At 39.5% G+C, this 130403-nt stretch overlaps 1 protein-coding gene across 9 annotated transcripts; it reads left to right on the top strand.

Moving 5' to 3' along the window:
• Positions 1–20348: 20348 nt before the first annotated feature.
• Positions 20349–129644, top strand: TPPP (tubulin polymerization promoting protein). Of its 9 annotated transcripts, none has more exons than XR_010605729.1 (7): positions 20350–20464; positions 33986–34300; positions 60925–61078; positions 73520–73710; positions 75408–75524; positions 93782–93903; positions 129628–129644. XR_010605729.1 is itself a non-coding variant. In XM_065627672.1 (5 exons), the coding sequence occupies exons 2-5, from the start codon at positions 33990–33992 to the stop codon at positions 75412–75414; spliced, it is 663 nt and encodes a 220-aa protein (XP_065483744.1). In that variant the 5' UTR covers positions 20350–20464; positions 33986–33989; the 3' UTR covers positions 75415–82301. The 9 variants fall into 9 exon arrangements, 2 of the variants coding, with proteins under 2 accessions (XP_065483744.1, XP_065483745.1); XR_010605728.1 differs by lacking the exon at positions 129628–129644 and adding an exon at positions 106014–106369; XR_010605726.1 differs by lacking the exon at positions 129628–129644 and adding an exon at positions 93993–94202.
• The last annotated feature ends 759 nt before the right edge of the window (positions 129645–130403 follow it).

Raw genomic sequence — 130403 nt, 5'->3', positions numbered from 1 at the left:
GTGTATTTGCAGGGAAAGTATTCAAATCTTTTAACTCATTGAAACTGCTTCCAGTTTTACAACAGAGGAAGTGGGTAAATGGTTTTGACATATTTAAAGCAGTCACTGATGCTAAAAAGGCATGGGACAATTATATTCTTTATCAACGGGTTACTGAAAAAAGCACTGTGCCACTCTGAGTATCTTCTCTGAACGAAAATTACTGACCTTATTTTCATTCCTTCTCTCTTTGGATAAGCCTTCTGGTCTTCAGGCATATGTCCTTTGTTTGGTTGGTTTTTTGTTTGTTTGCTTGCTTGTTTGTTTGTTTAAAGCTCTGGGAGGCTTTGAAATCTGCACCAACAACTGTGAATCCTGACTGATGAAAACCTCCTACTTGGTACATTATCAGATTTCATACTTAAGGACGTTCACCAATGCTATTGATGAGGAGAATACTGGACTTGTGGGCAGCAATACTTGCAAAGATGCTTGCCTAAATAATTGCAGGGCAGGGGGAAGAGGGCAAAATGTAAAAATTATACAAAAGCATCCTTGCACTCAGTCAAAAGACAGTAGGAACGAAATTCAGAAAAATCTATTCAAAATTTAGATTAAGTTTCATTTTATTATTAGTAGAAAAAACAGCGGCAGCACTACAGGTTAAAAAAAAAAAAGGTATATTTTGTGGTTTTCCAGAAAATATTTAGATGGTCCTTGTATTCTGCAAAGCCTAGAAACACTTTTTTAGCTTTATTAAATTGAAGGAATGTTCTAAGTATTATTCATTTATTTCTGATAGAGAAATTGTGTGCTTTACATCATTTTTTTTCTACCTTGCCTAGTCCAGGACATACAGAATTAAACAATTTTTTTTTTTATGAGAACTTTGTAACCACAAAGAAGCTTTCCATGCAGTATCGAAACACTGGCATACCAGATGCTGAGTTCTGTATTTTCTTGATGGTACTTAAAAATACACTTAAAAAAAAAATCTGTGTAATTATAACAGGCTCTGCATGTTCTTCCTAGAAATGGATTTGAAGCAGCAGATGAGTTCACTTCTCTCCAGATCTTTGATTCAAGATTAAAACACTGATGTGGGAAAATTTTTTCATTCTGTAAACCGCAAACAATGTTTTATAAATGCAATTTCATTCAGGATATATTCTTTTAAGTTTGAAGCTGCAGTGAGTACTTGTATAGGTATTTTCAGGAGCGCTAACAAAATTCTGAGAGGAAAAGTAGTTATACCTTCCTTTCACAGCCTTCATTCTGGTTCAGCGTTGTTTTGTTCACTTAGAAATTCTATGTGGCTTGTGGGGAAGTGGGCATTTTTCCCACAGCAGACTACAGATGCCTATGTAAAGAAGTGGCCAAACTTGTTTCTGCAACCTGTGTTGCTGCAAAAAATAAGAACTGTCTTGTTCTTCCCCATTTTTGGCTGCAGGATATTGTGATACACTGTGGGTGTGTGTTTGTGCACACACACCTAAAATGAATGTATTTTAGCCCACAGTAAAATGAAAGTATATTTCGTCATTTATATACCTAATATATACCTAATATCATTTATATACCTAATAGATAAGAGCTTTGAGCAAGTATAAATACACTTTCAAATTAATGCATTTCATTAATTAAAAATTTGAATAGTAGGAAGGCTTAGCTGGTTAGGGAGCAACTAGTTCACTTCCACCTTAGGTCTGGTGGCTGCTTCCTCTTCTGCTGATAAACAAGAACCATAAACTTTGCTGATCTTTGGATCGTAGTCTTGAGCATAAATGAAGAGTTTAATCAAGAGTAAGTGTAAACTGCTTTAGCGTTTGTTAAAGTACTGAAAACTTGCAAATACAAAATCCTTATGGAGGCATCAGTCATGTTTGAGAGTATCCTGCAGTTCAGTCTGCCTTTTCTCCTGCTACTTTTCCTACTCCACATATGGAGGGTGACAAAACCAAGGACATCAGTTTTCTATGTTATGAGGACACATACTGGGTTTTTGCACTTGACTTCAAGTACCAGAAGAGCCATTTCAGTCTCATGTGAGTTTCATTAAAACCTCATGGAAAACAGAGAGAATGATCATGTGCCTTAATAGGAATAAGAAGGGACACATTCTTTCCATGCTGATGAAAAATTAGTGGGAAGAGAGGTAGATGCTTTTAATGGGGATCTATGTGTGACGCATTCCAGCATCTTTAACTTGGGAAATAACTGCTGTGGGAATGAGAAAATAGATTTGCACCTTGGTCCCCCACATTAAAGGCTGCAGCCAGTCTGTCACCAAACGAACAGCTGAGTTTGCTATGTTAATGTCCCTAAAATATCATGAGTTGTTAGTGGTCACTCTCCTCTTTCGACCATCCAACTGTTTGCATGAAATGATTTTATAGCATTAAAAATTTTAGTGACTTTACCTGCCATCGGTCACTTTTGTCACAGACCTGGACAAGAATTGCTGGCTCAGTGGAATTGGGTGGAGCAAGGGCTTATTTCAGTGAGAAAGATCTGGAGATATGAAACTAAGAATAAGGTAGTGATGCGTTAGTTTGCAAGGTCTTTCATTTACATTTTGTTCTTCGACGTTCAACAGCCTTTCTAAAGCTGGTAAGAGCTGCAAAGGGCTGCAAGTCCTGATTAACCCTAGCTAAATGCTATTCTGAGGAACAAATAGCACAGAAGCCACTTGCACACTGTGCATTCATGAAGTGAAAAAACTTTGTCAGCGGGTTACAGACAGTAAAAGATTGTTTTGAGTATTCTCAGTTCAAGCTGCTTTGATTGGATAGAGGTCAGGAGCTTAATTTCTTCACTATTTAGATGTCTATTTAGATATTTACACCTTTAGTACATGACTAATGTCATGTAATAGCTTTAAAAGCATAAGCATGAAATGTACTTTCTGTGTTGCCCTGCTTTTTGTAGTCTTTGTATCTGTTTTGACAGGGCTTTCCGCCAAGGTCTAAGTGGTTGGAATATATGCTGAATTGAAAATTGCTGTTTGTTTAATTACGGAAGTATTTGTTGTAAACACCTGTGATAATTGGATAACTGTAACACTTCATGTAGTACCTGCTGAGATTAGGGACCCAGTTTACACTGGAAACACCTTTATTTAAAAAAGAAAAAAAGAAAAAAAAAACCCCAAGCAAACAAACAAAAAAACCCCAAACCACTGTAACTTTCTTTGTTTCCTAATGGCTTTTCCCCTTTTTTCCTTTAATTACTTTTATAGGAATTCCCAATGCCTTTCTTTTCAACATTGGATCTAGAATGAAATTTTGTTTGGTGAGGTTTTTTTGTGCATTTCTTTTTGTTGTTTGAATTTTTCCCCCAAGTATTGTGTCCCTTGTGCAAGGTCTGGATTTCTGGCAGTATCTCAAGTAAATACATCATAGAATCATCAGTTTTTCAACTGATATCACTCATATTTTGAACAAACCAAAAGGCAAATAACCACTTTTACAGAATTTTGCTGAAAAATCCTCAGATGGAGTAGATATTGGTTTTAAAGGCTGTGGGTTTTTTGGTTTTAGCTGATTCTCAGGATTCTTGCTTAAGCATAATTACTTGCACTGCATAAATATTGCCTGCAAACTAGATAAAAGCAGAAAGATTTGTCAAAAAATGTAGAGACACTGAAAGGTAGATTTTAGCATTCCAGAAGGAGTTAGAGGAAAAGCCTAAACTACAGCCACTCCTTGAACAGGTGAGTTAAAATTTCTTCAGCAGTTTGAAGGTGTGTATCACATGGATGTTATAACATCTGTGTGTGGCAACTGTTACAGTTTATTTCTTGTTCATACGGAAAGGCATCTGGCAGGTGCAGTAATGTGATTAGCAAGGCCCTTAAAGAAAAAAAAGTTAAATCTGAAAATGAAGATGTATTATTTTCAGTTACAACATTTATTGATATGTGTTTAAATAGAGATTCATCAGACAAAATCCAGTTGTTCGGTATGAATAGCATTTACTTTGACATTTTTCTCAGCATTTTCCTTTGTGCTGGTTTGACTGAAAATGGGTCAATTTTCTTCATGCAGTTAGAAACCTTTATTTTTCATAGCTGGAACAGTCATTATTTGGACTTAGTTTGAGAACAAGAGATAACACCTCAGCACAAAGTCAATGTTATTAATTGCTCTGGTCTGAGACCCAAGGACATTTTGAGTGCTCTGCCCACAGACGCGAGGCATTGAGAAAGGAGTGGCATAGATGGGGCAGAGCTTGACTGACATCCAGACTGACTAATTAGAGTATTCCATCCCATTAGCGTCATCCTTCATATTTAAGGCGGGGGCGGATCTTCCGCTCGCTCTCTCAGACGTTCTCGCTCTTGCTTGCTCTTAGGCATTTTTTCTTCTCTCCATTCCTTTTGATGGAGATGGGGGAGTTTTGGTTCAGGATGTTTAGTTTGGCCTTTTGCCGTTTTGCAGAGGCCTTTGAGCCTTTCTGCCTTTTTCCTTTTTTTTCCTCTCTTCGGGATTGGGACCAGGTGCCCCTTCCGGGGACTGGCTGCGTAGTGTGGACAGAGTTCATGAAGAATTGCCTTGAGTATCTTTTATTTCTATTTTATATATATATTTACTTGTAGCGTATTAGTATTTTGTTATTTTATTTATTAAACTGTGTTTATTTCAATCCAAGTTTCTCCCTTCCCTTTCAATTCTCTCCCCTATTGTGGGGTGGAGGGAGAGGGGGTGAGTGAGCAACTGTCATAGTTGTATTGCTAGCTCAGGTTAAACCACAATATCCTTAAAAGTAGCCTTTGTCCATTACTGTCTGGGACCATAGGTATGGGCTAGGTGCTTAGAAGGAACAGTTATTTATCAAGAGCATGCAATAAAATTAGTGAGCCAACAAATTTTTTCAAGAGTTGTCCAAGGTAGACTAGAGAATAAAGAAAAGGTTGCTTGCAGTTTTAGGGGTTTTTTTAAATGAATTGTTTATTGTTGCACTGAATTGTGACCTATTGAGACCATGGTGTGTTTCTATATAGCTGGTCTTCTTTTCTGGCTCAGTAGAAATGCTATTTTTCTCTTGTGTACACACATACTGTCTCTCCCAAAGTGACACTGGGATACTTGTACATCCAAGATACCAGTCTGACGATCTTTTCTGCTAAGTGGTTGGGGTTAGCAGTGTCTGGGAGTGAATTGCTGTGGAACATGTGTAAAGAGAATGATGATTTCTCTATGATGATTAAAAAAAAAGAGACCAGCTCTCTGTTCCTGCTTTGTATGCTCCAAACGCAAAGCAATTATTATTTTTTTTAAAGGCCTTGTGAAAGTATTACATCTCTTCTGCACCATCCCCTGATGACTTACCCTTCACTTATTTGATTGTTTGGGTTGTGTTTACTAGTCATTATTGACCTCTTTGTTAACATAGCTACTGTTGACATCATTCCTTATCCAACAGAGATAAGGCCTTGTGTTCTATTGCATTGTTACAGGGCAGCTCTCCAAGTCCAAATTGCTCATGAAATATTTGTCTCTGAGCTTTGTAATGAGACTTGTTTACATGGGGGAGGGAAGGAGAAAAACCCCTGTATATGAATGCAGTAGTCTCAGTGTAAAAACAATAATTCAGTGAGATAATAAGGAGAATGTGTTTTCCAGCTGCTGTTTGTAGATCCTGGTTGCTAGGGTGCTTGATATCACAGAGTATAACCTTGGCCCATAGTTACGGTTTGCATATCTTTGCTTTTCTTGACAACGAGTTTAAAGAATATACCCTCATTACTTATCTGATTAGAACTAGCTCAGAAAATTAGTGCTAAGAGAAAAAAATCTTATGTAGCCCATGTATCCGTCAGGATGTTGGATTTCATTAACGAACTGTTAAATCTGCAAATGACTCATGAGGGGGCGGACATGAAAACCTGCCTTGCTTGCATTCATTTTATTTGCTCTAATTAAGGGAAACATGTCCTTCAGTGTAATAACTTGCTGCTGTAGGCACGTCTTTACAGGAAAGGGAAGCTTTTACTCTCTAGAACAAGGCTGGCTGCTTGCTTCTTGCATTAAAAGATGATAGCCATGATAACCATGCAGTCACTGGACAACGAGATTGTATATCTCATTGCCCTCATCTGTGCTTGTAGATTGCAAAAGGCTCAAGCATCTATTTGGTACTCACTGGCCAGTGTCAAATGTGCCCTAGGATCCACACAAAGAAAGCAAGCAAGAACTTTTTCTTGATAAATTCCTAAGCTCTGTGCTTGAAACAAGACTAAAACAAAACAGAAAGTAAAACACTAACACCTGCAGGTGGAGGAAAAGAAAGCAAAAGCTAGAGGAGACGGCAAGAGTTAATTAGTATCCACAAGTTACCAAAATGCTCTTTTGGGCTTCTATTTTGCTCTACTTGGTAATTGTGATCCCATATCCTCAATGGTAAACCTTGTTTGTTTGTGATCTGAATCAATCTTATCCTGAGCTCATTAGCTGTTGGCTATATTCTCAGCTATGTGGCTCCTTAGTTGATTTTGACATGCTGTTCTTTCTTTTTCTATCAGCGGTCAGGATCAGAACAGCTCACAGGACTTTAATCTCCCAAAGAAATCTAACTGCTGTTAGTCTGGGCTGTAAATCCCCTGGGTTGTTATAGTCACTCAGTGTAGTGACCTGCTAAGTACTTGAAATCTTGCAGTGCCGAGATTGTTGCTTTTATACAGCCGAGAAATACACATGCAATAGGCCTTTTTAAAAGAAGTTAGATAGGACATTTTGATTTAAAATGTTTATTTCTCAGTTTTTCATTGCACTAATGCATTGGCATTAAGATAGATAATTTTAATCAACAAAATAACCATTTTTGAAAGATACTAACTTAAAAGGGAGATTTTGACACCTTGCAGTTACCTTGCAATGACTCACTCCTCTGTTCTAGGAGGCACATTGGCTCTAAATTCCTGGTTTGTGATAATGCAGTCTCAGGATTATTGTTGTTTTTATTTGAGTAGCCAGTGTTCTATAAACGGTTAAGAATCATTTGGTTGCTATGTCTCCTTGGCTGTTCTTTCTCTTTTTCTGCTTATGTACAAGCATGAAGGCAGGAATAAAAAATTAAGATGCACTGGTCATCTGCTCTACTTTCAGGAAGTCACTTTCTTCACTTGTGTTAAGGTAGCTAAGCTGCTCCTCATGGTCAATATAAATGGCAGCTAGTACTAAACTGTTTATAAAGTTCCTAGTTGTGAACCTGTCATACTGAGCACATTTCAGTTAGAGAGCACCATTGATCCTTATCCATTTCTCTCTTCCATTTGCTCAGGCAACTAAACTATTTGAAAATAAGAGCTACAAGAATTACAGGCTAGAGTCATAATGTGACCTAGATATGAATGACCAAACAGCATGGTCCCTGTTTCAGTATGGACTTGAAAAGAAAGCTGTTTAATAGACAAGTACAGGGTCCAACTTCCACAGCTACCAGTAACTTATCAGTCTTCTGTTTCAGATAAACATGAGATGTCTGTAAATGACCTTCAAACATTCACTTAGCTGCAAGTGAATCATAACCATATTGCAACATAAAGCTGAATTTAAAATGTAAATCACAGTTCTAAGGAGGCAGAATATTAGTCCAGGAGAATCATTATCTGGTTTGACAGGAATTAAATGAAAAGTATCAAGGAACACCAAGCTGAGTATTCTACCAGAAAGATGCTCTAACCTCTTCTAATGTCCCAATATTCATGATTTTTTTAAAAATTCCCTTCTGAAAAAGCAGAGATTGAAAGAATCACCACCAGAAACCAAACAGTTCTGCAAGAAGAGTACTGAAGATTTAAGTTCCTATAGTTTCCTCAAAATCCTTAGACCTCAAATGGTCCAATTCCTTATGAGCAGCCCCGTGTCAAATCATATGGTTAACAGAGGTGTTAAGTTACCAAGTTCAGTTCCAAAAGAGTTCTGTCTGTACAGATGTGGCTAAAAATAGCTGACATCACCAGTTCCTAGTCTTATCAGGAATTTGTTTGTGAGACTAACTAAACTCTAGATGTGAGAGAATCCATATCTCTTCCTGGAGGCTCATGGGTACCAACACGAAAGTTCTGTGAAATTCCCTGGTTTGTCAGTTGAATTTTCTCTTCCCATGCCTGTACCATAATTTTCTTCCTTGTTTCACTGTTGTTTGTAATATTTTTTTTGTTTACAAAGAGTCATAGAAATACTGAATCTCTGGAGGTTAGCTAGTCTGACCACCTTGATCAGCTGCAGCTTTGCCTAGCTGGGTCTTAAAAACTTCCAGGGCTGGAGATATTTAACCTCACTGACAACCTGTTCTAGGGCTACACAGCCACTCTTAGAGGAAGCTTGTACTGATGTTTTCCATAACTTCTAGCAAGAAAATGATAAATCAGGGCCCATGTACTTTATCTTGGAACACATTCACAGCTCTAAAATAGCATATAAAAAGGTGAGACATGCTTTTCAAATGGCCTCCACAGCTTTAGCTGCCTGTATTTTAAAGGGGAAGAAGTGGGTCTTATTTCACACCAACATTTATCCAACTAAACAAGATGAGAATTTGTACCGGGTTGAAATGTGAGCATATCACCTTAATTTTTGCTGTTTTCTTGAGGTGAACATCTGCCAATCCTTTATTTTTTCCAAACCCCTACCTGCTGCCTTTTTTAGGGATTTTCTGGACCTTCTAAGAATTGTTGGGAAGAGCATGCAGACTTCTGTGAGAATTACTTCATTATTAATGTCCACTAGTAAGGGGATGCTCTGTAAGGAACTGTACAAATCATGTCCAAGCTTTCAAAGCCCTGAAGTGGGCTTAACTGAAGAAATATCTTTGTGCAAAAGCACACTCAATGTTTTTTCCATGTGAAATACTTCTTCCCTTCTCTACCTCTCCTTTTTACTTTAAATCTGTGCTCACACTGCCTTTGACAGGAGTGTCCTGCATTATGCCACACTGTACATTCTTTTTCATAGAAATAACAGGAAAGAGTGTTGAGCTACGTCAACCTCCTTAATTTCATTATGTGGGAGAAAAGTATTGCTGTCTTTCTGCATTCAGTGTTGTCTTTGTGGGTTTTGTGCTTTTTCAATATTTTAGCTTTAAATGAGTTTTGTGGGGAAGTAATAGACATGCATTTGTATGTTCATTTTATTATTGAACATTAATATGCTGAGGGCATGACCAAGTAGATTATATTCCTTGCTTTGCTGACTTTGGGAAAGACTCAGGCTGTCACAGACTGGCAGCCAAATAATTTGTTGGAACATCAGCTGTACAATATGGCATAATGTACTTTTGAATCACTTCTAAGTAGGTTTAAAGGAAAAAAATGAAGAATTGACCACAGCATTATCTTTTCTCTTATCGACCTGTGTCCAGAAGATGTGGGCTCTATTTCCCATTCCATTTTATGACTGTGAAGAAGTTACACATGCCTCAGCTGTAATACGCAGCAACCATAAAATGCACAGTGCTTTTCATAAAAAGACTAAGTTTTCAGTAGCTTGTAATTTTGAAATAACTTGGACTGAAATCTTGCATTAGACATGTTTCAGCCACTAATAAAAGTCCTTTATAAGGGGAACCTTATAGAGAGTTTGGCTCTTCCACAGTTTAAAGTAGAGAGGGTCATTTGCCCATGTTACAAGTTGTATTTTTTTTTTCTTTAGAAGACTGTATTTATCAATACTTTGCTGTTTGGGGAAATGGAAAATAAGGGGAAGTTTCCAGCTCCTAGAATGATATGTTTTGTTTATGCTAGAATACATTTGCCAAATGATGAAACATCAGTTTCTAAATGTTCAGAAGTCTTGTAAAAGCTTGAAACTTAACACAGGAAGATGTTCATGGGCTACAGGGGCTGAATTGGCCTTTCTCTGATGGTTTGGAATCCTGCTATGCTAATTGACAGCATATGGAGACTTTTCAGTTCTCCCTCCTCTCTTTTCATTGGCACCCTGGTGCTACGGGACAGGGAAGCTTAACTGACTTGAATACAGAGCTGAAACTAGTAGAAGGCAATGAAACCTGGGAAGAATTTAAGACTCCAGAGGTAGCATGCAGTTCTTCTGCAGTGTATGGGTTATATGTGTATGGACCCCTCTCTTGATTCAGGGGTCAGAACCAATAGCCCTGGTTGAGCAGCTATCAATGTAACCCATCTTTCCTTCCTGCCATGAGAAGAAGTACAAGAGTGGATTATCAGACTGGTGGCCATGAAACGCAGTGCTCTAATTAATTATACAAAAAAATTATTCTGAACATGAATAACAGGTGGAAGTGTTCTGACACAGTCATTACGTAACCTTAATTTTTTTAGATGCTTCTGGGTGTTGTTCAAAATACAAAGAATGCCAGTGCAAAATTTAGTGGCTTTGTTGTACATCCAAACGTTTTTACAAAGATTTATCTCTACAATGCATGATGCTTTATTTATTTTTAACTTTTTTTTCCCTGGCACTTTTCTACCTGGCAGACCAGTAGTGCTTTTAAAAAATATTTTTCACTTGTACTTAATAAACCAAAGTAATATTCTTTTAAGTCAATTATTTATGAATCATTTGCTTACAGGGGAATGTAAAAATTCACAGAGCCAGAGCTTTTGAAACAGAGTTATATAGCTCAGTTGAGATGTTGGCTGCTAAATCACACCTTTGAGTACATTCTAGTCAACTGCGTTAAGGACTTTGATGTCCTTATAAACCTGAAGAAGTAGCCTGTCTGATTCCAGTTATTCTCACATCTCTCTGCCTTATGAGACAAATTCATTTTTTCTGGCTCACGTTAGAAGTTCTGCTACTGTAATAAAAGACTGTGGGAGCATATAAAAAAATTTCCAATGTTGAAGCTTTTTTGTTGTTTTGTTTGATAATTTAGTACTAATGGGATTTGGTGGTTATGGTTTGGTTTGGTTGGTTGTTTTGTTTAGTTGTGTGGTTGTTTTGTTTGTTTGTTTGGTTTGGTTTGTTTTCCCAATACATCAAGTATCCCTCTGCATCTCTGTGATGCAATTAGAGCAGTAGTTATTGTTCTTCTCCTAAATGGGATATATACCAAACATAAAAGCACAAAGCTGACATATTATGTACTGCTTTCTCTGGGTAACTCAACTGACATGAATTTAGTGACCATTTAACCATGAGCATTTAAATGTGATCTGAGACTATCCTAGGAAATGCCTGATCCCACGCTGGGATCTGGTAATGCAAACAGTGCAACCTTGTTGTTTGTCAGACATGACTTGTATGGCTGCTCCACATTTGAATGTCCTCTAGCAATCCCTGCCTGATTAAACCTCAGTTTAATGCCAAATATATTTTCTTCCTTATACCTATCTGCTCTTGTTCACTGCAGGAGTTCTACACTCCTAGAGCAGAAGCAGCAGACCACCTTTCCATGCCTCAGATATTCCCATTCATTGTCTGACACCAAGTAACCGACTTTTAGCAGTACTTTGACAGATGAGTGTATGAAATTGACTGTTCGAGATGTGAATAGATACTCCACTAGGACATCCTGTTACAGTGGTGATAGAAGTGGAAGAAGTCTCCTCTAAACACCTGAAGACAAGGGTCTCTCGATCAGCTTCAGCAAATTTGACAGAGTGCGCCTCTGCCTTGAGCGTGAACAGTCTGCACCTCTATTGGGCAGCAAAACCTGTTCTTGCATTAGCTTTCATTATCAAGCAGAAAATATACTGATTTTACTTCAGTTGACTGTTTGCTTTGTATTTTGTAGTTGCTTGGCTTTTGTTTGTAATATATGAAGGCCTAAATTAAGAGTGGGACTCAACTATTTGAATACTTCTAAGGAATAACCACTAAGTGGCAAAATACGACTTTAGAGCTAAATGAAATAGTAACACAGAATATGAGAACCTTTATTGTATTTGGCCCTTTGCTTCTTGTCATGTTGAGCCACATGCTACCTAAGCAGTACAGAACAGGTTCAGTTTTCATAGAATGTCCTGAATTGGAAGAGACCCACAAAGATCACTGAGCTTTGTTTTGTAACTGACTTTTCTATGGCTTTATTTAATTACAGTAGATAATAAAGTTAGTGAATCACAAATGAAATGTTAACTTATTTTATGCTAATGTTAAGACTCTTAGTTTTAGCAGGGCCAGAACTTCACATGTTGATTCTAGGCTGAATTACAATAAGTCCATATGCAGTACCAGTGTATGTTCACGCTGATGGGATGAACTCCGACAAAGTTCTGTTTGTCGTAAGGCCACTAGAAAAAGAAACTATCACAACTAAGACTGTTGGACAGGCTTATATTGTCTCTAGCCAAGAAAAAAGGTGACAGGTGGTAGCTGCTTGGATAACAATCACTTAGTTTTAACACAAATCTATGTCTCTTATCACTTCGTTTCCTAGTCAATGAACACTTGTTAACAGTAATCTGTTATAAAATGTCACAGTAAAAGAAGAATTCTTACTTTTACACAAAGAAAACGCTTGTGAAATTTAGTGCCAGGGCAGTCAGTGACATTTGAGGTGAACAAATGGGTGAGTTTAAGAAATGCTTCATATGTTTCCACATATGCTGACGCAAAGTAATTTAAGTTAAACTAAACAATAATATACCCAGCTTCTCAGATTCTAGCAGCTAATTGCTGCGAGTACCTGAAGGGCTTCTTCTGTTCTGTGGGCAGATTCGTAAAGTTTTTTTCTTTCATTTCGACTTCCCCACCTCTCCCCGAAACATTTAAGAATGCAGGTCACGAGAAGAACAGTGCTGAAAAAGTATTGCACTAAGCAAACAGCTTGACATGGCCATTTCCATATAGAATCATAGAATCATGTCGGTTGGAAGAGGCCCTCAGGATCTTCAAGTTCAACCATAACCTGACTCTGGCACTAAACTATGTCCCTAAGAACCTCATCTATGCATCTTTTAAAGACCTCCAGGGATGGTGATCCAACCACTTCCCTGGGCAACCTGTTCCAATGCCTGACAACCCTTTCCCTGAAGAAATGTTTCCTAATACCCAATCTCAGCCTGCCCTGGCACAACTTTAGGCCATCTCCTCTTGTCCTATTGCTTGCTACTTGGGAGAAGAGACCAACAACCTCCATGCTACAACCTCCTCTCAGGTAGTCGTAGACAGCAATAAGGTCTCCCCTCAACCTCCTTTTCTCCAGGCTAAACAGCCCAAGCTGCTTCAGGTGCTCCTCAAAACTTGTGCTCCAGGCCCCTCATCAGCTTAATTGCCCTTCTCTGAACTCACTCCAGCATCTCAATGTCTTTCTTGTAGTGAGGGGCCCAAAACTGAACACAGTATTCAAGATGGGGCCTCACCAGTGCTGTGTACAGTGGCACAATCACTTCTCTAGTCCTGCTGGCCACGCTACTCCTGATACAAGCCAGGATGCTCCTGGCCTTTTTGGCCACCTGGGCACACTGCTGGCTCATATTCAGCTGGCTGTTGATTAACACCCCCAGATCCTTTTCTGCCAGGCAGCTTTCCAGCCACTCTTCCCTGAGCCCGTAGTGTTGCCTGGGGTTGTTATGACCCAAGTGCAGGACCCGGCACTTGGCCTTGTTAAACCTCATACAATTGGCCTCAGCCCATCGATCCAGCCTGTCCAGACATAAATACCATCAGGCTTTGTTTACTGTCTTATCAGCAATGTTGAATCTTTGGTATTAGACTTCACTGATGCTTACTCTCTCTGCAGTTCTGAGGTTCACTTCCTCTCCTGCCAAAAAGAAAAGTGTGATTTATACTTCCTCTTGAGAGTATTTTAGGGCTCTGAATAACTGTTCAACTAACAAAGATAGAGTGAAGTTGGGACTATATGTAATAAATTGAGTAAACGAGCAAAAAGCAACAACATATATTTCAACAGTTAACTGAGGGAAAAAGAAATCAGAAAATGAATAAGGCTGCAGCAACTACTTTAGTCTTTGTCCATTGTATGAAATGATACAGAGTATAGATATTTAGAAGTGTTTAAGTTCTGTGGGCTTTTGAATGTGCCATCTGTAACTACGAAGTAATGGCTTTAACTATGAAGTCACTTCACATAGAACTAACATATTCAGTGAATGAAGGACCTGCCTTAAAAGCCTTTTTTTTTAAAGAACTGCCTCTTGTCACAACCTTCACATCACTGAATGCTTCCCTAGTAAAGTCTTACTTTTTTTCCTCTGAAGTAATGGTTTTGTGCTACAATAGCTCTATGCCTCTCAGATATCCTTGCTGTAAAAGGGATTATCCCAAATTTATGTCTGCAAAACAGACGCAGAGGGAGAATGTGCATGTTGCTAGCTGCTGTATGGAAAGTCTGTACAAAATACACTACTGGTATCCAGGTTTCTTAAATCTTGATCCGAATTATTTGATCTGCTGCAGAAGTTTATCCTTTTCCAGAGCAGTTCTGCACTGTCCTACTTCACTCCTTTTCAGTTCTTGGTAGGTGGTTGGGGAAGATAATATAATATAGGTTAGAACAGCATTCCATCTGAAAGAAAGAGAATGTGATAGGGTACTCCCAAAAAGGGTCTGTGTGCAACAGAGAAGAGTGAGATAGGCCGTTTTTAACTTTGTAGCTTCTAAAGTTCTGTGTGCTCTGATTCAAGTTCAACTATTCATTAATGTTTTTTATGGGAGTTTTGGCAAATAAAAGTAAATAAGGAATTCTATCATGGTCGGGCATTTGCAGGACTGTGCTCTGCACTGTTAGTGTGATCAAGTTATTTCATTAACACATGCGCACATCTCCTGAACTCTGGCTTCTATATTTGCATGTTTTATTATTAATTCATATTTCAATAAAATTGATGAGCAGCACTGATTCCATAAACATAATTAGATTAGTTTCTACACAAAGCTACAGGACAGCACAGCACAATGCATAATACAGAATATCCTAAGTCAAACTTCCTGTGCATGACAATGGCTCTTTATGCTTGTCTACCTACTTGAAATTCTGCCACATCATTTATACAATTAAATATTCCTTGCAACTTTATATATTAAAAATATATTTGTACTGCTAGTGGGGTTCTAGCAGGTAGCTAGTTTTGCCTTCCTGTAAATGTCTGAGACTAAACACATAGCTGTATATCGTACATGTAAATGGACTATGTGTAACACAGCATGACATATTGACAATACGTATGTTGCACATACATATACAAATATACTTTTGACTATTTCTGTAACTTGGAAAATTGTACTTGATTTTCACCAGATGAAAGACTGGAGTAGACTTGATTGATTTTTTTTTCTGTAAATATTTCAATAAGTGGTTAAAAAGGTACAACAAAAACAGAAAAAGAGCCCCTATTTTGCTAAATGAAGTGACTACCTGGCATTTAAAAATTATTCCATCATTTTGATGGAAGTTTCAACCAAGTTAACACTCCTTGATTCACACAAACATTCTGATTAAAACTTACAACATTTGTAAATTACAAGCAAATTAAAGTGACCTTCTATAAAAATAATGCGATCTTGGTCGAAGTGGCTTAATGTATTAACAAGGGAGCTGCCTAAGCAGGAGAGAATTCTCTGCCTTGTAGAGAACTATGAAAGGAAGGAGAAAAAAAGAAAAAAAATTGAAAATAACAAAACCTTTGAACAGAATTCATATGAGGATAAACGTTATAGAAATAACAGGAATGGGCAGTAAGTATAGAAACTTGAAGCTGCATCAACTGCAGGAAGCAGATCTGCATCCCACCCAGAAGACCTTGTCTTGAAATGAAAGAAGAACTGGCATGTTGGCTGATCGGGAGAATGAAGTAGGGAAATATGAAGTTTTATTTTTAATGTACTTCTCCTAGTGTTAATTAAAATCAGTATTATTCTGGAATTCAGCATGAAATTTGGTTGTGCTTTTCTTATTGTGAAGCTCTGAAAAGGAAAACCATGGGGCCAGTTTTTCTACTTTCTGTTGCCATTCGCCCAGGGGCAAGAATGTTCATCCTTAAATTTGAGCTTGTAGGAATTTTGCATCCTGAAAGTCCCTGCAGGACCCAGGGTATGGCCAGTGCCTGCACTCTGCTCCATTCCTGGATTCCAAGGAACTATAGTCCTGCTGCAGTAGCTTGGGAATATCTAAAAAGAGTGTGTCAGGGAGAATGACACTTGATCAGCCATGTTTTCAAATGTTTATTTAGAAGAGCAAAAGGGAATTTAAAATGCTAGGTCACACTGACAAATCATCAGGTCAGTTTGCATGTGAACTTCCACAGTGGCCTTTTCCTAGAAGAAAAGCTAGTATCCTTCAGCCACAGCTACAGCCTACAAACACAGATGTGCTAACCTCTTGGGGAAATGCAGCTAATCTTAGGATAAGATAGTGAGATTTCAAGGTCACGGTCAAGGGTTGGGTGGTTTTTTTTTTTGTTTGGTTTTGGTTGTGTTTTTTTTTTTCCTTGCAAGGGAATGGACTTCCAGAGGAGATTGAGCTAATCAAGGGTTGGAATACTCTCAGGATTTGCTGTGAGGCCCTATTCTGTGGCAGAGAACTACTGTCTTGTCAGTGTAAAACTAAATAGGTTATTTTCTGGACTGAGAAAAATCGTTTTTTGTGCAGGGCTGAGAGAAGGCTTCTGGGAGCTCTAGGGAATTCATTGTAACAGTGTAATTGTATCATTGTATCATGTAAAGTAAGTGTACTGAATGCTGCAGAAATCCACAAGGTAGATGCATGTTGGCATTAACATGATTTTATTGTTTGAATAAATGACCAAGGCATACATAGCAGTCGATGATGGCATTCTTGAGTTAAAAATGAAAATAAATGCAGACAAAGAAGAACTGCCCAATCTCCCACTTTAAAATATGGAAGGAGTTAATTTGCAGACAGAAGTAAAATGAATCCATAGTTATATTGCTTTATTAAGGTAGTGTGATCATATAGCAGGTTGACCTTGGCTAGCTGTCAGGTGCCCACCAAGCCACTCTTTGTCCTTCCTCAATAGGAGATAGAATAAAGGCTCATTGGTCAAGATAAGGAAAGGGAGATCACTCACAGGCAAAACAGACTTGACCTGGGGAAACTAATTCATTACCAGTTAAGCAGAGCAGGATATTGAGAAATATGAACAAATTTTAAATCACTTGCCATCCACCCCTTCCTTCTTCCCTGACATAACTTCACTCCCGACTTCTCTACCACCTCCCCCAGAGCAGTACAGGGGGACAGGGAATGGGGGTTGTGGTCAGTTCATAACAGTTTGTCTCTGCTGCTTCTTCCTCCTCACACTCTTGCCCTGCCCCAGTGTGGGGTCCTTCCCATAGGAGACCATCTTCCATGAGCTTCTCCAGTGTGGGTCCTTCCCACAGGCTCCAGTTCTTCACAAACTTCTCCAGTGTAGGTCCTTTCCAGGGGATGCAGTCCTTTAGGACCAGACTGCTCCAACATGGGTCCCCTGATGTGGTCACAGGTCCTGCCACAAAACTTTCTCCAGCCTGGGCTCCTCTCCACGGGGACACAGGTCCTGCCAGGAGCCTGCTCCACTGCAGGCTCTTCACAGGGTCACAACCTCCTTCAGGGACCACCTACTTGCTCCTGTGTGGGGTCTTCCAAGAGCTGCATGGTGGATATTTGCTCCACCATGGACCGCTATGGGCTGCCAGGGGACAACATGTACATCACCACGGTCTTCAGCACAGGTTGCAGATGAATTTCTGCAATGGTGCCTGGAGCACATCCTGCCCCTCCTCCTTCACTGACCTGGCTGTCTGCAGAGTTGTCTCTCTCACATATTTTCACTCCTCTCTCCCATATTTTCACTCCTTTCTCCCAGCTGCTGCTGTTGTGCAGTGGTTTTTACCCCTTCTTAAATATGCCACTACAGCATGCTGCCCCTGGGCTTAGTTTTGGTCAGCTGTGGGTCTGTCTTGGAGCCAGCTGGAACTAGCTCTGTCTGACATGGAGTCAGGTTCTGGCATCTTCCCACAGAAGCCACCCCTGTAGCACCTTTGCTACCAAAAGCTTGCCACATAAACCAAATACAGATAACCTTAAAATGGGCTTTTGTGATTTTATAATACACCTTTATAAAAATTAGTTTGGGAGCTGTAAAAGACAAGTGTTTTGAACAAGAAACATCAGTTGAAGAACAAAATAAAACATTTTTTCTCTTCCCCACTGTGGCCCCTGGAGGGTGAGCTACCTAGCAGATCGTGAACTGAAGGATGGAATGGAGACCAGAGAAGATTAGGTTGGCAGAACATGCTTGCCCTGAAGTATTTTTGATTTCTTTTTGTGACTCATTTGTCTTTACCAAAACTGGATGATGGCACATTTTTAACGGTATGCATTGAGGACTAGAAACTAAATCCATAAATTTAATTAAACTAAATTGCTAAATTAAGCCTCTATTTGAGGACAGGGGGTCTTCAAAGCATGACCAGAAATTGTGTCATTATGTTATTTGATAAAAATCTCATCTCCACATACTACCTATAGCACAAAGCAACAATGGCAAGCAGAGGGCATTGAACAGCTCTCTAGGAAGCCTCTTCCCTATTCAGGGAATCTTGAGATTGCACAAGACTTCTTATGGCATGTTTAGGGGACAAACCCAAGGCAGAGAAATGGAGGGACCATGGTGGCTGGGAGAGGAATGAATGTAGGTAAATAGAGGACTAAAAGGACAAAAAGGGTTGCTCATGTGTAAACGGGTTGCCGGTCAGTATGCTTATATGGCCATACTTTGCACCTGATCATTACCTGCTGTACTGCCTTCTTAAATTCCATTTCTAAATATTTTCCTAGATGAGGGGGCTCTCTATTCTGTGTGGATGTGATTGTATGAAGCTCTAGGTGTCAGCAACTGGAGTTAAACCAGGGATTATAAGGCCTGCATATCAGCAGTGTCATTCATTGGAGAGACTGGAGTGAGTAAAAACAAGTGCCAACAGACTGCAGTGTGGATCAGGGGTCATATGTGTCTGTGGTGCAAGCAATTGGACCAAGTGAGAGTACAAATATCAAGCCAAACTAGGTCGAAATGAGATTAAGAGGTGTGGGCACAAGGTGTGTCTGTGGGACTGAAGCAATTGGAGAAGCTGACATCCAAAGGGACCAGGAGGTCTATGCCAAGTGATTAAGAAGCTGTAAAATCTGAAGGTCAACTGAGAGATTGCATGTGTGTGCGTGTCTGTGCAGGAGGCAACTGGGGAGAAAAAGGATCCAGGCTGGGTGGACTGCATGTCTAAGCTATTGTGTGGTGTGTGCCTGGTTACTGGAAGGGTCTACAGTGTGCATGGTTATGTGCTGCTGTGTGCAAGGAAATCTGTGCCAGCAGCATGAGTGGGACTGTGAGGGTCTGGGGACTAGTGTGGCCAGATGTCAGCAACTAGGGAGACATGGGATCCATGGCCAGTTACTGGATGGACTGCATGTCTGAGCCTAGCTACTGAGAGATCCACAGTGCATGTGTTTGTGAGTGAGGAGGTCTGTGCCAGCAATTGGAGTGGGGCTGCTGGCCTTGGGGACTCATGTCTAGGATACAGCAGCAGGGGAGATTGGGGATCCAGGTACCCGCAGACCCATAGTGTGTTTGTCTCCGAGCAAGATCTGTACCAGCAACTGGAATTCTCCCTCACCTCTGCAGGTAGATTGTTGTAACCAGATTCCAGCACAGCAGCTGTCAGGTTATGGTCCACCAAACTCTGCCAGGTCATTGGAGTCCGGTTACAAATTAACGGATGAGGATGCACAACAGTTCATTAGATTTCTGCTGGCTCCTGGACTATCTGTGCTCTAAGATTTTGGATGGGGTTGCTCCAGGTTAGGGTAGGCCTGTTCCTAGGCCAGTGGCAAGCTAAGGGAACACAAGGTTTTATGGAATGCCTACTGCACTGCATAGCCCAGTCTTCCACGTGATTTTTATTTACTTTATGTCAACAACCACAGTTTAAAGCACAACCGACTAGCAATCCGGACCAGACCTGCTGGAGCTCAGGAGGCCACAGAGGACTGTGGTGCCCCTCGTTCTCCGCTTCTCCCTCGGGAGGGGGGAATAGGATGCTCGGGACGGCGGAAGCTGGGGGACCTGGCCTCGACTCCCCCGCCATCCGGGGCGGAGGGTGACCGTCCAGCCCCGCGGCGCCCCCTGCTCCCGACGAGGGGAGCGCTGAGGGAGCCACCGCCTCCCGGCCTCCCCTTCACCTGCCCCGGCCCACCTGCTGCCCGGCACCCAGCAACACGCAGGGAGGAGCGGGCAAAGGCGCCGCCAGGCGCAACCAGCCATTTAAGGCAGCAAAAGCAGCAGCTGCCCCTGCGCTAATTCATTACCTCAGGCTCCGCGGGGGGCGGGAGCGGCCGCGCGCCGGACAGCCCGCCCGGCCTATGGGGGCGAGCGGCGGAGGGGCGGGCAGGCGGTGCCGGACGCTCGCCAATGCCTGAGCAGCGAGGGCGGTGCTTGCCGGAGCCGCCGCGCCGGCTTCACACGGGCTCTCGGTAGCGCCGGAGCTGGGGGCAGTGGCAGCCTGGGCTGACGGAACCTGCCGCCCCTCGAGAGCCGGCGGTGAGTGGGCACCCCTTTCTGAGGGTGGGTGCGGGTGCGTGTATGTGTTTTTCTTGCCCTCTCCCGCCTCGTTAGCGCTCTGGCTGATTTATTTCTGTTCGGTTAACGAAGGCGCCAGGGCAGGAGGGGTTGAGCGTGCTGGCGGAGCTGCCCCGGGCTGGTGGTGCCCGCTGCTGCCGCGCGACCGGCGGCCCGCCCCTCCCGGAGGGGCGCCCTGCACTGCCGTGTGTGGCCGTTATATAACGGCCGCGGGGGGCTGCGCGCGCGGCGGCGGCAGTAGCAGCAGCAGCTTTCCTCCGCAGGATTAACCCCCTCGCTGTCTCCCTCATTCTGCTGCGTCCCTCCTGCTCTCCCGCGAGAGCCCCGGGGAAGCGACCGGACCGGCGGGGAGAGGGGCTCGGTGCGGAGCTGCTCTCCTTTACCTGGCCGCGAGGATGGGCCCCGGCACCCTCATCTTCTGCCGCCATCGGGGAGGGGACGCGCGGCCGCAACCTGCGCGGGGCGGGGGAGGATGTTTCCCCGCTCCTGGCGGCGCTGCCGCGGTAGGTCGGTGGACGGGCGATGCTGGCGCCTGGCAGTGGGCGGCTGGCAAGCCCGGCTCTGCCTGCCGGCATCTTCCGGAGGAGCTGCGGGAAAGATCCACCTTGCGCACACACCAAATGTTCTGCAATTAGCCATTATCTAGAGACGACAGTAAAGCGTCTGCAGCTGCCTCTTCGTGTTGTTATGCAGAACAAGCGGTCCCCTTTTATGGAGATCAATAGGTGAAGGCGATTTGCCTTTTGTTTGTTTTTGAGTGCCCGAGTGTTAGCTGAAGGCGCTTTGTCTCCGAGAGCTGCTCCTATACAGCGTCCTCCATGCAAACCAGCATCAGGTGTGGGAGATTGTTTAGGGACTGCAGCGTAACACTCGCAGGTATAAAGCCCAGTACGCACGGGTGACAAAAAAAAAAAACGGGACCAGACAAAATTCCGTGAATTAGTCTGTGACTTAGGCTAGGTAGTTTGGAAAAAAAAAAAAAATACACTCCCCAAACCAGCAGCGGTTGCAAGTGTTCTTCAAGCTTCGGTAAAACCTTTTGTACCTGGGTGAAATTCTTCCACGGGAAAGCTGAGTGTATCCTACACGGTGCTGAATGCACAAGTGAAAAGTGTGTGTCTTAAACGTTCACAGCTTTGAATCTTGCAGTAGGTGCTGCTGACAGGCAATCTCCCATGTTTTGCAAGGTCTACATGAGTAGGTTTAGGGGGGGAAATTCTTTCAAATTTTACAGAGGATTGCATAACTGCTTATGTTTATTTAAACGGCAAAGAGAAGGAGGGGCCAAACCAACCCCCCAGCCTGAAATGAAACACATGGGATGAGACTGTTTTCAGTGACTTCTACTGAGCTTTCACCCTGTTTCATCAACTAATATCATTAAATAGCATGCTTTAGAAGGTTGGCAAGTGTTAGCATGATAATGAAACAGGGTTTTTTTCCTCCTGTGCTGTGAAAACTTGGGGAAAAAACAGAGATACCTATATACTTTAATAGTCTCAGGCTTAAAATAGCATGACTGTTTATTAAATGTGTATTATTTATTTTTAACATGTCAGTGGCCATTTTTTAATCCTTTAGTGATGAACCACTTTTTTTTTTTTTTTTTTTTTACAAGCCCTACACCAACTCAACCTCACCCCTCCAAAAAACAAAATTAAATACTGCTTTGAATGCTTTTATATCCTCCAGGTCACAGTCATATGCCTTTAAATGATCCATCATTTGTAACTGCTAAAGTGTATGTCCAGTATTAAATAATTGTACAGTGTAATGGTTAGACAGCATGCTGTGTAAGGATCAAATTGCAGATAAAGTTCACATAGGAATCTCCTGCAGTGCTTGCACTTGACCCTTGTAAATGTAAGAAAAGATCTTTATAAATGGAAATATACATCCAGCAAGTAATTGTTTCTGTGCCAAATTTAAACTGGATTGACTGTGGTGAAAATAATGTATTTTAATTAATTTTTATAGTAGATATATTCCTTCCAGTTACTTTCTGTAGGCAGCTGTATGATAGAAATTGTTTTTAGTTCTTATGCCTTGAGGTTAATTTGAAAAAAAAACCAAAACAAAACAAAAAACAAACCAACCAACCAAACAAAAAGACTTGAGGGAGGCAGGCAGTTATGTCAATTTATGTTAAGGTTAGTGTGTTCTGACTATAGGTAGAGGCAATTAATTGTACTTATGCATCTAAGAATGCTTTAGAGAGTAAGCCATACAATGTTTAAACATGATAACTTGCTTTCAGATGATAAGCTAAGATGCAAATTAAAATAATATCAGATATTTTTCTTGCTTTGCATACTTTGTTTATGTAAGTCTTCAGTGTGAGAATGTGACTGTGTTCACAAGCCTGTATCACTCTATGAAGAAAAACTTATGCAAAGAACAGTCTTTCCTGTGGTGTAGTCACTCAATGATGTCATGTCCTTTCTATTTTACATGCGTACTGCTTGCAAACCTTGTATAAATGAAATGGACTCTTTTCAGCAAGCAACAAACAGGGTGTTTTTTTCTTCCACCCATTTTTATGTTGTGCATAACTGAAATTAAATGCAGGTGTATAATTTTCACCCCTACTGTTTCTCTGCCATGCTGGCATGATTACTTTGGGCATAAGTGCTTTCACATGCCTCTGTCAGTTAGTTGAAAAGAACTTTGCTTACTGTTTATATTGCCATAGTGTCTAGAAGCTGTGATCAGAGACCTTAACTAATGTGTAAGGTGCAGTATAACCATGGAATAACTTGGGCCTGGCCCCCAAAATATGATGATCCAAAACAGAACAACACACTGTAAGCAGTACAAAAAAGGGAATGCAGCTGTTGTTAAGAAGCTTACATTGGTACGTGTGTGTGCATTATTCAGCTGTGGATTTTCTCTTTCTCGTATGTTGGAGCAAAGGGAAATGTAGGTCTCAATGTAAGACTCTCACAGTTCTCTGATGGAAGCTTTGGTATCAAAGTGCACTCTTGGGACGTGTGAATAATGGCCTGGTTTTGGGGGACTTTTAAAATGTATTTAAATTGACTAAATGTTGAAAGTTGAAATAAAATGAAAAAAAAAAATCTACATCGACCCAATGCGAAACATTTTATCTTCAGGTTATTTAATTTTTACCATTCTTTAAATTTAAGGTATTTTTTTAAAATGTTGAAATGAGAATTTTCTTTTCAAAATCGAAGCATTATACAGGAAAAATTGCTTTGCCTTATTCCTCAATGTTTTCTATAAGCTGTTCTAGCTCTTTCTTCCTTTCATCTCCCTCATGTGCCCAAACCCACAAAAAATACGTAGTAACAAATACACCTTTAGAAGAAAGGAATTTCTTAGTGAATTCATCACTCTGCCCAACCTAAACTGCCCATACATAGAAGTACTGCAAGAATTTCCCATTTCAGTGTAGTCTGGTTATTAGAATACTTTGAAATAGTAGTGAAAGTAACTGTACATTGAGAGGATGTTATTGATAAGAAGGCCATACATCAGGGCATAAGGAACACAGGGCCTGTACATGTGGTACAGGACAAGTATGCATATTCTGCCAGGTTTCAGGACCCTTTTTCTGACTGGATGTTTATCTCAAGTGCTGACAGAGCAGAACAGACTTTTTTTTTTGTGCTGGTCATTTTTTTAATTTGGCTTGCATCAAAACATATGGGATGTTTTTCTCTATTGTTAGTTGTTACATGTAGCGGGCGAGCAATTCAGTTTGCACTCGCTAAGAGGGAATCTTAACTTTGCTGGGACTCTAAAGCAGGTGCGGAGAAGCCTAGGTTCTTGCCCTTGCCAGTCATTTTAAGGTTCCCTCTTCTATTCCTTTTCCTCCTCATCTTTCCCCTGCCTCATAAGTGTCCTGATATGAATTTAACCTTGTCCCAAATAGAAACCTAGGACCTAGAAACCAAGAGGACACAGACCAAAGCTTCAGTGCATTATGTGGCAGGTGAAAAGACAAAAATAAATCTGCAGTACAACTGTCTTAAGTAATCATATGAAGTTCATTCTTAACCAGTTTGGCTAATCTCAAGAATATGCTTGTGTGTCAGTGTTCAAATATTGGAGCATTCAGCAAAATGAGCACAGAGGAACTTAAAAAAACTCAAGGATGTAACAGTTTTTATTTGAACCTCTGAGTGTTGCAGTCCTAGTCGAAACAAGTTCTTAAATGCACAGCTGAGGAATGGTGTTCTATTGGACCAGTGCTAAGGAAATTCTTGCAATGGAAATTCAAATGCTAAGAAGTCTTGCTCACAAAAGTGTTATTTTGTTGATGACTCTGCTTATTTTTAAATTAAAACCAAATCTGCATCTGTCTGTCTCATCTGATTTTACCTTTGGAAGGACCAGTACCCAAACATTTCATCTTACAGTAGCTTATAGGTGTGAAAGAACTTACTGATGATTTAGCAAGGCAAGTATTTTGTACTGAGCTGTGTGTAGTTGAAAAAAATCTCAAAGGCTAATTTTTTTATTCAGACAAAACTGAAGCAGTAGACTTGAAGAACATAAGGGATCTTTAGACAATCTAATCTGACTTATGTATTAGTTACTTTCAGTTAGTTATCTGAGACCAATAATATATATTTGATAAAAATCTGTCTTTCAGAGATGCTTGACTAAATGTATCTTCAGTCAGGATGTAAAGTATTTGTAGCTGTTCTTGGAAGTTACCTTTAGTATTTCCAATGGTTGATTGTCTCTCCCTAAGGAAGTCTTATTTCTAATTTGCACTGGCATAACCTGAATTTTCAGCTGTTGAGGTTTTTTTATATCTTTGATAATAAAGAGCTGTTTAGTATGTGATGCAGTTTTTCTACAAAGGTATTTCAGTACCTCACTCAAGTGACTTCAGTCACTTGACAAATTACATTGGTGGAATTCTTTTAAGCCTCTATAGGTGGTACACAAAACCCCCTTTCTTATTGGTGTTTGAAATGATCTCCTTGCTGTACAATCTCTGATCTCATTTCATGGCATGAATCTTCCTTACTCATGGCTTTGCAGAAGTATTTGGAAAGGGTTCTATGGAAGTTCAGATTAGTAGTCTGCCCTGGGTGGGGATGGCAGGAGGGGACATTGTATAGTGTATGAAGAAATGGGGCAAAGCAAACTCCACAATTGTAATATTACAAGTTGGAGAAACTGTACCCAACTAATCATAAAGTGATGATAGGCCTAGCATGTTATTTGGAGCTGTAAATTAATTGTATGACTAACTACTGCGGAGAGCAGCCGTTGTCTTCCAGTCTTTTTGGTTCTGTGATTCCCAAGTCCTTTTTTTTGATAGACCATGAAAAAAATACCTCATCTAAACAGATGAGGCTCCTCTTTTGTTGTGCCTTAATCAGCACTTCCGTGAAGGCTCTTCTAGACACTGTCTTGTATCCTTGCCTGTGTGTTTAATTGCAGAATATGTGTCCAGATTATTTCTTCATCTACCGATGATAGCAGCCAAACAGAGCTCAGAATAAATAATTAGTAAGTGGAATCTTCAAATGGGATAGTAGTATAATGGAAAAAAATGCATAGTAAGAGTTCACCAGTACCTAAATGTGTGGTGGATGCTTGTATTTATGCTTTTGCTTTCATAGTTGAAACCTTGATTACAGTATATTGTAGAGCTAGTTAAGAGTTATTTAGTTACATAAAGAGTTGTTGTGTAGTTTTAAGTGTTGTCAGGTGAACGTGTGTCTTTTAGAGGAAAAATATTCTAATGGAACTATTGCTGATAAAGGTGCGTGTATCTGTGTATAGGTGCTTCATTTATGCATATATAAAGAGGTGATACTTTATGAAGTGGTTCTTTGGAATAGAGAAATGTAATTTACTAAGAACTAAACTTAGTTTTATATATAAATATGTGATATTGTACCAGTAACTACGTAGGTGGATAGCAATAGTTTTTAGAAATAGAATAGCAACAGCCATTTGTCAGCAGTCAAAATAATCTCTCTACTTGATAATGTGTTTTCTAGGGTTGTTCCTTTAATGGCATGTGTAACTTCATCAGAGTCTGAAAGACTGTTTTGGTGAGGAGAAACATTGAACAACTTGATTAATCACCTTTTTTGTTACTCTATGTATGTCCTGCTGAAGGTTGTAATGTAGCTGTGTGATCTACCCAACTTTCCCCTTCTCCATAGTGCTAGATGCTTGATTTCTCTTAACAATATACACGTTTCAGCCATGCAGTTCCTCATAAAGCCTGTGAAAGGATTTAGATTTCTTTAAGTAAAGATGGGTTTAAACGTAGATAAAGTTGTGTTAGCTTTGATGGGTCTGCGGTGTTCTCTGCTCATTTTCCTTCTGTGTTATGTTCTAGGGAAAATGGATGCCTCTCATTCACCTGAGCATCACATGAGGACAAATAAGCCCAGAGCAGAACCCAGAAGAGATGTGCCTTAACTCTGATTCCTACTGATAGCTGTGAAGGAAGCTTAAGGGAAGCTTTAAGAGCATTCTTCAAAGCCTTGCATTTTATTAGGAGGATGTTGGATTTCTCCAGCTGTTTATCCCTTCCCTCAGCTTGGATGTTTATGCAAAAATGTGGGAAAAAGATTCCATCTGCTGTGCTTTGTCTCTGCTGTTTTTATTTGGCATAAATAATTACAGACAGAAAATAAATGAGAATTCCCTTTAATGGCAATTCTGTAACACTTTTAAAATGTGGGGAAGATAGATCAAGTACTAAAATAAAACAGATGCAGTCAGACAAATTAAAATGCCTTGCACAGTTTGATAATGTTATGAATCCAATTCACTCATAAAAATAGCACTTCTTGTGCTCATTGAAAAGTGGCTTTCTTTTTTGCTTGAACTGGCTGTAGGGTCTTAAGAAATTTTGGATGGTAGCTATTTGTGAGGCAGTGGATAGGTTTTACCAACAGTGCAGAAACAGATCTGACAAAAATGATACCTGAAGCACTTGCATGCTTACCAACACTTGATGTGCAGTAAGGATTAGCAGAAGAATGGAAGGTAAAAACAGATAACTACCTGTGGACAGAATTCTTTGTAGTATACCTATTTTCTAAAAGACAATGACCTTTCAGGTTTAAGACCATCTAAGAAATAAGGAAGGCTGGTGTTTGGCTAGGCTGAGGAGCTGAGAATGTAGGTGTGGAGAGGCTGAAGGCAATGCATTTGTAAGAGAACGGCACAGAAATAGGATAGGTTTTTTGTGAGGTTAAAACAGAAGTAAAATTGTTAATGTTAACATATGAGTTTTCAAATCTTTATGTAATGCTAGACTTATCTCAACTTGCTGGCTGTATTAACTGCATTGCAAGGGGTCTACCATATTTCTTTTTTCCCCCTACTGTGTTTCTAGTTCTCCATAAAATCAGTAGGTTCCTGGCTACTGTTTTCTTGAGCATTCATTCAAATGTCAAATGCGATCACATACATGAGAAGTGCTATCTGGCTGAATGTAGAATCCTATTTTTCTTAGGCAACTAAATATATGTATAGATGCTTTTGCAGATTAATCTTATATTTTCCCCACTTTGGAAGGTCAGGGTGTAAGGAAGATCAGCTGGATGAAATTCATCCATGAGCTAGGGAAGGAAAGCCTGCATAGTCATACTTGGCTTAACAGCTCGCAAAAAATGGAGTGCTTGAAAGATTTTTTTTTTTTTTGTTTAACCTGCTGGTAACATTTTGCAGATAGTAGAACAGTATCTTTGCATATAAATGTAGGGTTTGTGCTGTGCATTACCCACTTTCCCTTCTCACTTACCAGATCAGGCCCAGTCAACATGACTTCATGAAAGGAAGGTCCTGTTTGACCAACCTGATCTCCTCCTACGACAAGGTAACCCAGCTAGTAGGTGAGGGAAAAGCTGTGGATGTTGTGTACTTAGACTTCAGTAAAGCCTTTGACACCATATCCCACAGCATTCTCCTGGAGAAACTGGCAGCTCATGGCCTGGATGGGAGAACTTTTCATTGGATAAAGCAATGGCTGGGTGGCTGGGCCCAAAGTGTTGTGGTGAATGGAGCCAAATCCAGTTGGTGGCCAATCATGAGTGGTGTTCCCCAGGGCTCAGTATTGGGGCCAGTTCTGTTTAATCTCTTTATCAATGATCTGGATGAGAGGATTGCATATATCCTTAGTAAGTTTAGAGATGACACCAAATTAGGTGGGAGTGTTGATCTGTTGGGGGGTAGAAAGGCTCTACAGAGGGATCTGGACCAACTGGATCATTGGGCTGAGGCCAATTGTATGAGGTTTAACAAGGCTGAGTGTTGTGTCCTGCACTTGGGTCACAACCACCCCAGGCAGCGCTACAGGCTTGGGGAAGAGTGGCTGGAAAGCTGCCTGGCAGAAAAGGATCTGGGGGTGTTAGTCAACTGCCGGCTGAATATAAGCCAGCAGTGTGCCCAGGTGTCCAAAAAGGCCAACAGCATCCTGGCTTGTATCAGGAGTAGTGTGGCCAACATGACTAGGGAAGTGATCGTCCCACTGTACTTGGCACTGGTGAGGTCCCACCTTAAATCCTGTGCTTACTTTTGGCCCCTTCATCATAAGAAAGACATTGAGGCACTAGAGAGAGTTCAAAGGAGGGTGACGAAGCTGATGAGGGACCTGGAGCACAAGTCCGATGAGGAGCAGATGAAGGAATTGGGGCTGTTTAGCCTGGAGAAAAGGAGGCTTATGGGAGACCTTATTGCTGTTTGCAACTACCTGAAAGGAGGTTGTAGCATGGAGGTTGTTGGTCTCTTCTCCCAAGTAGCAAGCGATAGAACAAGAGGAAATGGCCTCAAGTTGCACCAGGGGAGTTTAGATTGGGTATTAGGAAAAAATCCTTCACGGAAGGGATTGTCAGGCATTGGAATAGGCTGCCCAGGGAAGTGGTGAAGTCACCATCCCTGGAGGTGTTTAAAAGGCATTTAGATGAGGTTCTTACGGACATGGTTTAGTGCTAGAGTTGGGTTAATTATGGTTGGACTCGATGATCCTGAGGGTCTCTTCCAACCAACATGATTCTATGATCATGGACACAAAATGTACAATAGAATTGCTGAGTGGCAAGGAGGTTGCAGAAAGACTGTCTGGGTAATCTGTGTTTTGGATTATATCTTGGTGAATATTTAGGGTACCGTCTCCACTCTACTTTGTGACAAAAGCTCTATGGTGTGACTGTAAGCAAAGCGGAACCTTGGGCTTTGCGTAAAAACAATAGCAAAAGGAATCGTAGAACAGAAGGGAGTCAAGGACAGAATTTGTAGATTTTTGCTTCTTAGTTTTCTGAGGCATATGGTAGAAGGGGTTAAGAATTTAGGGAGGGATCAGGGCTAAAATTGAGAACTTGAGCAGATATTTCATTTTAGGTCTACTTTATCCAAGTTACAGTCTTCGGGCTCAAAATAAGGAATTTGCACTGCGGACTTTGGGTTTTAGCTAGAGGATGACCCTGATGGTCAGTGTAAACATAACTGTGGAGTTGTGAATTGCATTGGAGCTGGGTGTTGCACATGATAAATATGATTGGCATATGCGAAGGCAAGGATTACAGGAAATAGTAGATGTTAGTAAGAGCATTATTGCATTGTAGCTGTGCCATTGTGCTGTTGAAGCTTTTCCCTAAGTTCAGCAGTCTCCTGAACAGAGGCTTGCTTGATGCTTGAATTCTTTCTACTGTTAAAAAGTTTGAACTGAAAGTTTTCCTTAGTTCACAGGACTTTTGACCTCATTTTAGCTAATTCTTGGTTAGTAAATATTCTAAAAACCCCTGTTTTTCTAACACTTGCTGTAAATAAAAGGAATTCAGCTTACATTCAGAGAGAATATTCCTAGCCTAGAGGCAAGCTAGACAAAGCAGATGAAAGTAAATGATATAACCCAAAAAGCTAGACATTCACACTTTTGATAGTGGTGTTTTGGTTTGGTGTTTGGTTTTTTTTTTTTAACCTTTTTTGGTGTGGAGATAGTAAACCGTGTTAATATATTTGCAGCTAGTAAGACTGTATTTTCTCCCTAGAGTCAGAACGTTGGTTCTTCAGAGCACTCTGTACAATCATATACCTGCTTTATGTGGTCTAATAAAGCAGTGTACAGTATGGGATGGGTCCCAGGGCCCTCATTATGTTCTGAACTTAGGCAGCAGAAAAGAAATGTTTCTTCATCTCTCTGCTTTGGTTTCCCTGTCTGTGACATGGCAGCATTGCTAACTTCTGTTATAAATACTAAGCTGTCTGCACTTCCTGAGCAGATTAGACATGCACTAGTTCTCAGAGACAGGGAGGGTACTGCAGTGAATTCTGACCATGTCAGATACATGTGTATTCTGTAGAGTTGCCTAAGCTGCTGAAATTGTTAAGAAAAAATACTCTGGGTTTAAGTAAGTCTTTGGGTCTTCCTTGTTGGTGCTTGGAAATCAAATTACTTCTAAGAGCAATTCCCCCAAATCTAAAGCAATGCTGTACCAGAATTCCTCCAATATGTTGACACCTGGAGAGGATGCAGATAAGTGAAAGCATAAATTAATATAAATGTTTCAGTAGAGCTGACAGTTGGTCTGTAGTGAGGCTTTGGGCTTATTTATATGTACCTAGTATTCATGAAGCTACAGAGAATTGACAGCTGGAATTCACAGAAACAATAGCTGCTTGTCTCCTTATTATTGCAAGAATCCAGGTTAATATGTGACTTCATCTAGGGGAGTTCTCTCAGCTGTCTGTCTGCAAATGAGTATGTATTGTAGTCTCTGGCTGAAAGAAAGTTTGATGATATGAGAGAACTTTTTTTCAAATGGATTAGGCATGTGCTGAGAACATAGATCTGTACTTTTGGTCTATTTTAGCATGAGTTAGTCATGACCTCAGTCAGTTTGATCCCTAGCTTAATTTCTGTCTTCACCAATATCTCTGTCTATATAATGTGTTGTATTATCTATTGCAGAGTGAGAGAAGGGACCAGAACAGGGGGTTTTTTGTTATACTAACATGACACAGACTATACCACAACATACCATAACACAACACCTAGTTGTCTAAATATTCAGTTGATTTCTGGAATTCCAGTTTTTTGGGACAGTTGTTCTTTCACAAGCCTTCTGAACTCTAGCATCTGCTTATACCTCTTTCTTAATGTCTTGTATGGCTGCTTTTGTTGATGTGGACCTGCTAGCTTGGAGCTAGCAGTATTTGGAGAGGTTGGGATTGCTGGCTAGTCCCATCTTCCTTCCCTCTGCTGGCTCTGGAAATGTGGTATCTAACTGTGTGCATATTAGACTTTTTGGATGGTGATGAAAGGTGTTTCTTTGGTTAGCTGTAATTGTTGTAGTGGGCATCTGCACAGGTCGTGCTTTTGAATAGCAGCTTAATTTTGTTTTACCAAATTTAATAATTGGTATTTTAGAGGAGTCATTGTATTTTGTCACTTCCACCTGTCACCCTGCTGTGGCCTGTCCACAAATTACTGTTAGCCTTTACTTCAAGCAGAAGCTAGCAGGTACCTTCTGATACCTTTATCCTGGAAAAAAAGAGTGAGGAAGACTCAAGACTGCATTTGATCTTGAATTTTTGGCAAAGAGGTTATTCTGTATTTCTCATTGAAAGATTATTTCTTTAGCATGGCGTGATCTCTCTCCTCATCTCTTATCACTAATAAAGTTAAAGATACTGAACCCATTACAAATCTGATTTCATGTCCTGTGTTCTGCAATTCTTTACCTTCTCATATAGTATATTAATTAATATATTTATCTTCAGAGCATGTTGTTTGTAGTGTTGAGAAACAAAATTTTAAGTTAAGGGTAGGTCAGTATTTTCATAAACCACGTAGCTTCTTTTTAGTAAATTTCATGCTATTACATGGGATTTTAACAAGTAAACTGTAACTATGGTTCAATAAGAAAAGGCGTACCTATGACAATTTTGGGCAACCACAGCAGAACCCTAGTTTTAATCTGTCCTTGACTGCTTTAGATGGTGAGGATTTCTTTGAAATGAGTCTGCTTTGCATACCAGATTTCACCATTCAAAGCCGAAGCCTTTTCTGTAGAGCGTGTCCTGTTCCCCCTGGCCCAGAACTACTTAAAACACCCCAATACCACGTTCATTTACTGATGTCTGAGAGAACTAAGTCTAGAAGTGAACTATCTTTCTAAAGGCCAAATATGTTCTTTAGGCATTTTTTCTATACCAAGTCTAGAAACTAATTTATTAGTAACTGAAAGTAAGTAAAAAATGTTTTCGATAGATACAGCTATCATATTGAAGGCAGTAAAAGACAGTAGCATGGACAAAAAATAATTTAGCCTTTTTAAAAATCACACAATTCAGGAAATCATAACCCTTTCAAGTGTGGGTTTCAGCTTATGATTTGAAATCACTACTTGCTTTTTTAAACGCACGTGTGCTGTGCAAAGTTGAGTTCTGGCTATGGGTAACATGGGATTAGGCAAAGTTGATCAGCAAGGTAGTGACACTGACTAAAGAAAGATTTTAGTTCAGGAGATACTTAAAAATGTAGGCATGTGGTTATTTTTTCTAATTTTGGATGAGACAAGACCAACACAGATGTTTTCTTGCTTATAGTTTGTAAACTGTTCAATTGTTGTATCTTTCAAGGATATTCACACTGAATATAGATTCTTCACAGAATTGCTAAGAGCAAGAGAGGGCTACCCCCAAAAATCTCTTGGAAGGTTGTTTGACTGATTGATTGCTTCTATGGCATGCTTCTGACACATTAGGGTTTTTTTCTTTATGAAGCCACCTGGAAATAATTTTAGTGTTCTGTTGCTCCATTTAAGGTTTCTTTTAAAAGGCAAACCTATTTTACATGAACATAGGGTAACCTGAAAGTTGTTCTCTGCAGTAATGACATCCCTTCTCAGTGCTTCTGTATCATCAATTTGTTCATTCCAAATGAATTCTACAGCTACAGTTCTTTGAACATAAACTTGAGAAATAAATGGTTTTGTTAACTATAGAGACTTATCTAAGCATTTCTGAGGCTTCCTTACTTGTTATCCCCTACATTATATAACTTTAGTGTTATAACATTAATACTTCACTGCACTTTCAAAATATTCATTTTTTCAATTAAAATAAAATAATAAAGGTCTCTTTACTTTTCCTTTAGAAATAAAAGTAGATAGTAATGCCCACAATGCAAATGGCATGCTTTTATTCAAGTCAGTAGAGTGACAATTGCCATTAAAAAAAAGGAACAAATACCAAGTCTTCTCTTATAGGCTGATGTAATGACAGTGCAATTAGGTTTGTGCCCTATTTTGGAATGTTCCTTCCTTGACCTTTTTTTTTTTAATATGCTAGATTTTTTTTTCTAGATTGGCAGAGTTACATAGTTCTATGTGTTGACTGTTTTGATAGTGGAGGGCACTGAGTTCTTGCTAACTTCGTAGACTACCTATTCTTTATATGTTATGACAGAGACTGTAGCCTGTAAGTAAACTAGTGCAAGTTAATGTAATGAGATTACTCTTCTCTTCTTTGTAGCACAATGGCTGACAATAAAGCAAAGTCAACCAAACCTGTGAATAAGACTCCTCCAAAGTCTCCTTCAGACCCAGCAAAGGACCGAGCAGCAAAACGATTATCTTACGATTCAAACAGCTCCCATGAGGGAGCTATGGCAGGAGAAATAAGTGCTCTGGAAGAGGCCTTTAGAAAATTTGCCATCCATGGTGATACAAGAGCCACAGGAAAAGAAATGCATGGGAAGAACTGGTCAAAGCTATGTAAGGACTGTCATGTGATAGATGGGAAGAATGTGACAGTCACAGATGTTGACATTGTCTTCAGTAAAATCAAGTAAGTTTATTTCTGACATTATTTCCTTGTCTCCCCAACATATTTTATAGATATCATCTAAATTTATCTTCTGTTGCTTACAGATGTTGTGAGGCACTATATGTCTTTGTCACGGTTGATCTTTTTCTTTTTCCTTATACTGTGATGCTTTGTCTGAAGATACAGCTTTCAGCTTCTGTCATGCTATCTTAAACTGAGTTGTGTCACAGGTGTTATGCCATACAAAGACGTATGATGTGATCAAGACAAATGCAGGGTAGTCAAAAAACCACTTCTTTTGGACTGCAGTAAATGATGTGAATGTTTCCTGAAGGATATCTAGTGAAGTCAGGATGTAGTTTTATATCTTGCCAAAATTCAGCCACAGAGGACTGAGGTTAAGGTGGGATATGTACTAAAAGCCATTATTCTAACAACAGTCCTGATGTCCAGCACACCACCTACTCAAGTTTAGAGTGCAGGGCTGTGCCAAACAGATGGTGAATTTGTGATGCAGACCTATGGCTGTAATTAATTGGTTAGGATTATCTCAGTGGTCCTAGTTGTGATCAGACTGGAGCTTTAGTGAAACTTTCTCCCCAGATTGGAAATGTAGGCAGGCTTGATCCAGAAACTTGTCAAATCCAAGGGAAGACATTCAAATGTTCTGGCATATTCTGTATGAAGCCCCAAATAATTTTTTTGTTCTTGCATTGTGTGTAGCATTGGGTCACTTTCACCTTCTCCCTCCCCTGGTATCTGATCTGATAGCCTTGTCTTTTCTACTTTTCATTACCACAGTAACTGTTTAAATTGTCTCACACCTCATTGTGTTGAGAGACATGCGTTAAGGAAGGTCCCTTAATTGTACTTGTAGCTTGTAGGAATGTTTGTCTTATGCTCTCAACTATTGTGGTGTAATGTTGGGGAGGACATGCAAACTTGAGTTGTTACAAGGATAGCTGAGAAAATTTGCTAAAAGCACTGGCCATTTAGAGTGCATCAAAGCATAGAAAGGCAGAGAAGAAACGGCCCTTGATCTTGAAAGGCTGTCCAGTGTAATACACATAGTTAGAATGATATTACTTATTTGATTTCTTTTTCTTTGTTTCTTTTCGCCTCAGAGATCTTATCTAGACAATTGAAAACACTATGTACGCACACTTCAGCCCTCTTGTTTTTGTATCAGTCCAATTTCTTTTTGAGTCCCTACTTTTATTTTTTGGAAGTTGTGTTGCTAGAGTTAGGTATATTGTCAGTGAACTAGCTTATTTGAAATGGATGTTTAGGGTATAGGGTTGTTTGTTTCTTTCTTGATCTATGATAGACAATGCTGGCATTTATTTTCAAATTTTCTTTGGCTTTCATCAGCTTAAAAATTTCCCTGTATTTATCATCACAGGAAATAATAATAAATCTTAGAGCTACTTTCTCATGTCAGTATCTGGGCAAGTTAGTGATAGAACAACCCCATTATATGGCATAAACAATTGTGCAACATTAGCAGCTATAAAGAAGTATCAGTTTTGGTGCCTGCTGAGGTAGAATGAATCCGGTCCTGTTGTGCAGGCATGAGTTTTGATGTGGCAGGGACCTGAGGCTCAAAGGGAATGTCAACATATCCCCTTGTGATTGTTCAGCATTCTCAGCTCAGCTAGGGGATTCTTGTGTTTGCCTCTATGGGGAAGTGCCTGTTCAGCAGTTTCTCAGACCTTTCTTCCGTGACCGCTATGAAGTGTCGTCATTTCTCTTGGAAGAAGCATACCATCTTTTCTTCTCTCTATCTAGTATTTAATAGTTTAGAAGTTAAATGCATCAAATGCAAAGGCATTTTTATCTTAATTGTTTATTAGTTACTTGCTTACCTATACTGTACATATAATATGTTTTATATATTCTTCTCTTTTAAAGTTATTTTATTTTTAAATTGATATGGCTTAAATGGCAGATGGGGAAACTTACTATAGCTGAGATTTGCTATCTTTATTAGGAAGGTCTGTTTTTCATGTGCATGCTTTTGGTAGATATACTTAGGTAGACTTCCGCATTTTCTTAAGTATTTATTCTTGAGAGCATATGTCAGCAATTCTTTTTAGTCTAGATCACGTTTATTTCATCTATAGTATTTTAAGTTTTAACAAGAGAAGATTTAATGGCTGTAGTTACTCAAGTATTAGCAATATGCTGTAACTTAGGAGGCTTATGCATAGGCTGAGTATGCAGGGTTTCCCAAGCGTGTTCAGACAACTGCTTTTCCTTGCTTTCTCTTTTGCTTCATGTTTAACCCTCAGCTAAAGGATAATGATAGATTGGGTGATGCATCAAAATAGGCATACTCACAAAATATAATCTTACTCATTTCTGTGTTATAAGCAGCTTTTTCCCAGCAGAGCACGAGGCTTTTTGTCAAGCCAAGTTTTTCCCCATCTGTGTTGAATGAAAAACATTAAACACTATAAAAGAATCTACAGTTCCTCAGAAAGTGCCAAGTACTGCTTCCATGCCTCAATAAGAGTTATGCATATAGGTATCAGAAGGCTCTGTACTCCACTGTTGCTTTTATGTTCTTCAGCTAGACTGCATCTCACAACATGGACTTTGGCCTGGGGTTCTTAGGGTCAGCCATAGTGGTTCAGTGAGATGGGGCTGATGGATCTTGGCAGTTGTAGTCTGGCCAGGGAACACACCCAAATATAAGAAGAGATGTTTGTCAGGATAAGAAGAATTGGTCTAATCCAAAGAATCCACGGTAGTAGACATGAAAGAAAGATTGATAGAATTGCATGTTTGGTTAGAAAAGATGTAAATTGGGTGATCTCCCCCCAGTATTTTTATTTAACAGTAATTTGTATGTTCTTAAGGGTCTCGCAAATCTTTCCAATTTGGTGGATTGTCATATAAACTGTTGTGTGTTTAAAAATTTGTTTAATGATGTATTTTTCTGCCTCCTTTTTTTCTATTTTTAAAACCTTTCTATTTTCAGCTCAGAAAATACATGAAATTAAGCAGTAACGAATTTTGCAATGGAATTACTTGAAATAAAAAGCCAAAGCCCACTTGTAAGAGTAGCCATGTGTATGAATATAAGTTGCATCCCTGGACATCAGAGGAAAAACCACCTATGTTTATGCTAAATATTTGGATTGCACTAATGCAGTTAGGATAGACTGCCATTTCTATAAAGGCAGAAAAGTAATTTTTTTTTTTAGGTTATAAAAATATACAACAAAGACAATCTTGCATGATATTGTTATCTTTCTATGCATGTTGTACCTGGAAAAGCAAAAGAAATTGTGAGGAATGGATTAGGAAGTTTTACAATATCTTATTGGAAGAAATCTATGAAAAATGCAGCAAAACCAACAAAAGTGTACATAACTGCAAATGCAGTTATGTAGTAAGCTTTCCCTATTGTATATTATAGTTTCACAGACAAAACTTGAGAAGTTGGACTCTCTTCTTCATGTGTTTGTGGGACTGCATACTACGGTAACACTATGGTTACAGGATAAACTTCCATTTCAAAGCTACCTCCTTGCATTAAGTTATGTAAAAATCTTGTTTGCTAATTGGTATCAAGATAACTTTTTCTCTTTAAATGGCAAAAATGAAGCAATGCCTTATCTGAAAAACCTGCTTATATAGTGTTCGGGGGTTTTTTTGTTTGTGTTTGTGTTTTTTTAAAAAACCAACCAAACAAACAAAAAACCTGAAAATAGTTAGTAAATTTTTTTAACTGGCCCTAAAGTCACAGTCACATTCTATGAGAAGGAAAAATTTCATAAATTACTGTATGTGAAATTTTTATGACAGGACCAAACCCAGTATTTCACCATTTTTGCAATGATAACAACTTCAATCTCCTTCTAGCTCAGACTTTTGCTAAAATGTAAGGTTTTAGTATAAATATCTTAGTAATATTAGATAATTCAAAGCATTCATTTTTCACATACTCTCTGAACCTTTTATAGACATCTTTATATTGTGCAAATTAAGAGTGATAAGGGAGTCTGAGTCTACTGAATTTTGAGACATACGACTTGCAGACATGCAGTAGCACTTGAAAATGGATGGTTTTCATGAGAATTGGAATTCCATGGGTATCTTTTTAGTAGCCGAAACAATTGTCTTCCTTCTTGGAAATTTTCCTCATAAACTGGCCGTTTCTTTTATGTTACTCTTCCAGAGTTGTAAAATTTTGTAGGCTGTGTATCTTATATTGTGCTTGCAGAGTGCAGTTCAGTGAATCTTGTTGCCTTGGAGAAAGCAAGCTCATTGGTGACACAGGAGAAGGGCACAGAAGTGTTCTGCATCTGGTATGAAAAGCAACATGTGACTGCGTTCTTCTTAATCCAGTAAAACAGTGAGACACAACAGTCTCAGAACTTCAGAGTTTTTGTATTAAGGAAAGCAGAATACCCAAGTAGAATAGATGTTACTGATCTCTGACCAGCATTCTGGAATGTTGCCTTAAGAACTTAAATTTCTTTGTTTATTGGGGTCAACAACTGCTCCGGGAAACTGGATATGTTAGCTATGCCATACACATTCTCCACTTGTTGTATGTAGTTAATATGGTAATAGTAATAGCCCTGATATAAATACCTCTGTTCTTATTTTAGAAGTGTTACCACTAAACACTGCAAGAATATGGTTTAAGCACTGCCATAAAACTGCTAATTCTATGACATTATTAGATAGAAAAATAAAAATATTTCTGTTTACACTGGCATGTTACTATGGTTGCAGGCAGGCCTGGGTGACGTCAGGCCCTGGATCCATTGTAAGCATTTATTTAGGTAGTTGTCTCCATGGAAACATTTGTTTGTTTTGATGTTACTATGTGTTAAATTTTAAACAAGTTTCTGTGGTTCTATACCGGATTGTTATTGAAGACTAGTTAATCTACAGAAGCCTTGTAAATATACCTTACTCCCTATTCTCTAAAATATTTTTGGTAAAAGATCAAGTGAAAGCATAATTGTCCTCTCAAATTCCATTAATAGTTTCTTACGTTGCTTTGACATGTTTTCTTGTTGCTGAGGAAGCCGTGTGTTCTAAAGGCCAGAAAACTCTTCTCCATTTTTTTGAGAAAGGAAGGTTTTGTTCCCATGGAGAATCTTCACAACACACTTTACTGTGCCCTGACTTCTCAGCAGTCCTGCCCATGCTCTATCCTTAGTACATCTTGCACAGTCAGCTGTTCAGCCTGGTTCCCACAGTCTGGATCAGTCAGGTCTCTGCAGGGCTGCTTCCACCTGAGATGAGCTGGGTCTTAATTCAGCAGTAGTTCACCATTGCTGCAGGACTGTGGAAGAATTAAAATGGATAATGTTTGCTTTAAGCAGCTGGCAAGATAACTGTTGGCAAGAATGGGATTTCCCCATTTGTCAACTCTAATATAATTATTGTCCTTTTTATTGAACAATTACGATACTTCTTGCTTTCTGAATATATGTGAAAGGAGTAAAACTTTGACACTTACACTCATTTAAAACAAATATATCTCCTTGAGGTTTCTCTGAAACAACTTGTATTTAACAGAGATTTTACTGAAGCCTCTCCTAATTTTTAAAAATATCTAAATAGGTATGGAGTGGTCTTTCTATATAAATCGAGCACGAAGTCGTTGTAAGTTGTGTTTTACTTCCCTACTGGAGAAATTCTTTTAATGGTGACACATAATCTGATTTGCATAATCATACTTTATGCTCGAAGTAGCTATAACAGTTAACTTGTATACTTTAATATATCTGTGTCAGAAAACAAGTTTTAAGTGGATACAGAATGGCATGTGGAGCATAATCTGTGCTAAAAATTCTTTCCCAGGCAAATCATGAAGCAGTACAGTTATAGACAGAAATGTAGGAAAGTTACAACAGAAACTTTCCTACGTTTCTCTCTATAACTGTACTACTTCACAATTATTCTTTACCACATCATCTGTATGTATCATCAAGTATTCATGCATGTACATCTGAATGTATCAAGTGTTGTATCATCAAGTATTCTTTACCACATCATCTGCACTGTATTTTAATTGAAATTAAGATTCAATTTCCTGTCCAGGAATCCAAATGTAATGTTGCCTTTTGCACTTTATCCTTGAGATATGAAAAAAAAAAAAGCAAATGTTCTCCCCCTTCTACCAAGAGGCATAAATTCTAAAAAAGTGATCATTTATGAGAAGATGTATTTAGATTCACTTGCTATTATGCAGATTTGTTCTGTGCATGTAAAATGGATTAAGTTCTGTACCCCAAATGATATATGCTCATTATGATTTTAAAAACATCATCATGTGAGTAGACATCACATGAAAACCTATAGATATGGTGGTGGGCTATTCATTTCCCAGCTAATACAGAATGCCGCGTGATATCATACACTGTACTATATTGCAGTTAGCTTGGTATTTCCTACACGTCGTGGCATATACTGCTTATAGACTACAAAAACTTGTACTGGTTTAGAGTAGAAGTAAGACTCTGATACAAGATCTTGTCTTGTGGGTTTTTAGAGGGTTTTTTATTCCTTTTTTGTTTTTTTTGGCAAGTCAGCCTTATTGCACCATACTTTAAAATCACCTGGTTTTTGTTTATAAGAGCAACTATGCAAAATCTGGGAGGGAGATGAAGACCAATGTGAGAGATTTCTCTAAGTACACTGGTAGCAAAAGGTGGGCTGACTACTTGATGTGGCAGGGGACCTAGTGACAAGGGACAGGGAAAAGGCAGAGATCCTCAAGTAATTTTCTTGCCTCCCTTTTCAACCAGTAGTTGCCCTTAGTGCTCCCCAGTCCCTGAGCCTGCCAGCAGAGTCTGTGGGCATGAAGCAGAACCCACAGTAGAGGAGGAAAGAGTAAAGAATGACCTGAGCCAATTAGACATGCGCAAGTCCTTGGGACCAGGTAGGATGCATCATCTTCAAATGGCTGTGGCAGCTGGGGGAGGTTCCCAGTGACTAGGAAAAGGCAGACGTCACATACATCCTCAAGAAGGGCAAGAAGGAGGATGCAGTTACCTACAGGCCAATCAGCACAACCTCAGCCATGGAGGCTGTGAATTAACTCCACTTGGAAGGCCTTTCTCAACACACAAAGGACGAGCAGGTGCTTTGGAGCAGCCAGTGTGGATTTGCCAAGGGCAAGTCATGCCTGATCAACCTCCTTGGTTTCTTTCTATGGTAAGTTGACTGATACCGTGGGCAGTGGGATATAGTATACATTGATTGTGGCAAGGCCTTGGCCCCAGTTGCATCATCACCAGATTAGTGAGCTATGGGCTGGATAGCAGGCTGACAGTGTAGGAAGCAGCTCTGGAGGTTGTGATGGGCAACTGACTCGTGAATGTAGGTCAGCAGCAGCCCTTGCAGTGAGTGAGTTATGGCAGCATGGGCTGCATGAGTAAATAAATGTGTGGCCAGCAGGTTTGGGGAAGTGACGCTTCCCTTATGTTTGGCACTTGTGAGACTGTATCTGGAGTGCTGTGCCCAGTCTGGGGCTTCTCTGTGCAAGAAAGAGAGTTCTACACTGGAGCAAGCCCAGTGCAGGGCCACCAAGATGGTTGGGGGCTGCTTATGGTATATGATGGCCATGGCAGGAAAAAAAAATATGTATCATTCTTTATGTTCCTGTATAGACAATAGAAATTAGCTTGGTGTTCTGAAGTTAGAGCAGAAATGTTATAGGAACAAAGTGCATGTTTGACTCCTAAAATAAGGACATGAGCTAGAAACCCTCCATCTTGTGAAGAAAGCTAATATACCATAAGTGTCGTAATTAAGTTGTTTAATCTGCCTGTGCGTATAAAGCTACCAAAAGAATTAAGAAGTGGTCTGCTTAGGGTGTGATGCTGGTAAATGGAAGCATGTTGCATTTGATCAGTTTTTCATCTTCCTTCAACTTTTTTGTTTTTTGAAGATAATGAGTGTACTTGGGAGATCTGCATTCTTGTGTTCTTCTCATTTTCTAGAAATTTAAGAGGACTATTTTACAGCTGAATCAGAACACGTCTCATTAAAGACTGGTTGTAACATTAAGCTGCAGAAGGATTCACCAACACCCCAGCTTAAAAACCAACCAACCAACCAACCAGAAAAACACAAAAAGCCCCAACCAAACAAAAAGCTAACAAATAAACAAAACCCATGTGTCTGTACTATCCTCCCTGTCCTGTTTTGTCTTCATCACCAACAGCAATGTAAAACTTTTCCTCAGAGAAGTCTTGGCATATTGTTTTCAACTTTGTGGAAAGCTGTGTTGATCAGGCTACTAGATCCCATGTTTGTAGTTGCCTGGAGTCTTGAAATGCTTGGTAGCTGGAGTCTGGGGCTAATACTACAGAGGAGGAAGAGAAAGGGTCACTTGTCAAGACCGAGTGTGCAACACCTGATCTGCCCCTAAAGGTTGGGCACTGCATGGTCTTATCTCGATGGAGTTAGATCTGGGCCAGGCAGGTTTAAGTTATTGATTTGAAATTGTTTCTGGGAGCAATGTCATATACAACGCACCTTCTTCCTGTGTTTTGGTCTAGCTCTAGCCAGACTACTAGTTGATTAGAAGTTTTAGATACTATATATGAGTTATGACTTGCAGTGTTAATACCCAAGTGGTATTACCAGGAACCACTTCTTTGAAAGTCATCACCCTGATTAATTAAAGTGGTGTTACTTACTACTTTCTGGCTTTATTGCAGTTGCTTATTGTTTTCTTGTGTCTCTGTGTGTCTGTGTGCATGCTAAGCTGAAGAAATATAATTGAAATCCAATTTTTTTCTTTCATCATCTGGTAAGACAGAGTTAGTGCTATAGACCTGTTCATCTCCTTGTCTCTGCTGATACAGCAGAGCATTGTACCACTTAGTGCCATTTGTGATCATGGGCCCCAGCAGCTGCAGAACAGTAGTGATCTTTGATACTGGGCTGTGACTCTCATGGCACATGACAGCACTTGCTTCATTGCCCAGTTGTCTTGGGTCTTTATTCTGTACCCCTCAGTTGCAAATATTGTTCAAGAAAAGAAAGTAAGCTGATGAGAGGAGCAGTTGCTGTGCTGTCAGTGGCTGTGGTTTTTTTTATGCTATGTAAAGGACGTGACTGGTAGCTTTTATATAATTTAAAAAGTATGTACAAGGATAAGTTGTTTTTCTTTCAGCTAACAACAAATACACAGTGATACTATAGCATGATAGTGTAGTTCATTACACCACAACCAAAAAATCAGTATGAGAAAACAAAAACAGGTCTGTGCTTATTGTTTGGAATCTAACTCGGTTATACAAGATCTCCAGATACGCTAATTGTGCTTCCCAGTTCAGTACCAATTAACCCTGGATTTATCATCTTCGTATCTGAGGTATTTGTTATTCAGTGTGGGGTAGTGTTTGTTAAGCTTCTGAATGGAACTGACAGTGCTGAGAATGGAGAGTTTATCTGACCCAGAGAAGTGTGGAAGTAATACAAGAGGCTACTGACACAAGGATCATAGAGGAGAGGGCAGGCAGCGCTTACTCATCATCACGTGCAGTCTGTATTTCACACAAAGGTGTTGTGTGTTCATTTTTGGAAGAGCGAGGCTCTGTGGTGTGGGGCGAATGAAAAGTGGTGACCACACTGTCGATCATCTTGTCCAGTTGCTTCCGTGTACATATACTGCTGCCTGCCAAGCTAGCTTCTGGCACTAGGGGAACATGGTGAACCCTATTTTGATACTCCTTATGCTTAGTCTTCCTATGTCTCAATTTGAAACAGGTAGCTTAACTTTGGAAGAAAGGTTACTGTTTACATTTTATTCCTGTGATGAAGGCTGTATGGAAATAGATGCCTGGGGCACTTGTATTCCAAGTGGATATCACTGTGTTTTTGTGTGTTAAATAGCATGTTGCATACTGTTCTCATTTGGCATGGTGTCAATGCAAGGTTTCGCAGGTTTGCTAACAGTATGCATTGGTTAGTGTTTACAGCTCTACAAGAGGGTGTCTAGGGAGAAGTTTTTTAGTGTTTTGTGTGGGTGGTTTGTTGTTTTTGTTTATTTTGCAAAAGAAATGAACAGGTGAGTTGGTATTCTTAAAAGAGCCTATAGATAGACAAAGAAAGAAAAAGTGAGTGACTTGACATTTATGGGGTCTTACTTTTTCATCTAAAGTGCTTTTTAAGTTGAGAGGTTTCAAATATAAGAAAACAATAGGACAAGGTACTGAAAGGTAACTGTGATGAAAGAAAATGTATATCTATTAGATTATATTCTTGTGTATATATAAAAATAAAGAATTTTGATATTTTTCAAGCATTGTATTGGAAATACGTGTCAGAGAAAAATTGTTATGAACTGTCTGTGATTTGAGTTTAGGACTTTTTTTAATGCTAATAGTTAAAGATAATGAGTGATGTGAATGTAAGTCTGAGAGTAACGACTATAATCTGATTAAACGGTTTTTGCTCCCAGTAGGTCCTGGTACTGGTTTAAAATGAACAGTGAAGAGTATTCAGTTTAGTAATTAATTGAGAGGACCAATACATTTACCATGTGTTTCAGCAGCTCATTCTTTATTAAGACAGCACAAATAGCATGATTGTGTTCTAAGCTTTTGCAGTAAAAAGAAGTAAAAATTATTTCCTTACTTTTACAGAAAAGCTGAAAGTGTGGTTTCCTCTTTCAGACAGCTTGCTTTGCTTTCATCACTTCACCTCACATGAGAGTAATAGGAAAGCTTTACATCATGCTGAAGTGTATGGGTGGATGGCATAGCTGGGAAAGCTGTTGAACTAAAATGCGCAGAACTAGCTTGATATTTTTTTTTCCTTTTTTTTTAAACTTTTAAATGTTTAATTTTTTTTAAATTTTTAGGCAGACTGTGGCCTGTTGGGTTTCATCTAGCCTGATGAAGAAAGCTATAGATACTGAGGAGTCAGTTACAGAAGCTGTTTGTTTTGCTGCTGTACTGATAAGTTGAACTCTACTCATTAAGCTAACGGCTTGGTTTTGAGTTTGAGCTGCAAATCTAGCTAACTGCAACTTTAACCAACATTGGCCATTTTGAACAGTTGGTCTGATTTTAATAATTCATTTTTTGATTTAGTCCTGTGTTTTGTGAACAACAGTACAGTGTCTCATGCATGCTTGGGAGATTGTTCATTTTACCCCCCTGGTAGATGCTGCACTGTGCCACCCAGTCATTGGCTTCCTTAAGTTTTAGTTCTATGTCTTTAAGCATTGTGAAAGGCATAGTGCAGATGGACAGTGAAGTGACGGTCACCTGAGGTAAACAGTAAGGGTACGTAAGACCTCTCAGACTTAAGGGCTACCCATAGAGAACTAGACTTCTTTAATGTTAGGGACACTGACTGCATGTTATCTACCATGACATTTGCACTTTTTGCAAGTGTTTCAACTCTGCTTGAGATGAAGAAGATGACAAGATGTGCTTTCTGGAGACAGTTATCCAAATGACTTATCCTAAGTGTTGATTAGTTTCCTGTGTTTGCTGCAAGTGTAATCTCTTAATCTTGGAAGAAGTAATTTGCTGAACAACACAGCTTCTCCAACATACGTGATAATGTTAAAGGAGTTATAATATTGACTGACCTCTCAACAGTGTTGTTAATTGTCATATACTGTTTTTTAAGAAAATGAAGCACTCAAAGTTTGCCTGATTTGTGCGTACTCAGAATTCTGGCCAGCATTTCTGCTTGTCATCTTCATCGAGCTCTGCTTGAAAATCTATGAGGCTTTTTGGAGTTATGAAGAGTGAGAGGATTTGACTTCTGATGTCTCAAAAGGGTGGTGGACACCCTACCTCTGCTGCAGGGTAGAAAGGCACAAAAATACATTAGTTTTTGTAGCTGTGGTCTCTCAGGGCTTTGTTGACTTAGGTAGGTGTAGGATAACGTGTTCAGCAGTGCATAAAGCTTGCTGTGGTTATTTTCTACCCTATCAGACTTTCTTTAGTAATTGAAGCAGAGCATTAGCTCGAACCAGTTGCTATTGAGCTCCTCCTGGTTTTGCTATCCTTACTGTGAGAAGTTAACTATAGATACATGCATCAAGTACTTAAGCTAGTTTAAAATTAACTACTTGTATAAACATACATAATACAGAGGTTTTGTGATAAAAATGATGAGCATTTAACCCTGCAAAGATGTTTGCCTGTTGCTTGTTATGGGGGATTTCTACAGCAGAGCTGCACAGGCTGGTATATGCTGTGCACGACATAGACCTTAGCAGTGTATATGTACATGGCTTTGTCTTAATCTATTGGTTTTATGTCATTCTATTTTCCTGCAAGAGTCAGTTTGCAGTTTTGCTTTATAACCTATGAGGATATACTTACTTGCTTATGAACAGCAATCTACCCTACAGGCAGTACTAGTGGCATGTGAGAGACCAGATGTTGAATTGGCTCCCATGGAAATTCATCAACAATCCTCATTCAAAAGATTTTTATATTGCAAATAGACGAGAAATAAGAATCTGGTAGGTAAGACAATCTTATGACATATTCACTACAATAAGAGCAGAGAATTCTAATAGTAATTGCACCATTAACTGGCCACAATTTAAAAAACTTACCCTCCTGTGCCAAATGTTGTGAGAATGGGTATTATTTCATTGAATATCCTTATTGCACCAAAATACCATATTGTCAGCAAATGACATTTCAGAGCAATACTTGATGACTTTGGTTCAGCTGGTAAAATCAGTGGCTTTGAAGCAAACATCAGCTTCAGAACTGAGATAGTAATTCAGGGAAAAAAATATGAGAAGCCTTATTCTCTTAATATAAGTAACTAAGAGCTGCTAGGTATTGCTAATGTAAGAATGCAGTAATTTGTGTTTGGAAATGGAAAAGAAAGCACTCTTTGTACAAAGCAGAAGTCAAGAGGACAGCACATATTTAGCGGTTTGTGTTCAAAAGTTGAAGAGTTGGGACCTTACAGAGAATGAAAATAAGATCCATTTAGAGGGAGTTTGTATTGATCTTCAAGAAGGTTTCTGATACTTGGTATGGCTTTTTACATGGCGAGGCTTTTTCTGTTTTTTTATTTGTTTTTAAGGAAAAGCTTATAAGGTATTTTGAGGTTATTAAATGCTATTGACTATTCAGTGGTATCTGGTCACAGCAACGTTGTCCAACTGGACTCACCTAAGGACTGCTTCAGTTTCATCCTGGCATACAGCGGGTCCTGTGCCCTGATAGACTTTGCACCAGATGTAGGAGACAGGCTAAATTGGCAGAAATTTTCACTTAGTAGTTCAGTAATTCTAGCTGCTTCCTTAGTTCAGTCACTGAAGTTATGTTAGACATCTCCAAAATTGCGAGAATCTTTCCCAGCACTGGCTTGGTACCTTCCTTCAGTAGCTGTTGATCTGAAGTCACAGATTTCCAGAAGAACGTACACTTGTTCTGTCATAATCTCCTCTCTGCTTTCACAATTCATTCCAACATCTTGGAGGTAAGCATCTGTTTATTTTAAACTTTTGGATCTTTTAAATACAGCTAGTGCTTTGAATTGAGATAAGTGTGATGTGAATGCTAGAATATCTCTATTGGTATTAACTGTAATAACTTTCTGCATTTCTTTTGGATTGGTTTCAGGTGCACATGAGTCAGCACTGTAAATACTGATAAACAAACCTTTAGTCCAGGGGAGGAGATTTGGTCACTGTCTATTTATAGCTTTCACAAAGTGCCAAGACATCATTGGCATGGACTGTTCTGCAGATTCTGCGGTACAACTGATACTTCCATTAATAAAATACATTTGCCTCTTTGGACACGGAGAGAGGATCAATATCTCTCACCCCGAGGAGGACTGCCTCAGAATCGAAATGGCTTTATTTCTGAAGCTGGATGTAGCTTTATTGTAAATACTTGTTTGGCAGACTTTGGTAGACTTATCTTGGGATGTTTAGCTTTCATTTAGTATTTTTATCAGGAAATTGATAGAACTCTGTGGTTTGCAAACCCTCTTTTTTTTTTTCCTCTTCAATTTCTGCTTTGCCTACACTGAATTGTTTCGATCTCAGCTCACTTACCATTTGCAAGGTGTATTGCACTTCCTGCAGATGTTCCTTATTATGATTAGTAGGGGAATCTTCATTCAGGTTGGTGGTTGCCTTTTCAATTACTGCAACTTTGTGTTGGGATGGGAAAAGCATAGAGGTGGCTCTTGAGGTATACAAAGTAAGTAGGCAGATGCATTAGCTATTTTTTCCCTAAGCTATGCAAAGGTACATATCTCCACAAGATATGGTAAGGAGGAACGACAGAGGCATAGCAGAGGCACTTATTTAATAATATTCTTTGCATTGGCAATAACTTACATATGGAATTGTCTTTGGACTAGTAGATCTGTGGAAGAAATTAGGTGCCACCTTTCTCATATGCAAGTGTTACATAGCTTATGCTGCTGTATAATTTAACCTGAAGACTTCCCATCCACATTGACAGCTACTCTAGCCCCAGTTCTGTTTCTATAGGAAAGAGAAACTTGTTCCTGGAGAAAGTAATAAGGAGGGAAACAGTCCAGAACTGGTACTTGACTAAAATGCATGTATAACAGAAAAGCAAGTATTTACACCTCAATTTATTTATACCTCTATGACACACATGAGCAATAATGTTTTAAGACCATCTACAAGCGTTAGCAGAATGTGAGCCTTTTCAGCTTCTACATGAAGTGTCTTGCACTTCCCAGTAGTTAGAAACTGCTTATCACTCTGTGCATTCTCATGGAGGTTATTTCAGTGCCTGTTCTGCAAAAGAACAGTAAGAGTTTTCTGGAAATGACATTGATGCTTGAGTGAGCAGAGAAATGTAACTTCTGTAATAGGTATGTACATCATTGCTTTATCGTAATGTTGCAACAGAACCTTTTTTCAATAATGCAGGATATGTATGAAGTCAGACCACTCAAAGCCACGTTAGCTTCTTTGGTTCCATACAAAAAAATTAAAGCACTGTGCTTAAATAAAGATCCTGTTAACATGACAATTGTTTTACATTTATTTGATCTGAATGGAAGCAGCCTTAGTTTATGGTTGTCATTTGAGTTTGCTGGGTTTTTTGGTTTCTTGTCACCTGGTTGCAGCATCAGCTCCCTGAAAATGTTGGCCTGTTTGTTTTTGAGCTGTTTTTCACTATGCTTTGGTTTCAGGTTGACTTTTATTATGTGGTATGAGAAGAATTCAATGTATTTGGTGTTCCATTGTTCATTCACTGTGGTAAGAGTATATTGAAACTATTGCAAAAGGTGAACTGAGCAAAACTGTGCTCTTGATGTCAAATATGTCTTCTGATGTTGTCTTCAATACTCTACCTTAGAGTTAATTGTCAGCATGATTTCTGAGTGGGTTACAATTTTGCGTATGTAATTTTCAGTAATACAATGTTCACCAATTAAAACTCTGCTTTAAAACCTTCATTTATGTGGATAGTGTTCTAGATGACTTGTATATGATCTGAACTAGAAAGCATAATGTCTATCAAATAAGAACAAGAGTATATTTAGACATATTTCTGAAAGCTTGGATTTAGTATCTGGAGTAGTTTTGTCTTTTAGTTTGTTCTGTCATGTGAAGAAGGTTTAAAAAAATGTAAGACTGGACATTTTAAAAAAATGCTTACAATACTTGTTCAAGTTCAGTTTACCTCCTAATTTTTCATATCAGGAAGAATTAGCTTGGACTCATAGACTTCCTGTTCCATTTCCTGCCTCCTGTCTGGTTGGTTGCTTGTTTGGGTTTTTTTGGAGGTTTTTGTGTGGTTTTGTCTTTTTTGTGTGGTTTTGTCTTTTTTGTGTGGTTTTGGGGGGCGGGGGTTTGGTGTTTTTTTGGGGGGGGTTTGCTTGGTTGGTTGGTTGGGTTGGGTTTTTTCCCATCTTTTTTGCTTGGGGCTTGTTGGGTTTATTTTTTTTGGTTTTGTTCCTCCACCCTCACCCCTCCCTTTATTTATTTTTTTTTTCTGAATGATGCAAAAATACTTCTTCCACAAATTTTTGTGTGCATTCAATTTTTGAGTGAACTAACTTTGTTCCTGGTTGAAGTAACTTGGTGTTTCTGCAGGTTTGTAGCTGATTGAACGATGCTGTACCCAAAGCAAGAACGTGATTTAAAGTGTTGAAATGTCCATTGCATACATCTCTGTGTGTGCTTTCTGTGTGAGCTGCTATCACAGTCCTCAAATACCTCAAGCCATGATGCTTAATGTTTAAATTATGTTTCAGAAATAGCTATGCAAAGACACTTCTTATACTACTATTTAATACTATACATATTTTTCTCTCAAAAAAAACCCCAAACCAGTATGTAACTGAAAAGAATTATTTAGAGGGGTAAGGGAGAATATCCTGGAGCTGGAGGAGGGCTGCATACAGCTATCACCTAGTGCTTTCTAAATTTCTAAATTTGGTTATGACGTGATTTAAAGTGTTGAAATGTCCATTGCATACATCTCTGTGTGCTTTCTTAATTTGTGGACAGAGATTAGGAAGAATATTTTGCACATCAAACAACTATACAATTCCTATTTTGCTTTTTTAAATTACTACAGTTCTCTTCAAGTGGATCTCTCTTCAAGTGGTGTTCTACTCTTGCTGTAAACTGTTTGAGAGACTGTTTTGGCCACAGTCTGCCTGTTTTTCTGTCTTGCTTTTTGTTTTGTAAAACGAGAATGACTTCTGGCAATGCAGACAATTGCGTTAGTAATTTTAAGTCTTTAACTGCTGTTTCAGAAGACAAGAAGGTAAGAAGGATATGGGGAGCAAGACATTGTTGTGAATGTTGGAGTTTTAACACAGATTTAAATCTCCCATACAAGGAACACAGAGAATGGGAAGATTGGTGACCGTCTGCATATTCAGAGCTTTCCTGTGACCATCCAGTTGTCCCTTTCATGCGGGAAGGCAATCTTCCAGAAAGGGAGGCATGTGCAGTTTCTTTGTTAGTTAGGTTATCTGTCTTGTTTTGCTTGAAAGAGAAAATGTGATATTTCAGCTGTGTGTGTACCTGCAGTCTGGAGTCTCCTTGCTTGAAGGCTGTGATTTGGTTATGACAAACAGATATCTTTTGGGTTTCTCTACATGTGACCTCTGGATATGGACTGCCATTTTAGTTAGTTCTTCTTCTTTCACTTGGTGTGTCATTCTTGATTTCAGACCTTTGTATCTCCATCCATGGGCAATGATTCTCACAGACTGAGCTTGTGCTCTCAGTTAACACCAGCTGTCTATTTTTAATGCTGCTACCTTCTCATATCGCCAGCAGAAAATGTTAGCAGAGGTATATATCCGTATTTTGTCCCTGTCTGCAGGATCAGTGAAATAACTCCTCCCATATCCATACATGTTTTTACTTACCTGAATGCATCTGACCTCTCAGAAGAGTTCACTATCACTGAGCTGTCACTGGGTTCAGAAATTGCTTTCACGCTTATGTGGAAAGGTTATTATATTTGACATGGGAAAAAATTCCAACCCTGTGAAATCCTTTGAAAAACTGGAATGTTGCTGTTTAAAACCATCTGACAATTATATTTTCTTATTGGGACAGTCTGATAAAAATCTACTGGTTTTCCTCTAAAAGAAAGTCCCACCATGGTTTGGGTGAGACTGATGTTCTGGCTTCCGTAATAGCATTTTTGGAAGCAATGAGCTGCTATCACAGTCCTCAAATACCTCAAGCCATGATGCTTAATGTTTAAATTATGTTTCAGAAATAGCTATGCAAAGACACTTCTTATGTATAGTATTAAATAGTAGTATATTTTTCTCTCAAAAAAAACCCCAAACCAGTATGTAACTGAAAAGAATTATTTAGAGGGGTAAGGGAGAATATCCTGGAGCTGGAGGAGGGCTGCATACAGCTATCACCTAGTGCTTTCTAAATTTCTTGGCCATGAAATATGAGTAAACTTGCTGTGTCTTGGCAGTAAGGTCATTAACAAACAGCTGCAGTGTCTGAATAATAGAATGAATATGTTTTACCTGAATTAAATGTTGCTTTTTCCATTCCTTTCCCTTTTTCTTCAGTCAGTGACTTTTTTCTTTATACTGTTATACAGTGTAACTTCTGAATTAGGATGGGAGTTTTGTCAGAGGCCCCACTGGAACAGAGTGTTCCAGACATCTTTCCATATAGGAACAAGCAATGAAATGTTAAAATTGCACTTGTAGTTTTGCTTGGGCTTTGTAGTGATTTAAAACCATGTCCCTGCAATATACAGCCTTTGCCTTGCTGCCATCTTGCATTGCTCATTTCTTGCTGCTCTGATGTGGATTGGCCCAACATAGGTGAAGTGGACATTTTGGTAGCTAGAATAATACTGCCTGGGAATTAAAAAACCTTCATAAATTAAATATTGGAAAAATTTGGATCTAGGAATTTGCTGAAACATCACAAAATCCCAGGAGGAGGAAAAAAAAAAAAAAGAAGGAAATTTTAGGAAAGTTAGCAGCACATAAGTTTGGCTGTGTTTTGGTTTTTTGGATTTCGGGGTTTTTTTTGGGGGGAGGGGTGTTTCGTGGTGGTTTTTTGTTTGTTTGGAGGTTTTTTGGGTTTTTTTAGTGTAATTTTAAGGAAAAACTGAGATGAGAAATACTTTTGGATTATAGGTTGCTAGAAAGAAGCTTGGATCCTCACTTCTGTTGCGTTATGAGTTGGATTTCGTTATTTGTAGAATCATTGAATCTTTTGGGTTGGAAAAGGCCTTTAAGATCATAGAGTCCAACCGTTGACCTAGTGCTGCCAAGTCCACCACTAAACCATCTCCTTAAGAACCATATCTACACATCTCTTAAACATCTCCGGGGATGGTGACTCAACAACTTCACTAGGCAGCCTGTTCCAATGCCTGACAACTCTTTCCGTGAACAAATTTTTCATAATACCCAATCTAAACCTCCCCTGGTGCAACTTGAGGCCATTTCCTCTCGTCCTATCACTTTCTACTTGGGAGAAGAGACCAAGACCCTCCATGGTACAACACCCTTTCAGGTAGTTGTAGGGAGTGATAAGTTCTCCTCTCAGTCTCCTTTTCTCCAGGCTAAACAGCCCCAGTTCCTTCAGCCGCTCCTCATCAGACTTGTGCTCCAGACCTTTCACAAGCCTCGTTGCCCTTCTCTGAACTCTCTCCAGCACCTCAATGTCTTTCTTGTAGTGAGGGGCCCAAAACTGAACACAGTATTCAAGGTGGGGCCTCACCAGTGCCAAGTACAGGGGGATGATCACTTCCCTGGTCCTGCTGGCCACACTATTCCTGATACAAGCCAGGATGCTGTTGGCCTTCTTGGACACCTGGGCACACTGCTGGCCCATATTCAGCCAGCTGTCAATCAACACACCTAGATCCCTTTCTGCCTGGCAGCTTTCCAGCCACTCTTCCCTGAGCCTGTAGTGCTGCCTAGGGTTGTTGTGATCCAAGTGCAGGACCTGGCATTTGCCCTTGTTAAACCTCATACAATCGGCTTAAGCCCATTGATCCACCTGGTCCAGATCCCTCTGTAGAGCCTTCCTACCCTCCAGTAGATCAACACTCCCACCCAACTTGGTGTTGTCTGCAAACATACTGAAGGTGCAGTGAATGCCCTTGTCCAGATCATTGATAAAGAGATCAAACAGAACTGGCCCCAATACTGAGCACTGGAGAACACCACTCATGACCGGATGCCAACTGGGTTTGGCTCTGTTCAGCACAACTCTTTGGGCTCAGCCATCCAGACAGTTTTTTACCCAGCAAAGAGTACACCCATCCAAGCCATGAGTAGCCAGTTTCTCCAGGAGAATGCCATGGGAACCGTTGTCAAAGGCTTTACTGAAATCTAAGTAGACAATATCCACACCCTTTCTTTCATCATTATTCTGTTCCTTGTGCAGTAGTTTAATTTCAAGGTCCAGTTCAGTTCTTACTGAAAGCATATTTTAAGCTCTAATAGCTTGAGACTTAATGAGTTAAGATCTTACTATTAAGTCCTATTTAATACTGCCCTTGATCTTTGACCTTTTGGAGTTGTGTTTGAATGTTGTCTGAATCAAGTAAGATGTCTTATCATGCATTTGTACAATATCTTGTCCACAGTGAGCTACTGAACTCTTCTGTTCCGATTCTCATTAATAGAAATGTCGCTGTCTTATGTAACTCTTTGATTTCTACTGTGGCAATTTCCATTTGCTTTCCTCCATCAAATGCCACATCCTGTTCTTTGTTAAGTGGTCTCACCAAATAACTTGACATAACTTGTTTTCCTTGAATGGGAACACAATCAAAGCGTAGATACTGCATGTGTAAAGAGGGCAGTAAGGAAGGTTATGGGCTAACAAAAGCCTGATGGGACTGGATGCTAACATGAAAATTCATTTGGGTATGTCTCTTTTCCTGTTGCTCACTGTCATGTATTTATACAATTTCAGATTAGTAATATAACAGAAATCCTGGAAAATAGCTGATAATCTGAAAGCTGTCCTTGAGAATCTTTTTCTTTTCATACTTAGAAACCATTTTGTATAGTTTCTGTGGATTAACTGCTTGCATTCACTTTTGCTTAGAGGATGTTTGACCATGCAGTATTGGCCTTGCCTACAGTCATGGCTTGTGACAGTATACTAGCTTCTTTTCAATAGTGTTTATGTTGGACATTGTTTTGTTCTGTGTAGAATGGTCTTCTTTTTAACCAAATATTTTCATACTGCTGGGGTGAATGTATCAAAATAAATGTAGCTGTTGGGGTTTTTTTATGGGACATGAATGAGATGTGTCAGTTCATATGGAATTGCTGGTGAGCTCTAGAAGGATGCCTTATCTGTGTTTCCTACTTTTCTTTCCCTGAGTTATCAAGCAATTAGTTCATGTGCACTGCTTTAACTGGCAGAGAAAGTACAGGTGATGTTAGTTCTTTGCCCTGTCCTTCCAGCTGTATTGCCTTTGCCATAAGCCTGTGCACTTCAACAGCAGAGAGAGCTTTTGAAACTGCAGTGACTGTATCGACTTCTTCATCCTTCCGAGAGATAAAATGCTAAGTAGTATTATAAAAAAGTAGCTTCTTATCACTACCTTGTGTAGTAAACACATCACAGCCTGGTGAAGACTGACAGATGAAATGATTAGCTATTGAGAACTGTTAGTAAATCTTCCAGCTGTCCTTAACTGCTTTCATTTATTGGCGTGAGGCTGACTTAATGAGCGCTATGACATCATCCTCTTGGATTTTCGTATTTTGGATGAGCTCAGCGGGTGTCCCTGGCAGCTGTGAACTGTATTAGGCTGTTACACTGTGGCTAACAGTTTCTGCTCCCTTCCCCATGATCTGTGTGTGTGCGCCCAGCCTAGTGCGTATCCTCAAGATGACAAGAACCAAAGAGAATGGCAAATAAATTGAGCCCTCTGGAGAAGAAACCAGCATATCTGCAGAAGCCTGATTCTGAGGCAACTGCCTTCCTACGTCACCACTAGTTTGTCCCCTATCATTTGAGTCTAAGACCTGTCTGCAGCCTCTCTTGTTTTGCTGACCATTTCTTACATATTTCTGTACTTTGGCTAACTGCTCTGCTGCTGTCACTCACCTCTGCCGTGTCCTTTAATGTCTAACTTCTACCTGAGTTGTGCTGAGAAAGAGTGCTAGTCCTTCATGTACCCAAAAGGTAGATTTCTGTTACTGAGCAACATGCTCTGTAAGTTGCATGTCATTTATTGGATTCTTTCACAGAAGTAGACAGTATTCTAAGGATAAAAGCAGTTTTATCCATTTTGTGTGTACAGTTATTACATTCTTTGTGTAAAGTCCAGGGGATTGACAGCCAGATATATTCTTTATATGATACCAGTTAACAAGGAAAAGTTGAAGTCCTCCCAGACTACCTGGTAGCACATGTTTCAATGTCTTTTCAAACTCGGATGCATGCCTGTCATGGGAAAAGCATTTGCAGATTTCTTCAGTGTATGTTGAGGCATGTGCTTTCTTTATGCTTCACAGAATTTTCCAAATACTTCCTTTACAGCTTTTTATCTGTAGCTAACCATTACATGGATTTTATTCTTAAATATCCAGATATAACATTATTTTTGCTAACTGGGGAAAAAACAAACCTCCAAATTAGTAGATTCTGATTCTGCTACTCTTTCTAAGCTAATTTTATTTCTTCTAAGCCCTATATAACCATCAGACCTACTTTCTGTGTGAACTTTTTCTTTTCCACATCCTCTGTAAGACCCATTAATCTCTTTAACCCCTGCAACTCATTCTGGGATTTGCTTTCCTTTGGGGGCTTTTACCCCCTACATGTTTTTGCCAAGTCATTTTCTTTCTCCAGTCCCCCTCTTCATTCCCTTCCCAATACAAAAACGAATTTTCACTGTGAGTGAAGTACATAGGAAGGAAATGCTATAAAAATTAAGTCAAGAGGAGGAAAAGGTTAAATTCAAATACAAGAGAGGAGAGTTTTCATGAGAGAACCTTAAAATATTTAGGTTAAAATAAAGCCTGGTAAAGATATTTACTTCTGGTTTAGAGAGCTGATGAAGTCCACTTGTTTCAGATTTTCAAAGTGTGGCAGTTCACGAGCTGTCATAGTTTCAGATACTTAGAATGAACTATGCGCACTCTGCTTTACCCTTGCTCAGTAATGAGACAAAAAGTACCTGGAGGAAACTGGCATTTCCAGGCTCAGTTCCTAAGCGAATGATGTGTGTTCTTCTGCCCTTGCTGCCCATTCCATGACTCCCAAAAGGTTTCTGCAAGTCATGGCTATTTCTGTGATATCAAGAGAGCATTTTGCAGTGTGTTTCGCGTGATGCCTGTCTTGTTGCTTTGCACTCCTGGAATGATGAGAAAACTGATGGCATTGCCTTGTGATTGTGGGGTATATAAAGCCATTCAGTCCAGCTCCTTATGTCTGACTTGGTCAAGGTACTAGAAGCTATAGACTAATTGTCAAAATCATCTGAACGTCTTCTGTGTCAGTCCTAATCTTTCCCTCAAGGGAATCCACTTCTGGTAAATAGCCATGCACTCAAATGTGCCTGCGCTCCAGAAATGACCACTGCCTTAACTGAAGATCTCTGTTGTATGTTCTTCCTAGGATCATTTTTCTGGGGATGTTTTCTGGAAGGATATCTACCTTCCTAACAATTTTCCAACTTAGTCCTGCTTGCATCAACATCCAGATGTCTAATTTTATTGTCCCAGTTCTACCTGTTAACTGGGCAGAAGTCTCTGATTTGATACCTCAAGTTTTGTTTTCTTAATTGGTTCTTTTACAAACACCTTTCTTTAGAGCTATTGGATAACGCAGTTCAAATAACCTGATAGAATTGTGTTATGGTATCTTTCCTTTCCCCTGCCCCCTTCTTTCTTCAGCTATATTTGTCAGATTTTTACACAAGTCTCTGCTTTGGGTTAGTCATACATTGTTCATTTTTAGCCCAGAAACTGTTCTCTTTTCATTTGTAAGTTTTTTGCACTGTATGTCTAAATTTTGCAATTTTATTCTTGACTCTGCTTTCTGGGCAGTGAGTGCACACTGCCAGCTCATGTGCAATTTTTCATCCGCTAGTACCTCCAAGTTCTCTGCAGGGCATTTTTGTGGACCTGGAGGCAGCTGATCATGTAGCTTAAGAAGATGTAAATCAAGAGCTATGTGGGTTTTTTGAGAGACTTTGCCTCTGTCATTTCTACCTACTCAGTCTGTTTTCTCCTCTGCATTCAACCCATGACTGTACAGATGGAAGTCAGGGTAGGAGCATGTGGTTCTGCTGAGTAACAATGATAACAGCAGCTCCTGAGAGCTCTTTGAGCTCTTTTGCTCTTTGAGACTTGCCTCTAGAGACAGGAGGGGTTGTAGCATGGCTACTTGGTCATTTAGAAGTTATGGTATCTGGCATATGTTTACCATACGTGCCATACCAAAAGTGCCAGAGTGTGTTGCCAGTTAATCAAGAGTTATGTTCTTAGGGTTTTCCACAAGATGGACAATACCTTGCAACTGTGGAATTTTTTCGTTAATTATCATGCTTTTCAAATGGGTTTGATGATATCCTAATAGATAGGAGGGGGAGAGAGAGGTTATTTTTACTGTGTAGGAAAAGATAATGAATTTTAAAATCAAAGCTGCTTTATTAGGAAACTTTTACTTGGGATATAGTTCCAAAAGTTCCTTTACTCCCAAGCCTACTTTTAGTGTCGCTCCAACTAATGGTTTTTGCTGCTAAAGAATATCTGCCATGATGCACACTTATTTTTGTTTTGGGTCCAGCAGCAATACTGTATTGCTTGTATATATTTTACACCTTAAATATCAAATGTGAGAGGTAGGAATGGCTGTGTCTTAGACCAGGAGGGGATGTTCTTTGTTCCTTTTGGCACCATTATTTATGTAGTTTTCCTTTCAATACAAGGGGGGGAAAAAAAAAGTCACACTCTTCTATTTGATAAGTGTGGAACCAAAAATTCTGCATATGTTAATAAAAGTAAAAGGAGTCAACATCAACAGTTTTTGCTGAGAGTGGTCATTCTCTGTGTGATGATCCTGACTGATGATCCAAGCCAAACTCTAGCAATCCTGATTAGAGATTTCAGGTAAACTATGTGCTACAAAAATTGCATTTGAAAGGTCTGTATATTAAACTTAGCTTTGAGTCTCTAGTGAACAAGGGCTGTAGTGTGGTGTTATGCTGAAGATTTGCAGTGATTGGCAATGCCATCTTTTTCTAAATGAGAGGCAAAACAAAATGAAGTCCTGACCTCTTGAGCTAGTTAAAAGTTATTGGATATGTTTCACCAGAAGAGGGATTTTAATCCTATTAATGAAAATCCTGGACAAATTCCAATTAATTAATTGCAGTTTATTCCATGCGTCTTTCTGATTAATGAAATACTGGATTATATTCTTCATTTCTATTGTCATGATGTTCTTTTACTAGCTAATTCCATGAGATACTCCAGCATATGCTTCACCTGAAGCAGAAAAATAATTGCAAACAGCAAAGTTTGGTCAAAAAACAGATAAAGTTGATTTCTGGATAAAATAGGGAGTGTGAGTGATGTAGGGGTTTGCTACATGTTGGTCTATGTTGAAAAGGATACTAGTAATAAATGATATGTAAAGGGTTGTGTTAGTGATGTATTTTGTTGTGAATAACTGATTTCTCTTTGTGTTAAAAGCCTGGGATAAAATTTAATTTTGTTTGTTTAATTGAAGTCAGAGTCACATCCTAACTGTTGGTGTCTAGAACTGAGAAATCTCACTTCCCCGTTATGTTAGTGGAGGCACCCTCCAGCTGAGGGAAATTTGACCTCTGAAGGTGTCTGAGAGAAGATCGAAGATAAATTGATGATAGATAGATAGATGAATTGCTCTTCCCAGTGGCTCTTGTGATGCTTGAATTAAAATTAGATTTCTATGCAGTTTTTCTAGCCTGAGATTTTTGTTGCCAGTGCACTTCCTTTATCCTTGCATCTATCATTTATTTCTGTATAAACAACTGTCACTGTTGAAAGGACTGGTCTGGGTTGTGTGGGTGTGGTGGTATTTTTGTTTTGGTTTGGGGTTTTTTTGTTCTTTTTCTGATTTGCTTGAAATGCTCTCTAAATTGATGTAAAAAGAAATACTTAAGTGGCAAACAAAACTCATGTAGCGGCATGTTTCCTAGGAACAGGGACTCTCAGATATTTCTATGACTTTGAGGGTTTCGTAATGTCTCCCGCCTAAACTGAATATTTTAAAATGTTAGAAAACAGACTTGCATTACTCCCCTTTTAGTTAAACACATCTCTGTGGTGAATGCTGAGTGTCTTTGTAAGAGTTTTATCAACTGAACCCTTTGGCCTGACGGATGTAAGAGATCTGCAGGAGTGACTATAGATGTTTGTAAAGTGTGATTTCCCACTCAGATTTTGCACTGTACACTGCTTTAGCAAAATCTTCTCCACTAAATTTAGTAGTAATTTACTAGTGTGGAAATATGGGCTTCTTATTAGTGAAAACAACAGCAAGCCTTCAGCTCTGAATTTCTGGGGGATTTATGAGTTTATCAGACTGCTATATTGTGTTTTCTGTGAACCTTTGAATGTTTATGAAGGTGATCGTCTAAGAGGAAAAACATACTGAATTTAAATGCATCACTTTAAAAATTGTCAGTTGTTAATAGAGGAGGAATTTCAAGTTTTTAAATGCTTTTCAATAGTTTGCTTTACACAATAGTGTTGTTCTTCATTTACCTGTAAATACATGGTCATTGTCATGGATTAATACTTCAGAACCAGTTATTCAAAGAGGAATAAAAAATATTAAATAACAAAACTCACTGAAGATGCTTCAGTTCTTGTCTTTTATGCATGCGGGCTTTACAAGTGATCAAAGGAGACTGTATTTGATTTGAAGACCTACAAGCATTCAGACAGCAGGCCAGGTCCCTTTATTTCCTCTATTTCTGAATGTTCCTCAAGCGAAGTTTCTAAAGCGCTGTCTTACTGACGTACGTAACAAAGAAAGTGATGTTCCTGGGATATGTTTTGACACCGTAAATGGGCTGCGTGGGTCTTCCTGGTCAGTTGCAGTTTTCTGTTATTCACTGTAGTAAACTGAAACAATTCTGCTATTCTTAGAATGCTTGTTATGCTCTCTGGTAATTTCTTTCAATTTTTGTGTGTTTTGATAGGGGAAAGTCTTCCAGAACTATCACTTTTGAGCAGTTTAAGGAAGCTCTTCAAGAACTCTCCAAGAAGCGATTTAAAGACAAGAGTGATGAGGAAGCAGTTCAAGAAATATATAAACTAATTGAAGGAAAAGCACCGATTATATCTGGAGTAACGGTATGTTACTGATCTAGTGGATGGAGTGTTGTACTTGTCCCTTGTTCTACCGTACCTGCTTCCCTTTACAATCCACAAATCCAACAGGCAACAACTGTGCCAAGCTGAGTGGGAGCAAGGATTATGCAACAGCCAAGTATTGCTCTGCTGTGTATTCTTGTGTGGCACTGTCCTTGCTTCTCTTAGGAATTTAGTATCACCTAGCAGCATGATCAGGAAAATTCAAGGAGAGCTCTTGTGTGTGGTTAGAACACAGAAATGTTCATGAACGAATAGTGTATCCAAATCAAAAAGAGAGAAGGGAATTAAATTTAGAACCTTATTAAACAGTTCTACGATGTGTGAAATGCCAAAAGACTAAAGCAAAGATGTCTTAAAATACATTTAATGCACCATGTGAATCCCAGAACACTGGTTATCTGGGAATAATTATCATGTGGTCTGGTCTTTATTTTTCGTTTGTTTCAAGCCTGTCACAACTATAATGTTCTTTCCTTTTTTTTTCTTCTATTTTTAAACATTGGCATTAAGCTTTATATATGAAAAGGAAGTTATAAAGCCTAGTGTACATGAGCTTGGTTGCCCTTTTAAATGCTCAGGTTAGGCAAGCTTTTACCCTGTAGTTTACAACATACTGGACTGTTTACCATCAGCTTCAATAGTCCTGTCAATTTAGTTCATCTGATTAAAATTTGTGATTTTTCCTGAATTTTGGCTGTACAACTCTGAATGAAAATCTAATTGTAAATAATCTTTCCAGAAACTTGTTCTGCACAAATGAACAGTGGAAATGTCAGTGGGAAACAGTGTCAAAGACTTTACTAAAGTCTAGGTACGCAACATCCACAGCCTTTACCTCACCAACTAAGCAGGTCACCTTATCATAGAAGGAGATCAGGTTGGTCAAGCAGGACCTGCCTTTTGTAAACCCATGCTGATAACACTGTCATTTCATGATTGCTGTGCCCAAGGCAGCCTCTGGCCATCACATCGCCCACAAGTCCTCCTCTATTCACAAACAACAGGTCCAGTGGGGTACCTTCCCTAGTAGGCTCACTGACCAGCTGTCACAGAATCACAGAATGTTAGGGATTGAAAGGGACCTCGAAAGATTGTCTAGTCCAATCCCCGTGCCGGAGCAGGAACACCTAGATGAGGTTACACAGGAAGGCGTCCAGATGGGTTTTGAGCGTCTCCAGAGAAGGAGACTCCACAACCTCCCTGGGCAGGCTGTTCCAGTGTTCTGTCACCCTCACTGTGAGGAAGTTTCTTCTTGTATTTAAGTGGAACCGCCTATGTTCCAGTTTGCACCCATCGCATCTTGTCTTACCATTGGTTGTCACCGAAAAGAGCCTGGCTCCATCCTCGTGACACTCACCCTTTACATATTTATAAACATTAATGAGGTCACCCCTCAGTCTCCTCTTCTCCAAACTAGAGAGACCCAGCTCCCTCAGCCTTTCCTCATAAGGGAGATGCTCCACTCCCTTAATCATCTTTGTGGCTCTGCGTTGGACTCTCTCAAGCAGTCCCCTGTCCTTGAACAGAGGGGCCCAGAAATGGACACAATATTCCAGATGCCCTGGTGACCAGGGCAGAGTAGAGGGGGAGGAGAACCTCTTTTGACCTACTAACCACACCTCTTCTAATACACCCCAGGATGCCATTGGCCTTCCTGGCCGCAAGGGCACAGTGCTGGCTCATGGTCATCCTGCTGTCTACCAGGGCCCCTGGGTCCCTTTCCCCTACACTGCTCTCTAACATGTTGTTCCCCAACTTACACTGGTACCTGGAACTGTTCTTGCTCAGATGCAAGACTCTACATTTGCTCTGGTTATATTTCATTAAATTTCTCCCTGCCCAACTCTCCAGCCTGTTAAGGTCTCACTGGATGGCAGCACAGCCTTCTGGCATGTCAGCCACTCCTCCCAGTTTGGTGTCATCAGCAAACTTGCTGACAGTGCACTCTATTCCCTCATCCAAGTCACTGATGAATATATTGAATAGTACTGGTCCCAGTACCGACCCTTGAGGGACTCCACTAGATACAGGCCTCCATCTAGACTCTGTGACTAGACTAGCTAACTAGACTAGCCATGTCAGGAAGTTGTCTTCCACACACTCCAGGAGCCTCCTAGACTGTTTCTTCTCTGCTGTATTGTATTTCCAGCAGATATCTGGTAAGTTGAAGTCCCTCATGAGAACATGGGACAGTGATCGTGAAAGTATTCCTAGCTGCTTATAGGACACGCAGCAGGACATACTTTCCAGCACATGGACAACCATTAAGATGTAGTAGTAGTCTAGAGGACTACCATTAGCACATCAGAGTCCTTGGCTACGAGGGAGGAGCCCTCTATCCAGGTCCAGTGCTGCAGAGTGCTCCTGCCACTCCCTGGAGGTCAGGGCAGTGGTGGCGTCTCTTGTGGGAGATGTGCTAGGGTCAAGGCCTGAGATTCCAGATTAAGGAGGAAGAGATAGAGGAGATCTAAGCTACACAAGGTGAGGAAGGAGCGACAGCTGGAGACCACGTGGACAGAGACTATGAAGATTGAGAAGGCTGGAAGCTTGTGACTTCTTGCAACAAGAAGTCACAGATCTGTTCCAGCTACAGATGTCCAATTTCAGAATAGGTATAGTACTCTACATGCTGGTGAGGATCAGCAAGACCCATCAGAGTCAGCTGAGTGTGAACTTAGTGTTCAGACAAAAGGGGAAAAAGTGAGTGATAATGTCGCCCAACACTAACTGACACTATGGGGACATGCAGATTCTTTTAAGGATCCTTGGTAGAATGAGAACTGGCCACAGCTTTATAGTTATTATTAGACCTTTATTATTATAGAAAGATTTTCATAATCAGTGTAGCTTATCATTACACAGAATTTCTAGTAATTAGGATAGCTTTCCTTTTACCTAAAATTGCAGTTACTTACACTTTTCAGTCACCTGGACCCTCTGCAGATCACATCAAATTCTTAATAATCAGTGCAGAACCGAATAGTAATAATAATCTGGACTCTGCCTTTAAAAAGAACATGAGTCAGTCAGTCCTCAGAAGAATAATGGTGGAGGGGGTGTCACAAAGGGGGTCTCACAGTACTCTAGCCCACAGTGAGGGTGCTCCCCATTTCCTCTTCTGTCACGGTGTGAGCATCCCCTCTATCACACCAGGAAGCAGAAAAAGCCTTAGCAGTCTATCTGCTGTTGGATCAGCTTCAAAAACCTTTTAGATTAGCTGATGTATTTATACCTCTCAGTTTGGGGGTTTGGTCTATACACTTTTCATTAGTGGATTCTGAAGAGGCTGCCAGACAATCAATATACAATAATTTTGGCTGCAGGAGACAGCAAGTTGTGGGTGATAATGGCTGCATAATGATCTTTGTCTCTTCCTGTCCATTGTGTCCTGCCTACGTTGTTGCCCTTGCTTTGACCTAATGGTGCTGCTCCCAGCATACATCAGGCCTTAGCATGAGCTGTGTGTTAGCCAAAATCTGAGCAAGAGTTGAGTGAACAGTCACAAGAGTCATCCCTGACCACCAAGGGATCACAGCTTTTTTCATCCAGAATATCTCATGTGCTGTTACACTTCCCTGTTCTGTAATGGGTGTCACCATACCCTGGCAATAGCGCTGTACCAGGTGTCAGGAGCAATGGGTACCAGTCACAGATAGTTACTGGAGATTTCTCTTGTGGATGATCGAGGCATGCATCTTTGACCCCACCTGATGTCTCAGGAGTTTTGTTGTTCAGCAGGTGCTAGGATCTGGGATTGTTGCAGATGCACGGACAAGATTTGTCCAGACTTCTAATGTGGACCTCTTCCTTGTGGGTACCAACAGTACTGCTCCAGAGGTAACCTGGTGCATATTAAGAGAGACTACAGAAGTCTGGGGGTGAGAATGAAGGGTGTGGAGCTCTAGTCTTGCCTTCCTAATCCTTACAGGGAGGAAGAAAGCTTGGGTAGAAGTGGACTACACCTGGCTTATCGCTTGTGTTGCGGACAGGGCTTTGGCTTCTGTGACCAGAGGAATGAGGGCTGCTGAGAAGGGGTGGAACAAATCTAATGAAGAGTGTCTTTGCAAACTAGGAAATACAGTGCAGAAAATGAGGAAGAGGGATTTTGATCTGTGTAAAGGCCTAGCTTGACTGCATCTAGCTTTGTCTTGGGGCAGGTGATAAGCGAGTAGAAAACTTGCAAGTAAGGAGCGGTGTACAGACATACTGATCAAGAAGAGGAGACAGATAAAGGGTTCTTTGTGCATTTGGAGAAAAACTCACTATCCCAGGCCTTGTTACTCATGGGTGACGTTAATCAAGATTAAAATGACTGGAACTAAGATATCTATAAGATTTCTAAAATGTATAAATAAACCCCCCTTTTAATACAGATGATTGATGATTTGAGGAGATACTCTGGACGCGTTATTCACAATCAAGAAAAACTGGTTAAAAATTTAGGAGCTGAGACAGCCTTGGCTGCAGCAACTAGGTAACTGTAAAATTTAAGGTCCTGAGAAGAGCGAGCAAGATCAACAACAGAATTACAAACCTGGACTTCAGAAGGGCAGATCTTGGCCTCTTCAGTTTCCCACGGGAGACTGCCATGGAGGGCAAAGGGGCCCAGGAGAGCTGGTTGATCTTTAAGATAGCTTCCTCAGAGCACAAAACTGGTCCGTTCCCATGTGCAGGAAGTCAAGCAAGCATGGCAACAGGCCAGCATGAATGAACATGGAGCTTCTGACTCACCTCAAACACTAAAAAGAAGTGTATAGGAGGTAGAAGTATGGAAGGGGCTATATGGGAGGAATATAGCCCATGCATGAAGGAACAGAGTGAGGAAAGCCAAAGTTCAGCTGGAATTGAGACTAGCAAGGGAGGTGAAGGGCAACATGAGAGGTTTCTTTAAGTACACTGGTAGCAAAAGGTGGGCCGACTGCTTGATGTGGCAGGAGACCTAGTGACAAGAGACATGGAAAAGGCAAAGATCCTCAAGGCCTTTTATTGCCTACCTTTTCAATCAGTAGGACTTGCCCTCAGGGTTCCCCAATCCCTGAGCCTGCCAGCAGAGTCTGTGGGCATGAAGCAGGACCTACAGTAGAGGAAGACAGAGTAAAGAATGACCTGAGCCAATTAGACATGCGCAAGTCCTTGGGACCAGGTAGGATGCATCATCTTCAAATGGCTGTGGCAGTTGGTGGAGGTTCCCAGTGACTGGGAAAAGGCAGACGTCACACACACATCCTCAAGAAGGAGGATGCAGTTACCTACAGGCCAGTCAACGCAACCTCAGCCATGGAGGCTGTGAATTAACTCCTCTTGGAAGGCCTTTCTCAACACGCAAAGGATGAGAAGGTGCTTTGGAGCAGCCAGTGTGGATTTGCCAAGGGCAAATCATGCCTGATCAACCTCCTTGCTTTCTTTCTGTGGTGAACTTGGCACTGGTAAGGCTGCACCTTGAATACTGTGTTCAGTTTTGGGTCTCTCACTACAAGAAGGACATAGAGGTGCTGGAGCGAATTCAGAGAAGGTCAATGAAGCTGGTCAAGGGTCTGGAGCACAAGTCTTATGAAGACGACCTGAGGAACTGGGGCTGTTTAGCCTGGAGAAAAGAAGGCTGAGGGAAGACCTTATCGCTCTCTACACCTGCCTGAAAGGAGGTTGTAACATGGAGAGTGTTGGTCTCTTCTCCCAGGTAACAAGCAATAGGCCTCAAGTTGCACCAGTGCAGGTTTAGATTGAATATTAGGAAAAATTTCTTCACAGAAAGGGCTGTCAGGCATTGGAACAGACTGCCCAGGGCAGTGGTTGAGTCACCATCCCCAGAGATGTCTAAAAGACATGTAGTTAAGGTTATTAGAGACATGCTTTAGTGATAGAGTTAGGTTAATGGTTGGACTCTGTGACCTTGAGGGTCTTTTCCAATCAAAATGATTCTATGAAATGACTGATACTGTGGGCAGTGGGATATAGTATACATTGGTTGTGGCAAGGCCTCGGCCCCAGTCACATCATCACCAGATTAGTGAGCTATGGGCTGGATAGCAGGCTGACAGTGTAGGAAGCAGCTCTGGAGGTTGCGATGGGCAACTGACTCATGAATGTAGGTCAGCAGCAGCCCTTGCAGTGAGTGAGTTATGGCAGCATGGGCTGCATGAGTATAGACAATAGAAATTAGCTTGGTGTTCTGAAGTTAGAGCAGAAATGTTATAGGAACAAAGCGCATGTTTGACTCCTAAAATAAGGACATGAGCTAGAAACCCTCCATCTTGTGAAGAAAGCTAATATACCATAAGTGTCGTAATTAAGTTGTTTAATCTGCCTGTGCGTATAAAGCTACCAAAAGAATTAAGAAGTGGTCTGCTTAGGGTGTGATGCTGGTAAATGGAAGCATGTTGCATTTGATCAGTTTTTCATCTTCCTTCAACTTTTTTGTTTTTTGAAGATAATGAGTGTACTTGGGAGATCTGCATTCTTGTGTTCTTCCCATTTTCTAGAAATTTAAGAGGACTATTTTACAGCTGAATCAGAACACGTCTCATTAAAGACTGGTTGTAACATTAAGCTGCAGAAGGATTCACCAACACCCCAGCTTAAAAACCAACCAACCAACCAGAAAAACACAAAAAGCCCCAACCAAACAAAAAGCTAACAAACAAACAAAACCCATGTGTCTGTACTATCCTCCCTGTCCTGTTTTGTCTTCATCACCAACAGCAATGTAAAACTTTTCCTCAGAGAAGTCTTGGCATATTGTTTTCAACTTTGTGGAAAGCCGTGTTGATCAGGCTACTAGATCCCATGTTTGTAGTTGCCTGGAGTCTTGAAATGCTTGGTAGCTGGAGTCTGGGGCTAATACTACAGAGGAGGAAGAGAAAGGGTCACTTGTCAAGACCGAGTGTGCAACACCTGATCTGCCCCTAAAGGTTGGGCACTGCATGGTCTTATCTCGATGGAGTTAGATCTGGGCCAGGCAGGTTTAAGTTATTGATTTGAAATTGTTTCTGGGAGCAATGTCATATACAACGCACCTTCTTCCTGTGTTTTGGTCTAGCTCTAGCCAGACTACTAGTTGATTAGAAGTTTTAGATACTATATATGAGTTATGACTTGCAGTGTTAATACCCAAGTGGTATTACCAGGAACCACTTCTTTGAAAGTCATCACCCTGATTAATTAAAGTGGTGTTACTTACTACTTTCTGGCTTTATTGCAGTTGCTTATTGTTTTCTTGTGTCTCTGTGTGCACACTAAACTGAAGAAACATGAAGGAAATCCAAATTTTTCTTCAAAGCTTGATCTTTGTTCCTGACTTTCTGTAGGATGTTTTGTTTTGGTTTTGTTTGTTTTTAATGCATATGCATGTATTCCCATTAATTGAAAAATCATTTTGGTATGGAGTCCTGGTATAATCACCAAAAAAGAAAAACTTTCCCTTTGAGGATTTTTTTCCCATTTCATAGTCAGTTTTAGGTTCTCATTCTTTACAAAGTTTCTGGATGTCACCAGCAAATAAATAATTTTAAAAATCTTGCTAAGATTTGTAACGGTACTGATTCTGAAGGCTCCTAGAACACTTTAGTTACATAAACAAATCTCTATGGCAACCTTTTCTAGGAAGAAATGCTATTACATTCTGAAGTTTTATGGTTGACGGAACAAGTACAGAAAGCCATTTGCTTTCAGTGAGGAACTGATGAAGGATGATTGCCATTGACAGAGTATAGCCAGGAAGATCGTGGCTAAAATGTATATACCCTTTTGGTAAGGAGCTATATTAGCACCCTGCCTACTGCCCATCACGAGCATTTTTGGCAGTACAGGCACTCCCAGCTCACTGCTGCTTTTCTACACAGGAGTACTGTTCCTGAGTTACTGGTTATTTTGAAGAGCAGCATTGTATCCTGAATAGCTAGCAACAATTTTTGCAGCTCCCCCATCAGAGTGTTAATATACTTGATTTAATTGAGCATGCGAGTTGAGAAAATATGATAGTTTGGGGGCAAAAAAAAAAGGGATGTTGGGAGAGTAATGCTTACAGTCTGACATTTTGTTAGGTAGTGTTTGTAAATCAAACCTGAATCTTTGTGAGTGATGGCAAGCAGTGGAAAGAGGTGGGGGGCAAGCCCTCAAAAAGCTAGCTGGAACCCCTTAGGGTGTTCTTCAAGCAAGTTGTTTCAGTAGAGGCAGGAGTTCATTGTTAAAACCATTGCACTTCATGTCTGTTTTGAATGCATTATATTCCTGAAGTCCAGTAGCTTCTCTTGCTGCATTTACTTCCCAGTAATTGGTTCTGGAGATCATTTTTGGGAATGGTGCCATTTGTGCAAAGCTGCATGGCACACAGCTGACAAGAGCTTGACATGAACTGTACTGGCTGCAGAAACTGAAGCAATGTGGCTACAACTGTGTGCTGCTGGACTGATCTGATTGTGCAGCCTGTTGCATTGAACCAGGTCAATGCTCCAGCTTTCTTGGCGTTGGCTTGGTGTTTTAAACTGTGTGCTTTGTAAATGGATGGTAATGAGTGCTGACCAAAAATGAAGAACACAACCTTAGCAGCACTGAGTTGTTTTCCTTCTTCTTTGTGTCAACTTTGTTCTGGGAGGAAGAGTCCTGAAAGGGTTGGGACTCTTTTAGTCTTACACTGTCACCTTATTTTCATTATTGTGGCACAAGCTTCGTGGGATGCTTTTAAGCCTTTGATGCCAAAGTTGAGGTAGAGGTTCTGTTGAGTCCATAAAATTCATGCTGACTTTACCATGTTGATGCAGTTTCTCTGCTGCAAACAGGCCAAGCCAGTGCAACAGCATGGCTTTTAGTGGATATATTTTTCTTCAGCAAATTGCAATATTCTTCTATAGTCGTGTTGACGGAATGTATGTTCTTGATTTCTGTGCTCTCGTTTCCTTTTTATTGTAGTTCCTTTCAGTTCTTCAAGGATTGATAGTACACTTCTGAAACTTACTCTGATTCTCAAAACTGATAAAGTTGAATGTTCTACTTGCTCTGCAAACTGCTCTTTGATTCATCTTTTATCTTGAAGTAGAAGGCAATATCTGCCTGAGTTAACAGAGGTATCTTTCATAAGAAAGGAGGGAGGCATGTGGCACTGCTGCTAAGGGTTTCAGAGTTTACAAAGACTATACAGCTTTAACTTCCTGTCTTTGGTATGAGGGCTGTCTCAGAGAGATAAGTTGAAACATGGGTAATTTGTAATTTGGATGAGATGATAGATGTTTTGGTTTCTACCCTGGGTGTGGTCGAACTGGAACAAGTTGCCCAGAGAGGCTATGGAATCTTCATCTTTGGAGGTGTTCAGGAGTTGACTGGAGAAGTTTCTGTGCAGGCTCATTTGAGCCTTACTGTAAGCAGGGGTTTATGCTAGATAAGGACTCATATGCAAATGTTCCTTCCAACCTAAATTATTCTGAGTATGATTTTGAGTGTTGATAATCTCCAGGGATAGAGAATTCCCAGTCTCTCTAGGTAAGCCATTTCTGTGCTTGACCAACCATAGTGGTGAAGAATTTTTTCCCATGTGTCTAGTTGGAATTTCCCATCTTCCAGATTGTCTTTTTTTTTTTTTTCCTATGTACTTCTGAACTGGATCTATTTCTAATATAAAGCCTCTGAGGACAGGAATAAGATTTGCCTCTCCTCTTTTTTATTCTCTTTTGAGTCTGAATAAGCACCCTTCTCTCACCTCCTTGTATGCCACACACTCCAAGCTCCTCAATGTCTTAGCAGCACTTCTCTGTAAACACTGACAAAGTGGGAGAAGTACTGAATTGCTAATAAAAAAGCACGATCACTTTAAATTAGCAAATCTACTGGTCTAAAATTTCATTTTATTTCCCATAACTGTTTCTTAGACCATGCCCTGGTCTGATCTTCTCAGTGAAGTTTTGGTGTGAGAGGAGTTTCAGTTGAAAGACGTGGGATGCATACATGCCTTTCCTGACTCATCTGAGATGTTTCTATGAACTTGGAGATCATATGACCACATCTTTGGTTGGAAACTGACTGTGAAGGAGCAACAGCCATTTTTAAGAGATTTTCCTTAAGATTAGGGGGAGCACAATGATCCAGCAAAATACCAGTAAAAATACAGGCTTGGCGAATGAACAGGTCTTTTGTCACTGATCTCTTCTTTTGATAAAGGCAAAGACACTGAGTTTACAGCTGCTGGCTTGTGTTAAGGGAAATAACTGAGTGAAAGGAAGAATGGTTAGTCTTGGAGAAGTCTTGATATTTTTGGAAAGTACCTTTGATTCATTTGGTGTTCCAAAATGACTTTATACAGCGATTATATTTGATTCTGTTGTGCTAAGTAAAACTTTTCTCTTAAAGAGTGAGGGGGTTTTTTAATTAAAAATAAAAAATTCAAGTTCATATGCATCCTCTGCAATATGCAGACTTTGTGTTTAACTGTATGTGCAAATAAGTGAAGGAAAATGGAGGCTTCTGTGGACTCACAGAAAGGAAAGGAGTTGGACTCCATTTGTTGTCTTCAGAAAAATATAACTAGGGAGATTATATAACTTACTCTAGATAGCAAACAGTTCACAGAATCGCAGAATGGTTGGGGTTGGAAGGGACCTCTGGAGATCATCTAGTCCAACCCACCTGCTAAAGCAGGTTCACCTAGAGCAGATCACACAGGAATGTGTCCAGGCGGGTTTTGAATGTCTCCAGAGAAGGAGACTCCACAACCTCTCTGGGCAGCTTGTTCCAGTGCTCTGGCACCCTCAGTTCAAGCAGAATTGCTATATGACAAGGCAATTATTCATCACAGGGTGTATTACTTTTTAATTAGCTCTACTGTGAATACAGGTTTCCTGGTTATAAGGTGCTAGCAGGCCAATGCTGACAAGAAAACTGTATGAATTGAGAAGCAATACAAGTATTGTCTTAATTTCTTTTTTTCGATATAGGGAAATAACCACTTCTGTAAATAGTACTCTGAGACTGCAAGGCAAAAGCCCCTAAAGGTCATTTAGCAATGCTACTTTGAGAAAGGAATGCTCCAGTGTTCATTTTCTTCCAGAGAGTGACAGAACTCACACCTCCACAACACCTTTCTCCTCAGGGCTGTATGTGAAAGTAACACAGCAGAGCAGTGTTGTATGTGTCACATGTTGGGCATATTTGGAAGAAAAAAAGCAGAAGTTTACAACCTGAGATTCTCATTAAGTAGTTATGTATATGAAGAAATTCCCTTAAAACAGCTTTTATTTAAATAGTGTGAAGGACATGCGGCTTTCCATGGTGTACAAGTTATAGCATTCGTTCCCAGTCTAACTGAATCCAAGTATCCTGTTCCTCTTGGAACAGATTCAAGCATCTTTTCCAAGTCTCTGATCTTTTAATTTTTAGCATTAAAAAGTATTTGACACATGTTGTCCTATGGAAGAGCTATGTGTTACTTCGAAAGCCCATTTATTAGATCTCATTAATGAGCATTTATCTGTGCCGAGGATGAGTAGAGGGGGAATGAGGTTTTTGATGAAAGATAGGTTTCCCAGAGCATTTACTTCACAGCAATGATGCCCATGTCACTCTTGTATCTAAAATGCACTGTAACAGGGTGGCATACATAAGAAAGATACCCAAATTTTATCAGTCTTTGTTCATCTTAGTTTCCACTACTATGCAAAAATCTTTGGTGTTTTCCTTTCTGATTTTAAAATGTAAACTGAAGCATCAAAGAGCCTGCTCTTAGTCCAAGCACACAGCTTAGTATGCTCCTATACTGTTCTGTGAAATGACTTTTTCTTTATGTTTGTGTAGTCAAATTTTCTTTGTCTCAATGACAGCAAACTGATGTGGGGTGTTTTTTTGTTGTTTTGTTTTTTGTTTTTGGTTTTTTTTAAGTAGCCAGATATGCCTCAGTAGAAGCAATGTAGAGGAAAGTCTTTGCTCAATGCCATTTCCTGGGCCGTTAGTTTGCTAACATTGAAAACAACTTTCAGTCCTTCCAGTTTGTTACTTTCTCATGAATTCTAGAGTTCCGAATAAATTTCTCTTGAAGCAATGAATTCTAGCTGTATTGGTTTGCTTTTTGTGTATTGGTGAATCCAGGCTTAATGCTTGGATGTTGACATAATGGATTTTGAACATGGCTGTTCCCTGTCACTTGTTTAAATCTTTGGTGCTTAGAACTTGATTATTAATTAGAAGTATCTCATATTGAAGGTCTTTTCCAAGAGTTTTTGACATAACTTGCACTATTTTGTTCTTGGCTATATGATTATTGTCGTACATAATGGCAAGAAACAAACTTTTTTTGTATCCTTTTGCTGGGAGTAGATATTTATGTAGTCGATCATTAGCAAGATTTAAATGTTGGTAGCATGTACAAATATCTGTATTAAGAATAATTTATTTCTAATGTGGGTTTTTTGTTTCTTTTCTTTTCTTTCTTTCTTTCTATAGAAAGCCATTTCATCTCCAACTGTATCACGCCTTACAGATACATCAAAATTCACAGGTTCTCACAAAGAGAGGTTTGATCCCAGTGGGAAAGGAAAAGGCAAAGCTGGCCGAGAAGATCTGGTGGATGCTTCAGGATATGTATCTGGCTATAAGCATGCAGGCACATATGATCATAAAGTACAAGGAAGCAAGTAAGGCTGAGGGTTTACAACACAAAGGGAAAAAGAGAGGGCAAAAGAGAATATATTTGTAAGAATGATGTAGATGAATCCCACATATTTTGGTTATTGTGAATGCTAAGACTATGTTGTCAAGAAATTGTTTTCAGGAACTGGAACTGATTTCAACATCTGCTGAGCTACTTGCAGCACAATGCCACTTCATTACATTCCTCATGCGTATATTGGCAAAAATAAATGTATCGGTACAAAAAAATACATCATTTTATTGAGCTTTAGATAGAAAAACAAAATAACAAAAAAACAACCACCACTACCATAAAACATCTAAGTCAAGAATAATTATACCACATTTCATCAATTCAAGCAAAAGATCTCAAGCATTCCTAAATGTCCAGTTGCCCTGAGGATGTCAAAGAGAACCTCTTGAAAAGAGAGTCTTTCATAGCAGTCTTTCTGAAGAGTATCCCATTATTTATACAGTTTTATTTGACTACTGTTTTGGAGCTTTTAAAGAATGTCTTATATGGGATCTGGCACGTTCCTTAAAACACTCAACAATATACTATTGGGGAGTAAGTGGTTGTAACGTACAAGGTGCTAGCCTGTGTCATACACCACTCATAAAAAACTGAATTAAAAAAAAAAAAGCTATTTCTAGGACAATATAGGTTCTAAAGTATTTTATGTCAACAGAAAGTAGTGGAAAATATTAATACCAGACCTTACTTTCCTCCTGTCTATACTTTGTGCTTGTTACTGTGTGTACTGTAGCATAGTTCTGACTGGCTGGATTTGGATGGAGCTATTGTACTAACCTGAGAGGTGAGGAACAAGACATTACCAAGAAAGTTTATTAAAGCTTTTTGCAGTCTGTGTTCAAGTTTGCACTGCCTCACATTTGAAATGAAGGGGGCATTAAGCTAATAATGCTTTAAAATATTGGTTATGACTAAACACTGCCAATCAGTTTGCTTTTAAGTGAACGTTATTAAGCACATACATTGGCACATATTCCCTTTAAGCTCTAACATACGTAAGAAAAGTTTACAACCCCTTGGAATGAGGACATTTACAATTAATATCCATGTAATTAGGTGCAGTTTGCCCACAAAAATATGCTGTTATAACTGGGATACATTTTATGTTAGATTTGTTTGAAGCAAAGGGATTTGATTCTCTGTTCACTTTTGCTGCCTAACTTGGGAGTAATTGTATTGATAGGAATGGCTTTCTGCTGCTACAGTTCTACAGGCTTAAGGTACAGGCAGCTGAGTGTGACCTGCCTGAGGCCCAGAATGCCAAAGCAGCTTAACAGGAATAAAAATAACTCAGTTTTTATATTGGTTAAAAAGGAGGGAAAAGGCTGGTCCAATTTTCCGCAAGACCTGAACAAGTACTCTAATGTATTACTCTGCTTCTCTAAAATTATGAAAGATAAGATTTTCAGTATTCAAAACCAGCTGCTAGCAGTTCTGCTGTGCTTTCTTTCCAAAAGAGCTCATGCACTGATTTTCACATTCAACTCTGACTAAAGGTTAATAAATTTATTGCTCTCCCCCAACCTGCATTGGCATCCCACTCAGAGCATTTAAAATGTACTGAGCACTGTGTGCTGTCAGTGCAGGTCAACAGGCTGTATTTGGCCAATGTCTGGAAACAGAGCACTGGTTTTTCAGCCCTTAAACTGTTCGTGTTTTGTTTTTCAGACATTGAATGGTAGCCTTTTGTAACTTTGCCTACAATGACCCTTTGAGCCCATACATCAGCCTGAAACCAAAACAATAATAGCAAAACAAAGGCAAGGACTTCCTTTGGACTTAGAGGTTTGTTTGTTTATAACGTATTTGGGGTTTTGTTTTGAAGAGGGATGGAAATTTTCCAAAACTCAGGATATGTTGTAAAGATTTTAATGGATTTTCCCATGGTTGGCTCTGGTTACCTGGGAAGATTTTTGATGTACATAAGGATGCTCAGGATGAGAATCATCCAGAATTGTGAAACCTTTCCAGGAGTTACCCATTGTTCCTGAAGAAAAATTTCTATGGAATTGAAGGATTATCCACTCCTGTGTTGCACTGGTGAACTGTCACACTCTGGGGCAGAAAATAGCATACTATGATGCCAACAAGGGCTTAATTATTCCAACATGGTAACTGAATTGTCTAAATGTAGAGAACCTCCTTCTACATCACTGGTGCCTGAGCACCTGAAGAAGACTCTGGGATAGTCCTGCTTTTTTTATTAATAAGAAGGCTAAGCCTTTAACCCTTGATAAATCCTTCAGCTAAGTGACAGGCAAAACCAGTGTCCATATTCTTCCCATTGGCTTTTAAGACTTGACTTGTAATTCACTGGTACCTGAAAATACCTGGACCCAGCCCAAATGAAGGGTGAAGTGCAGCCTACTGGACTACAGCCCTTTCAGCACACTGTTGATCTGGCTGTTGCTAGCTAGCTGCCTTGTTTGGCACATCAGGTGATACTTAACCTGAGGTGCACAAGTAACAGGCTTTCTCAAGTACCCAAATACTGAGTGTCAGTAATGCTAAACTGTTGCTACTCATGAGGAGTGATTGGTTAGGAAGGTTTTAAGGTATTAAGTAGGTCTTAAGTTGCTAGTTCACAGTGTGAGAGAGACCAGCACACTCTAAGATAGAAGGCATGCAAAGGAATTGAGAATGTGGACAGATCCAAGCTGACACAGACTAGAAATTTAGCTGCTCTGTTTGCTTAGAAGAGACTGACAGAACTACCTGGATTCTGCAAGAGTTTACTTTGCATTACTTGTACAGTATAAAATCCCTGACATGAACCAAAGTACGTTGTATGGACCTGATGCAAAGTTCTTTGAAATACTTTGAATTGGCGTAGTAAGCTTTGGATCAGGTACCTGAGAAGATGCTTCAGATAGCAGTATTTTATTTTGAGGAGCATACTTCTTTGTTTCTTCTTAGTTTCTACAGTTGGATAGTTTTAAAACTCAAGCAAACAGATGCATGGAAAGAAGTTATTCTGATATGACAGTGATAAAGGGAAATATTGGCTGGAAAGATATACTGTTGAAAGATTTTTTGCTTTTACTATGCTTGGTGTGGAAGATAAGGGCTGTGAATAAAAGCAACATATGCAGCTGTGTATTAGGAGTGCAGCCACCTATTTAAGCTCTTACTTTTCCACTAATATCTATAGAAAATTAAAAGCTTAAATACTAGCTTGAATGTTAGCCATAAGTTCCAGTCCTGCTTGGGAACAAGGCACAGTACATTTTCTTGTTCATCTGCCATTTCCTCAACTCTCAGGACAGCAAGTACAGCTGGTACCTCAGAAATGAGGGGAAGGGATAGCTCAGGTGGTGCAGGAGGTGACCCATTTTCAGCTCTTGAAGTGTTGTAGAGCATATGCTCTTCCTGTGCACCATACTCCAGACTTAAGTAAATGTCACATCTGAAGTAAGGACATGGGTACCTAATAAGGTTTACACTAATTTCCTTTTTTTCAGGCGTCTCAACTTATTCAATCTAACTTTCCAGTCTGATTTTCAGCATCTTATATTATGTAGCACTCTTTTATGTGACATCTTCTATAAAACCCTGTTGTTTCTAATTATCTTTGCTTTCATTATTGCTGAACAGGCTATCAAATGAAAGGTGATCAGAAAGTTCAGGTAGCTTTTAAGAAAAACTGCCTTAAAGAACAAACTCAAATTATACTGTTCGTGTAAAATTAAACCCTTAAATACTATGGTAGTACACAATCTTACCTGTATCTCCACTGAGGCTTAAATGACCATCAAAGCCTTTGCAAGATGGTGGACAAGAAAAAAAATCCTCACTGAGGCAAAAGAATAATCCTGTTTTCTAAAAATAACCTAGTTTTTAAGTAAAATATGCAGAAGTCAAACGGGTTTTCATTTTAGTGCTTGCTTACTAGTTCCATCTAGTTACTCAATCTGCTTTAGTTACTTGTTAAGAATTTTGCAACAATCTTACCAATATGGAAATATCAGAAACAAAAAATTTTTGTCCTGCTTTTTGTGCCTATCACAGCCATCACAATAGTGTTACTGAGAATAAGCTATTTAAAAATGTGCATTTTTTCAACGGTCTTGTGTGAACAGTTGTCACTAATTGTAATCAAACATTCAGAATCCCAAAGGAAATGTTGAAAATTGGACAGTGACCAAGATCTAGCCCCCCTTTTTTTGTTGTTTTTTAAACCTACAGTATTTCTGATCTCTTTTTCACCTTCAAGAAGGGAAAGGGAGATGTCAAAAGTACTCATACATCACAGCCTGTGTTTTTTATCAGCATAGAGATTGTCCTTCAAAGGTATTTTGGATTGAAGTGTGATATTTTTCCATGTATTTTACTTACCTTACCAAAATTAAAAATTCCTCAGACAACTTTTTGGCCTTATAGAAACCTCTGTTAATGAACTAGCTTTTCAGCCACCCATATTTTCCCTCTCTTGGCTCAATTAATATTTTCTATGGTAGCTGGATTTAATTAGAACTAAAAGGCAAATGACTGCTATGGATTTGGCTTGCAAGTGATAAGTATCCCAAATATCTGTAGAGAAAATCCTTATGTATCTTTCTCCAAAATCAAAACTTCAGGGTTGTAATTGATAGTTTTTTCCTAAGGCCTATCATATTTATAAAATAAACGTTAATTCTTTGTGCCTGCATGTATGATATTCAAAACATAACCATGCGTTTCAGTGATGCATGTATTCTGGAGGCATGTGCCTGTCGTCCATGAATGAGAATTTGTTTGCACTGGCCAAGAAACAAACCTTTTACCTTCATGATAGAGCAAATGGACCAGTACATGTCCTCTTAACTATTAGCCTTGTATGTGTGCCAAAATAACTACGCCTTTGTGTAAACTGTTTGTAGTGTGAATATTATGTTCTTGGCCTGTCTGTTAGTTGATAATAAGTAATGTAATACACAAGGCTTGTACAGATTCGTTTGTGTGTACACATACTCTTTGGATCCAGCTAAGTAAACTATATAGATTTTGATCTAAACCTTAAATCTTATTGGGGCCAGACTCTAGTCCTGCAGCCAATGCTGTTTAGCTTGGCCAGTTGGTGACACTGCCGTTCTCCCTCCATAGCATGAAGGTAAAGATCTAAGGAGACTTTCATGTTTTTACAAGTCTACCATGTTCCTATTTCTGGGGTAAATCACTCTTCAGTGATTCTATCATAGACTTAATGTGACAAGAAGAATCTCTCTTATAGTGAAGAACTAGGACAGACAGTGTCAGGGTGAAAGCAAGATTTCCTCTGAGTGCTCTCAAGAGACCATTTAAACTTATGCGCTGCATGGGCCCTATAGTTTCCCTTGCCCCAACTTCGTGAAGCAAGTTGACACTATGTGTGCACACAGTTATTCATCATCAGTTAGTAAGTACAAAGTTATGGTGTATTGAGGTGGGAGCAGGAAACAGGACTGTTTTAAAATGCTTATGGACTTGAGTCTTACATAGACCTTTATGAAATTAAATACCTGAAGCATAATGACAGATCTCAAACTTGTGTGAAATTCTCAGAGTCTGGAATGCCTCGACTTGATACATGTGTACCTCCTGTATTTGGAGTGCTTGCCCATAAAATAGCATTTAGTCATTTTGTGCACCCAAGTGCCCATTTGGCTTACCTAATATAAGCTGGAAATAATGAACTGGGATGTTCTTTTTAAGTCTTCAGAATCCTAAAACAAGTGAGACCTTTAGTTGCATTCATGCTTGCTTATTAAACTCAAAAACAGTGCTTTGAATGACGTCCCAGCTAAGAACGGTGCTTCAGGAAGCTAAAGAATATTGCAGATAGAACCTCCACATCTTAATTCTCCAAGTAATTGTTTTTTGCAGAGCGAAGCAGCAGTAATATATTTGGTATTTTTTAATGGTTTTCAATATATTACCTTGACGTTATTGCTTCAAAATCCTTATGGAGAAGGTGGATTTCAAAACAAGTTTAAGATATAACTCTTTGTTGTCAGAAAACATTCGAATTGGCTGCTTTCATTCAAAGTAATTGATGTAGACTTCGGCAAGAGCAAGCCTGATAACAAATAAAAGGAAAAAAAAAAGTCTCTTTGCTGGATATTCTTGACAGTCATTTGCAATACTAGTAGTCTGATTTATTTATTTATTTTTTTAATAAATTTTCTTTTGTAATCATGCACATGCACTACTTTGGGGCATATACATATGAGTGAGTGGCAAGACTACAGAAGAGGCTTTTTTATTTTAATACCTTACATTTGGAAATTGACATTGAAATGCCCAACTGACTAACCTGATTTGGAAAAATGTTAAGCACCTACCATATTGCACTGAAACAGCCAATGAATTAATTTTCAAATATAGTTATACAGCATCTCTTTTTGTGAATTACTGTAAAGCTTATGGCACTGTAGGAAGTGAGTCTTAAAGATAACACTCATCATAATTTGCCGTTACCTTCAGTTATCTTTATTCAAGGTTTTTCTATTACTTTGCACATTTTTCAGAACAGATCACAAACGTGAATAAAGTTACATTCAAGTTAATTACAAATGTAGCCATAAAAATACACTTCATCCATCTTTCCATTTGGATCAGGAGCTATATTATGGATGATCAACAAGATAAGGAAAAAGATGGCAATGTGTATCTCCACAATGCTGAATTATTTTAAGCTCCAGTTTACATCAGATGAGTTTCTGTATGCCTGCGTTTGCTCAAATGCTATTTTTAAACAAAGTAATTAAATAATGTGAAATAATGCAGCCTGGACTCTGTTAAATAGGGTTATATTAACGCAACTGAAATGCTGTATGTCTATAACATTAATGCTAAATACATACTAGCTCTTTACAAAGGCTTTGTGTAAGTTCAGTTAACCTACAAACTGATGTCCTGTGTAAAATCCTGCTGGCAAACTACATTTGTTAGCACTCTAGTGTATGAAGTGTCAAGGTCATAGACAAAACCAAGTTACAGTATGAACAAAAGTGTGTTTGTGTGCATCTTTGTGCTGCATTCAGAATATGTCAGCTTTGGCCAACTATTGCAGCATGAAAAATGTTTTGTATAATGTGTATAATACGAAGTAATTTGTCTGTACATTCTGTAAAGCAGAGAAATGGTCAATGTTGGATAAGTATATTGAAGTTTATTCTTAGCAAGGTTTTATGTTTCACAGATTTAAATATTACAGGAGAAATATATATTTATACAGAAGTATAATTTTTGAATGTTTGAGGTTGGTTTTCTTCAGTCGTGAACCATTTATTAATCCATATTATGCTTTATTCCTTTGCTAGCTTGTTTATCTGTCCATGCTATTCCAACATCCATTTCTAACTTGATTTAGATGTTTTGATTCTTTATTTGCACAAATCTGGATGTGCATGCTGTCAGGACCTGATCATAAAGTGTAGAGGCAAAACTGTTTTGTCTTTGATTACCTAGAGCACTAATAAAAATTTAATTGTTAAATAATGGTAGTATGTAGATAGGTCTTGACATAGTCTTCCTTGGAGCACTGTACAACATGATAGAAACCTTCAGTGAATCTTACTATTTCTTGTTCTTATTTTCATTTGTCTTTCATCTTGGTCCAGAAAACCAGGAAGCTGCTGTGTGCTAATAATTACCTGCAATATTTATAATTGCAGGCATTGCAGACATTAATATTCAGCTGTACTCGCCTACTGTGTTCACTGTGAAATTTTCAACACGGTAAAAATTTTACATGATCATTTAACCATACAAGTTTACTTTTTTCCTTAGAAATTTAACACTGAACCTTTTGTTTTCATTATTGCAAATGAACAACTTGAGCATAGTATTTCTTAATCTTAACTATAATAGATAAATATATCCTAAGCAAAGATTTTTAACCACTTGATGAAGGGGGCCAGGCACCATCCAGTGCAAAGCACACTGGGCAAAATCTTATCCCCACTGCAGTCAGTGCCAAAATTCTAACTGGTGTTAGCAAAAATGGAACCACCATTACCAAGGGGTTAATATGCTTAGTAACCGTGACAAGAGGTTATGGGGGAGCACAACAGCGATTCTCTCTTTCCCTATCTTTGTTTCTGTTAATTTAAAACTACTACTATTCAGTCTTTAAGTAAAAGAAACTTGAAGGGGGGATCATATACTACTAGTTTGTACTAGGTTTTTTCAGGAAAAGGAAACAAATTTATATATATATATATGCAATATATTTTTACACTGTTTATTAATGCTAGAAAGTATTAAATGTATCACTTTATCAGTGTGAATGTTAAAGTAATGACAATGTTATGGATGTTTTAAACCTTTTAAAGTTGTCTTGTTAAATTCTAAACCCACATTAACAATGGAAAAGCTACTATGTCTACAACATTATTGTTGATATTTTATGGAAAAGTTCAAGTACAGCAGTTGTTTGGTTAGCACTGTAAAAGCTTGGCTTGAGAAGTTGTAGTGAAATCCATATTATAAACAACATTTTTAAAAGCATAGCTTCTCATAAAGTATGTTACTGCTGCTGACTGACTGTATAAAATGGTATCTTTAGTTGGTAAAGTGATCAATAAATGTGTTACTACATCATTTCCTGGATTTCTTGAAGTAAATCATATTTGCTGATAAACTTCGCTACCAACAGTACTACTACAATTTAGATGTTAAGCAAATTGCTAATGAATTTATAAATTACATCAAAATACTCTCTGAACAACCAGCTCTTCGGTTCTGAACAGAATATATTTCTTCTTTACCATTTAATTTCCTAGTTTTAATTACAAGTAAAGCATTAACATTTTGAGAACTCTAGTATGATCCTTGAATAGCCATGATGATAGTGATCCACCAAATGAGATCTGTCAGGGATGAAACATAGATTGGTCCTCAGTCTCAAAAGCCCGAGTTACTTCTCTCACCTTCTCTGAGTGGTATTGCAAATATTTTACTTTCAAGGAAAGTCATTGGCTACATGGAACATTGTTTTAAGGATGTTACATTCAAAAGCAGATATGAATCTTTTATAAATAACAATATTCTTCAGTTTCTCTGTAGCAGTAATAACATGATTTTTCAAGAAACAGAAGACTGAAGTTATTTAATTAAACTCAGAGGGAGCATCTTAATAACATAATGACTAATGTGACAATAACCCAGGCACATTGCTGCTCTAGAAATGTAGAGGTACTGAATTAGCAGCTACAAGGAAACATAACAGGTTACAGATACACTGTCTCTTCTCCAGTTGTTTTTGAACTAGAAGTGGTGTTCTCTGTGTTCACACAAAGACAACCTTCTTCAGAAATGCCCTTTAAGTGCAGTCTAATACAGTTGTGTCTGAAGATAGCTTTTCTTCTGCATAGACACCATACGCTGCATGTAGTATGACTGCCAGATAAAGCTCCTTTTGTATTTGAACATGTGTGGTTACTGAAACTGTAAAAAACCTAATGAAGCAGAACGTTTAGGGATTACTAAAGGAAAAATCAATATTTTTTTTCCAAGCAAAAAGCTCTTAAGGAAGGGGAGATATTACCCTTATGCTCTATGAGAATATAAGACACTAAGATTTATTTTCAAGATGTATTTTCAAAAGAGTTGAGGATTTTTAATTATTTTTCCCATAGAGGATTTTTTAATTATTTTCCTGTAGAGCATTTTGAAATGCCTGCTTAACCTTACACACCACTTACCCGTCATGACTTTAAAATAAAAAATTAAAAACCATCTGCCAGGATGTGTTGTCTCCAGGAATACAATTACTTGGGCTACATTTTCTCGATGTGTAGCTACTGCTGCAATGACTACACATAGATTGTATGTGTAGAGGTAGTCCTATTGAGATGAGACTGACAGAGTGCCACCTAACCCTTGCTGGCTTTCTGTTCCAAGCTTTCCAAACTGACCACTCAGATCAGCATCAGTTAAGCCTCCTGCTCTCATGTCCATTTGCCAAATATACACTGATCTCTCCCTGCTTCTACCACAGCCAGGGCTGCATGGAGAAAGGCAGGGGAGAAAAAACCAAAAAAAATGGCTACCTCTACCACATCTGAGTCTTCAGAGGACTCATAAAACCTGGTCTCCTAGTTAGCCTTTTTTCATTTTCTCAGCTTCCTACTTAACTGACTGCACTGCTTTATTAAAAATGTAAACTAACCCAGGCTCATTGAAATTTACTGCTCTGGTTCACATATCAACCAGAAGTTCATTCCAGGTCTCCATTATTTCCAAAACTGTGAACTCAAAAGATTATACAACCATCCATGGGTCACTTAAGGGCTCAAGGACTGCAAGGGTTTTCAGGAATGAATGCGGGAATATAAGGAGTGGCAGGTACAATAGGAAAGAATAGCTAGCTTGGGCTGCTGGAGTGAATCACACAGATCTTGATTCCAGCTAGCACAGGAGTGTCTTCCCTCTTCAAGGCAGGTAAGCTAGTCAACTGGAGCATCAGTTTTACAGCCTCATTGGAATGATAATAAAAAACTGTTACCATCTTTTATGTATTACTGTGGCAAGAAGGCGATTTTTTTCTGTAACAATCCCTGATAGTAGATGATACTATAGAAATTACGGGTTTGAATCCCATTTTTACTTGACTTCTGTGAACACTGTAATACCAGGAGAATTTTGTGTGTGGAACAGAAATTGGATAGCATGATATATTTTCTCTGAGTGACCCAGCTAAGTAGCTTTTGTACGAGGGATCATCTAATTAAGTGCTTTTATAGTAGTGGATGAGACTACATTCTTCATCTAAGGCAGTTTTGTTTATAGTCAAGAAGCAATTCCAGTTGAGGAACTGAGGGTCTAACTGAGGGTCACACAGAAAAATAAGAATTTGCCATCATTGCCTTTATTAAATGACTACCGAAAAAAAGGGCAGGGCCTGGAAATTCTAAGCACAATGTTGTGGAACATGAATTAACTCCAGATATCGAGACTGACATTTATTTTTAAACAAATGCCAATATATATTTGATGCTAATATATATTTGACCAGTGAGTTGCTTATTAAGAAAATGCCATGTATTCACCTGAAAGTTATTTCAGTGAAGTAGTGCCTTTACTAGAGCTTGTGAGTCTTTTGAAGTCATCCATTCAAGCATTCAAGAGAAAATATATGCAGTATATTATAGCAATGCATTTGCTTGGGATCATTTGAAAGCAGCTTAGTTGTTGTAGTATTTCTATAGTTCCACACAGAGCTGTCAGTTAAATTTCGTGCATTACCCTTATCTTTTATTATTTTGAGGTTTTTAAACAAAATATAAACAAATAGTCCATGTACTTGACATTTAAATACAATCTCTCCATTTTAAAATGAACTGTTAAACTTCAGATACAACTGTTTTTAAACAAGCAGGATTTAGAAAATATTTCAGCATCAAGTCTGTTTGATCTGCTACTTTTACTGTTGCATCAATAATTTTGCTAAGCTTCCGAAGTTCACTAGCTCAAGAGTGATTCATGCCCTTAACCATCCCTCCATTCTTGAAGATAAATTGTATCAGATATTTTTCTACTGATAATAGAGTTGGGCAGGTAGGGGAACTGAAGCAAATTCAGTAAAGGCATTTTTTATTGTCTGAAGTAACCTATGCGCTATGCCTTTTAGCTTTTTATTTTATTCATCCTGTTATTTTTTTTCCTTCTGTCCTTTATTTTTCTTAGACTAAGAAAGCTGAGGAAAGAAAAGAAATTAGAAGAGCAGTTAAGAATTAAGAGTTGTGTTCTGGTCAACAATTTACAAATACTGGTATTTCACCCACTTTTTTTTGCCCACTTTTTGTCTATCGTAAAATGGCCTCAATATGGATTTTAAACATACATAATATTAGTATAGAAGATTGACTTCAGTTGCTACTGAAAAGGACAGTATTTGAATACTAAAAACAACCAAGTGCAGGCAGGGTTGTTCCAGTAGCTATAGTTGACAGTTATTTAAGTTGATATTCGACAAGTAAACTGGTTGCTACAGTGACAGTAGACTGGCAGGATGCCAGTTTATTGTAAACTAAGGAAGAAAATCTTGGTTTACATTCACCATTTAGAACAGCTAAAGCAGTGGAGTCAGTACTGCCAGGAAAAGAAGGGCAGTTTCCAAGGTTTCAAATTAAGTAGCGATCAGCTTTCATACTGTCTGTGACTGTAGCCAGTCACTGTCCAGCAACTCTATCATTTGTTCTGTGATTAAAAAGCTTGTCCTCACAAACACGAAGGAGCACAAAGGCGTGATGGCAGCCAGGGGAACCCAAGTAGCTCAGAGAAAAGGGGGCCTTGTCACAGATCTTCCAAGAGCCATCAGCCTCCCTGTCCAGCTGCGAAACACATTGAGATGAGTCAATGGCTCTTCAGAGCACCTTACAGATCAAGGCAGGTTACTACCTACAGGCCTATACTATACTATAATATAATGATATAATTTGATGCCTCCAGCATTGTAGATTATTACAACATTATTCAGGAACATAAGAATCAAAAAGAAAGCCAAAGCTAAATTGACGAGTAGCACAAAGAATGATGTTATCTTACATTACCCAATCCATTTATAGTATGTAGGCTTAGAGAACTAATGGATTAGATTTAGTCCTCAAAAAGAGTCTCCCTTTATTATATATTATAAGGTCTAGATCCAGTCCCAGATACTTCCTCTGGTATTTCTACATTTATATTTGGAATGTAAAGAGTGTCTGTTTTCATGTAATGTCTTGAACTCTTCTGTGTTGGTAAAGTAGGTCATATGCTTTTGCTTCTTTTTCTTCTTTAACCACCACTTGTCTGCCTTCTAGGAAGAAAGCCTAAAACTTGCCTTTGATGGCCACTCCATCTGCAATTGCATTTGCCATGAGTTTCATGCACACTCAGACCTTTTTATTACAAATACAGTAGTTTCACAAATTTTCTTTAGTATTGGCTTGAGTATTAGAGAGTTTAATATATATTTTTATTTAATTCACTAAAACACCATTGCATCCAAATCTCATTAAATGAAGCTCTACATATAGTTTAAATTTCAAATCCTTTCTAGTTATTATGGTGTTGTGGTTTAACCCAAGCTAGCAATATAACCACGATAGCCACTCGCTCACTCCCCCCTCCCACCCATGAATAGGGCAGAGAATCGAAAGGGAAAAGAGAAACTTGTGGATTGAGATAAACACAGTTTAATAACAAAATAACACTATAAATAAAATGGAAATAAAATATAAAATAAAAGATAATCAATGCAATTCCTCACGATCTCCATCTGCACTGAGCAGCCAGTCCCAGGCAGCAGCACCCTGGTCCAAACAGCCAATCCTGGAGAGAGAACAGACAAAAAACCAGAAAGGCCCAAAGGCCTCTGCAAGTGGCAAGATGGCAAAAGGCTGAACTAATGAAACTCCCAAACAGAACTCCTCCAAACAGGTCTCTGTCCTGGCTCTGACACATCTCAAAGCAAGCCAGAAGATCCCAACTCTCCTTAAATATGAAGCATGACTCTAATGGCATGGAATATTGTTATTGGTCAGTCTGGATGTCAGTCGAGGTCTGTCCCATCCACGCCCCCTTTCCCAGCTGCCTCACACCTGTGGGCAGAGCTCAGAGGCCTTGACTCTCAGACCAGAGCAATTAAAAACATTAGCTCTGTGCTGGGACATTATCTTGTTCTCAAACTAAATCCAAACAATGACCATGCTAGCTATGAAAATCTTTCTAACTGCATGAAGGAAAATTGACTCATTTTCAGTCAAACCAGCACGTTTGGTTGCATCAACATGAAGGGTATCCAAATAATTTTTACTTCCTGTAAAAAATCACAGAATCACAGAATGGTTGGAGTTGGATGGGATGTCTGGAGATCATCTAGTCCAACCTACCTGCTAAAGCAGGTACGCCCAGAGCAGATTGCACAGGAGTGTGTCCAGACGGGTTTTGAATGACTCCACAACCTCTCTGGGCAGCATGTTCCAGTGCTCTGTCACCCTCAAAGTAAAGAATTTTTTCCTCATGTTTAGATGGAACCTCCTGTGCTTCAGTCTGTGCCCACTGCCCCTCATCCTATCGTTGGGTACCATTGAAAAGAGTCCGGTATCATCCTCTTGACATCCACCCTTCAGATATTTATAAGTATAGAAAAGATCCCCTCTCAGCCTTCTCTTCCCCAGGCTGAACAGACCCAGTTCTCTCAGTCTTTCCTCATAAGAAAGATGCTCCAGACCCCTAATCATCTTTGTAGCCCGTGCTGGACTCCCTCCAGTAATTCCTTGTCCTTCTTAAACTGGGGAGCCCAGAACTGGATGCGGTACTCGAGATGTGGCCTCACCAGGGCAGAGTAGAGGGGGAGGATAGCCTCCCTCGACCTGCTGGTCACACTTTTTCTTAATACACCCCAGGATACCATTGGCCTTCTTGGCCACAAAGGCACAGTGCCGGCTCATGGTGAACCTGTTGTCAACCAGAACTCCCAGGTCCTTCTCTGCAACACTGCTTTCTAGCAGGTCCACCCCTCACCTGTACTGGTGCCTGGGGTTGTTCCTCTCCCAGGTGCAAGACCCTACACTTGCCCTTGTTGAACTTCATTAGGTTCCTCTCTGCCCAGTCCTCCAGCCTGTCCAGGTCTCGCTGAATGGCAGCACAGCGTTCTGGTGTGTCAACTCTTCCACCCAGTTTGGTATCGTCAGCAAACTTGCTGACAGTGCAGTCTCTTCATCCAGGTCATTGATGAATAGGTTGAACAGGACTGGACCTAATACTGACCCCTGGGAGAACCCCACTAACTACAGGCCTCCAACCAGACTCTGCAGCATTGATCACAACCCTCTGAGCTCTGCCATCCAACCAGTTCATGACCCATCATGACCCAGCCCACACTTCCTGAGCTTGCCTATGAGGATGTTGTGAGAGACGGTGTCAAAAGCCTTGCTGAAGTCAAGGTAGACAACATCCACTGCTCTCCTTTTATCTACCCAGCAGGTCATACCATCATAGAAGATTTTCGGGTTGGTCAAACAGGATTTCACCTTGGTGAATCCATGCTGATGATTCCTGATAACTTTCTTTTCTTCCACATGCTTTGACATGATGTCCAGAATAAGTTGTTCCATCACCTTTCCAGGGATGGAGGTGAGGCTGATACCATCTAGACCTCTTTCTCCCTCCTTCATGGAGATATGAAGGTATGGACATATGAAGGGGAACAGACGTATAAGAACTGTATGGCTCTGTATGAGGTCCCTGCCCTAGAACCAGAGTTTTGAGAGGCAGATTCCTGCAGCTAATTTACTGAAGTGTTGAAGGAGGCCTAATGCTTGGATGGGCTAACTGACTCAGGTTTTAGGTGTGTTTGGGTTTCAGTTTTGTGTTTGGGTTTTTTGTTTGGTTGGTTTTGGTTTTGTTTGGGGGTTTTTGTGGTTTGGTTTGATTTGGTTTGGTTTTGTTTGTTTGTTGTTTTTTGATTTGGTTTGGTGTTTTGTGTTGTTTGTTTGGGGTTTTTTTAACCTAGGAGCTAAGAGGCAAGTACTGACCTGGCTTAAAGTAAATTCTGTGTAATTACCATTAACGAGCGAGGTTAGATGCATTATCTGGAGCTTTGCTAAAGCCTCATCCAAACCTATTACAATAGAAAACTGTGATCTTTATTGATGTCAATGGGCTTTTCATCACATTTTCCTTCCTGGTGAGAAAGAGGTAGATGCCAAAAGCTAAATGCTATATTCCTATTGTATTTTACTCCTGGCTTATTAGAAATACTTATAGAAAGCTAGGATTAGTTGGAATGGAGTAAAGAAAGGGTATGAGGACAAAAACCCAAACAAAAATAGGCAAAGTAGTGGAAACTTCAGAAAACAGGGGAACAGAGAAAGCTGGTCACAGCAAAGGTAGAGAAGGCACACAAGAAGCAGCCTGAGGCTTATGCATTTAATAGAAGGCCATCTGTTCAAGCCTAAAGTTAACCTTTTGATGGTATAAAATGAGGTGTTTCAATAAGAACTTACAAACTTGTCATGAAGTGTCTATTACTGGTTTGAATCAGCATAAAGTTGCTCAAAAGATAGAAAGCTTGTCTATAACATACAAAACACATTAGTTTTTTCTGAAAAGACAGAACTCCTGCAGCACCAGAATTGGCTAATTTGCAACTACTGCTGCATGCATCAGTGAAAAAGAAAATGTGTAAACAAGCACAGAGTTAAGGGATTTGCTTTTTTCTTATCACAAGGGCAGATGCACTGGCATCTGGGAGAACAGTATACACTTTATCAAATGAGTTGCTCAGTCCTGTAAGAGCTGTTGCAAAATGCCAGTGGAAGCTTTCCATACACACACTTCCAGGTTATCACCACCTTTTATATAAGTAAAGATTTTGCTTTGATTAAACCAGCTTTATTTTAAAATCTGAAAAACTGTCTTTATAGCTATTTGAGTATTCTGAAGTACATCCATACTCCTTCAACAAGCCAATCAGCAGCCTCAGACACTACCTGTCCACGTGTTGCTTGTCAGCCCACCTGACAGCCTGGCTTGGCACCCGTCCCTGCTGCAGCACCCAGCATCCACCCACAGCAGCAGCCCCTATATCCTCAGCTGCTACTTCTAAACAAAAATATGGGGGAGGGCAGCAGGAGGGAGAGGTTTATGCACATGCACAGATTTCCTCTACTGCAGGGTGTATTTCTACTGAGCAGTACAATACTGTCCACTCTATACCACTGACTTAAAAATAAATGCATAGATGTGGATCATTCACACCTCAATGAGGACGTAAAATTTCATGTTGTTGACAGGCATACACAGCACCTGATTAGCTGTACTGTTGCAGCACACAGCCCAGTCCAGTTTCAGTTGACCTACTGACCGTCACCAGGTAGACAAAAAAGGAGAACCTATTTCCAGCAGAAACATGAAACCCAGCAATAATTCGTGCTTTTGTTTGTTTGTTTTGTAAAACACTTGATCTACAATCTCCTTGACAGAAGTCTTTATTAGGAAAACCCTCCAAGTATCACTTCACATGAGTTTAGAAGTACCTACCTTCCATGGATAAATCTCATTTCTCTAGATTTGATTTATCCCAGAACTACAGAAATTACACTTGGCCTTAAAACACTAACTTTACGCAGGTTTAAATCTAGAAACAATGCTACAGTAAACAAGGCTGTTGTCTCCTCTGATTCTTATGGTTTATTATATTCCAACCTACTGGCCTAAGGCACAGGCCATGAAGCAGAACTGCAAGTTTCTGCCCTCCTTTTTCCTCTTCTTATCTGACCTACCTGAGCAGAGGACAGATTGACCGTGGGCAAACCAACAGCAGAATACCTGCAGAGACAGATGCTGAGTAAGATCCCAACTAGCCAAGAAAAGCCCTGCAATTAACTCAAGTGACCCAAGCTGTGCCCGGGCTGTAAGAAAGTTACGGAGGAAACAAACATTCTGTTTCAAAGCTGACACTTTGAAAAATCTGACTGATGAACCACTTGTTGGATATCCTTATTTTTAAAACCTCTGACAAGACACTGAGTGCTGGTTTGCTGCTACCTTCTAACATCTGGCATGCCTGAATGCCTGCGCCACGGTCCTGTGCCAGTTTCTGGGGCAGACTATTCTTCCTCAGAACCCCACCCATGCTTTCTTCCATGTTATCACTTATTTAAGGAATAAAACAGAGAAAAATGGTGTTAACAATACTCGTAACACATCTTTCTGAATGCTGATTGTACATTCTTGTACTTTTAGAAGTTAACAGCTTCTCCTTTGCTAAAAATCTGTCCTCTTCCTCCTCAAAGCCTCTTTGCCCCACTGTCTCATCTCAATATTTCCAACTTTTTGTATTAAATCCCTGTCTGCCTCCAATCATTCTACCACCTACCTCATTACTGAGAGATGGAATAAATTGGCTTTCACAACATTAGGCACATTTTTAGCCAGAGCAACCAAGTATGCCTTTTGTCCCCTAGTCACTCTCGCACTACAGGGGTCTCACCAGCAGGATGAATACACACTGAGAGAGGCAGAGTGACACACAGCCTCATGCTATGGAACAGAATTGGAAGAGAAAGCAAGTCACTACCATGTCGTAATACTGGACAAACTGAAATTTTTCAGTCAAACATGACTGCTGAGACTTAAAAATAGGCTTCTTATTTGTGTGTTTCATTTATGCTTAGGACTTGAAGTGTACCTGTGACTGCCACGTTTTTTAAGGTGCCTCAAGTTTATCACAGTGTTGAAGCCATTCCTTCAAGCTAATGTTTTCATTTCTAACCTGTTGATTTTGCAGTTCTAAATAACCTTTAGTATTTCCTACAATATTCAAACATCCGTTTTCTGGATGCATCCTACAGAAATTATTGGAATTTCATGCCAAAAGTTTCAATAACATTTTTCTTGATCATAACCAAGTACTTCATTTTCCACCAACTATGTAACTATGCAGCTACAGAATATTTTAGTTAAATTCCAATACAGTTAAATGTACTCTTATCTTCAGTCTTCTCCTGACAGTATTCATTGTCAATCAAATTCACTTTCTATTTTAAAGCTGTTTACTTATTGTAGCTATGTTGTTAGAATGGACAGCTACCATTTACTAAAAAGTAATGAAGTGATGCATCTGAAAACTACTTTGTTTAGTTTGTAAAATGCTTCAAGGCCTTATGGACTGAAATCTATATAATTTATTCTAACCAATCAGTTTCAGGAACTGTCTTCTGATTTGGAGGCACAGGCTTGACTAGAACAATACACACACCATATATCACATATGCAAAGAGTACTAAGATAAGTTACAGTTTATATTTCTTCAACTTCTTCTCCAAAAGGTCGGTCTTTTCTGAGGTAAAAAGTAGTTAGAATTTTGAAAAATGCTTTATATTTTTCTACTGTTCTTTCCACACATTTAAAACTGTTACCCACACTCCAAAAAAACGAGTCTTCCTGAAGGAAAAAATGTCATTAGAATTTCCATTCAGACATTTTTATTAGCTAGACTTCATTGAAGTCTGCCACCACGTGAAAACAATTTTAATCTTCCTATTTCATAGAAAGAAAAAAAAAAAAGTATCCTATTCTTTAATACAAAAGCCAGCTGGAGTTAAAGTATACAAAGTACAACTCTTACTACCTTTGTCACATTTTTTTCTATATCCAAAACTAAGACCTTAAAAATGCATATGATTCCCTTCACTGATGTTTATAACGCCATTTGAAGCAGTGTACACAACTGCTTAAGACATCTTTCAAGGCACGAGTTTATATTTGACTTAGCAAATATTGTTTAGTTAAATATTTCATGGATTTCCAAGTCCTTTAATTTACTTTATAATTACTTTTTATATATACATATCCACAAGAAAAGGAGATTCTTCTGAGAAAAATACAATGAAAGCAGATTGATTGGATACTAAACAGACTCCTTGAGTTTACACAAGAGTTCCCCTTGTACACACTTATTACCAAGTTTATATCTTGTTTCCAAGAACTGGCGAGGTGTATTAGCCATTATCCTTATAGAGTAAACCCTCAACAATTGGTATGCGTTTTCTGTGATCCTAGCTTGACTCTGGAATATAGAGAGGGATGAAATTATCATGGCAAGATGTACTGTTTTGGCTTTCCCCATTTTGATGGTTCCATGACACTTAAGAGAAAAAATGGGAAGTGAATACATGCAGTCAGGTAAAAGAAACTTATTGCTTGTTTTACTTGGTTACCTAAACCACAAGGCTAAAAAACACCGTATGATACACAGCTTAGTTTTGAACACAATTTATTCCTAAATTCAGAGTCAGAAGTCTTGTGTTTTCTCATTCTATTACCCTCATTGGTGCTAAGCAAATCTAAATTAGTTATTACAGAACTTCAGGAAATAAGCAAGCATCAGCTAAAAGCTAGGTTTAAATAATAAATAATATGCTTACTTGAGTGAGAGATCAAAGTCAACAGTTAAATACTATCACCCTTTGACTGCTGTCTACACCTAAAATACTACTGAAGAAGTATCTTTAAAACTCACCTTTAAGCTGTAAACATCTGTGTTTTCTTCCATATTTAAAAGACTTCAAACTGGTGTTCTTTTCCAGAAATTGATCCAGCTGCTATTTCAAAGCAGTCTGAGGATATTTAAAAACAAATTAAGGAAAAAAGGTTTGTGAGTGTTTTCAAGAGAGTTCGGCATCACCACTGAATCAGAGAACTACACCATGTAAGTAAATGTGATGATTTTCTTCTTCCTCTGCAGTTATGTGAATGGTTTTATATAAAACTCTCCCTCTCTCTCTCTCTCTCTCAAAGAGCACTGCTTCCTTGTTTCATGTTTTGCAGCAGTAATGAAAACCCAGTGAGCTCCAGCAGCCATTACAGGCAATTGCATGTATTTTCATTAATTAAATATTAAGTGGTATTTCCAACTACTTTCACTTCATAAAACGTGTTCAAAATTGTTTTAAATGTATAATATTTAAATATTCAATTTTAATTAAGATCTTAGAAAAATAAATATAAATGCTAAACTATGTTATTAAAATATTGTAATAAACTGTTATGTACAAATGATTATATTAAATATAAACTATTATTTAAAAAATTTAAAAACTGTTTTGATATTCACCCAGCAGAGAAGAGCTTCTTGTCAGCATATCCATATTTTCCCTTATGGAACGGACGACCACCCATTTACCTAGTTCAGAAGTCCAGAAGATTTACTTGTACAGCTCACAAATCAAGGAACAAGAGAAGACAGAGATATGTTTTTTAGTGCAGGATATGGCACTATCGCTCCTGAGATTTTAATCTCTCAATCTGCTCATAGTGTTAAAACAGCCAATAGAAAAGCACACTTCCTATCTCTATTCCAAAATACCATGTGTGAACTATAACTGAAATCTTTGACTGAACAGAGAACACAAAATGTTTGAAGTCAACAAAGTCAATTTCATCTTGGGTTACCATAAAGATATTCTCTCCTGCCAAGAGTGTCAATTTTCACAAAGCAGGAGCTACAATTAGCTTGCAACAGCAACAGCAGGGCTATTTCTTTGTTTTTTAAAAAAACCCACTATATACACAAGTGAATGCATGTCTGTTTATAGTCTTCGTAATTTACATGGCTGAAACAAATGTATCTAAACATCATAATGATAAACGATGACCAGAGAATCAAGACAGATGCAAGAGATTGCTGTTTTGAAATGACCACAAAGATGGGAAGGGAAAAGAAAGATGGGTTTTATGCTTGATTACCAACCAGGGGGCAGCAAAATAAGAATTCCAAGTTCACACTTTATCATAATTTACTTAAGGCAAAATAATACCTGTTATTCTTGATGCCTGCCTGATGTCAGAATGGAATGGCCAAAACAGAGGAGATTTTTCAAGGGTTCTTTGGCAGAAAATAAAACTCAGTATTTCCAAAGGTGAATAATTGGATTACAGAAAGATTTAGAAAAACAGAAGTCTCATAATACCTTAGTGAGAAATGCAAAGTAGAAACAAGATGCTAAGCAACCAGAATCCACGTTTGAAGGAGATGTGAGAAGTTTTTATATAATTAGCCAAACTTTTTAGGTGAAGTGCAGTAATCAGAATGAGAAGCCAGTGAATGTGATGTTCCTCAGATAACTGGAGGCTAAAATGAATGAATTCAGAGAAACCATACTTCGAGGGACTACCTTTTTCCTTTCTGATCTTCAGGGGGAAGGAAAAAAAATAGAGGCAAATTCTTCCAATGCTTAGTGGAAAGAAGGCTGAAAAAAGTTCTGAGGCGGCTGATCAATATGGAGTTGTTAGACCAGCAACCTTGAGTCATCATCTCCTCTTTTGAAACCTGATGACAAAGCAGTATCTGAAAATCCTGAAAAAGAGTATTCTTCACAGAACCCATGTGTCATGGAGGCATCCCAAATATAAGTCTAGGTGACAAGCACTCTGATAACATAAGATGCAGGTTTGGATATTAGGTTAGAAAATTATTTGGGGTGCAGCGAAATAAGAATGAGGATCCACAGCGTGCATATACGCACTCACAAGAAAACCAAACCAGAGCCCTCTCTGCCCCGTTTTGCCTATAACAGATAAACACTAGCCTACTGCGGCCGGGACTTACACTCGTCTGCCCCAAACGAGGAAGGTACACTCGTCTGCCCCAGACGAGGAAGGTACACTCGTCTGCCCCAGACGAGGAAGGTACACTTGCCTACCAGGCAAGGACTTATTGAAGCATATATTCAGTAATTTATCACTCACCCACATGCGGAGGTGAGGCGCTCCCAATCCCGGGAGGTTACTTTAGACGGCTTCTCCGTCTAAGGGGAGGGACTCCAGCAGCATCACAGACTCGCAGTCCGAGGAGACCACACAAAGGTGAGTCGCCTGCGGGAACCCCATTTATAGTCTGATCACATCTGGCTGTGGGCATTCCAGAAGCTTCTCGGCTTCTCTACACCCCGCCCCCTCGAGTGTGGGCCTTCGAGAAGCTTCTCAGCCTCTCTGGGCTGTGGGTGCTCTTGGCCCCTCCTCTGCTAACGACCCTGCCCACCGACTCTGGGTCTCCACAAAGAGAGCCATTAGCTGCCCCATGGAAGGCCCCAGTTCCGAGGGGGGGATGTGCAGCTACCAGTGCAACTGCCACACCAGTTCTCAGGGTGTGTGGAGGGGGGGAAGTGCAACTGCCAACACAGCATGTCCACAGCTAGCTCTAGATCCTGCCAGAGAGAAAAAGATGGAAAAAGGCCATGTTGCACAAAGACTGAACCACCTGAGTGATGCAAAAATTGCAAACGGTCCTAAAGCTTTATAAATTCATGCAATTGAATGCAGCTACACCCTACGGCAAATTTTATAAGCAAAATCCTCCAGTTAGTACTGCTCAATTCTGACATCAGGTCATTCATTTTCAGGCTGTGCTGTTGGTTTTGCTCTGACATGTGGTTTTGTGAAGGCTTTTTCTCCTCTGAGAGTAGGTAATTCATTTCTTGATAAGTTTTTGCAGAATCTTTCTATTGATCTGGATTTGATTTGGATTTTTTTCACATACAGAAAACAGGTCCTGCCTTACCTGTACATTACAAACAAACAACAAACAAACAAAAAACCAAACAAACAAAAAATCAAGGTTGGCTAGTTAAACACACATTTTCTGCGTTTCCTGACAATGGAAAACTTTGCCTCAGTTCTCTGGTATCTATTTTTTTGTTTTGAAAAAGCTTAGTTCTTTCAGTAAAATTCTACTTGGAGTACTTTATACGTTCCTCATAACTGCAAACAGTGTCATCACCTTGTACGAAAGTTACTAAATGTGAAAGGATCTTTGCTTAAGGAAAAATAATGCATATATGAACTATTGGAATAATTTGTAATACACATTGCCTGTAGTAAACAGAACTGAGTTTCAAATTTAAACTTACAGAATTTAAAAGCCAATAACTAAACCTGATTGTGTGCATGATGCTTAGCAAGGGTGAGAAAGAATATCAAGGCGTAGTTTCAACTGTGAAAACATCTTCACTGCCAAGTCTTAATGAGTTCTTTTCACATGGTTTCATGCAAACAGTATTTAAGACTTTTGAAAGTGCTGTCCTTCCTGATTCTCTATAATTGGTGAAGACTAAATTAAAACTAGACTGCCACTAATGATTATTGACGCCATATGTTAAAGTAAGAACTCTTAATAAAGTTAAACAAAATGCGTCTTAATGACCCTAAACAAAAAGGCATGAATTTAAACGTTTTGTTAGTAGACATAGTAAGTAGGGTGAGAGTTAACTTTTGGAAACAAGCAAATACTGCTATTATGGGCCTGTAAAAGGATGACTCTTTGGAGGGACATTTTAAAGAATCCACTAGGTGGTGCACAAGGCATAGAGAAGACAGGCAACGGTCTGGAGACCTAACTCCCACCTAGAAACTGTTTTCAACTAAAACCACTCAAAAACAAACCCCCACATCCAACAGTCATCACGAAGAATTAAAAGAAACCCCAAAATCTAAAGTTAAAGTCGTCGATGACAAAGCTCCATGAAACAACTAGGGTAGAAGCAAATTTCACCTCACTTTGGCAATGGAAGCTCACTTCTATGCACATTCACTGACTACATCTGGAGGAAAAAAGAATCTTTCTGCTAAATAGACAAATGTTTTTATCCTAAATCCTACACTGTGTTGTTCCTAGGGAAGAGCAGGGAGAGTGTGAACTACCAAATATCTAAGGTGTTACACTGAGCTGAAACCCAAAAGTCACATGCATTTCTCCTATCACACAGGACAAAGGAAGCTCATGCATCAGTTCCAAGTTATTTCTGCTGCAAGATGTGTGTCCATTATGCCTCTGAGGATTGTGGGGTAGAAGAGGTTTAGCAATCTTAACAGAACTGTGAATCAATATCTATCAGTCCATATGACACCTTACACCTATAGATTTGTTATATGTTACTTTTATTTATGCACCCAACACTCATTATTAGCTCAAGGTCCTCTTTTGTGCAGCCCATGTGCATCTTTTCCTCCACAACACTACCTCCAGTTATTAGCCAAATTACATAATGTTTATCTAAGCCATTACTTCCCTGCACTCCAGATGTACTCTCATGCACATTCCCTGCTAAGCAAGAGGCACTTTCTGGCCAGTCTGCACACAACTCAGCCAGCCACAACAGGCATACATAATGACTAAAGACTGCAATCTTTTCTTCAGTAAAGACACGAATCAGAAAGCTCAAAAGTTCCTTCTACTTAAAGACTGAATTTGGTTTCCATTACAGATATTAGATATCTCTCAGAGATACTGATGGTCACAGAATAATAAAGTAGAAAACAACTGTAAACAGCCATAGACACATACTTCTTAATAGAAGATATAGTAGTAATTTGCACCATGGTTATCAACACCTTGAACAAAGCAAGTGAAAGAATTAAAGTGCTAAAATTGATACCTGGATGAGTTGTAAAGTTAGCCTGGATGGTAATTTTATTATAAGCTTCAGCTTCATCTTGAAGTTTTAAGTTTGGGTCTTTTTTAGACAAATCCTTAGTCTTACTTTCTGAAAATGCAACTTTGCTACTTCTTTTTCAGGTCCTTAGTTACTGTTGAGATGTTTAGCTGGTGAAATATTAGACATTTATACTATAGCAAAGAAAAAAAATAGGTTTGCTATCAAATAACTACAGACAATTTAACATATGGATATACGCTAGGATGTGCAAGAGAAAAGAGTGCTAATGGATCACCTAGACAATTCTCATTTTCCAAACATGACAAAATAAAATGTGGTACTTTTTGAACAGAATTGAAATACAGCTTTTCAAAGTTGAGCCACTGACCAAGTACTCCACACTTATTGTTTGGGATTATAAGAAAAATAGGTGATAACAAATTGATAATTTTCTAATTTTATGCTACACTGTTTGTGGGAATATAATAGAAGCTTGGTGATGAGAATTGTAAATATGCTCAAGCAACTGCAGCTGGGGTGTAGAAAAACACATATATCACACTCACTGTTATTTAGCCTTGTGTGTTTCACAAGTAGAACCTCTGTGTTTAGATAGATAACGTAGACATGTGAAAGTCTTAAAGGCACCTTATCAAGCATCCTTGAAATTCCTGCTCTACTGCAGGCAAAGATCAGTGTGATAAACTGAGCCTGCGTGAATCCCTGATACACAGGCGTAACCAGCAGGCTCACTGATCTTCTAGCAAGGACTGAGCTCTGCACTGCCTGCATTCCTGCTTGTGTACCTCTGCTTGGGTGCTTTGGTGCTCTGAAAGCTGCAACAACATGCTAGGTAAGAAGGAGACAATGAACCACTGACAAACTGAAAAACAGTGGCCAAGTAAATAATTGCATTATGCATGTGTTTATGTGAGAATACATATAAAAAAGAGAAAGTTATAAAAATAAATTTCACAGAAATATGTAAAGATAAAATACTAAAATTACTGTAATGGTAATTGCTATAATATAGTCCTGTATCTTGATATAACAAAATGATAGCACCAAAGCTGACATTCAAAACACAGTATTATTTTTTTTTATTGCCTGTGGTGGCTTGAAGGCACAATATACAGTTACATAAATACAAAGAACCAATACAATGGACATTTAAATTAAACTGAACTACACTATAACCGGGTTTTTCATAACAGCAAAACCATTCTGAATACATCAGAAATCCTTTCTCCTCTATGCTAACCAGTTGTGTTCAATTCCCAAAATGCTTACAAACCCATTCCAGGTTTAGAAACAAGCTAGCAGGAACATAGGATGCTGGTGTTGAAAATTAATATTTTAAAGCATTCACAAATTATAAATAAATATCGAGACTACATGGAGATATGCGATGCCAGCAGAAAAGGTGCTACCAGAAGTAAATTCATGCACAAGAAACTGACAAGACTTATTATCTGAGATCATATCTGTGCTGCTGAGCATACTACAAGACAGCTATTTTAAAATCAGACGTGATGTGCCAGAAACACTTTAGCCACTGAAGCATGAAGCTGTTTGTAAACCAGTTCAGCACACTGAGAGGCAGCAGTCCTATAGTTATGTGTAACTGTCTTTCCAAAGTACTGGAGAAAAAATAAATTGGTGAGTGAGGTCTTGTAGATTTTCTAAGTGTTTCCAGACTTCACTGTGAATTTTTTTGAACTCACCGAACTATACTGCTCACTTTTGAATGACACTCTAACTTCTGTGACAGCATTTCAATATCACTGTTTCAGTTAACACATTTGTACCTTTTAATTTCACCTATTTCATTCGGTTGCTGAGGAAGACTTAATTTAAATGCATTATCTGTAGTAAAACGCAACAAAGATGCATTTCATTAACTATCACTTACAGGATGATCTTCTAAAGTTTCCAAAAATGAATTGATTACGTTAGGATTTTCATAAGTGTTTAAGTCAGGACATTAGAGCAACACCACTAAATCTTTAAGATTATGGAATTAAAAGACAGTATATCAATCTAATGTGATATGTCAATACTGAGGTAGGTAATAAATGTTAATGGAAAAAATAAGTGCTCTTAAGATAGCATTGTAAGACATGAAATTCATACTAACATAGCAAGTGTACACAAAATCTTGACAAATCTTGTAAATCAAATCATTCTACAGAAGAAAGGGGATGATTTTTTTTTTTTAACCCAAGTGTCAGGAAAAGGTTACTTATAGACTGTCATTTAAAAAAACTCCATTATATTACATTGGTTGCTGAAATTCCTCTCTCATTGATAGCACATGTTAGAGCTATAAAGAAAACAAAAGAAACAAACTTTATGTTAATGATACTTTTAGATTACCTAAGAATATAAAGTGGGGGGTGACAAATATAGAACTTCGGCAACAGTTAGGCATGTAGGCCAAAAGTGATGTCTGAAGTCAGTAGCATTGGGAATTCATATGGAAATTGAAAAGCTTCTGAATACTTCATTTGAGCGTGACTATTATTTAACTTAGTCTTACACATGAAATAATGTGATTTTATTCATACAAAGGTAAACATGCAAACTGTCTGCTGTGAAACTCTTGAAATTGGGTAGAAGGGAAAAATGGAACAAATAGCCTTTACATGCAAAAAATAGTACAGAAATAACTCTAAGAAAGTCACAGAAAACAGGAAGGCCTCACAGTTAACATCAACTTAAAACTATACATCTTGCTATAGTGTTCAGTCAGTTAGCAGTACTAGTTCTAGTAGTAACTACTAACAGAAGTAGGTATCTTCACTTTCTGTGGCCTTTGATATCAAGGACAAAGCAACAACTGACAATACAGATGACAGATCAAAGTTCATAAAGCAATAATATAGCAATTTGTTTTATAGCTCCAAAGAAAAGAAGAAAACAGTACAGCTTCCCCGAGGAACCAGAATCTAGATTTCTTCCCTTGTGTTCCTGTGAGCACAAGGTAGGCCTATCATCAAGACATTTCAAAGGAACAAGTGCAAACAAAAATAAAATAAGCTAGCTTATCAAAACATTTGTCTATGTAGTTGATCTGTAAAAGAGGTGTGTGCATACCTATGAATTTAATGAAATCATATGCTCATAGGACAGTAATATAAAAGCTTAAGTGCAGAATATCATTGAATCCTGGAATGGTCTGGCTTAGAAGGGACCTTATAGATGATCTGGTTCCAAGTCCCTTGCCATGGGCAGGGACACCTTCCACTAGACCGGGTTGCTCAAAGCCCCATCCAGTCTGGCCTTGAACACTTTCAGGGATGGGCTGTCCGCAGCTTCTCTGGGCAGCCTGTTCCAGTGCCTCACCACCGTCATAGTGAAGAATTTCTTCCTTATATCTAATCCAAATCTACTGTCTCTCAGTTTAAAGCCATTACCCCTTGTTCTATCGCTATGTGCCCTTGTAAAAAGTTCCTCTCCAGCTTTCTTTGCAGGGCCCCTTTAGATACTGGAAGGCTGCTGGAAGGTCTCCCTGGAGTCTTCTCTTCTCCAGGCTGAACAACCTCAACTTTCTCAGCCTGTCTTCATAGGAGAGGTGCTCCAGCCCTCTGATCATCTTCAAGGCCCTTCTCTGGACCTTCTCCAATGGGTCCATGTCCTTCTTATGCTATGGGCCCCAGAGCTGGTTGCAGTGCTCCAGATGGGCTCTCACCAGAGCAGAGTAGAGGGGCAGAATCACCTCCTTCGACATGCTGGTCACATTTCTTTTGATGCAGACCAGGATATGGTTGGCCTTCTGGGCTTGAAGCACACATTGTCTGGTCATGTTGAGTTTCTCATCAATCAACAGCCCCAAGTCCTTTTCCTCAAGGCTGCTCTCAATCCATTCTCTGCTCAGCCTGTATTTGTGCTTGAGGATGTTCCGACATGTGCAGGACCTTGCACTTGGCCTTGTTGAACTTCATGAGGTTCTCATGGGCCCACCTCTCCAGTCTGTTAAGGTATCTCTGGATGGCATCCCTTCCCTGCAGCACATTGACTGCATCACAGTACAGTATTGTTTTGTATTCCCCAAGATTTACCTTAATCTCTATTTCAAAATATCTTTATTCTGAACTATTTTTTGATTTCCAAAATACAGTCCAAACTGATAGAATTGATTGAGTCTGATATTTTACAGAATCCAGTGTTAGTCTTCCCAAAACATGAATGGGATTTATGCCAAAGCTGAATACACTTATAATCTAACCCTGAAAGTCTACAGCTTTGCAACTTCGAGGTCATCTGTTTATGGATTTTTTTGAACAATCTAATTTTATTTAAAAGTGGTAGCATGTACTTGGAACAATTAGATTAAGACAGTTTGTTGCTTGCTTTCTTCAGCTTCCATTATTTACATTTCTGCTACTGTAACCTAACAGACCTAACAGCTACTGACACATTCTTTAATACACACCATGCTCATAATTTTGCTTGAAAGGCATCCTATAAAGACGTGGCCTTGAAGTAATTTCATTTCATAAATAGAACAGCAACAGAGGACACCGGGTTTGCCAAGGTTGGAGATAAGACAGTTGAGGGGTGACCTCACTGCTCTCTCCAGCTTCCTGAGGAGGTCAACTGGAGAGGGAGGTGCTGAGTTCTTCTCCCTGGTACCCAGTGCCAGGATGTGTGGCAACGGATCAAAGCTGTGTCTGTCAGGGGAGGTTCGACCCTGACAGGAGGAAACATTTCTTTACTGAGAGGAAGGTCAAGCTCTGGAACAGGCTTCCTGGAGAGGTGGTAGATGCCGCATGCCTGTCAGTGTCTGGACAATGCCCTTAAGACCATGCTTGAACTTTTGGTCAGACCTGAAGTGGCCAGGCAGTTGGACTTGAATGTCATTGTAGGCCCCTTCCAGCTATTCTGTTCTATTCATATATATTGAACTATGGCTCTGATAGTCATACTCTGATTACATGTTATGGTACCGAAGGCAAGCACGGGCACATACTACAGCAACTTAGGCCACTACAGAACAAGGAGTTGGATTTTTTGTTGCTACTTGAGGTTCTGTTTGGTGGTTGGTATTTGTTTGTTTGCTTGGTTTTTACGGTAGAACTAGTAATGGTAGCTATTTGGTAACCATTGCAAAAGGATGCTGGAAAGAAGTATTATATCTTTCAAATGTCACTTTGTATCAAGACAGGATCAAATCCACTCTCCAGTACAAAATAACCTCTATGCTTTCAACATTTACTTTAAAAGAAGTATTTATAGCAGGTGTATGTTATGCAAATTAAATCACTATCATCTTGTGTACAGGGAGAACATAACACAACTACACAGACACGTGTATCACCTTCCCCAGAAAAGAAACTATAGTACAATAAAAATTCAGTTTCTAAATTTGTGAGGGTTTTGACCACAAACAACCATTTAATTTGTTTTATGAGCCTGCAATAATCAACCTTACTTTATTTTATTTTATTGGTAATCTCTGAAAAAGGGTTTTGAGTTCTCCGGTAGCATTTGGCCTACCTCTGCTGGGCTCTATTACATTGTTTCTGTAGGAACAATTATAAACAAAAGGTAGTTAATACAGCGCAGGAGGCATCGAGGGTAAGATCTATCCAGGATACAAGAAACAAAGTATTTATTTCTAAATTGGGAACTCTCTCTATGTATCCACCACTCCCTATGCCCCTCCCACGATTTAACTCAACATGTAACTCTTATTTTGTGAAGATGTATAAGCCTGAATGCTATTCCCAAGTACCTTGGGGTGTTTGAGTACTACATCCTTTTAAAAAACTTAAGGTTTTCATGCCTTGAATTATAAAAAACACTTTGCATTTCACGTTACTCAAAGTTCAAGAAGCACTGAACTATGTCAATGGCACATCTAAATTAAGTTAGGTCTTATCAGCACTAGTACTGGACACAAGCCAAATTTCTGCTTCGTTTTAGGTCCAAATTAAGAATGTCAGTGATTTCAAACAGCTTTAGGAAAAATAAATTGTCGTGAATGAGAAAACTACATTTGTGAGACAATACACTACCAAATATTAGCCAGATTTTGTCCAAGAAGGGGGAAAACCCTCTTCAACCACATAAAATGAAAAGCTCAAAAAAACTCTACTTAATAATTCTTCTGGACCTGTCTAGATGACTCCTCTTTAGGTCATCATATTATATGCCCAAAAGCTGATAAACTGCATTTTAGCTTGAGTTTACCATTACATAGTTATGCAACAGTTAGTATTGGTTAACAACTACTTTATCTAAAAGCACCAGGCAAGAGGAACAGACATTCCTTTGTCTTTTTTTTTTTTTCTTTTAATCTTTCAGCAGTCACAATCTACAAATAGAGGAAAAGGGTTACTAATGTCAGCTCAGTCAAAACAGAAAGGACAACAGCTACTGGCGCTTCGTTATTACCTGGGAACAGATGAAAAGGGGATGGGAAACAATGGAAATTCCTATGCAGGAATTTCAAGCCTTCTGGCTTACTTAAGGGAGAAATACAAGACAACCTGAGTATTTTGGTTTTGGTTTTTTCCACAGCCTAAATTTAAGAACCTTTTAAGTCATGCTCCTCCCACATCCACCTTCCTTCCAGCTCTGTCCTCACATTGCTTTATTCTGTATTGACTCTGGCAGTGATTTAATCAGCTTTCATGGAACAACGGACAACAAACCCAGAATTATGCAATAGTTTTCCGCTGGGTTAGCAAGTTGAATTGCTATACTGCATGAGCTGCCAAATGCCAGAGATGGTGCAAAGCAGGAAGATACAACATTGGAAGTGAAGAAATAAGAAAGCAGTGAGAAAAGATTAAAATGAAGACAAGACAACCCCATATATCAACTATCAATTAATCGTATACATATTAAGAAATCACATATTTAAGAGGGTCTCTCTTGTGGTACCTCTACCTAATATACATACATCTGAACAATGAGTTACACATGCTGACTTTGTAGAGATTTACATCCGTTGAGCACACAAATAAACTACTACCTAAAGTGCAAGATGACAGGAGCCTCAACCAATCAGCAAACTATAGCTATTCTAGTGTAGTGTACACGGCACTTACAAATCAGAGAGAGTGTTCTTGTGTGTTTGGGGTTTTGTCTGTTTCTTTGGTTTTTTTCTCTGATGACTCTGGATCAACAGAACAGTATTTGCATTTTCTTCTTCTTGAGAGTAGCATTTACTAACTGCATTTAAAGGCAAAACACAGAACACTGCCTATGACTAAGTATTTGGAGAATATGGTGCAAAAAAACCAAACCTGAGTTAAATGCTCTTCTGACATAAGGCACTGTGAAGTCATTTGTTATTGTATGAATTGTTGATCAGGGAAAAGTGACACCAGTTAAACTTTTACTATATTACAGTAATGGCTGTCCCTCAAATTTACAGCGAGCAAGAATAAAGGAAGTACTAAGACAGTACGAAGTTATCTTTTACTTTATCACCGGTGAATGAGGATACAGGAAGTGCAAATTACCTTCAGACGACGCCGAGTCAGAGATTAGCAGTAGGGTAACAGACTACTCCCGCCGATTCACAGGCAAGCGGCAGCGATCAGGGCCGAGGCCCGACCAGCGCCTCAGTGGCCAGCGGTGCGGGAACGCCAGCGCGCTCGGGCCCCACAGAGCGAATCCTCCTCGCGACCAGCGGACTGAGCTGTCAAGGAGGGAGGGAGAACCCCCGCCTCCAACGGCCGTTCCTCTTCCTCCGCCCCCTCCCGCGGGGCTGCGAGGCAGTTGCCAAGGTGCCAGTACGGCAAGCGGACCGTCCCCCTCCTTCCTCATGGAATGTCCTGAGTTGGAAGGGACCCACAAGGATCATCGAGTCCAACTCCTGTCTCTGCAAAGGACAACCCCTAAATTCACACTATGTGTCTGAGGCCATTGTCCAGTCTCTTCTTGAACACTCTCAGGCTTGGGGCCGTGACACCTTCCTGGGGAGCCTGTTCCAGGGCTCCACCACCCTCTGGGGGAAGAACCTTTTCCTAATGTCCAACCTAAACCTCCCCTGGCACATCTTCCTGCCATGCCCTCAGGTTCTGTCACTGGTCACCAGAGAGATCAGTGCCTGCTCCTCCTCCTCCCCTTGTGGGGAAGCTGTAGCCGCCATGAGGTCTCCCCTCAGTCTCCTCCAGGCTGAACAAACCAAGTGACTTTAGCCGCTCCTCATACGGCTCCCCCTCCAAACCCTTCACCAACTTCATAGCCCTCTTCTGGACACTCTCCCGTAGCTTTATATCGTTTTTATCCTGTGGTGCCCAGAGCTGCACACAGTGCTCCAGGTGAGTCCGCACCTGTGCAGAGTAGAGCGGGGCGATCATCCCCCTCGATCGGCTGGCAATGCCGTGCTTGATGCACTCCAGAACACTTCTTCCTTTTCCTGTTCTTCCTGTCTCAGCGCTCCATCCGCCCCCGCGTGGAACACGCGACAGGTGCCGTCCAGCCCTCCGCTAATTCCCTTTTCTGCAGCCAATCGCAACCTGCCGGAGGCGTGACCACGGCGGAGGGAACAACGGAAGTGGGCGCGAGATGCTGGGTGCGGCTTGTCGCTGCCTCAGCGCCGAGTGCGTTGCAGCTCTGGCAGCACGCGGGTGGGCGCGGTCCTGGGCTCTGATGCTGGCGACGGTTGCCCGCTGCCGTTGCAGCTGTAGGGTTGCGCTGCTTCGCTGCCGCTGCTTCCCGTCCACGCCGCGCTTGAGGTGGGGGAGCTCCTTGTTCCCTGCGCTGAGGGCGTGCGCAGCGGGAGGAGGTGTCCCCAGGCCTGGAGCTGCGGAGCGGCTTCTGCAGGCACAGAAGTGCAGCGGCTGGAAGGCCGCCGGCTACGGCGCAGCGTGTCGCAACCCCGGAGTGATGCACCAGGAGGTCAGCTGGAGCTCGCCTGCGCTACTCTAAGTGCAGGACCTACCGGGCTGGATGCGGCAGCGGCGGTGGTGCTTGGAAGCGGAGCCGGAGCCCCGATGGTGCCCCTAAGCAACAGAGCTTGGGATAGGCTTCAGGGTGGAGAGCAGAGGAGAGGCGCGGGCGTGACGCAACCAGCCCTGCAGGGCACGGACAGAGTGTGCTCGGCCCTAAATGTTTGGAGAGCGAGGGGCTGGGCCGTTGCGTTGTGGAAGCAATAACGAAGGAGGAAGGACAGAAGGAGAAACTGGCTGCCTGTGTGGATTTCTGTGAGTGAAACGGGAACGGTCACGATCTGCACTGACTGAAGATGTGTTGGACTAGATCACTTTTAAAGGCACCTTCCAACCTAAACTATTCCGTGATTCTATGAAAATGCTGTTAATACTTAGAAACTATTGCCATCTGCCAGCCAGTGTGGAATTTTTGCAGTAGTCGTCCTTTTGTCACATGTAGGCAAATTATTGTTGAGCGAACTCATTTGCCACCCTTTGTAAACTATGAAGTATTTTTATTTCTTGGTGATGAAAAAGGAATTATGTTCTGAAAAAGTGCATAGAAAATAAAACACATTTTAACTTGCTGGGCTTCCTTAATATTTTTAACTATTATGGTTTAACCCCAGCTGGCAATCACAACCAGGATAGCTGCTCACTCACTCCCCTCACTGCCCCCTCAAACAGAGGAGAGAGTTGGAAGGGAGAAACTCATGGAGTGAGATAAACACATAAACACTCATAACAAAATAATACTAATACAACATTACTACTACCAAAATATATATAAAATGGAAATAAAAGATACTCAAAGCAATTCCTCATGAGCTCTGTCTATGCTGAGCAACCAGTCTCAGGAAGAGAGAGAGCACCCTGGTCCCAAACAGCCAATCCCAGAGAGGGAGAGTAAACAGCAGAAGGGCCCAGAGACCCTCTGCAAAACAGCAGAACAGCAAAAGGCCAACCTAAAAGAACTTCCAAATGGAATTCCACCAAAACAGACTAGTAGCAGAACAGATCTGTCTCGCTCTTCCTGGCTGGAAAATAAAAGTCTGATGCTAATGGCCTGGAATATTATTGATCACTCTGGATGTTAGTCAAGATCTGCCCCATTTATGCCCCCAATTCCCAGCTGCCTTGCACCTGGAGGCAGAGACCTTAGAAAAATCCTTGGCTCCCAGACAACAACTAAGATAACAGTAAGTTCTTGCATTCTGTTTGTTCCAACTCAAAGACACTGGAAAGTTACTTGAAGAAAAACATTAACGCTGTCCAGGGGTGTTATCTTCTTGTTCTCAAAACTGAATCCAAACAGTGATGGTGCTAGCTTCGAAAAAGAAAAGTTTCTAATTGCATAAAGAAAATTAACTTGCTTTCAGTCAAGCCAGCATGCTGATTTAGGAAGATTTTGAGCTGTAATACATTGTAACTGACCTGCTTGTTACTGTAATGTCGCTTCACTTGACAGTTATGACAAGTATAAATAATCTAGCATTAAATCTCAAATCTGAACACTTAGAGGCATGCTGTGTTCAATGTTTTATGTTTTGCAAATGAAATTACATGAAATAATTTCATACAATTGTATTTTACCTTGGGGTGTTTATGGTGTTTTTAGGATAATGAATAAAGATCAGGCAGGATTTGAACTTGGTGAGGAAATCTCCAAATATCCTTAAATGTTATAGCAAGGAGTGATGATTACTCAGCAGGTGGTGCTCTTCTCTTTCAGTTGGTATTCAGTCAGTGCCATGGCAGGACATTTAGTTGGGTTTTTCTCAATCAAAACCAAGGTCCTGATTAAGCCTGATCAGAAAATTCAAAGTGTGTTCTAGAAAAAAAATCAAAGAACATAATCAGATTCTTGTGTGTAAGGTTGACAACTGAAAACTTTCTGGTCATAGCCAAAAAGAAACCAATTTATGAGCGTCATGGAGCTTGATCAAGTGCTTGATTTCCTTGAGTTACTGTACACTTGGGATACTGCAACATTTCTTTGTATAAATTTACATTCTGAGTGTATTTTTCCAGTTTCTGATGATAGTCTTATTGACTTGCAGAGCATAATGTTAAGAACAGTGTGTCTGTAGTGTTTTCTAATTTCCCTGCAGGTTCTTTAATTGATACATTTGGATTCAACTTTTGAACTATAATAGTATTAAACTTAGAAGTGTTACATGTCTGTACAGTACAGACTTACAAAAAAATTTGAAAATAAATGACATTTAAAACACAAAGCAAATTTATACAGGTGTTTATCTGTAAAAACTTATGTTTAGCCATGTAAGGAATTTTGTAGTGCAAGATATAGGTACTAACATATTTAGATAGGTACTAACATATTTAAGAAATGTAATTCATTTTTTTTTGACCAGTGGCTGTTGGGCTCATTGGATCACTATCTTGAACTTCAGTACCAAACTTCTACTCAAGCCCTAGAGTAGATGTCAAAAATTAACCTCTGTGGAGGTTAACACTCAGTGAGCACCCAAGGTCCAGGTGTACTCTTGACAAATGAGCAACTCAGTGTTACTTTTGGAAAGAGAACCACCAACTTTATTTGCAGTTTTCTCTGTCCAGGTACTTTCTGGATGTATTATTTTTTTGTATACAGATGTATACTAAGTGTAACATACAGCCTTTAATCTTTTCTTAAAGTAATTGCCTACATTTCTGAATTTTAAAAAAGGCAATTGAACTGTGAGGAAAGAAATGACGTTTCTAGACTGACCTTTTCAAATGATTTCTGTGAAAACAGATTGTGAATCTCAAGGTTTACAGCTGGCAGAGCAGATCAGATGTTTTCTTGCTTCTGAAGGTAGCATATCTTACAGGTTTTTTTCTCTTGCCCTGCTTTGCTCTGTCCTCCCTTGTTCCAGGTCACATACTCCTGTGCCTTTCTTTGTGCAGGTCTGGTGCCTGTCAGACTCTCCTCTGAGCTGTTATAACTCACTGGCAAGGCAGAAAAGTGACATCTTTCTTGGTAAGACAGGTTTCTGTTACTTTACTCAGTTAAAGACACTCATGGAAAGGTCCAAAATCCACCACAGACAGCAGAAGGCATAGGACAAGCTGGAGACAGGAAGATGAGGGAGTTATAGGCAGAAGGGAACAGAAACTCACTTTTGGGGAGCAGTGCATATCACTTTACCTTATCTTACACCAAGGCATCTCAAAATTGGGAATTGGGTCTTCAAGTCTAAACTCTTTGTAATCTGTGAAGACAGACCTCTCCACATGATAATTCATCTCGTAAGACAGATATCTAAGACAAGTTGTAGGAATAACCCTATTAATGACTTTCCGTTGTGTACAAGGGGATCTTGTAGATGAATAGAGTGTTCACATTATCTCTAAAATTAAGAGAGATTAATCTTATTTTCCTGGCTTTCAACATGTCTTAAAGTAGGATTTGAGATATAACATTTTCTCCCAAAATGTATTTTAGGGGAGGGTGAGAGCACCCACATACTCAGTTACCACAGTTTAGCTGGTGAGCGGTCACTGGCTATGATCTGGTATCTCAGCAGTTTGAGGTTACTAGTCCATACCCTCATTCCTTACCTGTAATCTATATCTATGCTAATGGCCTCTGATAATTTTCTTGTAACAGTTTTCATATGTGATAAAATACTGAGCACTTATTTCCAGAAGGGATATTGTATTTCAGATCCCTTGCTGACAGTATAAAGTAATTTATGTATTTTAATAATTTCTTCAATAGATGGCAGTAGCTGCTTATTGGCTGATAAATGAACACAATTTGTAGTACACTATCTAAACATAAAGCATTAAAACTCATGTTCATAGATAGGTATTTAACGTGTAGCTGACACGTAGTTATGTATGTTACAAGTGTGTTACTTGTTTTCCATATTTTAATGTGAAATCCTTTCTGACTATTTTCCTTTTGAGTCTGTTGGTTTGCTCAGAATTACATGACAGCAGAAAACTAATAAAATTATTATAGGGCTTCCAAAGGTTAAGGACAAATGTATCTCAGAGCATGCTTAGTTCTGAAGTCGAGTTTTTCTACATTTGAAAGCTGTTGTGTGTTACCTTGAGTTGGTTCATTTTACAACATCTTACATCCAGATTAGACTGCTTTATCATAAATCATCTGTGCTTTTATGATCGGCACTTTACTTAAATAATAAGTTTACTTGCACCAAAACCATTATGGATTATTTTACATTGTGAAACGTGTCATGTTGCAAGACTGTCAAAACCTGTCACTGTTTTTCTACCATGTTCTGCTGCTTCTAAGCTTTCTGTTCATCCACGTTGCCTCTTCTGTCCTGGAATCACAGTAGAGAGATGGCTAGTGTGCTATTTAAACATTGATCTGAAGACTTTTACATGGTCATGCCTGATTCATAAGGAGTTCACAAACCAGAGCTCTTGGTGCTTCATCTGCCATACATGATGTTGGCTTGGGTCATATACTGAGAAGCTTGGAGTGGAAACCTTTTTTTCACCAGAATGATCTGCATTACTTTAAGTGATCTGCAGTTATATGAACACCCACCATTATACAGCTGAAGGAATACATGGGATGAATTCTGGTTTTACTAAATAACTCATAAATAAATTTGGAAGAGAATTACCATGGTCTGCTATTTCCATGGAAAGTTTGGTAGTATCTTGCTAACTATGTTATGGCAGTTTCAGTAACACAAATACAAGAATGTCAGACATTGGATCTCATTAACGCTGATGGAAACATGGAGAACTACAAGACCCTGGAAAACACTGAAAAATCAGCCTGAACCACAAGCAGAGGACAAAGCCCATGCATGGGACCAAATCCAATAAATAGAAATCGATACAGTGGAATACAACTTCAGCATAGATGGGCAGGGAGGTTTAAATAACTTAATGACACTAACACATTTTTACACCCTTTCTTTGTTTCATGGATTAAGTACCTTTCCTACCACCTTGGCTGCACCCTGACTGCCATTCAGCTGTACTGCACACCACCTGTTACCACTTCCCTATTTCTGTAAGTAGATACCAACAGAAACAGTGTCCCACTCTGTGTCCCTGGTCATGGTTCTTCTTCATCACTTCTGCCTAGTTGACCCTTAATTCCCTGAAAAAGGTGATATCCAGGTGACTGTTTTAAAGAAAGATGTATAGAGAAGAGAGACTCAGTGATATCTTGGAGAGGAGGAAAGAGCACACCTAACTCAGCTTCACACTAATGCAGTCATTATTTGCTTTACAACATTCACAGGAACAGCAAGCTTGTTAGTGGTCATCCATTCCTCCAGGTTGGCAGGGCAACCACTTTTTATTGTGATGCTTCATATCATACCTGGGGAGTACCAATGCACATGAGGAAGCAAGCTTTCTGCTTTTTGCCTTCTCGCTCTAATGGCATGAAAAAGAAAGGATGGGGAGAGGGAGAGGATAGTGAATGATGTTGTAAAGGCCAACAACTTTCTTGGAATACATAGCAAAGTAGTCTTTTGAATGTACATAGTGTTATGAAAGCCTAGGCCAAGATTTTTATAAGAATAGTATTAATTTTTTGGTATTGGTATATGTTGAATAAAAAAAGTGTTGACCTTTTCTTCTCACTGTTCTGGATCATGGATGCTCCTTTTATATCACCATCATCACATATTCAGTGACTCTAAAATAACACGGAAAGTCCAACCTTGTTACAAGAACTGTTTTGCAAACTATGCATGCGAAAATAACACTAAATGTGATAACACTTATTAAATCTGATTGAACTGTGATACAAATACACTGATCCAAGAAGACATGTAGCATTCCTAAGACATGTCCTTTGTGAAAAAAGTGTATACTGATGAAAAGCTGATATTAGTACCAGTGTATGAGTACAATACATCCCTCATTTTTTGAATTTGTATCATTCTACTGAATTCTCCTTTCTGACTTACCAAGCTTGCTTTTCTCCTACTGTCTTATGCAAGATTATTTCTTTCTTGATCTCCTGAGCTTCTGCAAAACACATCAAGCAGCAGTCAAAAGGAACATGTTTTTTTCTCTGTAATTCTCATCTTTCAGTCTTTTAGATGTGCCAGTGTATTATGTATTACTGTAGGTGAACTTTCCGTATGCAGACCAAACACACACCATGGAGAAATATTTTTCTCTGTTTATGAACGTCAGAGTATAGAATAAAAAAAACAACAAACATTTGTACAATAAATAGCCTTCTCTGATTTAGAGAATACCAGTTATGTAAAACCATTTGTAACAGTCAAAATAGAAAAAAGATACAGCTTAGGTTGTTGTACTATTCTTGGATAGTCACGTCTCTACTATGACAGCCCTACAGAGCTACTTATATGCCAAATGAATTAGTAGTCACCAGGGTGGTAAAAAAACCACTGTCACATGATTTTCTATCTTGAGGTCATTCTCATGTATGGGAGGTAATATCTGCAGCTACAGGACACACTAAGCAGAGAGTTCTAAGAAAGTGGGTTTGAGATCCTGTATTTCTGCTGCTGTGTCGTGTCATTTCCTTCGGCCTGCTAGTGATTAGTATTTACTGAGCCCAAACCCACTGCTTTGCTTTGCAGATGATACTGATTCACAAGTTATTCTCCACTTTTATATGTTGGCAACAGCTATCTCTGTTAATCACAATTGGCTCCAGACTGCCTGACTTCACTTTGAAAAAGAAATATGGTTATGAAACCCAAATAGTAGTAAGGCCAATAGAAGAGAAACTTGGCTAATGACTGAGGAGCTTCAAGGCTGAATGAAGTTGTAATGTAAGTATGGTTGGTCAGGCCCACCAGGCAGTAGGAGTGCACACAACAAGCTTTGTACAACTGATGTCAGACATCAAAAAAATTAGTGGAATCTAGCGTAAATGGTCACAGACACATCACACGCATCACACACAGGCTCCATCCACTTCTGGTAAGCATGACAGAGGCAAGGTGGGTTACTGGTGAGCAGTATCTTGTAATAAGTCATTTCCATATGGAGACTGCAATTGTAAAGGCAAAGTCTGCTTTTGGACAAGTTAGACAGCTTTGTCTCCTGAACAGCCTCTTCACTCTCACACAGTTATCTTCCACATCTGCAGCAAACATAGATCACTCCTACTGTTTCGGACACATTGCTAAAGATTTGTTTCTCTGATCTCGAGAGAGGAGGTAGAAAACTTGTGCCAACCTGGCCTAAAACTGAGTATCTTCTCAAAACAGGCCTATGAAATGCAAAAGTGGTCCTAGGCAAGACATGGCAAGTTGCCCAAGATGCCAAAATGATTTGCTGTGACCCTGCTCCATTACAGCTCAATCAGTGCTAGGTGCAGTGTAGCTTGGCAATCTGGATAAATATTGCACTGTCAAAGTCATATTTCTAGTGAAAGCTGTATATTTTAAGTTGTTGCAAGACTGAAAATATGACATGCCTTTGGCTTCTAGACTACAATTGGGTATGTCTGGCCTTCCTGACTCTGATATTGTTAAGCTTGTGGAACACAAAGAGAACATAAACTTTGGTAGGCACTGAGAAGTTATCCACTGCCACAGCAGATTGACCTTTACCAGTTTATGTGAGTGTTTATCACATGTGCGTGCACATCTTGATTTCCCGTCAGGGATGTTTAGAATACATGCAAACTTCGTTGGAGTGCACTGCTTGACCTGGGGATGATAGTGTTTCTCTCGGTGTATAAACCCATGCATTTCATGTAAATCACTTAGCTACTGAGATAAGCAAGTAAGTTACTACCCCTGAGCAGGAGTAGTTGGCTCCTAGGAGCCAGCTAGCTCCTGTTCCTAGTTACAGCCTCTAAAATCTGTTTACAGACCTGTTTGTATTAACACTGCCTAGTCTTTTTTGGGCAAAATGAGCTGACTGAGCAGCATCTTATCATTCATACCTTTTATCCCATCTGAGCTTGTTTTACTATGAACTTTAAACTCTAATATGGAGCATGTGAACAAATATACTGCTCCAGGGAAGACAGAGTTCCTTATATTCCAATGATTGGCTGTGTGATAAACATAACTTTGTTTGAATCAGAATTAAAATTCCTGCCTTAGTGCAGGAATGCCATAAATGCAAAAATGCCATAAAAGCATTTCCTTATATAGTAATTTGAAGAATTAATTCTGATTCTTTTTCTTTGCCCTTAAATCACTCTATGGCAGCTCCAGGAAGTTTAATGTTATAAAAAGATGGGTTATTTATGTCATTATGTGTATCCAGCTAGCCCCAAGGTGTGGAAACTTAATGAACAGGCTCTAGCAGCAAAAACCTTTACAAAGTTTTTCAGAGTTTTCGTCTAATAGTTTTTCACATGAAGAAAGGACATACACGTACCAGAGTGCTGCCGGGCATAACCAACAAATAATTATGGTCTGTAAGTGATTGGAAGGCAGTCAAGGACACCATGCTGAGTCTACATTCCCGATATTGTCTCCTGCTCCTTACTATGGCATTTTTCAGCAGATGTAAGCAATCAGTATTGAAACTCATATATGTGCAAATTACAATGTTTACAGTCCACTGTCCACATACTGCCACATAGTTCTTTAAAAATACAGTCAGGCACATTCCGTCTAGTGTGAAAAGTAGTTAAGACAGTGTTGTTCCTCCTTCATTGTCAAGAACTCTGGAAGTGCTTGTGGTTGAGACAGGAATCTGATAATTTCTATGCCAGAGGAGCTGTCTTGTTCCTGTAGTCTTCGCAAATGGAACTGAAGCCTATCTAATCCCATTTTTTTCTTGACCACAGAGAATTCACTTGGGATATTTCATAGCTTGACATTGGCTTCCAGGACTGTGCTGTTCAGTTTGAATGCAGGTTCAACAGGCATTACACAAGTGAAAGCTTGGCTGACAACAGTTGCAGACTTAGTGAAATGACAGGTGGGATGAAGGAACTTTTGCCTCAGTAAAATAAGGTATTTCACTAATCAGTTAATATAACTGTGAGGGTATGGTCTTCTGTCAGCAAACAAACAACTGAGACAGCTTTCAGGCAAACTCTGACTCCTGAAAGGAACAGATTTGACAGGTATGAAGACAAGTCACTAAATTGTATCCTTTCAGATGAAAATTCCTGCCTTTTTTTTTTTTCTTACCAATAGAACAAAAGGTTGTTTTATTTAAAATTTTTAAAATATGTTGAAATTGTTAAGTAATTCACTTAGTTTGTGAAATCAAAACTATCCAAGGACTTCTGCTTGATAATAAATTAGTGTTTTTCTTTAACTGTAAGTCTGACATATTCACAATGGTGCAACACAGATTAGAAGTACATTAGAGTTTAAAGATTTCATCTCTCTACATCTCTATGTGAATGTGAAATGTAAGATTTTGAATTTTATTTAATTATAAGCATCATAATTCCAAAAACTATACAAGCTTAACAAAACTGACCAAACCTGATATTTTTTTTTTTCATGAGAACTTTTGAGGTTTTGACCTTTATTTTTCCATCCTTCAACAAGAGCCAAAGCCCTTTTCAGCATTCGCTGCATAAAATACGTGCTTTTGAATCAGAACATCTTAATTTGGTACTTGCTAAGCAGAAGAGATCCAGCAGCCCTGACTTCTCTCCTAGCAGAAACTTTGAATCCTAATGGAAACATTTCACCCACAATGGAACTTGATGAAAGTCTCTGGAAATTTGTCAGTCAGCTGCAAATGGAAGGCATTAGGTTTGGGAAGGGGAGGACTGGTAAGTTTGGTATAAGCCGTCTTTGCTAGATAACGTTCTTCCCTACTGTGTTGTCTTCTCGTATATTTCAGGAAGTTATCATTCCCATATACTAAAAGGCCTTCTAAAAGATACATATTAGTTCTATTTATCATGTGTGTTTAACTAGCTTAAAAAATAATGCATTTTAAAACTTTCTCATTAACTACATTTCATCATTGCTAAGACTTCACAGACTAGCTTCTCCTGATCTACAATATTTTCTGAGGGTTTCAGTGCAAGCCACACGAATTGCTACAGGATACAGTCTTGAGACCACAGTATCTGTTGATTAAAATATTAAAATGGCTATGTTCTTAATTTCTAGTATCAGGAATATAATTTGATGTTGTCTGCTAGGACAATTGGTAACACATTCAGTATTTCAGACAGTAAAACCAAGACTGTCCCTGCTGCAGAGTTTAATACTTACAAAAAGAAAATATATAAATATCAACAACAGGAAACTGCTGCTGTGCAAACACTGTTATATCCTCTGCAATAATTAAGAAGTAGGAAATATTATTTTACTTATATGTGCACACACAGATACATCCCCTTATATGAGAGTTTAAATGACCCTAGAAATCTTCCATTTTTGGCTCAATTCGATTCAGTTACAAGCTTTGAATACCCCACCTAACTTGCGGGAAATCCTTTCTCTTTGTTTACAGACCATTTTTGTGTGTGTGTGTGTTTACTTCATTCAAACTGAGAACAATGGTGTGTGGTTTTTTAATGCTTTTTATCTTTTGGAAGTGTTGGAAATCGCACAGTTCTGCTGTCATGAGGTCACTTAGATAGTTTAGCTTTTCCCAGTTGTGTGTACTGTAGAAGAGTAACTCTGCTTTGATGCTTAAACTCAGACGTCAAAGGCATCTAGTTTTTAAAGCTGGCTGAAGTGTGGTGGCTTTTTAGAAAAGGTAAAAACAATTGGTTTTTTTAGACACAGCTTTTCAGCTGACATAATTTTACCAAAACACCTTGGCTTGCTTTCCCAAGGTGCATAGTAACAGCAGAGGGATGTGGTTTCGGGCCTCGCGTCTGATCACATGGTATCCTGTGGCATGTCCTGTATCCTGTCACATGTCCTGCATTCAGTTAAATAGCAGGGACCTGCTCCTGCATTGACAGCACAGAACTGCCAGACCACGGGCATGCCCCTGTTACAGCCATCTCTCCCTAGGGCCTGTAGTTTCAGAAGCAATGGCTGGGGCAGGGAGCAGGGCTGGTTGTGGTCTCAGCTCATTTTTTGAGATACTCAGTGAGTTTAGGCAATCCGCTTTACCTTATTGTATCTTGATTTTCAAATTATAATGATTAAGAACCCTTTCCATAGCACATTAAAAAATTCCATGTAAGATCTAAGTAAGAGTATCGCTCAGCTTCTCATTTTGTAAAAATACAGAGTTTAAGTATCCTCATCTGATGTGGCAATCATAGATGCTCTTTATCCCAGGGACTTGTAGTTTATGCTGAATAAAATATAGGCTTAGGTAGAGACAGAAACATGTCACTGGGACACCTAGATTGTTTAATTGTTTTAATTGTTTTTTAATTGGACTGTAAATTCCAATGTATTATAACATCAATTTGGCTAAAAGTTCACGATGTGTTGTGTACAGATGGGAAATATTTCTATTCAGAAGAGCTCAATATTGATAAAATAATGTTTACAGGTCATGATATACGTATCACCTTGCAAAAAAGAATTTGTTCAGTATTTTAAAAATAGTTTATTGCATGTAGTCATATGTGTAGTGCTAGAACCTAGCTCATGAAACACAACTTTAAATTATTTTTCATTCAGGTGTTGATGAGCGATACTATGCAATTTATCTAGGAAATGGAAAAGTGATCTTAAATACTTTCTGAACCACTAGTTCTTCACTGGTATTTTCTAGCAAAATCCAAATAAATAGCTGGACAGCTAATGTGTAAGGGTGACCCATGTCTTTTGCTTGTAGCTCAATTTAATGATGAGAGAAAAGCGTCCTTCTGAGAGATAGGTTATACAGGTTATTTAAAATATAATACAGTATAATGAACATAATATACATTATTTTACTGCATTATAAAACAACTTAGTAAATGCTGCTAGTGGGTTTCTTAAACCTGACGTGCTACCTCCTTGAGTTATGTCTTTGTTTATGTGGTAGTGGCTGGGCAATCTTCTTCCTTTGTTGATTCTATTCCCTTTATGCATGATATTATTGGGGTTTGTGTATGTCTTGACTGATTTTGAATCTGATCTGTTACTGCCAGGTTATTTTTCTTTGTTTGTAGCATTTCATGAGTGTGCCCAGTAGACTCAAATCTAGGTCTTGTGTAGTTTTGCACATATGTATGCTGCTGGCTTTTCTGTTGTCTGCTCGATTTTTCATTACCAAGTCTGCAGCAATGTCAAATAGTAGTGAAGTAATCCTGTATCAACCTAGAGATTCCACATGGAAATATTCTGTTATCTGCTGGTTAAAACCCTTTACACATCTGAAAATTATGATATTGATGGTCAAACTGGAATTCCATAGAGCTGAAAGTCAAAACTGTAGATCTTTTCAGGATAATGCCCTCTGAAAAGAAACAAAGTAGGTGTTGGGGTTAGTTGGCCGTTCTGTGCATAGTTCTTTGAATGTTCTTAGTGTGAATACCTGCTAATATACCATATGTTTAATACGCAGTAAAAAGAATAGCAGTTTTCAACTTCCTGTGAGCTTTGCATGCTGCATATGATGCTTTTGCATCATGTAGCAGAAGGCTCTTTGTGCAACAGAGATTATCAAGATTTCTCTCCAGGGGCACTCAATGAAATGTACTTTGCTATATCTGCTATCAAAGGTTCCAAGTTTCTTTCACTGAGCAGTGAGCCCTTTTTCAGATTTTACTCAACAGTTCTGTCAGTTTTAATGGTAGGAGGGCTGCTTCACATCACTATTCTGACTTGAATGTCTCCGTTTGCTTCTCTGTTTATCAGTTTCTTGATTATAGTCTGTATTTCTCTTATTTCCATTGGGCTGATGGTTCATATATTTCACCAAAATAAAGTGCTGGGTTAGTGGACTGTGACAATTCCTTTGAAATGCTGTGCCCGTTTAATTATCTGCTTTATCTCAACTGTGAGTAAGTTGATGCTGAGTGAAAAATTGGGTATTCCCAACACATACATGCAACCTGACCTCTCTAACATGTAATGAGTCCCTGACTCCTTCAAGAGTATTTTAAATGTTTGGGTAATACTGCTTAAAACAGCAAGCAGAGATGAACTTGCAACATGATGCTTTCTATGGCACACTTAATAAATGACACATACTTCAGATAGACTCACTCAGATAATGGTGCAATACAATGGAATCTTACTTTGACTGTAAAGCATATCCTTCTGTCCAAAGCCCAAAACTTTGGATATGTCTCCATCACAGAGTGCAGTTCCACATAGCAAAGCTGGCACTAGTTCTGATTAAGCTGGTATGCCTACAGAGCTTAATGCCATACAGAGATACTAACCTTGCTTCTAAAGCAATATAATTACATCACCTCAGACTCCACTCCCAGTAAAATATCCTGCCTCCTAGTAAGTATAATTACACAGCAACAGAGCTCTACACTGAGGTGGCCACAATGCTGACCCCTTAGCTAGTTAGTGTTGAATTAACATAAGTATCTTGTTAAGTCTCTACTCTGTGCTGCATAAAGGTATTCTATACTGCAATGCTGATTTTATCACCTTGTTTTGTGGAATGTATGTAGCAGAGGTATATGGGATAAAAGGGCAAAACATTTCTAACTAATCCAAGTCTGCTTGTATTTCAGACTTGAATTCAGATGTTTCCTGGAATGCATCTGAAAAGAAATATGCTGCTTCATTTCACTGCTGAAAAATTAGTAATTATTCTTTTTTCCCCACAAACAACATTGAGTCAGCTATCACAATCCTGGAAACGGCAGAGCCCACCTTAAATTTATTAAGGTGAAACCTGCTATCTCCTCAGTGTTCAGCACAGGTCTGTTCTCTGCTCTTTGCCCTGAAAACAGTATGGTAGTTTTGCTGTACTCAGACTGTATACAGCACTTAAGAGATACCAAGAGTTGACCTTGACCTCTAGCCCTTACAGATACTTAAGCTTTAAGGAGTCACCTGATGGAAGGTAACAGAGGTGTTTTAGCCCATTTGCTTCTTTCTTAAAATTTATTATCAATGCCTGAGGAGACACAATTGCTAAATATCTTTCTAACTGTCATACTTTATGTGTGTTTATTTAAAAAGCCAGTGGAAACAATGGGTGCTTTGATGGTTATGTTTAACTGTGTTTCTTCTGTGTTGAATGTTGATTTTGACAGTGATCCCTCATTACCAATAAAAACTCTTTCCCTCTCATTTTCTCTAGCCAAGCTCTTTACAATGAGCACAAAATTTTGCAATTTTTCCTGCTTTTTAGGAAAAAATCACCAGTATTGTCCTGGATTACCTGAAGCACATTACAAAATAAACTGCCCAGGATCAACTTACATGCTATGGACATTTGTTGTAAAAGAAAACTAAGCAAAGTTTATGCTATTCCAAGTTTACATGGTATTTTTTAATGCAAAAATTATATAGCCATGATGTGTGATAATAAAATCAATAACAACACAGTGTCTTACTCCAGCAATAAGCTTTTCCGACAATAGTAAGTTCAGTAATAATAAACTTTCGTGAAGAGTGTGTGCGTGTGGAAACTGGTGTCATGTTGCAGCTGAGACCTCTGTCTCCTTGCTCTCAACTGAGGAAAGAGGAAGTGAGATCTCTCCTTTTGAGTGACAAAAAAATATTAATTTGACTTACTGTAATACAAAACCTTATTTAGCTATACAAGCAGAATGCAAGCACAGTAACTGTTCTGCAGACACTAGTATTATATCAAGAAAGAACATGTTCTAATGCAAATTTCTCATTTCTTTAACTTCTGTGCTTGAGAATTTATAAAATGCAGTCACTTGCAGAATGGCTCACAGTCATTAAGAATAGGCACAGTTTGAGCATAGCTCTTCTGGAGTAATGTTACATATAATTGTTGAAGTATTTTGGTTAAAATCCTGTATTATCATCTACATCTAACATATATAGCAGTGTAAGTATTACATTCACAAACACCAATTGCTAATGAAAAGAAAAATTAATTAAATGACTCATTAGACTACATACTGCTAAACTCTGTTTCTAAAGAAACCTGAAATAAGTGTCAAACTTGTTAGACAAATTTGAGATGACAAATTATTTGCTCTCAAACAATTTCAGTTCAAAATTCAGTCAAGCTAGCGTGGAATATGCTTGACTATGCTAAAGAGTAAATACAGGTTGTCAGAAAAGAGGAAGAACCTCTGCTGAAGTTCGATTTCTAAAAATGATTTCCAGAACTTTTTTTTTATGTTGTTGTTGTTCACAAATAATTTTCAAGTCTGAAGTAGAGAAGCCTGTAGACCTTTCCTTGAGTAGCCCTACTATTGCCAGCAGAATAATGATCACAAAATTTTAAAATGAGTGTGACTGTTCACTCAGGTCCTCCTCAGATTTTGGCTAAGCCAGCTTATGTTAAATCCTGATGTACACTGGGAGCAGAACCATTAGCTCAAAGCAAGGGCAACAAGTATACAGGATATGGTCACCAGAAATGGCCAAAGGTCATTATGCAACCACAATCATCTACAGCTTGCAGTTTCCTATGGCCATAGTCCTTGCATTAGCAATTGTCTGGCAGTTTCTTCAGAATCCATTAAAAAATTGATGGAAATACACCCAACTTCCAAGCCAGAAGATATGGATACATCAGCTTACCCAAAAAGTTTTTGAGGTGGATCCAACACCAACTGGACTCCCAAGGCTTTCATGCTTCCCAGTAGGACACAGGGGATGCCTGCACCATGGCAGAAGAGAAACGATAAGCACTCTCACTGTCAGCTAGGTAACAATTTTGAACATAGGTGCATGAGTTACAAGTTATGAGCTGCAAGTTATGAATTAGAGAACTTGTGAGTTAGAAACCTCAGGAATTACCATAGAATCATAGAATGCTTTGAGTAGAAAGGCACCTTAAAGATTATCTAGTTCCAACCCGCCTGCCATGAGCAGGGACACCTTCCACTAGACCAGGTTGCTCAAAGCCCCATCCAGTCTGGCCTTGAACACTTTCAGGGATGGGTTGTCCGCAGCTTCTCTGGGCAGCCTGTTCCAGTGCCTCACCACCGTCATAGTGAAGAATTTCTTCCTTATATCTAATCCAAATCTACTGTCTCTCAGTTTAAAGCCATTACCCCTTGTTCTATCACTGTGTGCGTGTGCCCTTGTAAAAAGTTCCTCTCCAGCTTTCTTTGCAGGGCCCCTTTAGATACTGGAAGGCTGCTGGAAGGTCTCCCTGGAGTCTTCTCTTCTCCAGGCTGAACAACCTCAACTTTCTCAGCCTGTCTTCATAGGAGAGGTGCTCCAGCCCTCTGATCATCTTCAAGGCCCTTCTCTGGACCTTCTCCAATGGGTCCATGTCCTTCTCATGCTATGGGCCCCAGAGCTGGTTGCAGTGCTCCAGATGGGCTCTCACCAGAGCAGAGTAGAGGAGCAGAATCACCTCCTTCGACATGCTGGTCACATTTCTTTTGATGCAGTCCAGGATACAGTTGGCTTCCTGGGCTTGAAGCGCACATTGCCTGGTCATGTTGAGTTTCTCATCAGTCAACACCCCCAAGTCCTTTTCTCCTCAAGGCTGCTCTCAATCCATTCTCTGCTCAGCCTGTATTTGTGCTTGAGGTTGCCCCAACATGTGCAGGATCTTGCACTTGGCCTTGCTGAACTTCATGAGGTTCTCATGGGCCCACCTGTCCAGTCTATCAATGTATCTCTGGATGGCATCCCTTCACTCCAATGTGTCAACTGCACCACACAGCTTGGTGTCATCAGCAAAATTGCTAAGGGTGCACTCAATCCCCCTGTTCATGTCACCAGCAAAGATATTAAACAATGCTGCTCCCAATACCAACCCCTGAGGAATGCCACTCATCACTGGTCTCCACTTGGACACTGAGATGTTGACTGCAACTCTTTGAGAGCAACCATCTAGCCAATTCCTTGTCTACAAAGTGGTTCATCTGTCCAATCCATGTCTCTCCAATTTAGAGACAGGGATGCCATGCAGAACAGTGTCAAATGCTTTGCACAAGTCCAGGTAGATGGTGTCAGTTGAACTTCCTTTATCCACCAGTGCTGTAACCCTGTCATAGAAGGCCACCAAATTCGTCAGGCACAATTTGTCCTCAGTGAAGCCATGTTGGCTGTCACCATCACCAATCACCTCCTTATTTTCCGTGTGCCTTAGCATAGCTTGCAGGAGGATCCGCTCCATGATCTTGGCAGGCACAGAGGTGAGGCTGAGTGGCTTGTAGTTCCCCAGGTATTCCTTTCTAAAAAATGAGGCATATGTTCGCTCTTTTCCAGTCAGTAGGAACTTCACCAGACTGCCATGACTTCTCAAATATGATGGATAGTGGCTAAGCAACTTCATCAGCCAATTCTCTCAGGACCTGTGGATGCATCTCATCAGGTCCCATGGGCTTGTGCTCCTTCATGCTCCTTAGATGGTCTTGAACCTGATCTTCTTCTACAGTGGGTGGTTCTTCATTCTCCCAGTCCCTGCCGTTGCTTCCTGTGACTTGGGTGATGTGGCTAGAGCACTTGCCAGTGCAAGACTAAGGCAAAATAGTTGTTGAATACCTCAGCCTTCTCCATATCACAGGTAACCAGGTCTCCTGTTTCCTTCTGGAAAGGGCCTACATTTTCCCTAGTCTTCCTTTTATCATCAATGTGCCTATAGAAGCTTTTCTTGTTGCCCTTGATGTCCCTGACCAGATTTTGATTCTATCAGGGCTTTAGCTTTCCTAACTTGCTCCCTGGCTGCTTGGACAATTTATCTGTATTCCTTCCAAGCTACTTGTCCTTGCTTCCACTTTCTGTAGGCTTCCTTTTTGTGTTTGTCCAGGAGCTCCTTGTTCATCCATGCAGGCATCCTGCCATTTTTGCCTGACTTCTTTGTTGGAATGCTTTGCTCCTGGGCTTGCAGGAGGTGTTCCTTGAATATTAACCAGCTCTCTTGGGCCCCTCTTCCCTCCAGAGTTTTATCCCACGGTACTCTACTAAGCAGATCCCTAAAGAGACCAACGTCTGCTCTCCTGAAGTTCAAGGTAGTGAGCTTGATGTGCACTTTCCTCACTGCCCTAAGGATCTTCAGCTCTGCCATTTCATGGTCACTGCAGCCAAGGCTGCCCTTGAGCTTCACATTCCCCCCCGCCCAGCCCCTCTTTGTTGGTGAGAACAAGGTCCAGCATAGCACCTCTCCTCATTGGCTTCTCTATCACTTAGAGAAGGAAGTTATCATAAACACATTCCAGGAAACTCCTGGATTGCTTATGTCCTGGTCTGTTGGTCCTCCAACAGCTATCAGAGTGGCTGAAGTCCCCCATGAGGACCAGGGCTTGTGAAAGTGGGCCTGCACCTATCTGTCTATAGATGGCCTCATCTGCTTGGTCTTCCTGGTTGGGTGGCCTGGAGCAGACTCCCCATCTAATGTCACTGGCCCATAAGCTCTCCATCAGCTGCTCATCCATCCCCAGGCAGAGCTCCATGCACTCCAGCCAGGCACTGACATAGAGGGCAACACCCCCTCCTCATCTCATCTGCCTGTCCTTCCTAAAGAGCCTATACCCTTCCATTCCAACACTCCAGTCATAGGAGTCATCTCACCATGTCTCTGTGATGCCAATAAGATCACAAGTCCTGCAAACATGTGCACATCTCTAACGCCTCTTGTTTATTCTCCATGCTACCTGTGTTTGCATAGAGGCACTGAAGCTGGGCCCCTGATGAAGGTGACTTACTGGCTGGAGTGGCTGGTATTCCTTTGTGCTGCTCTTCAGGTTCTCTTCTGCTGACTTGTGACCTGGCCCTGGGCATCTATTGCTGGCACTGACATCAAACTAGTAGGAGTGGGATGGATTGAGGTTTCCCTCCCCCAGCAAGTTTAGTTTAAAGCCCACTTCACCAGCTTGGTAAGCCTGTGACTGAAGATGCTCTTCCTCTTCTCTGACAGATGAACCCCATCAGCTCCCAGCAGACCAGGTTTCTCAAAGAGAGTCCCATGGTCTAAGTAGCCAAACCTCTGGCTGCGGGATCAGACCTGTAACTATTTGTTGATTCACCAGAGTGTTTAATTAGTGAATTCATGGGTTAGACTAGTCTGTACGAAGGGGATATTTGTTAGTTTTCTTTCCTACTGTGCTCATAAAATAAAGTTTAATTTACAGAGCACATCGTCCTGTACATTTGAGAGATCCAAACAGACAATGAGAGATGAGCCAACAAGAACACTAGGATATTTAGCCTCGCTTTAGAAAAATCACTACCAAATGAGGAAGAGACAGATGGTACAGAGGGTTGTAAATTTATGTTGAAATTTGAACCTGACAGAGCCCCACTGGGTACTGGTATGATATTTGTGTCCTGATAGGACAGATAGCCAGACAGAACTATACAGAGCACTGCTGTTTCCATTAGTGGAATTACAGGTCAAATTCCCAAGTTCTAGGTTAATCACTTTAGGGATAACATGGCTGGTAAGTTAGAAACAGAAATTTAGCAAGGAATTTTTTATAGTGTTCTTATCTTTAGAACACTTAGATATTAGAGATGCACCCTATTCTAGTCTGATTTCACTTGCTGTGTGAGCCCAGATTCTCAGCATCATAGACTAGGTAAAGTTCTCTTGCCTGGAAGACATTCCTTCCTTTATTACCACTTTAATTTGCCATCCCACTGCTTTTCAAGCGTAGTGCTTCATGGAGACACCAAGCTTCCCTGCATGTTAATTGTTGCAGGCAACCTAATACGTATGTTCAGCATAAAATGCAAACTGGTATTTATAATTTTATTCAGTTTTTTTTCTCCCTCTGTCCTTTTCTATAAGAGAAAAGCATTAAAGCCGTACAACGATAGGTTGGATTTTGATGTCTGCTCATCTCAAGATGGCAAATCAACAAAGAAAATGCTGCCTTTTTGGAGTTTGAACAGTGATCTGATGATTTGCCTAATGGAAGAACCTTGTTTTTAAGGTTACCAGTCCATTGTGTGCTATCAGATCAGGCAAAGTAATATTGCTTCCTGTCACATACCAGGTCTGGTATGGGGAAAGGATTTAGGTGATTATAGGAAGAGAATTAAATGGAAGAACATCCCACTCATGCAGCTGTGCTTTTTGGTAGCTAGATTTATACCTGAAGGGACTTTGAAACCAAAATATTGAGTATTTTGCACTTTTTCTGGTCACTGATATGAACATAATTAAGATATTGCGCATGAATATCAATGGTAATGTATTGTGCATTCAGAAAGGGGTCATGTCCCTGTGTTTTACTTTAGAAATTTAGAAATTCAAAAGTTTCAGAACTGGTTCAACTGAGGGTGCATTTGTCGAGAATAGTCCTACCCCAGGAATGCTCAAGCTCATAAGTTCTCCCACTTCAGCTGAGTTGGTAAACTCTTGAAAATAAAACCCAAAAGGTGACCTTCCTCAGTTTTTGTCAATGGAGATCAACGGTATGCAGAAAAACAAAATAATCATCAAAAGGTTATAACTTACCTAATTATAAAGCCTGTCTTCACCTATTGGCTACTGTTCACTTTCTTAACTATTGAATGCCATAATTGTACTAGTTATCCAGTTGCAGTGAAGCCTGTATGATAGATAAGACAGCAGTTTCAATCAGACTAAAATGTGTTTCGTATTGGTACAAATATATACATACACACATATATATAAAGCAAAACAACATCAGCTTTTATTCATTCCAGTTAGTTCCCTTCCGCTATTCCTTTTACAGATTTAGAAGGAAATTAAACTATAATATCATACCATGTAGTTTTCCATGTGTTGTTAGGTGGAAGTCTTAACACATCCTGCTACACTATACTTTAGATTTCATGCCCACACTTCTTTATTTAGCTCATCAGCTATCTTCAAGAGTCAAAGAACTGTGTAAGGTAAGAAAAAAAAAAAAGAAAGGATCAGTAAAAAGAAAGCCTAAAGCCTTATGTACAATTATAATAATGAGCCAATATCTTGCTTCTTGAAGGGAGCTACACCTAGATGGGACAAGATCAGTATCCACGAATTTCAAAAATTAGTTGGGGTTTAAATATGTTCCCTAAATATAACATGTACTGGGATGAAGCCTAAAAGCAATGAGAATTTTAGATCCCATTTTATTTGGACCAAATTTTCCCCAGGAACACATTCTGCAAGTCTGTAAAGGAGCTGAGATCAGAATTAGTATAGAGGGGAGTTCAGGAGAGTGAGAAATTCTAAAACTACTGGCAGATTATGAGTTCCAATAGAACTTGCAGTAATAGGAAAAAGCCGGAGAAACCAGTTCTTTAGCTTAGTTTGACCCTGTCAAGCAGCAAAAATGTGATAGAGAGGGAGCCTAAGGTCAGCTTTTTCTTCAAGCAAATAGGAAATAATTGTTCACCTGTAAGGCTTATTACCCTAAAACTTTATCCAACTTGGTACAGGAGCACAGTACGGAAATCATAGTTTGCTTTCACCCCTTCAAATAAGTTTAATCCTTTACCTTAAAGATAGCAAAGTATGTGGGCTATTGCAAATTAAAAAACACAATGAAGACAAAGTACGTCAGGTTCGATAGAATGTGAAGCACATATACTGCACATATACTGCCTTTTTGGTAAAAATGAAGCAATTTTTTCTTCTTTGCATTCTTTGTCCAGGAGAATTACTTTCAAAGTGGAAACCAAGCAAGGAAGAAAGCAAACAAAAACTACATGGAAAGCAAATTTCTAGATAGTAGGTCTCGCTAAGGTTGAAAAAAATCTTAATTAAAGCAAGACATTTAGGATTCAAACTATTTCATATGTTCTAGTGGAGTCTGCAATGTTTTATAACCTTTCTCTGTTATTTTTCAATAGTTATATTTTCCTAGGGTTTTACAAACTATTTTAATTATTTTTACATATAATTAATATGCAGTCCGCATATGAAGTCTTCCTTTTAAGGTTATTCGTATGAAATAATTAAAGCAAACAGAATAAGTATGTTTTTCTTCCCTCCAGATCTTGTTTGGTAGCCCTTTTGCATCAGCAAATACTGCCTTCTATTCCTTTGCCTACAACCAGGTAAAAAATGAATTAGAAAGAAGCAGCAAAACTAATTCATATACAGCACCAAAAGGAAAAGTCTTGTGGAGGCCAGAATTTCTACATCAATTTAGTCATAGGCTCGGTTCTCCAGTGACTTATCTGGACTAGGCACTTTAATAAGGAATTGGGGAAAAATAACCCTCTCATACACAGTTTCTTTCCTTTCTCTCTACAGGCTACCTACCATGTCAACATCCACAAGCATCTCAGAGCATGGAGGCAGACAGAAAACATGGAGGAGAAACAGTCTAAGCCTTACTTCACACATGCCCCAAGATGATGGCCAACACTGTTGATTGTACTGGTAGTAAATTATTACCGCCTTGAAGCAATGAGGAAACGATATATATGGATTGCCTCTGAGGTGTGTCTCTGGGACATAGTGCCTCCTGTGAGTTCCACTCCCATAATGAAGGTTAAACACCAACCTTTGCTTAGGGCTGTGCCCAAAGGTATAGTCTACTTTTCAGAAGCAGATTCAGGCTTTTATTTCTGGCCTTAACTGAATGCAGTCAGCCAAGATACTGAGTGGAAGAGAGTGTACCAATGTTGTAGTATTTCTAGGCAAAGGCTGACAAGGATTCAGATACTTGTACTTGTTTGTGGGTGAAATGTTAAGGCTTCTGGGGTCCAGTGTCATAAAGATGCAGGCAACATTTAGTTTCACTGCATATTTTTGTTGCTGCTTTTGCTTTCCCATGATTGGCTGAGCTTTGAATCTCAATGAGGCAGATAAACAATGCAAAATTATAATGAGTAGAATGGACTGCAGAAAACTTGCAAGTTATAAGACTTACTTTCTATGGGATTGTATATTCATTAAAGCATTCATGATTTGGGCGATTGTCTTTCTATCCTGCTCTGCTTCCTGTATGTGTGAGGTTGTGAAGACTAAATATATTTTTTCTGTCCAGACTTTTCCAATATTCTCTCAGATTTGAACTTGGCTGC

Source organism: Caloenas nicobarica, chromosome 2 (genome assembly GCF_036013445.1).
Source record: "Caloenas nicobarica isolate bCalNic1 chromosome 2, bCalNic1.hap1, whole genome shotgun sequence".
NCBI classification, from domain to species: domain Eukaryota; kingdom Metazoa; phylum Chordata; class Aves; order Columbiformes; family Columbidae; genus Caloenas; species Caloenas nicobarica.
The sequence above is the reverse complement of the archived record's forward strand: the minus strand, read 5'-3'. Positions and strand labels throughout refer to the sequence as shown.

What these genes read in the sequence shown, in the direction of transcription:
- TPPP (XM_065627672.1), top strand. Translation starts at nt 33,990, where the DNA reads ATGGCTGACAATAAAGCAAAGTCAACCAAACCTGTGAATAAGACTCCT. An exon ending in ATTGTCTTCAGTAAAATCAA is followed by an intron (nt 34,301 to 60,924) that starts GTAAGTTTATTT and finishes GTGTTTTGATAG; the next exon opens with GGGAAAGTCTTCCAGAACTA. An exon ending in CGATTATATCTGGAGTAACG is followed by an intron (nt 61,079 to 73,519) that starts GTATGTTACTGA and finishes TTCTTTCTATAG; the next exon opens with AAAGCCATTTCATCTCCAAC.